We start from the raw sequence: 123,276 nt of genomic DNA, 5'->3' as shown, positions 1-123,276 counted from the left end.
TTGTGGACAAATGAAGTCAACACCCAAAAATAGACAAGCAGGTGATTGCAGCAGGAATACTCTGTGTTCATAGAAACACTTCATGGATCTTGCGTGAAACTCTGAGGCTGAACAAAAAAAAAAATATTCTTTAGTCTCTATTATACTTTATTAGTGAAATAGTTTTACTTTCAGGAAAAAAAAAAAAAAAGGAAATAATTTAAAATCACTGTAATTGAGTACTTATAAGGCCATTGATTGAGAAATAGACTAATCACGGTATTTCAAATGGAAAATTCGTTCCATGGACAAAATACCCATTATTTTCTCATTTCAAAACTGTTCTAGTTTTCTGGCCCCCAGAAGGGGCAATTATAACTTGAACTGTTCAGGGGTCTGCTATTGAAAAAAAGCATTACACCACTGTCTGTCTTGTGTACTGACATCCATCAGTCAAGATCATTGCTTCACTGTCCATCACCTGGTAAAAGAAATAGTGCTGTGATTGTGATCACGTATGATCGGTATCTTCTTCTTTGAAGATAAATCTCATTTTAGTAAAAGCTTTGCCACCAGCAAGAGACTATTACTCTATGAAAATATGCTGTTTCTTTCTGATTACCTTTTGATTAATAGTTTATGGCTCTTCTATTAAAAGTATTGTCAGGAAGGCAATTTCATATGTAAAGCTAAAGCTAGCTGGGTCTGTGGTAGAAATGGAAGGAAGGCAGAAAAGCTGCTTCTCCTGGTCCTTGGCTCCAGATGCTGCCTCCCAGTTATCCTCACACTCCCATTCCCAAGAATGATGCTTCACACAGGCTATCTAAAAAGGCTTCTGATAGCTTCTGACCTGTGCCTACATCTTCCAGCCAGATATGTCTTTAAAAATGGATTTTCCACCATAACTTAACTATAACTAACCATAACTAGCCTAACTTTATTAAAATCACAATTAAAGCTGTTAAAACCAAGAAAATGCATGTATTTAAACAATGAAACTAATATCTCAGAAATTGCTTCAGAAAAAATATTTTGCAATTAATATGGAATACTTTGCATAATGCTATAATTATTTTTAAGGGAAACTAGAGATGGTTTGGAATTAAGAAGTCATTTTAGAGTAAGCAACATGCTTATCAGTGTTACTATGGACTCTTGATATAATATTTTCAAGAAAATTCCATTTCATTTTTTTTTCTCACATGCTCTGAAGAATCCACTGGCAAGAGAGAAGTCCCAACCCTTGAGCAGAGTGAAATTGTCCAGCACAAAAATCAGTGGTAAAAAATCTATTGACTTGGATGGGGTAAGAACTAGTCTGGAACAACTGGAATTTCCATCACTGTAGTCATTTTCCTTGTAAATACTTCTCAGGTTAATACCGTAGCCTTCCAGTTTTCTTATAAAGTCTGTTTTGTTTTAAAATGTTCCCCATAATATTGTAGAGTAGAAATATTTTATATGAGAATAGACTCAGTTAAGAACTAATTTTTTTTCCCCATAGTTCTTCCTTTCTTGGCAAGAAATCGAAATAACACTCACAAAAAAAGAGGATTAGCACCATGAAATTGAAATATTTTATACAAATGGAGGTGTAGAGAGAAGCTGTGGTTCTGAAAATTTACAGGAAGTGAAAAGCTGTGTATCAAGTATCCAAACTCTCCTTCCAAATACTGAACTGGGGGTGATTCATCTTTCCATTAGACAATTCACATGATATATGTCCAATTACTTTCAAGATATAAATGGATATAAAGTTCAGGGTACTTCGTGAGATTTCAAGATAGCTTTAATTGATTTCAGTGGGAATTGCATTTATCTAGGGAGAGAATTCAGTTGTTCATATTTAAAATGTAGAATCTCAACATCCTAAAAAAATGTTGCAAGGATCTGAAAAAGATAGCTTAGTTTTTTTCTCAAGAGAGATAAGAATGCAGCTTACATGACATACGGAACAATAATTTGAAAAGATGGATATTCACATCAGCAAGGATGTAATTTTTAAGTGCAGTGATGCAATACAGATAAGAGGCCTGAATCTAAGATCAGAAAGAATGTCCTGATTTTATGCCAATTTCATTTTGGACAGATATCTGAAAGAAATAACAAAGCACATTTGGGAGAACTAAGGGTTAAGGACTGCTGCTTATTTATTTTTTCTTTGGAGCTGTTTGGTAGGCTGATTTATCATGCCCTCATGCCCCTCTGCAAGGAATGGACCTGCTTATGTTGTAATGACCCTTTAGAGTTGGTGATTTCAGCCAACTCTGAGAAGAGTATTGTGCTGTCCACCAGTCCAGTAGTTAATTCAGTTTGGGATTGGGGAACTTGAACCTCCTTCAGTCTCAGATGCTCTCTCCACTTTTTCCTCAGTATGAGGAGGGGAGAAGCAGCAGCAGTGCAGACCCTATCAGTGTTTTGCAAAGCCAAGTGTTTACTGGCTTTGGCAGGATGGCTGCAGGTTGTGCACAGACATGTGAGTGTAGGAGAGTACTCAGCACTGAACTGTGTGAGAGCCAGCAAGATTAACCCTTCTTAGCATATGCATTTGTGCATTTTACCCTCAGCAGTTGCTGAGTCAATGGGCACCAGGAAAGGAACTAGTAGTTTTTATTTTCTGCTCATATGTGTTTCTCAATGAAATGTACAGTTAGTAGAGTTACTCATTTTTGTCAGTATGGTTGGTGTCTGATGGGCATTAACTGAAGCAAGTGCACTGTGCTTAATTTCAGACTTGCAAAGGAACTTTATTTCATGCTATGTTTTCTTGCAAGAAAATCCAGACAATATATTAGAAGGAGAGCTTTTCTGTCCCATTTCACTGTTCTGCATTTAGTCACTTGACTCTCTTTAGCTCACTTGTGTCTCACAAAATCTCTTTTGGGCAGTGGTAGCAGAGCTAAAAGCTCAAAGATTTATGACTTCAATTGTTTAGCTCACTGGCAATAATGCATCATGATAGAAGCAATTGTTGGAACAGGCAGCTATGATACCATTCTTTTATGAAAAACTGTAGTTGGAGATAAGGAAGGCAAAAGAAGTCTCTTGTGAATATTATTATCCTCTGGAAATTATCCCCAAAAGATTTGCAGTTTCTCTATAGACTGTGGACTAGAGTTCATTGATCCACAGACTATCATCCTGAATAGAGATTAAAAACAGATGGCCGTAGATCTCGGCTTGGCTACAAATCTCAAAAGAAATGAGAGGGAGTACAGTGGTGACTGACCACAAATGAAAGCATTGAAGAGATTCTTCTCTTTTTTTCTTTAATTCCCTATTTCATTCCTCTGTAGTTTTATACAAAGTTCATTGTACTTAAAACTCAAATAATATAAACACAGAGGAGGTATGCAAAGTGTACTGAAGTAGATCAAAATTATACGAAGTATCCTAAAAATACACTAGAAAGTCGTTTATGTGGAGCTTTTGTTAAGTTATTGTGCTGAAGCAGTGCATTGTCAGTGAAAAGGGTCTTTGTATAAACCGACTTGAACTGATGGTAATCCATTTGCTTTAGTGGCTTAGGTCAAGTGAAAAGTAGGTATAAATTATGTGCCCTCATAAAAGTGATAAATATACTCTACCAGTTAAGACAGTACAAACCTGAACCCTCAAAAATAAAACCCTAAATATTTTAACTGTCAGGCCAAAATCCTTGGTTTTATTTAACATATGCACATATTCAGATTTGTTAATATAATAAGAAATCTCAGTCTTCATGCAGCCTCATAGACCAAGATTTCCCAGTATTTACTTGCCTAGTTTTTCATTTCTGTTATTTCATAGTGCCACTGAAATTTTTGAGTGATAATTTCTCTTTTTTTCTCCGTTGAATTAAATTAAGGGGAGAGATGAAATTCTGGTATTTCTCATTAATTTAAAAAAAATCCAGAAATCTTTAGTATGTGCTGGTTAAAGCAATCTATTTTGGTAATCTATGTAGTGTTATTATTAGTGTAGTCCAATCTCAATAACATCAGTCTAGCAAAAAAAAAAAAATCACTCTATTTCAAATTATAAAGATTCTTGAGATTCCAGTTATTATTCTAGATATTTTGTTTGGACTTTATGCTATATTAAATTCTTCTTTACATATAGCATGATATTCAATGTATTTGAATAGGGTAGTAAATGAAACTAATTAAAGAATCAATAAATTTTTTTTTTTACTTTTTTCATGGTACATTTGCTTAGAATCAGTGATTTGAGAATAATGAAATTACAATTTTATCAGGAAGCTGTTTCATAAAATTGTTTTCTGTTTCTCTCAGCAAGTCACAAGTCTGGTTAGGCAGTGAAATGCCCCTAGAGTTCATTATTCAGTTTTAGTTCAGCTTTTTAAAACATCTTTGAATGTAAGTTGAATGCAAATAGTTTTCAGCAGAAATCTCCCTAAATACCAACAAATTTTTGGAATTAATAATAATAGCCTTGTTTACATAATCAATATTATTGTTACACGCATCTTGTGTAAATAGAGCATTTTCTGTTCTTAGATTAAGAGCATTTTTATTTTGCATTCATTCCTGGTAATAGAGTTCAAGCATAGCTGTCCATTCTTCAAAATCACTATCAAAGACATAGAGAAACTTTACATGTCTGTTGTTCAAGTGTTAGTAAGAATTATGTGCAAAATACTGACCAAAACTCACCTTTTTTCAATATTGACAGTCCATGAAATGCATGGATTAATTAACTGAGTTGCTGTTTATTGTTAATGGATAATGAAAAAAAACAAAAAAAACATAGCTCAGCTCAGTGTAAGTTAATGGGCATCAAAGTATTAAAAGCGTGTCAGCCATTCACAGTCTGCCTGTGTTAGCATTTCCTGGAGTGGATAACAGCTTGGAAATGCAGCACCACAGAAGTTTTGGTCAAGACAGTTACATCCTCTGAATTAAAATCTGTATTTTGTAGTTAAAATTAAAATCTGTAAAATTAAAATCTGTGCATTAAAATCTGTATCTTGCAGCTAAAACATTGGATGCAACTCAGACTGAGCCTCTGGAAGGATGTTAAGGGTTTTCAACTGAACAGTCACTGAGGCTCTTATCTCCCATAAATTAAACTTGCTTTTCCCTGATAGATTATAATTTCATTTACATCATTGTTATTCACTAGCAACATGGAAGGATTTCATTCTCATTTACATCAGGCTAAATTGGCAACATTCCATCAAGATATTTTCCCCAGTGAAAAACAATTTTGCAATTCACATGAAGTTTTTCTAAAATAATTTTAAAATGTTCATCCTTTTAATTAATAGTGCAAAAATTCAAATAAAAACTAGATATTTTTTCTGTTACCAGTGGACTTCACTTTCATGTTTCAGGTACCAAATCAGTATAACTGGTGGAACAAAGGGCTTTTTTAATCAAAGCAATTTATTTTCCCTGTTCAATCCCTTCTCAAAGAATTAAAATAAAGGCTTTTTTCCAGAATAAAATATAAGAATTAATTTCTTCTTACATACTTACCTCTCTTTACATACTCTTCTTACATATTTACCTCTCTTTAACCAGCTCTGGTTTGGGATGCTGTTTGGTACTATCAGAATTCACCAATGAGGCAAGGCAGGGAATATCTCAGCACATCAACCCTTCTTAAGGATTCAGTCCATAAATACAGCTCTTTTTTGATCATGTTTTTTAATGGCAGATAAACTGATCTCAGGGATGCTGTGCCTTTTTTACCATGGTAAGACCTGCTTCCCCTCAAATCTCAGATGGGAGAAGACAACATTATTGCCTTTATTCCAGATGTGACGCCACAAAAAAATTGTAATAAAAATGATGACAATTTCAAGAAACATAACTTCTCATAGTAAATATTCCTTATTTTCTCTGCTTTGTGATTGAATTCTGATGTAAGTTAGGCTAACTGAACTTTTTAAGGACCCTAGAAGAGAAAAACTCAAATGGATATATCAGTTTTAATGTTGTAATCCAATATATATTTATCTTTCAGATTATAAAAGGAGACCAAGAGACTGCCTGTTTCTAGTATCTTGTACATGTGTATGTGTAGATTTCTACTTAGATGACAAGAAACACATTCCTCCAAAATATCAAGGGAGTGTTTATATATTGAGGAAATGGGAATGTTTTGAAGTGAATGCATAAAGGAAGTTACTGGTCTGGTTCAGTAAGTTTGTACAAAGAATGCTAAGCTGGATGTAGTAATCCTATAGCAAAATTAATTCCTCTTTCATCCTCATGAACTAGCATAGGTCTACAAGTCTGTGACTGTAAGCAAGAGCTCACCTACACTGGCAGAACAGAGTTTGAAAAATGGGAATGCAAAATCCATTGATTTCTCTGCTGACAAAGAAGTTCAGAGCTTCAACACAAAATACTAGACAGTTTAGAGTTGAGCTACACAGTTTTGAACTCTGTGGAGGAGCTGGACAAAAATGAAAGTCTTTCATTAAAGCAAATGTCAGCCAAGTTTGCAATGCCTCTTTGATTAGCAAAAATAGCTTTGCATGTTATGCCTTAGAGTGCTTCCTTAAGTCCCATTTCCCTAATTTTCTAAATCTGGTCTTATTGACTCTTCATGTACTGTTACTGACTCTTCATGCACTTGTTATCACTGGTGCAGTAATGAGCACTCTTCCTCCCTAGTTGTTTTGGTTACCAGTTGCAAAACACATTCATGATTCTCAAGTGCCAAAGCAAATTCTTTGTTATTCGTTCTCTTTTCTTATAACTTTTTCTTGTCCATCTGATACAATATCATTAAAAAACAAAAACCAACCAGAAAAAAAAACAAAAGACCAGCATGATTCTTTACCATGACTAGTGCTGTTTTCTTAGTGAGTTTTTTTCCCATTTGTATTTCCATGCTCAGGCAGAACAGCACATGAAATTTGCTTGGAGATTTCAGGTGGGAGTCTGAATAGTCTCCCAAGGCTCCACACCTTTCTGATCAAGTGTCTGGCTCAGAATACCATTGGTACAATGGTTAAGAATTATTTTTAACAAAAACCCCCTCTTCAATAGCCCAGACTCAAGTCCTGAAGTGTTTATTATGTGAACAGTGAATGTGAACAATGAATCAAAATATCTTGCTGTTAAAATGACTGCTGTATCACCATATTTTTGAAGATAGCAACTATTTTTCTATAATTTACAATGTCTTACATGCTGCAATGCCCAGCAACTGTTCAGCCAAGAGCAGCAAGGAAGGTTAACTAACAGTTCCTGTCTCTACAAGTCAGATTATATTATTGATTACACTGTTGTATAAAGAAGGAAACAAGGAAGCCACATTAATTTTAGTTTTGTTGAGTAGCCATCATACTGAATGGTCAAAGAAGAAAGAATGGCTTACGAAAACAAGTAGAAACATTTGAAATTAATAATTAGTCACAAGATCAGAATGGAGAAAACTACAAAAGGAGTTGTGTATTTGTGTGTGCTGTAAATGATATTACAGACTATGAATTCTAGGATGAAGTGAGATGTATTCAGAATATCTGCTTTGCTTCAGAATAGAGACATAGATGCTATGATTTAAAAAAAAATGCAAAAAATTGACAGTAGAATCAGTCTTACTAGCCAGAGATGGTAAGTCATAGCTACATATATCTTCCAGGGGAATCACACAGTGGGAAATGTAAACTGTCTAAATAGGGCTCCTATTTCATTCTATGGAGAGCCCAGGGAGCTGGGTAACCTTTACTTCACTCACTGACAGGTCTTTTGAATTTAAACATCAGTTGGACATGCAAGTCCATTTTAAGCACTATAGTAGCTGGTTAGAACATGTCTTGTTACCCCTAACCAGTTGTGTGACCAGCTTGAAGGAGAATGTTCCCTGCAGAGTCCATTGGCAAAACTAGTGTAAAATAATCCACTGTAATCTTTGTGTGCAGATACAGGCCTGGCCAGGGATAGTGAATTAACTTGTTCAATTAATTTTGCTTTTGCTGTGTTTTTGTAGGAGGCAGTCTAGATGTGGACAGACATGCAATAATCATTGAATTAATCCGTTTTGAACAAATGCAAAAAAGCTAAACTTGGTGAATTTATCATATTTTTGCATTTATTGCATTGTAAGAGAAATCAGATGACACCACAAATGAAATAATTAGAAAATCCTCCACAAAAATTTTAGGGGATGGAAGCATTTTCCATGATAGAACATTTGTTTAAAGACTTTTAGCAAAACCTCTTTCCCTTTCTTTTGTCTTTACATCTATTTTGAATCACAACAGGGCTGGTTTACCCTTCTACCCTTCTACTGTCACTGTTTTTATCTAGAAATATCTTTCATTGGATAGGAGTGTCTCATACAATAGGGAAAGAAAACAATTTTGCTTGTTCAAAACAAATCCAAAGGTTTCACTGTGGAATGAGAAAGGGTCTGATGACATTTTCTAGCAGCTAGCAAATCATGCTGTCATGCATAGGGAAAAAGCCACTAAAATATCCCCAGCTAAAATATTGCAAAATTATGTAGAGCTCAATCCTAGGGAGCCATCTGCCATGTGAAAGCTCCACTGATTTCTAAAGGCATTCATTGCAGGCAGGTTTGCAGAACTGGACGCATAATTTGTCCCTTTTAGAAACCATAGCTGTTGAAAAGAAATCCTCATCAAAAACATGAGTGGCAGAGGATGAAAAAAAAGTCTGTACAATTGGGTGAAAAATCCCCACCAGAGCTTGTGTGCTGGTTGAAAACGCACCCCAGCTACAGGTAGGAATTGAGCTACTCATGAAAGGCCTGATCCTGCCATGTATGTGCATGGAAATCTGACTGCTGTCAGGGAGCTTTCTGTTCTGAAAGTGTTCAGATAAGGTTCATCCTCAATAATTGCCTTTTTCTGTATTACTGGCCCTTTAAAAACTAAAGGTAAATAGTACCAACAAATAGAGAAGAATTTTTGACGTACACTACACATATATGAAAAGATGTATATAAGTGTAAAATATTTTAGTATTGCCTTCTATTTTGTTGAGAAATAACTGTTAGAAATTATTTAGTGGGTCCTGCCTTTGGACAGGGAAACAGAGAAGCAGCTTCTCAGGAACTTCTCCCAGCTCTATGTTTCTGGAAGCACTGAACCTCAAAGTGGAGGAAACAATCTGCAGAGAGGCAGAAGGAGATGTGTTTTACAAATTGCAGCCTGATGAGCTCTTCAACAACATTAAACACCCATGGAGAATTTCTTTAAAACAAATACTAAATGAAAATTCTCTTATGGCAGTAGTGAAAGCTTTGATATATATCTATAAAATAGATAAAATTCCACTAATTTCCAACTTGGGACAGACGTTATATTTGAATTTACAGACATGCCAAATGGTAATTTTGGCTTCCAGTCCTTGAGATGTGGCTGATCTATTATGGGTGATAACAGCATATGCTACTTTCTGAGTCAATTCCTGTTATGTCATGAGAAGCGACACAGCTAGTAATGGAAGGCATTTTCGCATTAGCTAAAATAACAAATGAGGTCCATAACATAGAAAATAGGTGGGTTTCAGAAGTGGATTCAATATTTGAGATGGTTGTAAAATTCAGTACTGAGTAAATAAGTCAACAAAAGCAAATCTCATATGAAAAATGAACATGGCATATAGCTTGTACAGACTTTTTTTCTTTCATGATGTCAAAGGGTTGCATATCTTGACAACTTTCTTTAGCTGGTTATGCCTGGAAGAATTGATGGAGACATTTGGCCTTTGTGTGGGTCTGTGTCCGAACTTGTATGTCCTGAGGAGGTGAGTGGCTGCTTGAGATGCTGTGGAGCAGGGGTGAACAGCCGAGAAATGGGAGCATCTGAGTGCAATTTGATGGAGCAGATGTTTCACCCCGGCGCTCCACAGCTGCCTCAAGGCTTTGTCTGGTGTCAGCCCTTTCCTAAATGAGTTTTCATAATGAATTTATCTGTTAATTGACACATAAAAATCTATGTTAATATAACATTAAGTACCTATCTTATATTTGCAAATGCCAGGAAATTGAAGAGAAAAAAAAAGCTTAAGCTTGATTGTCACCAAGACTTACCTGCTGTGTTCCATGGGGGAGAAATCACTGATGCAGAAACACTTTACATACTGCAGAGTTAAACATCACCTTTTTTTTTTTTTTTTTTTTTTGGTCCTTTTTGACAACTGTGTGGGCAGAGGAAATTCCTCCAACACCTAGTAAAAGGTTTAGGCAGTTGTTCATGACTTTAGGTATTAAAACACTTTTATTTGCTTTCACCTAGTGTCCAGACTTGTACTTCTGGTGGCACCAGAGTTGTCCACAGCTGACCAGACCAATCAGTGAGACTTCTTATTGATTTTTCCAGTGTGTCCATTGTGTTGACAGCAGTGAACTAGTCCTCTTTTCATGCATAAGCTAGGGCAGCTCCTTCAATACAATAGCCTAGGTTTTACCATATGGGTTGAGAAATCCAGAAACAACTTCCTTCTCAGGCTGGCAAAATTCATATCTACCATTCTACCTTCAGAGTAATAATCTTCCTACTGGTGGGTGAGGGTACCTTACAAGAAAACTATGCCAAAAAGAGTTTAAGCCTTAAGTGGGTTGTCTGGCAAAAGGAGACACTGTATTTTTGTGGTTGGGGAAGTCATAGGAGTGAGGAACTTCTGGGCACCATTCCCTCTTCCTAGGATAATATATGTATTTTTAATGTTAGACCACCATTATGAAGACCAGACCCCAGGAACTTAGATCGCCAGCTCATGCCCTCTGCTGTCTTTGCCTTTGTCACCAGTGAATCTTGTTGCGCTCTTTTGTATGCAGCCAGATAATGTCTACAGGAAGGAGAAATCCTGGAAGAGCTAAGGTACCTTCCTGAGGTATGTCCAGACTTGGGCACAGTAGATTTTGGAGATCTGGAAACACTTGGTTCAGGTTCTCAGACCGCACCTTGGTGTGCACAGCCCAGGCAGGCAGCATGATGCTATTCTAAGCTGAGGACCATGTTAATAAAGACAGATTCAGCAGCTGTCCAAAGCCACACGAATGTCTCTTTCCTGATAAAAGGTGCAATTGTGTCTCAGCCTACACTAACACTTGGTTGCCCGGTGTAGTGTCTGCATGTCTCCAGAGCAGTGCATCTCAGTGCAGCTCTCATGAGTGCTGCAGGTACTGAAGACTCTACTGCTCTGCCTGGTTTGGCCTTTCCCTGCACAGTCAAAGTGGAGGCACTCACCAAGCCACAGGATGCAGGGTACCCCATGAAACTCTACCAACATTGCCCATAGCAAACTGTTGATTAGCCCTAATGGACTGGTTATTCGAAAACTGTTATCATAGCTTGGAATTAGTTTTTCAACTGAAAATGTTTCCCATTTAACTTTCTTTTTGTTGCACACTTCTCGTCCTGGCTAAATTTTCTTTGATGCATGACATGAATGCAGCTGCCAGTACCCGAGGTGGATCCTGGTGAAGTATCTGAATGGTGAAAATGATGGAGAAATGATTGAAGTGCTTTGAGCACAGTGTTTGCAAGGGCTGCCCGTAACATGAAGGTGGCAATACTTGGGTACACCTGTTAGTCCTTATGAACCACCTGTCTCTCACCTGAAAAGGTGTAGTCTGTGAGGCTGAAAAGAGGCAGATATGAGCTTTGTAATATGTGTACTTCATACTTTTATGAATGAAACACCTATAAATGCTGCATTTTTTTCTGGAAAAGATGTCTGACTCCAGAAAAAAACCCAAAGTCTTACTGGTATGAAGTAATTGAAACGCTGCTAAAACCACATTAACAAGATCAATCGCACTTCTAAGGAAATTATCCTTGTGTGAAGCAAATTGCACTTTGGAAGAAAATGACCTTGTGTAGTGATCAAGGGCCTGCCAAAAGGAGTTGGTTCAAATTTTTGTGGTCTGCCTCCCTTTCATCCAGCACCTCCATGCAGTCTGACATCCCAGCTGCACCTTTGCTCTTTTTCATTCATGCACAGTATCACAGTCTTGTTTGCTTGAGTCTTTTTCTCATCTTCCCATATCCTGCTGTCCACCCCAGCACCCTTCTCCTGCCATTCCCATGCATGACACACTAGCATCTTAGCCCTGGTCTCCAGCTCTGCATCTGCTGCATTTCATTTGTATTTTGATCACTTCTGCAGCCACTAGTGCTCTGCAGTCTGTAGAGCAGGTTGTCTCCTGCTAGGAGAGAGGCAGAAGGAAGCACCAAAGTGAGCAGTCCTCAGGTCTGCAGAGCATCACGGATCACCTACAAGTCACTATCTCTATTTCATGGGATTGGGAACTGAAGACGAGGTATACTGGAGACCTCTGAAATCAGGGCAACAGTGAAGTCAGGCCAGCACCAAACCTGAGCTGTGATCAGCAGATTTAAGCACAATTTTATTACTAAAAATAAGATCAAAATGATCACAAATTGCAAATGTAATATTCCAAAACATGCTTCAAATCTGGAAGCACTCCAGAACGAAAAAAGTGGGTTTTTTTTAACCTGAGATAAGCTAGGATTGCTCTTGTTCTTTCAAAATATATATTCTTTTATGGAGGTACTCTCAATTAGGAATTTGGCTATAGGAACCAAACTAAACCATAAAGTAATTAAATTCCTCAGATGTAAAAACAATCACAGAGACAGAGAAGAGCAAAAGAAACTTGAAGCAAAATGCTGAGATTTTTTGAAATTATTAATTTATACTGGAGTATAAACTGCCCACTTTGTAGTATCAACTCACAATTCCAGCACTGTTGCTATGATCTCACAGAGACCTTATTTCCAGACCCAATGAGCAGCACACTCATTTTTTACTATACTACCTGAGCCTACAAATCAGAGCAAATATGCAAAAAAGCACCTCCCCAAAATCTTAGAACTATTTGTTGCAAGTAACAATTAAGGGAACAGATTATTTTGCCTCTCAAATGGAATATAAAGCAGTGTGTCCAAATTAGTGGGATATATTTTGTGGGATATAAGTTAATGTACAGGGTACAGCTTAATTCAGCATTGTAGAGTTTTCAAGAATTCCTAAGATTTTGCTGTGTTTTTAAACTGCAACAGTATCACAATCAAAGCACAATGGGAACGAGAGCACTTCTCATCATTGAGTCAGAGTAACAACATGAGCCACTCTCTTGGTTTTTTCTTAAATATTAACCACCTGAATATATCCAGCACAAAAGATATCTTTACTGGAAAACACATGAGAAAAAGATTAACCAAGCAGCTATTTCTCTGCTTTTGCATGTCATGCTCTCCAGAATTGCTGTGGAACCAGAGGATTCCCAGTAGGGAAGTACTTCAAGTTACCTTGCGCTTCAAGTTACCTTTCAAGTTCCTGGTGAGAGCTGATCTTGGGCTTATACATGCTCATTCTGGGAATAAAAACTATGATATTTTATTTTATCTTACTCCAAAGTAAGATAACTTGGAGGTTTCCTTGCTATTGTGTGAGTGTAATTGGAAAGGATAGCTCTAAAAAATAGCCTAGCTCTAGAAAATAGCCTATGTCATTAAGATTAATGTTAAGAATATTTAGATGTCTAGCATCTAGGAGTTTATGGCACTGTAAATTGTTTATACTTTTTCAAACCACTGTAAAAAAAAAAAAGTAGCAATTGCATTCATTTTTGTAAAAGCAAATGCTTTCATAAATTACCAGGCTTGAAAAATTAAGCTGTTACTTTCAAGGCCAAATTTTTAAAGATATGTCAATCCATTTTTCATTAATGTCATTACAGTTATTGGGAGGTGGTGGAAAGGTTTGCCCATCATTTCCTCTCTACTGGGATAAGCCACAGACTGTATATAAGCAGTGTCGTATGTATGTGCCAGTTGGATATGAGGTGCACCATCTGTAGATGGAAATGACAATTAAAAAAAGACATATTCAAATGACTGTGCATGCAAAGAGGCAATACTGGAGAAATTGGACCAGGATTTCTGTATATCTTATGGAGGTAAAAATGTGTTATATGCCATACTCCTGTAAGAGCTTTGAGGAAATAAAACTTCTGAATATAAGGCAAATTCTCTTTTTTCATTGTTAAGATTTAATACATTTTGAGGTTGGAGAAGACAGCATATCTCCTAACAAAGTGGCTAGTACAGAATGTAAAAAAAAAAAGAATTAAAATAATAAGGGCATTTTCCTCCTTCTACATGCAAATTGTCTCATATTCCAATTTATTTCAGTACAAATTTATTCTTGCATATGCTAATACACAGAACCAGAAAAAGAAAAAAATATTTAAATGCATTATAAAACATATGGAAACATACAGATTATGTGATCTTTAGTAAAATCTATCTTAATGATGAAGGCACCATTTAGCATGCACTCTGGAACTGCGCTCCTTCGTTTATTTATGAGTTCCTGTAGACAAAGAAAGTATCTTCCAAAAATAGGAATACCATATTTTCAAGGCATATTGTGTATTTTATTTTTGAAACTAGTAAATGTCAAACAGTATTCATACACAGTATTGACACATTAATGTTTTCATTCAACAGTGAAGATACCTTTCCTTGTTACATTATATATTTATGACACACAGAGCTGTCAAAGCTGCTACAGCCAGACCTTGTGACACTTGAATCATAGAATCAGGCAAATAACCTTTAAAATGAAAGACATATGACAAGAATTAGAAACATTTAATTTGCATAAATATAATGTTAACAGTCTTTTCCTTATTACATATTTTATGCCTAATTTTTAATTGCCATTATACTCATTCTTTAACATCAGTTTGCCCTCTCTTTTTTCCCTCATTGCTTGCTTTGTTTTGGAATGTGTGAAACAAATTCTATAAGAAGCATATGATCAGATCACCATTTTAATATTCTCTGGTTAGCAAATCTTAAATGTTGAGAAAAACTCTTTACTCACATGATATACTATTTAAAATGTTGAAAAAGTTCCTTAAAATAACTAAAAATTCCTGAACACATCAAGTAAATATATAAACTCTGATAACTTTGGACCATCTCTGCAAAAAACAATCTTGTATTAAAGTTCTCCTATGAGGTGCAGAGTACACCAAATGTGCAAAATTGAAGCACTGATTTGCAAAAGCTTGGTGACTCATACATGCTGAATTTTGCAATATAAAATCTGAGCATCTAAGTATACAGGAAGCAAACATACAGGAAGCAAAGTGAATGGTTAGATTTTCAGAATTGCTTACTAAGAGTAATAAACTCATTAGTTTCATTACTTGAAACCTGTTTGTAAATGAGAGACTTCTCAAGCCTCTGCTGGCAGGTGCAGTCTCTCTCTTGCACCTTTAGAAATCACTGACAGAGGGAACCCCACAGTTTGCTCTTATTGCTAACACAGCGTAAGCTCATGGATGTAACCACACTTAATGAAACTTATTCAGAACATTATTCTGAAGAGTCCCTAGGGATGTTCAAGTAAACAAGGCTGCAGCAGCAGGTCACAAAAAACTAAACCCCTTATTGTTCCTGACTGTAATTCACCTCCATTGGGATAGTGGCCAGGCCTGCACAGCCATAAGGACGCACAGACTTTGTGCAGGCTCTTTGCTGCAGGATGAGTTTGGCTCCCTTTGCCCTTCTGGATCAGAAAAATAAGTATGGTTTATTCTAATTATGATATTCTTTTATAGTATCATGAGTTGGACTAGATGATCGCTGTTGGTTTCTTTCAAATGTTACTCTATTTAATTCTATTCTATTCCAGTGAAGCTAATTGTGATGTTTTGGGTTGGGCTTCCATATATTTACATAATTATTCTGAGAGCCAGAAGAAAGCCAGTGGACACTATATATAAAAAAGCATTGAGGGAAAGGTCGAAACTGATAGTGGGGATTGCCTCCAAAACTTTATCTGGAAGGCTGAGGGTGTTTCCTTAAATCTTCACCAAAGAATTAAGCAGTTGTTTCTCAGTTGACTCTGTGAGTGGCACAAACACACCATCATTAGGGATTTACAGAGAGAAACTCAGGGAGAACATGAAGCAGCTCCCATCCCACCAGCTGATCACCCAGGACCTGGCAGTCCACGAGGTCTGATGGCAATGGCCTCCCAGCTATTTGAAGACAGGCAATGCGCAGTCATACATTTTAGTAAACATCAGTAGCTCAGAAGGGTGGGTGGTGGAGAAATGGAAACTGCATCAGTAGTTTGTAATTTGCAATTTGCTCTTCCAAGTCAATGGTAAAAAAGAAATTACATTCCCTCCCTCACTGCCCATAGTTCTGTACAGTAGTTCTGTTTTGACAGAGCTTAAACTCAATACAGGTATTTTAGAAGAAATTGAAAGGACAGTTATCTTCACGTGTCCCTTAAACACTGTTCTGCTGATGCCACTTGTGATGCTACTTGCCAGACATGAAATATAATTAACAACGCATAATCTCAGAAATGGAAAGTTATTTCGACTAATTATATATAGCAAAATAGATTACAGAAATATTACCCCAAAGCCTAGTGTTAGAAGGTTGGTGCTAATGGGAGATAAATGTTCATCCCTAAACAAGCCATTTAACTGAGCAAAAATTATTCCTATTGAAAGCAATAAAAATTAGAAGTTGTTTTGATAAGCACTACAAAATTGATTATGTAATGCAGAAGGTTTCTTAAAAGGCTAACACTACAAGGAATTTTAAAAGTATCTGTGTTGTTCCATTTACAAGATCATTCAGAATAAAAGTGAAAGTCTCCTGAAAAGTGAAGGATGTTATCTTTGCTAAAGACTCTATTTTTAACAATTTCATTAATCAATTAATCTATAAATTTTCAGAAAAAACATTTAGCTGACAAAGAACAAATGCTGAACCTAGTAGAAAAGATACAATTTATTCAATTATTCCGTTTGGGTTAAGTAGAAGCCTCCATTCAGCTGTGACATAAAATTGATGCTTCTACGATTAAAGTACATTGTAAATAGTTTTGAAAGTGTTAATAAATTACTAAAACTGTTTCAGGAAATTATTAATCAAATGTTATAGCCTGTTACTGAGTCCAGTGATGTAATGAGCCATTTGCAATCAACTAGAGCATCTGAAATTAATGTGCTTGGGACGATATACAGAATTTATTTCTCCTGCATATAATGAGTTTCTCGCAGTTACTTATCAGCCTTTTGCATAGTAAATACCAAAGCAGTCTCAGAAGAACTTGCACAGAACATTTCAGGTCCTCTGTGGGACAAAACAGGAATAACTACAAGAGTCACTCATAATTGAAAGGGCAAAAAACTCCATGGCTCTCACCCATTGTCATCTACTAGTGTGGAGTGACCAAGACTTGAAGAAAAACTTATCAATGTCTTAACTATGTAGAATTGCAAAAGTGACTTCATGAGCCACCTCATCTCCTGCAGGCAGCAGCTTTGGGCAGACAGAGCAAGGAGGGTCCAGACAAGCATACAGATGTAACTGCTGCTGAAAACAGAATGCTTAGAACTAGATTTTGCCTGTATGTGTCAGCTGTACAAAGCCTCCTTGTACCTCCCTCCTCTCTGTAGTGTAAGATGGCCATTATGGCTGTGCCATGTTCATTAATTCATTAGATTTTTTTAAGTGGATAAAAAAACCCACAAAATCCCTACTTCCTTGTCTTTCTCATTTGTTGATTCCTTTTTGCTCAACTCACATTTTACTGCTGGTGTTCACATACAAGAACAAAGGCAAGAGGAGAAAAATCATACGTAGAATCATAGGATGGCCTAGGCTTGAAGGGCCCTTAAAGATCATCTGATTCCAACACCCTGCCATATGCAGGGACACCTTCCAGTAGAACAAGTTGCTAAAAGCTCCATCCAACCTCACCTTGAATACTTCTAGAGTCAGGGCATCCATAACTTCTCTGAGCAACCTGTTCCAGTGACTCAGCATTGTCACAGTAAAGAATTTTTCTTCTAATATCTAACCTAAACCTACTATCTTCCAGTTTGAAGCCATTCCCCCTTGTCCTATCACAACATGCTCTTGCAAATAGTCTCTCTCCATGTTTCTTGTAGGCTCCCTTCAGGCCTTAATATATTGCCAAATAACATGATAGCTATGTGATAGTATAATCTAATACGATTGCTGACAACCCATAAATATAAACCAAATACTCAACCTGTGAGTTCCTGCACCTACTTTGTGTGCTCACACACAGTATACTGCACATCAGGAGTGTGGCTGAAGTTCGGCACACACCTTATGTGTCACTATGTTCACCTTTCAGCTGCCTCAGCTGAAGATTTCAACACCAAACAAATCACAGCTCAAATTGGAAATGCAGACCAGAAAAAATGTGCTGGAAAAAAGAATAAGTTTTGGAAAAAAAACCCAGTTTTTCTCTTCAGACTGAGCTAAAGAGTACCTGTGGCTTTGAAAGTGTAGCAAACCATAATAATAGCACAAGACAACAAAAATAGAGGGAGGCAATCCAGTCAACGTGTCTGCCTTTTTTTTGCATATACTTTCAAGTTCTCCCACTGATCTGGGCAGGCATTAAAAAGCATACAAAACCAAGTACAAGAGGTGGAACCACATGATAGCTGTGATATGATGATGTTGTTGCATATGGCTGTCTTGAACAGAGGAAAGACTAAATAAAGCCATCATTAAAAAGTATGCATTGGTATATATCTTCCTGCAGATCCTGTATCAATTATAGCATACTCTTTTAAGAATTCATGTCTCTATTCCATACACAAAACTACAGATGCATATTACAACTAATGTTACAATAGAAGATACCTAAAAGAATACACCTAACTGGTAAACACAGTACCTCATGTCTGCTTTCTAATAATTTGTATCTAAATGTATGTAAAAACATTTTATAAGACCACTATAGAACAATTGCATAAAAATTCTCTGAGTGATCACAGCTGAAAGATTTTCTCTCTGAAAGGCAGATCTGTCGTTACTGAATGTACTAAGTATATATGGTATACAAAAGATCATCTATGAGATCCACTGGAGAAAAAAGTGAAGCCATGATGTAGTTCATTTTGAGTGTGAGCAGATGAAACTCGCTATGCTCAATGGGTGGGCATCACACTTCACTCTGTTCACTGAACTTGCTGTAATTCTAAAATGAGAGAAACAGAAAAAAAAAAAGTATTATAATGTTTTCTTAGAATATAAAGTAAAATTAGGATATGAAGGAGTGCTAGCTTGAAAATGCCACTAATATTTCAAAAAGTTATTTATGATTAAGATTAACTGCATAAAGTAATATGCAATTATCTTATCAATTTATAAACATAAAAATGAGAACGACCCAACATTTTCATTGGAGCATGTAGATAAGAATATTTTTGCATTTCTGAACAGCAGCAGAGATGAAAATGGACCACAAAGCCCTCTTACCTCTACCTTCCTGACAGTGGAAGACTATTTCCTGCTATATGGGGAAGCTGAAATGTAAATCGGAAGAAATCACTTTCTGTTAGTCTCCAACTCCTTCCTCATATTTTTTTCTATCCTATTCTGCCTATCCTGTCATGTTAACACTCAAAAGTCCTACTGACCTCAGCACCTTAAAAAGACACAGGAGGAGTACATAGACCAGTAGCTACAGTGTGCTGCTGCAATTGCAGTCACCCTGCCTTTTCACTCCCGTCCACCTTATCTTCCAGTGTTCAACACACTGAATACGTAAAAATCCCTGAAGCACATACTGTGAATGTTCTGAAGAATCATCAGCAGTATATGTACACTGTTCATAATTACATTTAAAATTTGATGTTGCATGCAAGCCTTTCAGACTAAACTGCTAAGCCACTATGCATAGGTTTGACTTGCCTAGCAGCTGTGATAGAAACAAGCAATCAGTTCCTTTAAAAGTGGACTTTGAGTTTTAATTCCCCCTTTTCATTACGAACATTTGTTCTGGTCTATCCATGTCCCACTTCCATAAAATGGGAATGCTAGTACATAAATATCTTACAAGAATGTTAGGAAAGTTAACAAAGTCAATAAAAAATGCAGACATTTTATAACACAACAATTGTTCTAATTCATCTAATCAGACCCAGATAAAATATACAATAGCCAACCCCATTATTTTTGCCCTGCAGTTACCATTTCAACAAATTATTTTTTGTAGGACAACATAATGAAAAATGTTGAAAAACACTGAAGAGAACATGTTTTTCTGGTCAATTCACTAGACCAACTGTGCCAACTCACCTTAATCTGGATAAATCAAATGGAAAGTGGTTTTGTCCATAGGCAAGTCTGATTTAATTAGTTAAATACAAAGTGAAGAAAAAAGACAAACAACCAAACCACAGACCATGATGAGTTTAATGTCTCTTGGAGAAGGCTCTGAGCCAAGCTGTAGCCATGTTTGTATCATAAATAAAACCACATGAAAGCACACTGCTTTTAATGCACGCTCACACTGCCATGACAGTGGAAAAGGATCACATAGTTCAAGAGGAAAGTCCAGGTTTACAATCTTTTTAAAAAGGAATGCAAGAATCGTTGAGCAAGTAAATAGATGCTCAAGCCTCCCTTCTCCCTCTTGCTCTCTCTTCTACCTCGTGCAATTCCCCTCTTGCCACCAGTGAGTCAACACAGCGTGGTACAGTGCAGGGCAGAGACAAGATTTCTAACTCAGACCAAACTAGCTGGGGATCCAGAACCATTTCAGTCAGACCAGTACTCTGACATGTGAAGCAGCTTCAAGTATCCCAGGCTGAGAAACAGGAGTGTAGCAGAACTGGCTGTGAGTTAATTTGTCTCACTGAGAGGCTGTGTTAGGTGTTTCTAGATGACATAAATCTTTCCAGTGGAGAATGAGCCCAGATTAAAGCACCGCAACACAGCACCTCTGGATCTATCATAGAAGAGCGAGACGTTGTTGCAAAAGGAGATGTGGTGATGGGAAGAGAGTGCTAGCAGCAAAAAATGGAAAACTGCATTCCTCAGGCTGAGGTCTAGTTGTAGATTATAGACAGATAAAAGATTTCTACATAAAAGGTTCACTGGGTGAATAAGACTCTCCCAGACTTTAATAAATTGTTGTGAGCATCTAAGAAGCCCTCAAGGCTTCACCTGCTTCTGCTTGTAAGTCTTACCCTGTGAATCTGAATGGCATCAATTGCTGAAGAAATAGATTCAAAAAATACAGGATTTTCAGAGTCAAGATTTCCACCGTACTGCATTGCTTTTATCAAGGAACCTGCAATAAAACAAACACATGAGCACTAAGAAGGTAATGAGGACACATAAACCATCGTGTTACATTTTTTTACTGTAAGTGGATACTTGCCTTTGCAGTGTGCTAGCAACACATCGATGTATCTGTTTTTACAGTCCACGTAAATCTATTGTTTGAAAACAAGAAATTTTTTAAAAAACTGTTTTAAATACCGACAGAGAAGAATGTTCACAAAAGCCCATATTCAAGGTAGGCAGAGCTCGGAGTGCTGCTGCAGCAGCTGTACTGCCAGCAGCCACCAGAGCGAGCCCTTCTATAATGCAAACATCACCAAGCCACATTTATTTCCTGCCACCTCTTCACAGTACTCTACAGAGAATTAAAACTGAATTTGATTAATAATTTTGCAATTTCTGACTGTAATTTTTAGGGGTATTATTTCCACTAATCTTTTTTTCAGCGTGTTTTCCCATGTCCTTACCATATGCTTACCACCAGTCCACACAGACAGGAATCAGATCTAGAAAACTTTGAGAGTTGTATCAAAAAAAGCACCATAACTATCATGCTGCATTCAGCAGTAAGTTGTTCTTTATTCTTGCTTTGAAATTGTTCAACTCTCCAGAGACAAAATATTAATAAGATAGAAAACCAAACCAAACAAAAAAAAAAAAAAGTGAAAATAACTCTAAAACCGGTGTAGGGCATTTTTTCTGCCAAATGGGAACTATCCAAAGCAGTTGCTGCTTCAAAAAATGTTTAAATTATCCATGTGAAGTAGAAAAAATCTGAGAGAGGAGATTCAGTGAGAACCCCATCAGAATATTCTATTTTTAAAATAAAGCAAAAATCTTAGTTCAAAAATCTTCCATCCCTGACATCAGTGATGATATTCTGGAAGGGAGTGTAACAACAAGGACGTGTTGAGTGTGGTCCTCTTGGGAGGAGGAGGAGTAATTTGATTTTGGACCAGCCGTTTATCCAGAGGCTGCACTACCAACATGTGCACTTCACAGCCCACGCCAGACTTACCTCTCACAAATTTGTCAAACACTTCTTTGACATAATTTGTAATTTGGAGGTCTCTAAGACCTTTTGGAAATCAGTTTCACAAATTTTTAAACTATTACTATATTGAATGCCCTATATTTCAAAGGGATAATTAACAGTCACTCCCACTAATCTTATTTTTCCAGTTGTCTTTTTCATTATATCCCTCCTATATGTGTAGTTTTAATTTAAAATATTTGAAGGCAGCACTTTCTTCACTGTGCAATCACTGCAGTAAATTGAGAAAATTGTTAGGGCAAAAAAAGGCCTGGGCTAAGACCCAAGTTCAAATCTAGTCCTTTATCTTAGTCAGAAAAACCATGCAAACCAAACCTTTCATACCCACTTAACTCTGTACTCATTACACAACTTTTAACTTCCAGATCTGATGGAAGTGTGAGAAACAGCTTTTGAACAAAATCTTTTATACACCGTATAGAACTGCTTGTTATGTGGAACCATAGACTCATAGAATTGTTTAGGCTGGAAAGGACCTTTAAGATCATTGAGTCCAAGCACTAGCTTGGCATTGCCAAGTCCACCCCTAACCCAGGTCTTTCCATCCACTCTGTCCCAGTCTGTGGCACTGCCTGGGGTTGTTGTGACCCGAGTACAGGACCCTGCACTTTGCCTTGCTGAACTTCACACAACTGGCCTTGGCTTGTTGATCCAGCCTGCCCAGACCCCTCTGCAGAGCCTTCCTGCCCTCCAGCAGATCAACATTCCCACCCAGCCTGGTGTTATCTGCAAACTGACTGAGGGTACACTGGATCCCCTTGTCCAAATCACCACCAAAGACATTAAACAGGACTGGCCCCAAGGGAACACCAACTGTGGCCAGCCACCATCTGGACTTAATTCCATTCACCACAGTAACCACTGACTGCTGGGTTTAGTCTTCTGAGAGCATCTTGGAACTCCTGCACTGCCTGAACCCAGTCTGCAACATATGTTGCCCACAGGAGAAAGGATGGAGATCATGTTTTGACCCATAGCTTAGCAGACACTAGAATATACAGATAAAATCACTGAATTAAAGCTGAAATTTTAAAGCAGTAAATTTACTTGTCTCTACAACTGACTTGGCAAGGTCAAATATGACTTACACCATCTTAAAAAAAAAAAAAAAAGGGAAAAGTTCCAAAAGTCCTCTTCATCACATATAGATATGAACATTTGCACTGTTACCCAAAATATTTAGAAATATTTTAATGTAATTTTATATATAAACACAGTACAATTTAATACCAAATCTGTGTTCATCTTTTCTATGGGTGAAAGATTTATCCACTGACATAGGTGGAGTGACTAGTAGTTTGCCACAATAACTCATATGTATAATTATAACATATACAGAATATTTCTAATGTCATGAATACCTGAAGAAGCATGGAGACTCCAGTGTAGTCAAAGAAATTCAGTCCACTGCAGTCTAATATCAAAACACATCGCTCGCTATGACATGGCTGCACCAACTCACCTACACATTTGATAAATGAAAACCTTTAATTAAAGGACAGCACTCAAGAAATGGGTATAAGAATGATGATAGCTCAACAAAATAAGCCCAAATTATCACAATAAAATTTTTATTGTTACGTGCTGGGGTATCAGGCAAGCACGTGCCATACTTTAGAAGAACAAATGAAGAACCTTTAGGGCAATGGAAAGAAGTGATGACAGACAGAATATATTAATTGAGATGTTTTAGGCAATAGTGTGTCAAGAATTAAGCAATTGTTTCTTCAAATTTGAATTTCTCATTGAGTCCTCTTCTATTCTTTGGAAGATTTTTCATGGTATAAACAGAAAATATATCTATTTTTAAGTTCTGATATGACACTGATTTCCATAGGCCCTAAATACCTGCCTATGGCTTAACTTAATATTCACCCATAAGGAAGAAATATATGTAAAGTGGAGTATTTAATTTTCCTAAGGTTTTACTATGCTGGTTTTGCTTGGATAATTTTTTAATACACAATTGCATAATGATGCTGGAGAAGAAAATTGTGTTCGTAAGATTTGCAAAGTTCTTATACTTATTCTTCAACCTCAGGCCATCTTGTGTTTAATCAAAACATACTCTGTTCTAAATGTACCCTGAGCTAGCACATTCCTGGCTTTCATAAAGGGAAAACTAGAAAATAATTCACATCTTATTTACATTGTTCTGTGAACAAATGTTTGTTATCATGATGCACACAACTGAAAAAAAAAAAGAAAAATATGAAGGAATGGAATTCTAATTGTAAAAATGAGTTGAGCTAAATGGCTTTGGCAGAGCAGAGGTAAAATTTAAACTATTGAGGGGACTTGGAATTTCCCCATGATGCAAATTTATAATACTGGTAATTCCTTCCCAACAGTAGTCTGAGAGCAAAGACTTTTGGACTTGCATCTCGAGACATTTACTGTCTCTGTACTGTCCAACATACATTAATAGATACATACAAACAAATATATAGAATTTTAAAGGGAACCTGCTGAAAATTACTGTGATAGAAACCCTGAAAGGGTTCATGTGATCTCCCAGGCTCACTGTAATAATTCCCTGCTGCATCCTGAATTGCAGTAGAGGCTGCCTGGCCTCTAAATGGGGGGATACGTAAAGACTTGCACCCTCTTTAGATCAGTGGCATAAGCAAGAGCAGCCGTTTCATTTGGTACTGATACAGACAGTATTACCCAAAGGGAGAAAGAAAAGATTCTGACAAAGACATAAATGTCCATGTTTTCCTGAACAGCTGCCATAAGGCTTAAGGACTGTGTCCTCATGCTCCCGTCCTTGAAAATGTAAGTTCAGAATTTTGCTTTTCTCTTTTAAGGGATTTTTCTTTTTTCTCTGTTTGTTGTTTAAAAGACGCCATGAAGAATCACCATAAGTGGTTGATATAAGTAATGACAGCATTGAAGTCCTCAAGGCAGGACTTAGGCATTCAGAAAAGAGGTCTTGTGTGTTTTGTCAGTTTTGTAACATGAAAAAACAGTTCATCTTCAAGATGACAGAAATATGTGCTGGTATGATCTTCTGAAGTATAAGATGCTATAATATAGTCAGTAAAATACAATATCATCTTCAATAACCATTTTCATAAGTTGCTATACTACTGCAGAGCACTCTGTCACCCCCAAGTCAACTAAACACTGTAGTACCATAAAAATGTCCTGAATCTAGTTGACAAATTCAAACATTCAGAGAACAGCCTCCAAATCAGATTTTCTACTGCAGCCTAAATGCTTATACGTGTTTTAAATAAACACTCTTTTAATTCTATCCACAATGGAGTCATCTGTATAAAGTATCCACTGCAAAAGGTTGCTGCAGCTCTCCCATGCGAATGTATATGCTCTGGCTTGATTTAAGTGTTACAAATGTGGAGAGAGTGGAGTTTCCAGCTTAATCCTTAATTGAAAGAAAATCTCTAGGGGTTTTTATTATATATTGTATAATATTGGTGGTTATCGTGTCATTAACAGTTCAGTTGACATTTTCTGAGATTTTCTCCTATGTGGCTTTAAAGATCCCAAAGATTTAACACAGTTATAATCTTATTTTCACTTTTTCATACTAATATTCAACTCGGCATGCAAAAACACCCAAGACCAGAGCCTTCAGTCTCTTCAGCCTGGTCTGAAGCAATACAGGAAGTGTTTCCCCCACTGCGTACCTGTCTCTTTACACACACACACATTCCAGTCCAATGAGCAGGGACACAATCAGAGGATGGTTTGGGTTGGAAGGGACTTTAAATCATCTAGTTCCAACCCCCGTGTGATGGGCAATGAGATTTCTACTAGAACCTTCCACTCCTGTAGAAAAGGCATTTTCAAGGGGTTCCCTGCCTTTGAAATCTTAAAAAGTCAGTCATAACCAGAATGAATAACTGGACTTACTAGGCCAAGGTTAGCATAATTTAACACTGTTTAGCATTCATGCTTCATTGAATGTTTGGTCTAACTGAACATATTTATTTCCATAAAACTTGTGTGCACTTAGAAATATATAGAAAAATGTGGAACTATTTTGCACACTTACATCCACACTGTTTTTAACACCATTTGTAGATAATAAACTCACCATGGCAACTTCCATTGGAAAATGAACAGAGCAATGTGTTCTGCTCACACTGAAATAAGAGCAATAAATGATCAACATACCAAGGAAAACCAGTCCATTGCACAGTAACAAGAGAAAAATCAATGCACTACATAAGAATTCTCTTTCTCAGTACCAAAGTTAACTCTTTCTCTCCAAAATCATGTCCTATGCAATAGCCTATTGGATATATAATATTATCTGGTATACCTTTAGAAGAATACTGAGATAGATACTCAAACTGATATTTTGCATTTCTTTTTTAGCTGACTCAGTCTCTGTCAAGTTTGGATTCACTAGAAAGCATATTTTGGACACAGTGCTTTTGGGGAAGTGGGGGCTGGTTAAGAAGTGGTCAAAAGATGGGAAAAATGTTCTTGACAAGAAAAATTCTTGGCAGTGATTTTATAATATTAACTTTTGATTAATTTTCTACATGCTGCAATCTCATCTGCTATGCTTATATTTTAGTAAGAGCATTTTTTGATGTATAAATTTATTAAATAATTACATTTATCTGGATAATTTTTATAATAGTTATTCCAATATGCACGTTCTCAGTAGAAACATGAGTTAAAACCAGAAACAAATCACAGAAGCAAAAGTGAAACTGCATTTTTTTTCACACCCATTATGTGCTACAGAAAGACATTTACTCAACAAAAAAAAAATTAAAGAAAAAAGCACAGTGTTTCAGGCAGCTGTACTGCTGAGTACCTTACAGAAGAGACAAAGGATAAAATCTCCTTTATAAGTAACGTACAAATTAACTTATTAAATTGACTCAAATTAATTCCATGCAAATCCTAAGTAATTTTTCTCTGCTTGGAGGCTTTTTATCATACTAAGCCAAATCAGACAGCCTAGCAAAACCAAGGGAAAAAAGCATCACATTTTCTGAGCTAAATTTATACCATATGGGTAGCATAACTCTTTGTCAAGGGACAGCAGAGGTGGTAGACACATGTTGCTGTCTTAACAACCCATCTAAGACACAGCTGGGATTTTCTCAGCTCAATTTGCCAAACTGGATGAAATTGTCTACAGTAAGCATTGTTATCCTATCGGAATATCTTAATGGTACTGATAGAAAAATGATAATTTATCTTTTCCCTTTTTGGAAGTGTTGCAAGAAGTTGCAGTAGTTATGTGCAGATGAACTTGGAAAATGCTATACTTACAGGGATACTCTCAAAAAATGTGATATACGTAATTTGTATACCGTTTATTTCTCTAATATGATCAGTGCAAAAGAGGAAAAAGAAACAATACCGTTGAGAAAAAAAAAAGGAGCTACTTTCTTCCTAATTCTCCAAAAATTATTTATAGATAGAAATGAAGTGTCCATCTCTCATGGACTTATCTCCAGAAAAAAAAAAAAAAAAAAAATCACATTTTACTCAAGCATATTTGTAGCTACTCATTGTCTTTCTAAAATCCCAGCCTTATATCACCTGATCTTATGGAAGTTCTTCTAGAAATTTTTGAGTTTTGGATCAGTGCTTTAATGTCTCTTACAGAATCACATGCAGAAATGCAAGAGATAGTATTCTCAAGTAATAATATGAAAATAATCCATATTGAATCTGATTAAAATTAGGATTAGCTTTATTCTAAATGAATAATTTTTTATGTTATTTTTTATACATGTTTCAGTATCTGATTGAATTCTCTGAGAAATGCGAGGAAAGCAAACACAATCTTCAACCCAGTCACAGTGATTACTGAAGTGTAAAGCACATCCCACCTTTTGTTTACAATATCACATACCTGGCTGTTCATGCCATTCTTCTGGATTATCTTTAACAGGTCAGCGTGAAATTTTCTGGCATTCAAAAAGACTAATGGGCTGTTGACTGAAACTATTTTTACCTGTTTTAGTGATTCCTGGGGAATGAAATAAAACATAATACTGAAAAGTTCATCTTGGATTTGAAGAACAAACCCCATACTAATTTCTTTAAAAATCCTGAAAATAACTGTATTTGGATTGTGGGAATGACTTAACAGATAAGTCTATTGATCAGCCTTCACACATAACTGAAGTAAGAATGGAAATACAAGTAATATATAACAAAAATTATCTATAATAGTATTTAGCATGAAAAAAGCATACACATTATGAGGTATAATACTAAGAACTATTAGCTAACAATTATAATAGCACTTTATATTTCAGTTGGTGTGATCCCCAAGCATAGGCAAGGTAACATTTGCAGACAGGGAATACATTTTATTAGACAAACACATCTTGATAAAAGTACACAAGGATTTAGGGCAAACACTGCAGGTGGTTTGGGGAAAGCCGGCAATATTCATCTTGATCATCTGAACATGACCTTAATACAGAGATAGTTCTCCATGAGAATACTTAGTGGATCCAGATCAACCCTGAGTGGCACATTTAAAGCTTTACCAGCACATTTCTACAACCAACACAATAATCTACATGAGAACTCTCCATTGGCCTTGAACCTGTCTCTGCACTTCACTGAATAAGCTACAACCAGTTTACCAGCACTTCCAGTCAGACTGTGGAGCTCAAAACATAAATGTTACACAGCAGAACAATTTTGGAAGGACACCAGATAATGTTCAGAAACCCCCAGGTATAAGTGGGAGATATTTTGCACAAAACAAGTGCTGTTTCTCTCACTCTCAAGGTGTACATATAAAACATCTTCAAAACCCAGTAAGAAAATTAATATTTATATATAAATATATTGGACAGCAGCAAGACATGCTTAAAGACTGGTTTTGTAGGGGAACTTCTGCAGAAGTTGCTTTTACTGAACTCCCAATCTTTCACAGGTTGTATGACAATGGAAGCAAAAATCAAGAATTTGCAAGAGAATATAGGTCAAAAAATATTCTCTTTCTTCCTAACAAAAGTCATGTGACAAGGTCACAGTCAAACACAAGTAAGTGGAGCTGACACAGACCATTTTTTAGGTAGTTAAAAATTGTTTGGGATTGCATTGGAGACATGCAGTTTTCCCAACAGACTTTCAAGCAAAACAGTAACAGAAATCTCACCACAAACCACATAAACTATCTCCTTATTGTAGACTGCTGTTTAGACTTCTGGGAATGAGATGATCTCTCAGACACCACCACAGTGACCATGAAATAAAGGAAATATTTCAAACATCCCGAATTGAGGCAAAGAACCCCAGACTATGTGTAGGGACTTTGTGCAATTTACCTATAGATGTGATTGCAGTAAATACCACAGTTGAGTTTTGCCACAGTCAGACACGTGTTAAAATGTCTCAATTTGTATGGAATAGAGCTCTAAAATAAGGGCAAAACAAAGGATGGTATATGCTTGAATGGAGAAATGCTCTGACATCCCACAGACTCCCACAAAAATGATGCAATACACAGCTTGGTGTGGAGACAAGTGGACACTTCAGTGCCATGGCAAAGTAGAAGATAAAACATAAGAAAAAAAGGAAGACTGATGTGCAAAGATCAAATCCTGTGATGATCAAGCTTCCATAAGTACAAGGTCCAAAACTTGAAAGGCTCAAATCATAAGGCCAGATCAGGCAGATGGCAGACTTAGGTATAATTTTTGTCCAGAATGGACAAGATCAACTGTGCCTATATTTGACCAGCCAGTTATTCCTGGCTCTAGTTTGCCTCTTTGTTAGCAAGAACTGTTCAGAGAAAAATGAACTTCCTCTTTGTTATGTCCTTGTTAAAAAAGCAGGAAATTTATCTCACGTGTCTGTTCCTGCCACCACTCAGAAGGCCCTGGGCGGTTGCCCTGGGCACTCCGCACAGCTCTGGCTCTGCTGGGGTACAGGAGTTCAGTGCCAGTGAACGCCTGCGATGAAATGTGTTTCACATAAGCTTCTAAATACCCTTTGATTTTTTCCACATTAAAGTGTCTTTTCTCTTATTGATGAAATAACCCCTATAAATCCACAGACCTTAATGGCAGGGTAGATCATTAAGCTTACATATTTTCATGTTTAAAAGTCCTGTTGTTTATGTCTAATCTGTTACTTACTAGGGAAACTTGGATCAGTCTAACATTCATACATTAAAAATTACCCTAAATGCCTGCTGCAACCCAGTGACTCTAAATTCAATTAAAGACATATTTTCCTTCTTTGTTTTGTGTAATAGCTCTTGAGCAATTTGCTTCTCTAACATAATGTTATTTTCCCCACTGTCTGCAGACATTAGTTTGTTATTAGGTTACTGGTGTTAATCTTACTGAATTAGGGGGAAAAAAAGCAGGGGACCAGTAAGCTTAAAAAAAATATATAGGTATTTGTACTAAGTACTTCATGAATCGATATGAAAAATAGCAGGCAAATCAAATTTTGGTTATCCGTCTCTGACAAAGTTACTCCAACATTTTTATTAAGAATGAAAAATGATATAATAATTGACAGCTGGTCCAGCCTCAACAACAGTGTTTTTAATTCCCATTTCAGAGTCCTCCCCATTCTTATGTACCTTTCATATTCCAGCATTTCTCAGCATGCCAAAACAGTAAATGCCCTTGAGCCCTTGGAAGTTCAGATTTTTAGCCCAAGGTAGCTATGATGGAAGACATTTGCCAGAAATAATAAATTCTTTAAAGAAGGTCTGCTTAATGGTGAAGCACTAGCTGCTGAGCATGTAGTTTACTGATACGTAACACCCTTCACCAGCGCTAGGAAGATAAAAAGGACATAGGAGAAACTGCCACAGTGGAGAAGGCAGGATGTCCTAGTGATGGAGCTCTGTGCTGAAAGGACACATGGTTCTACTTCTCTCTTGGCTGTTGACCCACCATTTCATCTTGGAGGAAGGAGTTCACCTCTCTGAGTCATTACCCTTCTCTTCTTACCATAGACCTGAGCAAAAAGCAACTTTGACAGTAATTGTAATGAAAATAACCAAAAGAATCTGACTGGTTGATTTAAGTTTGTAAGAAGCCAAATTTAGAAGGCACAGTCTTTGGAAGAAATTCTTCCATCCATTTTTCATGTGCACAGGGTGATGAATTTGTGAAGGAGTCTGTAACAATTTTGTGGTGCTGCCTCTCTTTGCCCAGCCTCATGGTATCCTCTGGGACAATCTGGTCACAAGGGGTTGGTGATAGAAATGGTTTCAGAAAAGAGATTGGAGATGATAAAAATACCAAAGGACTTTTAGGAAAAGTGATAGTAATATAGGGATTGCTATTGTCTGCTCAGATTACCCTTGCCATTCCTGGCAAGATATTTCCTTAAATTTAGGAATTAGGAAATGTTGAGAAAGAGCAATTCATAACTAAAAATGACAAATAAACTAAGATAAATAAATCTAAGAGGACTTGCCTAACTTCACTTTGCAGACAAGCAGCAGAACCATGAAAATATTCCAGTTTCTGATGGCCAACTATAATATTATTATATTATCCTGGCTTTAGATTTCAAGTGGTCATATCATAAAAGCATTCCCTTGACTTCCCTATTACAATCTGGTAACTAACTAGAGAAAACAAACAAATCTGATTTAGTGAAACACACACACAAGCAAAAAGTAAATAAATAAATTAACTTACACAATTATCTTCTGCTTTGTATTTATATTCCACTTCTTTCATATTTTTCAAGTTCAGTGTCTTTGCTCTGTAATCAATATATAGAGAAAAATCTGTACAGTTAATCATTAGTAGCCTCGAGCAGAAACAAAAAGACACACACCCCAAGCTACAGCATAGCAGTTTAAAGGCCCCACAATGTGATCTGTGAGTATTTTTGTGATTACAGACCTTTTCTTTTGTAATCATCCTCTTCAAGAGTAAAAAGCTCATTTTAGAATTGTGATATCACTTTGAAAATAGGAATAATTAAATTTTCTTGTGAAGAATATCTTAATTTTAATTTTCATTTCCTGGCCAGAGCTGCTTTCAAGTCAAGGTAGCTCACATATAATCTATATCTTCAAAAGTAAAGAAGTTTAATTCATATTTTTTACCTGAAAAATCATATTGTAAGGAAAGGGAAAATAAATATGTAGAATAGGTGTGGGTCATGAAAAACAAAGATATTTTATTTGTCATTGAAATTGACACATCTTTACATGATGAAGCAGAACATTGCACCCTAGCTATCAGAATAGGGGACTTACTGGAAAGTACCAGTATTCCTATGCTCTCTACACAGAGAAAAGAGAATATTGCCTTGGAAAGGGAGTTCAGTGTTAGGATCTTCTGATTCAACATGTCATTTACAGGAACACATTTAACTGCAGAAGACTATGGAACTATCTATCCTCTGAGACAGATGCACCAATATACTAGGAGCATTTGCAGGTATTGGGGGCCAGATAAATGAGCCTTGCAAACATCAGCTGTTCTTTCATCTTTGCATAAATGAAGCTGTAGCTGCTGCTGGTTTTAATATATTCTAATACATAATATGTACCACATCCAGTACCCTGACATCTGAACAGAAACTTTACAATAAATAATCTATGGTATTTTCCTTGCTTCACTTCTGCTAAAACTTCTGCTCATGACTGCATGGCTTACTACACGTTATCTTGTTAACTCCATCTGTGCCGTGCCAGTTTTAAGGCTGCTGCCTTGTTCAATGCCTTTAGATGGTATGGACAATCATGTGCAGCTTTACTGAAGAACACAGAGATCACGGGGAAGAGTCTTATTTACATTAATAAGTACAGGTTCAGACTGAGGTCTCCACTAGATTAGGCTCTTTTGTGTTAGATATACATCCCTTTCTGCTGTTGGAGAACCTCTAACATCCAGGCTCAATACAAAAACAACATGAAAACTTGCCTTTTGCTTTACTACAGAATTTAACAAAATTTTAGTTTGCTGAGTAGCACAATGTTATTAAAAAGTACTGGTTGATTCAAGCAGAAGCAATCTCCCATCATTTTTAACTGCCTAGAAATTTTGAACTATTTTCATGCTGGTTCTGCAACTTATTCAATAAGAATAGAGCTGTGCACAAATGTCTAACACCATTAACTTTAACAAGCATTTAATCAAGCTGTCTATATTGTGCTTAATTTCAGCGGGATTCAATGTTCATGTAAACAACTGCATACAAGCAGCAAGTCATTTTCAGGACTGGTGAGCTGTGAATTAATTCTATAGCACAAATCATGAACCTCAGCTATATTTCCTTTTACACATGGTCCAAAGAGGAAACTCTAATATATTTAAAAAAAAAAAAAACAAACCAAAAAACAAATTCTGATTGCTCTGTTTTATTTGTCCTGACTTTTCTAAGTCATACACAGAACTTACACTTTTTGTTAGACATTAGAATAGTTGTACAGTTATGTTTCATTAAACTATATTAGTAGTGCATTGTCGACTACCAACTCCTGTGCAACATAGTACCTAGGAGTTTATAAAGGCTCTCAGTTACTAAAGCTTGCCAGACATAGTTTTCCTTAAGGAGCAAATAAATATCTAATGGAAATAAATATCATTAATCTTCCAGTTGATTTTATGCTACCTTCACATAATGAATCCTACAGATGTGTAATAACAAGAGAAATCACAAAATAATGCCATTTTATAAAATGTTTTAGAGATTCCGTAGTCTACAGTAAATGGACAGATGTGACTTTTACTTTTGAATTGTCTTATCTTGCAATTTTCTGCAACTAAAAAACTGAAGTTTTGTTGTTAAACTTAGCATACCATATGTCTATCCTGACTGTGAAGCAATATGCAGAATGAATACATAATGAAGTGCTAGTGGAACATTTCAATAAATTGTTTCTTACCTGGGAAAGCGGAAAATCACGATTGCTATAGTGCAGGCAACGCCGTACAACAGTCCCACATTAGCAGCAAAGCATATTGTAAACACGTAGGTACTAACCCAGATGCTCTTTCGGAGGGGAACAAAAAGAAGTGATTAGTTTCAAATTTTATAGCAATGTGCGTTTTATGAATCAGAAATAAAGATTTTTAGAACTAAGGTAGTTTCTCAGATGTGAACATTTGGTTCGTTGAACTGGCAAATACTGAAGACTGATTTAACAATTAAAGTAACGCCTCCCCATGGGGGACCACATGCAGCATGGCACAACTCATCCCAGTGCTCACAGAGATTCCTTCCAGGGTTACTTAAAACAGTATTCTATTTCTTCTATTAATTTGTACTTCTGCTAACAGCTTAAGTCAGAATAAACTCAGTTGTTTTGGAAAACATGTATTTTATTTTTCACATAGCAAATTCACCTCACTTTCTTCGCTGTGTAGATTTTAAATCCTCCTTTCCTTTCACATAATGAGGTGCCCTAATGAGGTCACATACAGAGAGCTTTCCTTCCACTAATCATACAAGTGGGAATTATGATTGGCAAGGAGGCTGATTAAAAATGGTGTTTTTTATCAGAGTACAGCTGACTAAAACAACTGCATGACAAATAAAAATTACTGGGGAATTAATTCCTTACAATGGAAATGGTGAGATTTCATATTACTTCCACATCTTTCAATATTTGATTACTTAAACTTTGGATTAATTTAAAATACAAATTTAAAAAATACTCAGAAGCATATCCGAACCTAAGTCACTTTAAAAAGAAATTTTAAAAAACTTTACAAAACTTTCACATTTCAAATTTTCCTTAATTATTTTCTTACCAGAAATTATCACTTTTCTTTCCATACTACAATGATGTGTACAGCTAAGAGACATGCAGATTTTACAATTAAAAGAAGTACAAATTATGCAATTTCTTATACCAACCTAATTGGTATAATAAAGCACATCTTTCTTTCCTTGAGGGAGCCTTAAGCAAAGACTGCCATTTAATCTTTATATAAAAGGTGTTAAAAAAGAATGGAAAGTATTTTCACTCCTCTGGATATACTGATCACCACAGGTGCCCATTTCAAGAATTACAGTGCTGCTTGTTCATGTTTGCAGAATAACAGATCACATTACAATGGCACAATCATTTTTAAGATTATCTTTTCTGATGCTTTCACTTAACTCACGAAAGCCAGAGACAATAGAATACTTTCAGCCCAACCACAGGAATTTTGCTTGAGCAGATTTCAGAACTGTTATTTTATGAATTATATTAAGTGTAAGTCATACCATACTAGCTTGTGCTTCACAGAGGACAGAGTGTTACATGACTTTGTCAAGAAACCTTTTCCTCCCTCATCTTCAAGATTCATAACTAACGCAAAAGACTTTTCAGTTTCTTCAACAGGAGGGCTGCTAGGTAAGGAAGTAGCTCATCCTCTGAAATTGTCCTCAATCACTAGTTGTATTTTAACATTACATCTTAAACAAATTGTTGTGCACATATTTGCAAAGACCACCTTTATAAGCAACAGATATTGAGTTCTGATTAATGAATAAGAAAGTAATGCTAAGATTTATAAATCAAATATATATTTATAAAGATATTCACCTGGATGTGAAAAGGCTAACAGAACTACTAAAAACTTGAAAATCAATGAGATCAAGAATTAGACTATTGTAATAAGGCTGAACCCTTGACAACACCTGAATCCACTCCAGTGCAATCCAGTTCAGCTGCAGACCTGAACCTCATCACATCTAACTAAATCACTGCTGCAGACCTGCAAAATTCTTATGTCTCAGAAGAAAACAGCATAAAACCACAATACAAAGTCTGCATAGGAAGAATCAAAGCCAGAAATGTTTAAGTACTGCTGACTACTGAGAAAACTAGCTAAGTGCCTCTCCAGCAGCCTAATACCTTACATCTTAACTGTAATCAGAGATTGCCATTGTTGTAGAGGCTGAGTCAAAACAATCATACTCTCATTAATCAATCACCCTTTCAGTGCTTTGTATTGGCCTGGAATCAGTTCTTCTTTAATTAGGGTAGCATCAAATTTGTAGAAAGAAGTTATGTTGATCTGATAGACTTTTTTTTTTAATTCACAGTTTATTGCAAAGTTCAACATAGAAGTGATAAAAATATCAAAGTTTTCCTTGGCAGCTTACTTCAATATGGTTATTGCAAACTCCAGGACAGACAGAATCTAATCAATCTTCAAATCTTAGCAATAATGTGTTATAGGCACATGTTAATATCAAAAAATCAAAACAAAATCCACCTTCAAAGTACTGTACTAATTTAAAGAAAAACTCTAAAGAGGGAGAAAAGAAACAAGCAGAAGAAATAGATTTATGTCAACTCCTGTACGTATCAAAAAGTATCAGAAGCACTGAGAGGTACAGTGACTGTGTATAGCAGCTGCCTCCTCTAGACTTTCCATTTCATAGAGTCTAATTATCCATCATTGATGACAGCCTAAAATCAGCATTTGGTAGGAAAAAAATCATATAAACAACTTGCAGAATGCTTTCTGAACCTATGGCTAAACAATGCAATGCTAAGGTATGGTGATAATAAGTGTTTCTGTCCCAGTTTGAAACCAGATGATGCACTTCCCTTGTTTCATTGCAAACTGAGGAGATGATCAGCTATTGCCTGTTACTTGCACGTAACTATCTGCAACACAGCTGTCTAGTTTCCTCCTATAATCAATGAATTTGATTATCAGAATGAGTAAAATTTAGGATGCAGTTCATCTAACTCCTACCTGGTTATGCTGTTGCTTAAAGGAGGAAGAGATGAACATGTCTCAGCTGACCCGTTCTGTGCTATCTGTAATGTGAGGCTGTGATGAGCTGCTCAAATAGAGGCCCTCCAGCATATAGCCAAATGAAGAATCCCATTAAAGTCCTGCTCATTCCAAAACTGTCTCAGCAGAAGATGCTGGAGTCCTGGAGGAGGCTCTGGCTCAAAGGACTGAGTGACATGGCCATGATCCCACATCCTTCTGCAGACAAATGTCTAATGTGTGCATTCATCCTCACCACACCCTTCATCAAAACTTGGCATTCAAGTGAAGCCCACCACAGCCATAGAGCAGGAACTGCCTAATGCACTTAGGGACATGGTTTAGGAGTAGACTTGGCAGTGTTGGGTTAACAGTTGGACTAGATGGTCTTTAAAGGTGTCATGGTTGGACACTGGCGCAATGCTAGCGTCTTTATGAAAATTTACTTTCTTTAAATAAATGCTGTGAGATGTTATCAGGAACAGAGCAGAGCAGGCTTAAGCTTAATAACAAAGGGAAAAAAAAACTTTATTAAACTACTACTAATATAGAAAACACATAAACTAAATCTAGGATGAAGACCTTTTAAAACACCTTTCCTCTTCCTAATTTTTAAAAACACTCAGCCATGAAACATCACCCGGGATTCTTGATCAAATTACTACTTTTCAGGTAATCTATACTTAAACTATCAAGGGAGAGAGAAGTCTCTCTTGCACTACAGACTCCCCAGGAAACACAGCTGCCCCCCTGTGTTTCCCTGTTACACATGGCAACCGCCCGGGAAAAAAAAAAAATCTGCCACTGTGACACTCTCTATTCTATGTCACAGTGCTCTCACTACCGTGCATGGATAGACTGCTCATAGGGCTCCTTTAAGGATGCTTTGCTACGGACTTAAAGATATAACAGTTCAGTTTTTCATCTTGGGACTACTGTCCCCCCCATTTTCCCCTGGCGCCGAGGGGTCTAAAAACAGGACTTATCTTCTTCTTGAAGACAGAGAGTATCACCATTCTCTCTTTAGCTTTCTTCGTTTCTCGCTATTCTTGTGCTGTTCAAAGCTGAAACAGGTCTCCCTGGGTCACCACTGCATCTCTCTAAAATGCCGTCTCTATTGCAGGAGATTTTGGTTCAGTCCATGGCTAACAAGAAAAGTTTAGCCAAAAGCTACTTCATTATCTCCTCTCACTTAAATATTTCTTCTTCTAACATCTCAAGTCCCGGATTATCTCTCTTCTACTACAAATTAAGGAAGAGTAATACTTTTAAAAAGCCCTCATTTCTTAGAAAAGGTTAAACGTTCAAACTTCCTAGACAGCTGATATCTCAGTCTAGTGTTCCGCCTCCCACGCTGGACATCCCCCCCTTTCTCTTTCTCTTCTGCCGGCAAATTTCCAAGTGCCGCCAGGTTCTCTGTCTCTTTCCCTCTTGAGGGGGGGGGAGGGGGAACAAAGGCATCTCCGCTTCTCTCCACCCTTCCGTCCACAGGAGCTGGCTCGGTTCCAGACCCCCAGCCCCTCGGCCTACCTAGACAAGGCCGCGTGGCTTCCCCTCCCCCACCCAGCCTAAGGCCGGGCAGGGGAGGTCTGCACTCTCTGACGACCGGAACCAAAAGAGAGAGTTCTCCTGGGAGTTCTTGCTTTTAACCCCCTGTATTCTCAGAGGCGTGTCCATACTTTCAGTGGTCATTCCAGGTGCCAATATCTAAACTTGACCACTGATTAGTTTGACCCAACTTCCTAGAAAAAATTCACTTCTGTGTCAAACTACGACAAAAGATCTTTTCCACCCTAAATGATCCTTAATGATACTGAAGTGGTGTGGTAGTTCTTTCATACCAACTACAGCATAAGTAATATAACTCACACTAGCATACTCACTAATGCAGGAAAAATAGAAAAATCTCCCTAGGATGCCATAAAATAGAGTCACTGATGTAAAATTATTCTCACAGAAGAGATGGTTTCATACTTTGTAGAAAATTGTTTATATAGCAAAGCCCTGAGAACTCTCAGAGCCCTCTCATGAATCAGGATCCATGTGTGATGAACAAATTTAAAAGGCCATTTTCCTCCTGAGGATAGTATCTGAAGAAGTTCTAAAAGACCCCAAGAAAATGCACTAATGAGATCCAGATTTCAGGGAAGACTCTCTCTAAGGCCTCTCTAAATATTTTGACAAAACAGATTGACAGGGTGTCTCAGAAATTCACAATGGCAAGATCTTGGAGGATACTAGTCAAAAATGAGACCCTCATTCTTGGATCTACTTTAATTGCTGAATTAGTAGCATTCCTTACATCCTTTAATATTAATATATGTGCATACAATTACAATTCATGCATCCATTAACTGTCTCTCATCACAACACCATGTTGGGAATGTGGAATTTTTACCATAAATTCTAGCCATTCTTCCTGCTTTAAAAGTCAGGCTTACAACCTGTCTTTGTCTCAGCTGTAGTAATTTTCTGGTCAAGACATATGTGCAACTTTAAAATATTTTTTTCTCTTTAAATGCCAGAGTATGCCATTGCTGAACTTCTCAAATCCCTGCTATATAATTAACTCATGAAAACTATCCTTATTCTGTTATAATTTTTCACTTAGAAACATCACCTTCTAAAATATTTTTCCCCCATCTTTCAAGTCCACTTTCAAGTCCAACTGTTAACGACAAAGATAACATTTTTCTTTAGCAGTCCATTGCCAGGCAGTTATTTTTGCCCATCTTAAAAGGCAGCTTATCTGTGATCCTGAGCCTTAAAATCAAAAGTTAACAAGAACTTCACTGGCCTTTTTAGTAATACTAGGAGAGTATCACTAGTATCACCAGCACTGTCAAGCTGGAGAATAAAAACAGCAAGTTAGTCAAGTTGGCCTGCATAAGAAGTTAGGCTTACAGGAAGGACAAGGAAATCATCTTTTGACCTGAGGACCTGAGAAGTGAGATGTATTTATGGACAAGGCCAGATTAGCTTCCTGGCTGTTCTCAAAAAAAGCGGAGAAAAAGATTAAGACAAATCACTCTCAGTTATGCATATAACTTATGTAGTGGAATAATGCAATTATTAATCTGAGATTGTTGAAGTCATCCAACCAAGGTGTAGGGACTGACAGAAGACCTTAACTGAAGCAGGAGACATTTGAAATTCAAATGGCAGGAAAGAAACCTCTGGAACAAGGACAGTGGGGTAGCAGCTGAAAAGTAATCAAATGTGATTTGAGAGGCGGGATGTAAATCTGAAAGAAAAAGCCACCCATGGCTGAAAGAAGAGATTTCATAGAAACACAGAATATCCTGTGATTCAAGGAACCAATGAATTTCCTCAACTCCAACCCTTGAACAATATCATACCTTCTATATTTAAAAGTATTATGTTTATAGAGAGCTAATCAACAAATTATTATTCATCCCATTTGCATTTAATGAGATGCTTAAAGAAGTGAGAAGAAACAGGGTAACAAACTTCATAATATTCTACTTCCGTGCACAATCATTTGCCAGACCTATAACCAAAACAAACCTGACTTCAGTGCTACATGACACACACCCTTCAAAGAATCAGCTCCAGAAAGGACAACTGCTAATCATTTCCAAATGTTTTGTTAGGGTTTCTATCTTCAAAACACTTTGGATAACCTGGGTGATGGAAAGATTCATTTCCAATGTTCTGTCAATTACTGGGGTGAATCCTTTCAGGTCAAAATAACACCAGTGTAGTTACACAAATCACTGGCCTTTGTGGGGCTCCTCAGAGCAGGCAGCAATGCAAGATCAATGTTTATAGCCTTACTTTAAACTATGCTATTTAAGGCAAGGTGATTTATCCTGTCAAGCTAAGGACTGATGGTAAAACTACTTGAATATAAATCATTGCTCAAGTATGTTTAGTCAAAAAGATGAACGCAACAAACTCCCCCGTTCAATAACCTCTCTTAGAAATGATGACAGATGTCAGAGATGTAATAACTAACTATTCACACAACCTTTTCTGCCAAAACCAGAAAAGCAAAAATCCATCAGGTTAGTCTATCTGTGAAGACATGTCAAATCTAGTGAGATTCCAGAATATCCTACTGGAAAATGTAACTACTTATTATCTCAATGAACTGATGGAGAAGATATATGTCTCTCCCATAACTATCAATGTTTTTAAGTCCATTGTTCCCAAAAGAATTCTTGATCCACATCATCCATAATTTCTGTCCATTGGCAATATGGATTAACCTGAAGATCAAATACAAAACAAGAGATATAAAATATTTTCAGAATTGTACTGCTTGAGGAATAAAATATTTCAGGGAAGATAGAGCTTTTCTTCTGGCTAATACAAAAGAAACTCCCCAAAAACCGTTTCCTGAACCTCTAGTTTTCTGCAACCAAGTGCAAAAAATCTCACAGTCGAACTTGATGCAGTTTACTCAGTTCTGTTTCCCATACTAAAACCCAGTACCCTAATTAAAAAAAAAAAATTTATTCTTTCTAGACTTAACCATTATTGCTATAGAATGCCAAGTAACTGGTGGATTAAAAAAAGTCCAGTATTAACTCCAATTACCTGTATGTCCCACCACAGAAAAGGACTATGTGGCCAAAATACCTTTCTGAATATTGTTAACTCAAACATATGAGACATCAGCATGTATGCATTTATGTAAGTGCATAGAAATTTTAGTTCCACTAATTGGCCATTACACCCAACATCTCCCACAGAAGAGAAATCCAGGAGTCTTCTTACACATGGATTCATCTTTACTATTTGCTTGGAATTCTGTGTGAATTCTCTCAGACTACTTAGACTTTGCATTAAACTAGATTTTCATACTACTTTCACCTATCTACTTTTTCTGATGTATTCCTCCTCTCATAGTGCAGAATCTTTCAGTATATTAAACAGCAGATAGAATAGATTTCTGCAAAATCTGAAAGAGTTAAGACCATTTACTTACAGCACCCCTCAATATTTATCTTTCTGCATCACTAGTGTTTCCAGTTCTGTTTGACCTATGTGGTCATTCCCTATTCCCAGCGGATGATGATACCAAAATCTCTTCAATTATGTCACAATAGCAAAAGCACGCTAAATAGTTAGAAAATACATAAAAATTAGACACATACTCGCTCAGGTTAACTTGATCTGTCTGTATACACATCTCTAGTATCAAGTTTGATTCTTTATCATTTGTTAAAATGTTATTTTTTAATACAACTGATATTACAGATGTACTATTAATAATACCTTGCACTTATTTTTTCTAGGGCCATAGAACTGTTAAAGTTTAGTTAACAGATGTTTGCCAAATGGTCTCAGGAAAACCTCCTTAGATTAAGTTTTACTTACCCAGTCTATTTTATCCACATTCCAGTATTTTTTTAAGTCACGGAACTGCATTAGCATCCCCTTCAAGCCCACAACAATAACGCTTGCTAACACACACTGCAAAGATATAAACACAAAAGCCATTTGCAGAGTTGCTAGTGAAAACAAATGCTGTTTCTTTAATTTAGCAGTCAATATCATAATTAAATTATAAAAAGAACTGATAGGTGTTTAGAAAATAGGATAAGCACAGGTGTCCTTGTGACAGCCAGCAACAACCACCCTATCCCCCCCCCTTTTTTTTTTTTTTTTTTTTGTGAAGGAAATCTACAGGTTACCTCATTGAGAGAAAAACAACAGAAACCTCAGGACTACTCGTGACTCTTCCACGCATCACCAGACCAAATACATTCTGCCACAGTCTGAAGGACTCAAAAGCAAATCATCACTCAACTTCTATGCAGTGAAGAATTGTAACTCCCCTTCCTCACTTCCCTTCCCCTAGAGAAGGCCTCTAGGGCAAAGGTCCATTAATTTTGAAGCAAAAAAAAAAAAATATTTTTTTTTTCTTTGACTCAGGAGGGAGGAGGAGATGGATGAAGAAATCATCTAGAGCAAAAAAGAATGGAGTACAAACCAATGGACTTACAGTGCATAGACAGGGCTGAAAAAGCACATTAGAAGAGTAATAAATTATCAAGAAAGCAAAAACCAAAAAGTATTTTTAAAATATGGGGGGAAAAGACTACAGGAAACTGGTCAAAATTTACCTATAATCCATATGAAAACAAATGAAAGTAGGGAAGAAGTATAGCAAAAAAACAGGACATATTGTGTACCCTTCTTCAAGTGTCCTTACTTTGCATGGTTAAAATAAGCTATAAAAGGATCTGTGTTTGAAAAGTGAGAACTTTCATGACACCATGTAAACAATAGCACAAAGCAAGTTTAAAACACAGTTGAGTTAAAACTTCATGTACATACATGGCAGAATTGTAGATAATTTTGGAGCTGTATTTAGCAGCTTTGACATGCCTCTAGTTAAAATTAACTATTAATTTGTAATACCAAAAGCTAGATATAGCTTATGTGAAAAGATGCCATACTGCTTTAAAGAGTATTAGCATAGATGTATTCCATGACAGAGATATAAGAATACTTTATAATCTTTTTGTAATTAAGCTTATATCACTATCTAAAATAATTTGTGTCAAATTTATTTGAAAAGTAAAATTGTGTATCATGTGCATATCTGAAGAAATATCATGACTCTTCATTAATTTCTACCACACTTTGTCAATTTACAAATCCACAATGACCTGGGTGTATATTTTTCATAAACTACATGCCAAAATTAAGTAGAAGAGAAATTCACTTCTATACTCTTACATGATAGCCTATATATGTAACTATATATGTCTAAAATCTACATGTCTTATGCTGTCACCTCTGGACTTTATGATTTCGAGATTTATCATACCCTTACTATTCTTTTGGCCACTGAAATGAAATAGAGCAGTTTTAAAGGTTGCACTGTCTTTCCTTGAAAGAAACTGTCCTTAGAAAATGTTTGACATCGTAATCTTTAAAAAGGTTAAGCACCTTACCATAGGAAGCCAGTACAACAGAGGTCCAATTGTATAGATCACCACAAGAATTAATACACAAGAGATAAGGCAAGCCACCTAAAACAATAAACAAGAGTTGCAGATCATTCAGTCTAAAAACAACAAAAACAACAAAAGAAATTGTGAAAATGATTAATTATAAAATATTGGAGACAAAGTCAAGAATCAGATGTTGAAGGTCTTAGCTATTAATGTATCTGGGGATTGCAGATGCATATAATTTCAGTTTTAATCTCTGATTATTACCTTTAATCAACTACAGTGATAACATAGTGAGAGATCTCAACATCTGTGCTTGACCCTGCTGCCAGCACACTGACACAGATCAGAGCATCACTTACACATTTGGGTATTAAATGGAATGTGTGTGTGCAGTGTCTCATCCCCAAAGTTTCTCAGCACCCACTGTCATTCTGCAACTTATTTATAGCCATGCACCCTATGTTGTACTAAGTAACAGATCTGTCATAGCACTAAGCAAGAATTATGTATGCTATTTTTTTTTCCACAAGAGAAGACTTCTAACTTCTTTTGTTGGGATTAACACTAAAATAAAACTATTTTTAAACAAAAAACCACTAACAATTTCATTTTAATATCAGTGTATATACTTAAGAAAATGTAGGTACGATTAAAACTATATTAAAGATTATAATGCAAGTAATATAAATTCAGAAAAATATATGGTCTAATAATTATATATTTCTTCACAGTATGCATGATATTAATCTGATGGAAAATGACAGTAAAAGTTCACTGTCCTATTCTGCTCTGAGTGCTCACTGAGTACTTCTGGTCTTATAAATATACAGTCAGATTCACAGAAGGTTTTTGACGATAAGTAGACAGATGCTCACTTTATTTTTATATTGATAATATGTTTCTTTACTAAAATAATTAGGTTTCATTTTAAGAGACAAGTTGTTAAAAACAAAACCAGACAAGTTGTTAAAACACTAGAAAATTAAAGTCATGGTGTACTTAAAAATACCATCAAGAAGGATAGACAGAGTGTTTACATAAAAAGGGACAGAAAATCTGCTGGTAAAGTCACAAGGAACTTTTCCCTCTTTCTGCCTTCACGAAGAGCAAGAAAAAAAGTGTTGGTTCTATTTGAAGGATGCTTCTAGTCCATGATAAGAGTTCCTCACTTCTCTTTTCTCCCAGAAAAATATATCACTGAGCAACAAATGACAAAACTGCAATCCAGGTATAGCCATTTGAGAAGAAAGGGCTGCTCTGTGCCCCTCAAAGGGTCTTTGCATTTCTTCCATGTGTGATGCCAAACTGACTTCACTATAAGTTACTTCTTTTTGCCTATGACCTGACCAATATTTATAAGTGATGATCTTGTCATCTCCTCATTCTATCTGGACAGCCACAAAGGAGAGCATTAAGCTGATGTGTTGCTTTCCAAGAAGGCAGGGGAGAAATTTTTATGCCTAATGAAATACTCTCGTCGTGCTGACTCATAGCCACACTCTTAACTTTTAGACACGGGCACTGCTATACTGTGAAACCAATGGATAAACCAAGCAGATTTTTATTGTGTGTTTGCTGTCTTGAAATCAAATCATAGTGGTTTCTTTTTCCATTTCATGTATTGAATAACCTTTGATCAGGGTCTTTCCCTACATGCACCAGAGCCAATGTGCTCAAGTACCCCATATGCCTCAAAGTTATAAGTCTGCAGGTTACCTCAAATATTCCATGGAAAAGCCAGTACAGCATGATGCAGTACTACTGTAAATTGCACAATCAGTACATTAATCAATTACAGAAGAGAATGTCTGTGAGGATGACAGCTCATTGTATGACATAAAATTCAACTAAAATACATGAAATAACTAATAGTCAAGTGGTAGCTAAAATATTTGCATATAAATACTTTTCAAGATTATTATTTGTTAGATTATTCATTATGATTAAGTGAGTTCAGAGTATTCTGTAGGCTAATTAGCAATTATTTAACATGTAGGTTATTGGAGTAAAGCTCTGTATAATTCCTTAATATTATGGCATCTGCATGAGAAATAATTGCAAGGCATGGTTGAGGAGAAACAGTACCTATGGATTGTATTTAGTCTTGTACCTCATGAACCTTCTCCTTGCAGCTAGAGTCCTTTATACAGGCAAGAGAAACAGCTATAAAATCAAATTAGAATCATTGAATCATAGAACTGTTAAGGTTAAAAGATGTTAAAGGTTAAAAACCTTTAAGGTCATCAAGTTAACTGTCAACCCAGCACCACCACCGTGTTCACCATTAATCCATGTCCTCAAGTGCCATATTAACACAACGTTTGGAAACTTCCCAGGATGGTGACCTATCATTACTCTGGGCAGTCTGTTCCAATGCTTTACAACCCTTACTGTGAAAAAAAAAAAAAATCCTGATATCTAATCTAAACTTTCCCTGGATCAGCCTGTTGGTGTTTCCTCTTGTCCTGTCACTTGTTACCTGGGAGAATAGCAACGAACTCCAAATGACTTGACATTGATCTGGCAGGTTGCCACTGAAGGGCCCCTGAGTTTCAGAGGAAGAGGCAATGCTGTGGGGTGCCCCAGGTGGTTTGCCACCTCTCTTGTTCACGGGCACAATTTGTACAGATGACAGGCTGACAGGGTCAGAGTTATCATTCTCAGCAATTACAGTCCCCTCTTTCCTGAGCTACTGTAATAACAACTTGTGGGTTTCGTTTCCTCAGTAGGAAACAGCAACAAACAACCTCAAAAATCTAAATGTCATCTCTGTGGGCTCAGTGTACACTGAGGGATAGAACAAGCATACCATGTCACAAGGCAGAAGCTGGGAGATTACTTGTGTTTTTTTAACAAACAGCTCTAAAGGTTACTTTCACTTTATTTTGGAAATCAGATAGAAGATGAATTAAATCATATAAATGAAATTTTAAATCAGATAAATGATTTTTTTCCTAAAACTTCAGTTTAGACTGTACCATTAAATCCTTTAAACACCATTAGAGGGCACTTTCGTTACAATGCTGACAAATTCACATCAACTGAAAGGGCTTTCATGTAGTTTCCTGCAGCCTGAAAACACAACTCCTAACTTCCTTGCTGCCACAGACCTTACATTTCATTTTGAATGAAACAGATAAAAATTAATAAATGGAACTATTGTCTTTCCTAGGAAGGCATCACTGATCAGATGCAATTTCATGCAGGTTGTTAAAAATGACAGGGCAGAGGCATTCCCAGGAAAGAGGAGAAGGGAGGCTAGGGAAATACAATGGATAAATCAGTACAAATTGCAGTGAGCAGAATCACAGCTTTAATGCTCTGATGTACTTCACTCTAAGCTGTTACCTGTGTTTTGGCACCTGTGCTGTATAGAAGCGCTGTCCGTCCCATTGCTGCAGCACTTGGTATGCAAAAGAAAAATGAAGGAATCACGTTGCTGAGGCCATGAGCCAAAAATTCCTGCAAAGTCGTTAAATAGAAGATGTTTTTTCCTATTGTGCTGTCATTTCAATGCCTCTTCCAAGCAATGATAAAGGATGGACACATTTTTGAGGGAAAAAATCCCACAGGTACATGGCAAAGGGTTTCCCAACAGAATATTTCTCCCAACTCAGAACTAATTTGAATGACAGAGCTGTTGAATCAGATTCATCAAAAGCAGGAGGGACATTTTCTTCCCAGAATAAATGCTATTGCTAAGTTTTGAAGGTTAAGTTCAACCAAAATATTTACATCTTGATCCATGTCTGCTTTTTAACTGGCCAGAACCCCAAGTACTGGTGTCTGGAAACTGTCCAGATCATTTCTGGTGTATGGCTCACTGGAAAAAGACAGCCACTGATTTCTCTTCCTTTAGAGCATGTTTTAGTGAAAGTGAAGTACGGTAGCCATACTTTATGCACGGTGTTCTTCATCATAAATGTATTTGGTGTTTGTTCACAGTCAAAATGCAGACATGTCTGAACAAAGGATTCATAGAAGAAAAAGTGGAGAAGCCACCTTGTATGTGCAGCCTAAGAAGAGCAGTGTTTTCTAAGGAAGTGTTCCACCATGGCCACCCAGCATCACAGACTTTAAGGAGCAAGTTAGTCTGCCAAGGAAAATGGTGCTGTATCCAGCCAGGAAAACACAGCTCATGAGTTTGTCTTCACAGCACAGAACAGCACCCCCTTAAAGCTCACCCAGCAGCCTCACACACCCACAAGCCCCCCTGCCAAGCACTATGCCTGGTCCCGAAGGCCATACAGCCACACCACTTCACTGCTCTCCTCTCATGGAGGTTTTCTTCTTTTGCTCCATTATTTGATGAAGACATACACAGAATTTCCAAGATTTCAGTAATGAACCTGTGTAAGATACAAAATTTCCAAAATTGCAGAAAGACACACAGGTTGCTGTGTCCCATGAAGGGCCTTGAAACAAAGCAGCATGTCACCCTGGAATCTGACCTGCACTAAGCTCAAAGCATTCTCCCTCTGCCCTATAGAAACATGGCTCTGAAGCGTCAGTGGAAATTCATGGCCCAATGTATTCAAACTGAGAAATATTTTAGAGACCTGAACAGACAAGAATGTTCTCACTGTGTTTTCCAATGACATACAAGTTGTAAAGGACAGGACCTGATGTAGCAAGACCAACCTGTGTAGATAGGGTGTTCAAATAGACCTCCAGCCACAAAACAACTTGTCTTCATTCAACCTTATGTCATTTATCCCAAACCACTTAACATAAAGGTGGAGGCAACATTTTCATCACACAGTACTAGTGCCAGTTATCTGAAATTCAGCCTTTCTTCCCACAGTGCTTGAATTAGCATATACTTGGATTTCCAGCTGGCTTGGAGTTACCCACCCACTATGACAAGCACTGTATTGTTGCATCCTGGGATTGGGTTTTAGGGGTTCTTATGCAACGCCGCACTGTAGTAGTGTAGAGACAGCCCACTTTTATTTAAGCATGTCCTCTGCAAAATGGAACTTGGAAGAAAAAAGCTCCTTTGGCTGTAAATCTGGCAGCACTCTCTGAACTCACCTAGCTTCTTAGATAAAAATAAACTTTATTTCGGGTGAGATTTCTACTTTGCATAAATAGAAATAATTTCTTATAACATCAGGTAAGTCCTGGGGCTATAAGTACCTGGTTTTGGTTTAGAATTGCTTTTCATTAACATGGCTGATTTAACACCACAGGTTGTCTATAAGAGCTCGACTGCCAGAGGAGAAGCTGTCTTAGAGCAGTGAAAAATGCATTAATACCCAAATGCTGCACTGGATGTAGCATTACAAGATTATCCTGAAGGATGAATTTCCCCAAAAAGAGCAGTTCAACCAATGAGGGCATTCTGCACAGATTATTTAAACAAAATTTGGGTGTTACTATAAACACTAGAAGGTGTCAGGATGCTATATGGAACATAACTTTTCCTACTGGGTATTCATCTATAATACTTTCCCTAAATAGTGAAGTGATTTCAAGGCTCAGTGACACTAAGGAGAAAGAGCTTTACCTGGTTGTCATCCACAGTGTATTTAAACTTTTTAGCAGAGCCTTGAGCAAGAGATAGTGAGGCTACATAACCAACCAGTGCCACTCCAAAAGCTTCAGTGACTACTTCAGGCAGGACAGTCATGGGTGGTGCTTGTGGTGATGGCAACCTATAAAAATAAAAACTGTAAATTTTGCAAAAGTTGATACATAGTCTCTATATACCTGCAATTTATGTGAATACCAGAGAAACAATCTCTGCAGGAACAGCTAATTTTTGTATTACTTGTAAGGTGACATTTTTCAATATTTTAGATTAATAAGATCTCAGTCTGTTGGAAACAGCAAAAAAGAATTTGTAGATGATGAAACAGCTTCAGATGGAGTATTCAATTTGATCCCCATCTAGTGGAGATTGCAATGACTCATAACTCAAGTTATGAATCAGAGACAATCCCAGATTGTCTCTGAACTCTTCAAAAAGACTTTGGTCTTTCCAGAGCACAAATCACACTGTCCAAAAACCAAATTGTGCTCTTACGGTTTCTGATGTTCTGCACTGACAAGGCAATTAGGTATTTCAGGTAAATGCCTAAAAATATGCAGGAATTATCCAGGCTCTGCTTCTGTTTTTCAACACTACTTGTATGAGGTAGGACAGAAGATAAATTCCTGATTAAATTTGCACAAATACAGTTTACTTGTTCATTACACATAGAAAGGGCACACTTAGCTGTGTTTCAGTCTCAGATTTGTACCCTGGTCTAAATAGTCAAAAAACCATATTCTTTCTCAGAAATGTCCCTTGTTTTATCCCTTTCAGTGCAAGCTGCCACACATGCACTCATACTGTTTTGGACTCGTGCTTTGTGAAATTTAGGGAAACCCTGCAATATGCAAGCTGGAGATTGCACAACAGCTGTGCTCTTCCATACCAACGTGTAGAGTTTGAACATTTTCTCTGACATTTAATCTAATTTTATCTTTCTAGAAAATTATATTGAATTCTTTTTTGCCTTTTTTTCAAGGTCATGGAGGAAAGTGTATCATTAACTATAGTGAAAATGTTTTTTTTTTATATTAAGCATAATTAAATCTTTCCCATTTTGTCAGAAACCATGTTTTCTAAAATTACTATATGGGTGGAGAAGAATGAAGTGTAGTAATCTACAAATCTTATCTCATTGTAAATCCTTTCTGCTACAATAACCCAAGCCAACCTCAAAAAGCAGGTTACGATAATCTTGTAAAGAGCATCCTGCCCTCCTGTCATACATCATCAAGTACTTAGTACCTACTTTTTATTCCACAAAGCAATAAAAAGCTATGAAAATGTACAAGGATGCATTTTTGTGCTGATATCTATGCACATATAACTTACTAGCATGGGATTGAATTGTGAGAGAGTGTCTGAGGAGACAGGAAAAAAAACAAAATAGATTTTTACCATTTCTTATTTCAGAAACTACTTTGATCTTTTCAGAGACTGTTCTCAGAAATAAAAGTATTTAAAAGGCACAAGCTAATAAACCCACATTACCCTTTAGGAATATTTCCCACAACTTCTATCCCGTAGATGTATTCCATATCAGCATAGTAGCAAGCAATGGATGTAGCAATTATCTATTGATTCAAACAGAAAAAGATGTTACATTTCTGTTGCTTCTGACATGGTCCCTATTATTGCCATACCTAAGCACATGGCACTGTTCATACATTTATCCTTAGATCAATCCAGTAAAACAGGAAAGTATTACCATGATTATTTTTTGCAAATATGTAAGAGAGTCAAAAGAAACTAAGATTTGGACACAATAATGATGTGAGACTATAGTGCAGTTTGTACATTTTGTGTTAATGAAAGAGATTTGTATGGCTCTCTATAAAGCCTCAAGAACCCTGTCAATCAATGTCCAGAGTCCCTCTGTTCAGCATGTGCCCCAGGGCACTGCCATTCATCTAAGCAGCTTAAAGTAGTTCATGATTTAGGTGTTCCTGAGTTATCTGATTCAGGTGATATTCTCTGAGCACATCTAATCCAGACTGGCAGTGTTGACTGCAGCACAGAACACAGCAGAAGATGTGTCTCACTCTTGTTTTTATGTTCTAGCAGATACAAAGCTTGCAGAGGGAGTATAAAGTTTGAGGAGGTTCAAACTCATTTCCTGTATTTCAAATGAGATGAACACACAAATCCCAATAGAACAGGGTTCCAGCTGCAATCCTTAGTTTGCTGGTATGTTTTATCCAATTTTTTTTAAAAAGGTAATGCTGAGACCAGGATCACACTTTTCCAGCATTTTGCCCTTGTAAATTTTTTTTTCCAGCAACAGAAAAGTAATTGCGGTAATGCACCCTGAAAACCAACTGTTCTTTATACTTTGTATGTTCTTTTAGAGGTTTAGAGAAAAACAGAAACTTTCTAATGGTGATCTGGTGCTGATCATTTGACTAGAGCTTAATCCTTAAAGCAGGGGTTTATAATGTACTTGCTAATTTTAATTTAGTCTATACCATATTAAAAGAAAACATGTTAGTAAAATTACAGAAAGCAATAGCATAGCTATTTAACTTTGTTGTAGATAAATCACAAGCAACATCTAAGGCACAACTACCCAGCACAAGACTTGCTTGGAGTTACAATATGCCAGTTACTTTTTATTTTCTATTTGAAACTTCTTACACTTTAACATTCTAGGCTTTGTGTTCTTGTGATTATGTAAAAAGTAGTAAACATATGAAAAATATTATACAGATTGGGATCTTATGTAATTTCTTTCTTAATTATTAAGCCAAATTATTTCCTGTTTTTCCAGTTAACTTACAGCCATGAAAATCAGCTGTCTCTTTAATAAGTGGCAGGTGTGGGTGTGGGTAACTATAGACAGTACAGTAAACTTCAGCAGATTGAGCCATTGAAAGCTTTGTAAGAAAAAGCCCGATATATAATTTTGTACTTACCAAAAGTAGATCGATGGGAAGGACAACTTTAATGTTTCTGTGAAATTTCTCATTCAGTTCTTTAACAAGAACAAGTACCACAATGCTCAGCAAGGAGAGAAGTAATGCCTCCAACTGAACTGATCTGATATTCTCAAACACATGGGCATAAATCTACAGTGAACAGCAAATAACAATCACAGATCAAAAAATATATTCTGGATCGCATGCCATGGCATCCTCTCACAACTTTGGCCAAATAATGAGTGAGAGCTGAATCAATACTGCAGGAGCTGAGTCATTGGACAAGTTTTTGGCCTGTATTTTAGATTTTACAAAGAAGAAAATAATCAATTTACCACTCTTATGGACTTTTGAAAACTAAAAAATAAATGCAATGAATATTTGTATGTATTAATTTACAAATTTCTATTGGTAGAAGCAAGCTATAAAATTCCAGTAAATGTGATATATTTCCTTTTTGACTTTGCTCTCATCAAGTTCAGTGAGATAAATGAGTGTCGCATAAAAATGTTGAGAAAAGTTTCTTGCACAAAGGTTATCTGTAGTGCCCATAGTATATAACATCCACCAATGCTAGTAGTAAAAGTTATTTCTGAGGAAAAAAAAATAAAAGACAGAAAATAAGAGAAAAGACAAGGAGAGGAAAAAAGAAAAGGGGAAAAAAATGCAGTAGTGGCTGGATGGGAAGAGATGCAACAGGAATCTTCAATATGAGCATCTTCTTCAGGGTATCCTCTGCCATCTGTGGGTCATTTTTCCAGAGTAATGTTTTCCCAGAGTAATTTCAGCAGGCCACCCTCAGTCTCCCTGTTGGTTGCTCTTGCCCATTACAAAGTGCTCCATGGAGCATGCTTTGGTCAGGTCCAGGTGCTGCACACGCTCAATAGTTGCCAAGCTTGCATACATATGTTACTGGTTATTTAAATAACTGAAGTTATCGGCTTAGCCCTGTTTGTTCCTTTTCTGCTGACTGAGAGTTAAGAGGGAAAGAGGACACCAGGCAAGAGCTGTGGAGCTGTGAGTGGGAATACTTCAGCTTTTTAGCAGTTAGTATGTGCTGCAATAAGCTGTAAAACAGGTTAGAAAAATGTAGTTGGTTCTGTAATGAACAAAGGAAATATGGTACCGAATTATAAGGAACATGTGGAATAGAAATATGGAACGGGAATGAAATGACCAATGGCGATGAGAAACAGAGGTCTTTGATGATGTATACAATGTTGTAAGTAACAGACTCAGGAGAATGCAGTTGCCATTGCAGCAGCACGGGTGACACAGTGAACTGTAATTTTTGCTCTATGCTGAATTTGTGGGTTCAGGAAATAAGGCATAAATCAGTATGGGAGTACATTAACAGAAAGTAATGAAAAAAATTACAAGTTTGCTGAAACAGATGGGGTGAAGAAGTTAGAGAGACCATCTATCCTGATAAATAAAGAAATCATGTGATCTCATCACAACTTATTTTTGGGCCTCATGAAGAAAAGCAATATTGCCTGAAAGAACAGCAAGCCATAAAAATGGATACAATACACATGCTTACTAAAGCTGTAAGGGAAAAAACAAGATAGGCTCAATCCCTTGGGTTCTGCATTTAAATTCTGGGAACTACTGTGCATACTGAAATATAAACCGTAGAGAGAAGAGAAGTTAAGATTAGGATGTAGATTTAGACATCATCACAAATAACTTTTTTTTAAACCCCATCATACAGGATAATAAAATAAAGCAAGTGAAGCTTGAAATAGTAATATTAAAAAGTAGGTGTTTTCTCTGGCAATGACTAAGAAGACCACTAAAATAAATCAAAAGTCACACTTGTAGTTTTATCAAAATAAAGATTAAAAATTTTCTGCTCCAGAGAACTTATTCTCAAATACATGTATAATGCTAACAAGTTTTGACAGTTTGTAGGTTAAATTCATAAATTTATATTGGACAGGGAAAAGTACTAGAAAAATTATCTTAGGAAAGAACTCTGTTTTAGCAGAAAGGTAGTCAATAGGGTGATAGAATTTATTTCTACTGTTCTGATTATGTCATTCATTAAAGAAATGATGCTCATATTGAAGAATGAGTAAATTAAAATCACTTCCTGATTTTTTTCTTTCTGGGGATATTTTCATAATCTAGAAAGGGAAAAAACCCAACCTAAATATGGTTTCAAAAAATTAACTTTCCTCATAAAGAGCCAGTGTGGTCCTTAGAGTTTTGATTAAGGATGCACAATATAACCCAGCACAAACATTTCTCAGAAACCAGGAAAATATTTTAAAGTCAACTTGTTAAGTAATATGATCTAGATATGTCTTAAATCTGAAGAATGGCAATTAAACCACAGTTTTTAGCCACATATTGCCCCTCCGTAATCAGAAAATGTGTGGATTGTATCTTGAGTGGCTTGGGACTAGATCTGTACCCATAATTTTCCAAGAATGCATTTTCAGGAGGGCACAGAACTTGGCTCAGTGCCCAAACAGAAGCTGTGATTAATTAAGACAAAAGGAGGCAAACTGAAAAGGTGTGCCCACAAACTCACCAAAGACGGAGCTAGATCTAACGTGAAGAGGCAAGAAAAAGGAAGAAATGGGTTGACTCCTACTTGCTGAAGTCAGAGAGATGGGATTTGTTTTGAAATGAATGCTGGCTATTAAAGTGTCAGCATTATGTATCTGTGTTCATGGCATCAAATGTAATCTTTCTCGACAAAGTGAGACAAAAGACTGAGTGAATAAATAAAATTTTAGTGAAGAAATATACACAAGCTTCAAGAATTTTTGTCTTTCAAATTGAGTAAAAAATAGTAAAAACATATGGCCAAATATTGTAAACTTTTGCCATAGGTTTTTTCAGTTTTTGCAACAAAATCTTTGTATGAACTGCCTAGTACATCCTTTGGTGTTTCTTTGAAGTCTTACCCTTCTGTATGCAGCCTACATCAGCCAATAAATGAAAAATGATGGAACTGCCAATGCTTTGTAGTTAATTCGAATTCAGTAGCCCAAACAGCCCTATCCCCAAAGTGTCTGTAGTACACCAAAACAATTCTGGCAGTAATACATTAATATTAAATTAATTACTGCATTAGACTAAGGAGCTTCCACTGATTAGTTGGTTCCTGGGTAACCATTTTTTAAAAACCTAAAACCACTCAATTCATGGCATGACCAGTGAAACAAGGAGACCCTTTCACAAGAAAGAAAGAGCATGTGGCTCTTAACAGGAATGTAATTAACATGCACAAGACATCTCTTTAAACTGTACATTTTACATTGTATTCTGTCCAGTCAGTTACTGTACTGATCCAAGATCAAACTATAAATCCTAAATCTAAGTACATAAAGATCAAGCTTGCAGTAGCATTGGCAACTGATTCAAAAGATTTACAAATGTTTTGATCAAAAATGTAGTTATAAGTTCAGCATTTCACATATTTAGATGATGCATTTACAGAAATAATTTGGAAATTATGCAGCAGGATTTAGCTTGATATTGCAGTTCACAAAGCAATCTTTGTCATTCTATAATTTAAATTATTTTTTAAAATCTTTTTCATTCTATAATTTAAAATATTTTAAAAATAAGCAATAACAGTAATTGAGCTGTTTGCCTCATAGTTTTAGTTTCATTGATAGTTTTGTATAAAGATTCTTAATAGAACCTATGTAACCACATTATGAACAATCAGTAGACTTTTTTGTGATCAACGCAAATTTTGACCTGAGTGAAACAAAAAATATTCAAGTTTTGCACATATATAAACAGACACTGAATGTTCCTTTTCTCATGGGAAACCATCAGTTTTGAGGTGATATTGAACATTGTAATCTTCAATATCACCCTAGAAAGGGTGTGTATTTGGATGTAGTAATGAAATGCTCTGAGTTGTTTTTTCAATGTCTACATGAAACGCCTAAAGATTAGCTCTAAAATACGTATAGAGGCTGAAGCAAACAAAGGAATTAAAGGAACATGTTATTTAACACAATACATTTTAAAAGTGGACAAATTCATTTCGTTTTCAAAAATATTTCATTTTTATGTTTTTTGGATATGTCACACTGGAGGGAAAATGTACAGGCAAATACAGTAAACTGTAGAGGTAGCTGGGAAAAAAAGGATGAAAAGAAAGGACTGATGGCAGAATGTGAAGGTCTGGGTTTTTTTGGTTTTTTTTTTCAGAATTGCAGCAAAACCACACAAGGATTTTGCAACACAGCCACAAAAGACCCAGTTTTCCAAAGCAAGTTTGTTACATTGCAGTTCATTTTGCAGTGTTGTATTTTCTCATAAACATGTGGAAAGAGAAATATATCTATATACAAATAAGGGGGAAATACAAGTATGTTCTTCCGTTTTCAGGTGCTGAGTAAAACTTGATGACACTTTTCTTTTCCCTTGTAAAGTTACATCTCACATGAATTATTCCCTCACTGTTTTTCTTCTTCACCTTCACTTTTCCATTTGCAAAATACAAGCTGATGCTGCAATGTGCAGTTCAATTGAAATGTGACAAACCATGTACAGGGAAAACAAAATTTATTAAGTTACATAACCTATGTCTAAACACAGAAATGCCACAGGCTCAAGGCCAGTGTACTAGATTTGTTCTCCATATGCAAAGTTCCTTTCTACGTATTTAACCATGATCTCACATGCTATAAAGAATTCATTTCACTGGCTTGCTATGCTTGCAACTCTTCTATCACACTTTATTAAACATTCTTATTCTTGCTTTGCCAACCCAAAGGCTGCCTGAGGCAAAGCAATTGGTTTTGTGAGTGGGAGGTGTTTTGGAGTGGACAAAGAAAAAAAATGTAGCAAAAGTACCAGTCTTTGAATTTTGAGAATTTGAAGTGAAGAACGTGTCCAGAGAGACATGCCAAAGTTGCCTTTCACGCTCTAGAGACATGTGCAAACTACCTTATATCTAATTAATATAATTTTCACATGAAACTACAACAACAGAAGAAAATTATTGTTAAAGTCTAGCTCTGGTGCTTTTGACTGAGATACTGGACCTTCTTAAGGCAATTCATAAGTCTGGACAGACACCAGAAATATTTTAAAAGATTTATATAGTAAAATTGCCCCTTTTCATCATTATTTCAAGTTGTAGTGTAGATACACAATTTACAGAGCAATTCAGAACCTTAAAAATTCAGGAAAGTTCTTTTTTGGAATATGTTCAAAGGGGTTTGATTTCAAAAGAGAAGAGAAAGGCAAAGAACTTGTTTCAAATGCATTAAAAATATAAGGGATGAGGGAATAGCTTTCTTTCAAAGCATTTGAATGACCTAATTTATGATATCATCAGCACACCAAGGTGGAAATATTTCTTCATATCACTGCTGTTCTTTATTATTGCTCATAATGTGTATTTTGATTATGCCTTGGCTGCAGTACTTAACACCAGTCATCTCTACAAGATGACAATATTCCTATATGTAAGTATAGTCTCCATGGAAACACCACGAAAAAGAGGCTGTTCACATTTTATATTAAGAATCAGTTATGAAAAGGTTTTTAAATAATGAAAAAAAAATGAAGAACCATTTTAAAGGTCTAATAAGCCAAATGATCACTCATAAAAATAGCTATGACACTTTTACGTATATCTCTACAAGATAAATGGATAAATTACTTGCGTTTATTACATGTTCCTAATTTTCATTAATAAATTGGTCCTGTAAAAAACTTAACAAATGTATTATCCATATGAAAAGTTATCAAATTTATAAAAAACTATGAGGAAAGCTTTCTAAAAAGCAACATCTTCTAATCAAGATTTCACATTAACAAATTTTCCAAATAATAGGAAAAAATAAAGCATGTAGTAGAGCACAAAGACATAATCAATGCTTTTAAATGAGATGTCCTAATTTATTGGCTGACTAGATGAAGTCTCACTATCAGTGCGATGTAGATATCACCTCAGCAAGTAAATACAGTTTTATTATGAGCAAAATATCATTTTGACAGGCACTGTTGTAACACTAATAATGCCAAGAGATTATGCTCACAGCACTGAAACTCAGGGCTTGCTGGAATAAGTTACCACCAAGAATATGTTTGTAAGTTTTGTGTAATAAGATTATACTGATTTGCTCTTTAAGGTTTCAGCCAAAAATCTGTACTTTCCAAGGGCTGTAACCGTAGCACTGGTGGTGGTGCATCACCTTGTGGCCTTGACCAAACCAGCCAGGTGGGGACGTGTCCCGGACCAGACCAGGTGCTTTCACATCATACAGGTGGGAAAACACTGTAACAGCAACATCCACTGTGGGGCTGAGGTGGGGAATAAAGGGTGATCAGTCATCCCCTGACAGCCTTGGAACATTCCCTACCTGAGCTGGAGCCCAAGTAGACCAGCACCATTATTGTCGAAGTTTTGGAAACAATTTCCAAATATTTTGGAAACTCCAGTAGTTGCCAGCGTGGGTTATGGCCAGGATGGAAACAAACTGATGACTAAAGCAAATCACCTTGTGACCCCGCACACGACAGTCCTAAGTGAGGCCTTCTGAGCTCCTCAGGGCCACAGCAGGCTGTGCCAGCACCTCCCTCTCTGTGGGGCACCTCTCAGAACTCAGGAACCCTCAAGTCTGCAATACTCGAAAGACCATCACAACGAGGCTGATAAACATGCATGCACACAGATTCCTTGAGGTGCAACCCTGCCTGGTGAGAAACACTCAGGAATTTGCCATGAATATTTCCCCGAAGCCAGGGGGAATTTTTGATAAGCACCTTTACACAACAGACAGACATGCACTTATCTCTGCCTGTGTGCATGTGAAATTATTATGGTGTGAATGTTATTATCATGAAACTGTAATTAAGTCACGGTTATATTTATTAAAAATCCCATTGAATCACTTAATAAATGTTAAATTACTCAATGATGAATTTCTGTTAAACCCTTTTGCACATCTTATTTTTTGTGTCCATACCCTTTGCACCCTTACCCTTTTTCATCCTCAGTCTCCATGTAATCCATTCTAAATTTATACTAATGTAATTTTCCTATGAATGCTTCATCCTTGGAGTAAGTGAGTGAACCTTGCTGCTGAACTCTGTTAAAATCACACTTTCATAAGTTCATATTAAGCTCATACCTGCTTTTTACCAATATCCCTGATGGTGATGCTTTAAGCAGCCTAACCACTCATTTGCAACAATACTGCATGAAATGCAGCCTGCATTTTATAAAAATTACCTTAAAGCTGTCCGCTTGCTGTGTTTATGGCAAAGTAGTAACATGTCATAAAATAATAAATAACATATCTAGAGTAATTTTTGCATAGGAGATGCACAAATAATGGGTCATTTTCCTTTTATCACAATGATGGTCAGATTTCAGCAGCATATGAAGAAAATATGTTTAAATTTATATTCCTTCCACATTATGACCCAGGGAGAGATTACCCTCCCTGTATGAGTGTATAATGGCTCAGAATAATAAAAGGGATTATTGACACCCTAAGAAACATATTTAAAATTAATTACTGTACCTGAAACAGAGTGAAAATTTAACAGGGTAGAAATCCATTCGGATTTAGGTGAAATGTGCCACTTTGAGCTTGCTAGCATAAGTAAAATATGCTGTTCCGTCTGGTTAACTCTGCGGCACTAGCAAAACTGCCCCAGATGAGGAGAAAGAATGCGAATTTCCAAGCTGAAGAGATAAGAGAAGCTTCTCGAACCTTGAAGCAGACAGGACAGAGTGACCCAGGAGTTCTTTTTGTACTTTCTGATAAAAAACTGGCTACAAGTATAGCTAGCTGTAAGTGTACCGTGAAATCGGCAGAATGAATATGCATAAACCTATTGTGAAATTCTATGCATATGTAAACTAGTGAAAAAGAATAAAAAGGGATCAGGAGTTCTCAGAAGCATTCATGTCCTTTGAAGGGGAACGATCCCCACATGTGTCCAGAGCTGTAATAAACATACCGTCCCTACAAATCTTTATAGGAATTGTGGGGTTTTGATTTTTTGTCCGCATTTCATATCCATCCCTGCTAGTTCTCTATCAGGTTTTCCAATTCTCTTCTTACAAACAGTTAAAGCAAGATGAAGGTTCATCTTCTGTTCATTCACACATGTGCATAACAAATTCCATACTCTTACACAGAGACAAATAGTGCATATAATAAAATTTTATCTAATAAAGTAACCCATCTCTTTCACTGAACTCACATGAAAAAATGCCAGTGGTCCTGATATATATGGCATTTTCATTCCCAGCAGATACTTCACTTGTGAAGTCACGACATGTGTAGCTGCTCCTGTTGTCATGGCGCTTATGACAGGTTCTGTTAACAAGAAAGTGGCACTGCCCAACTGCAGCACAAACATCGCTACCTAAAAGGCAAAAGCAGGAGGATCAGCAGCTTCTTGGTGACAGGACAATGAGTCAGAGTCCTTTCAATAAGTTATAAGATAAATGAGCTGAAGATACAAAGCAAAAGTCCTTTGGCAGACAAATCTATCTGAAAACGGAACGCACTGAAGTTCTGTGGGTTTACCTACAGTATTTTATTCACTAGTTTATCAGACTTTAACACTGGTTTAGTAACAAAAGCAGACAGAAAAAAACTCTAAATATTCACACCTGCTCAAATATATTAGCACAATAAACACCATAAAAACATCAACTCAACACTGCAACAAGTACAGCAACTCAAAATTTGAGGCTGGTTCTAAGACTTATTCCTGCTCCATTGCTATGCAGCCTAAATGGGCCAAGAGCCATATCTTGGTCCAGCTTACTGATTGCCATAATGTCACTATCAGGATTCCCAACATGAGTAATTTCAACAGAGACCAAATTTATGAGGTGCTATTCAGACTCTTGTGTTGAGACCTCTAATACAGAAATTTAAGATACAGCAGGATCTACAACTATTGTAGATATTGTTGTGTTCAACGTTTTTTTCCCCTTATCCTGGGCTTCGAACCTTCTTTCCCTCCAAAGAATGAGATTTGACAACTCTTAATTCTTTGAACAAAGTTGTTACATGACTACAGCTGCTACTGTGGTTTACAGAACACTTAATGCTTTTCTGATCCTCATTAAGTTACATTGACATTATCTCCCCTCATAATGAATTTTGCAGTTTCTTACTTCTATGGTCTTTTGCATTTGCTGTTGTTCTCCCTGAAAAACTATCTAAGACATTTATTTTGTGTTTACCATACTAAATATCATCGTTTTGGAATATATCACAGTCTCCCTTGCTCTTTTTTTTTTTTTTTTTTTTTTTTTTTGGTTTGGGTTTTTTTTGGTTTTGGTTTGGTTTGGTTTGTTTGTTTTTTTGCTTTTTTGGGTTTTTTTTTTGGTTTTTTGGGGGTTTTTTTCTGAAGCTAAAACTATTATTTTCAGATGTTATAATTCTTTATGCCTGAACATCATTCATGTTCTCACCATAAGACTCAACATGTATGCAGTGAGCTTTGGGTATAGTACCACAAAACAAACAAAAATATCAAAATAAGTGGCTTTTAATTTACCACAAAACCTCTAGTGAGCAATATCATCTTCCATTTGGGAGATTAAATCTGAGATTTTTTTTTTACTTCCCACAAATAGCATGTAAATTGCTCTTTGCTATGAGCAATTGGAATATTGATTGCCATTCAAGATTGGACTCCAATAATGATAATTACTGTATACCCTTGGTGAGTAGCAATTTGGTTAGTGGGGCCTAAAACTGATAATTACTAATTTCAGATATTTTGTTTAGCTGTTTGTTCTAACAGTGTGTCTACTAATATATTTAAAACATTGTTCACAGTAGCAAAGTTCAATAAGAATTAAATTCTCCCTTCCCTCGTGAATTTTTGTTTGTTTTCCGAAATTGGTTTGCATTGTCTGAATGTGAAATTTCTAACTGTGTAACAGCTTAGTTTCCAGGAAATTGGATGTTTATTTAGGCATGGAATCAACACCACAGAGACAATTCTATGTACTACATAATATCACAGAGAAGTATTAGCTACTATTAACATTTCAGAGAAAGTTAATATTGTGAGTTATGGCAAAATGATTGCTAAGCTTAGAAATTTCAGCATCACTCTCAGATCTGCTTTTTGGTTTTTTACTTTTTTTTCTTTTAATCTTCACCATTTTAAGAGGATGCTTCACAGGTACTAACTAAAAGAACACATTTCAAACACAGTTTTTATTGATTGCACATATCCGTAGGCAGTGTAAAATGCATGCAAACCATGAGAATGGTTCCAGTTAGACAATTTCTGCAGCCACTCAATTAAACAAGCAGCAGCCTACATTTGGTCCCCTCTCCTTACTGCAGAAGGTAGCTCAGGACTCCCAGAAACAAAGGCAATACTTCATGAGCATGAACATCCTACTCTTTATTTACATGATAGTTAAATAAATATGATGTGCACCCATACATCTTCCATGGAGAAGATCTAAAAATTAAACAACCAGACCAGGAAAGATTGTAGGTGGAGGGTGTAATTTTCAGCATAAACTGGTATGGGAACCTCATGTTGTCCTTGCAATGTGAGTAATGTACAGAAACTGCATGGATCACAAGGAGGAAAAAAATTTTGAAACAAGCCTCCCAAATCTATTTGCATGTGAGTTTTCTTGACAGATAAAATTATTATCATTTACACAGACCCAGACTGACTCTGCAATTAACCCTCCATGCTGGGCAACAGCCATTTAAGCTTGGCTGCCACTGCATTTTGAATAAACACCATTTGAAACTTAGCTAAGCTGACAGCACTCAATTGCATTACATTGCATTATGTCATAAAATCTTTCACCCAGTAACACTGACCAAACTGTAGAAAGTTCAATATTCTTAAAGAAGTGTCTAACAATCTGATTTATCTTGGCTATTGGTTGTGATGGCCATTTTTGCATCTACTTTATTTTCTGTTAAATTTTATGATTTCTTTTCATTCCTGATGCAGACAAACTACAGACAAAAGTGACAGTAAAGTGCTAGAACAGCAAAAAAAGAAAAAAGCAAATATTTTTTTCTTTTTATTATTTTTCATAATACTGAGATTTCCTTAAACTGTAAAAGAAACTAAATTTTCACATATTTTAGAACTGTATCCAGAATTTTTAATTTTTAAGAACTTAGTTCCTAGAGGATAAAAGCATACTTCAGGGAAAGAATATGCACAGTATAAAAATTGTTTGAAAGGCACTTGGCTCTTGTTTATTTGTGTGGCACTTTCAGTACACAATATCATGTAAAAAGATTAATTAAGAAGTAACTTTTTTGAGATGAATTTTGCTTTCGCCAGGTATACATTCTTGAATAAATTCATATAAATGAAATCAAGACCTTTCAGAGAAAAGAAAAAGCAATACAAGAGAAAGTAAGGGAAAGCAGCCTTGAGTTAATGCACAGTAAAGGAGAAAAAATCACAGAAATGAGGTATACAATGAAGTGATTAGACAGAAGTGGTGGAAGGTGTGATTTCTTAAAAAAAAAAAAAAAAAAAAAAAAAAAAAAGTAAATTTCCAAATGGAAGAAAGCTAATACAAAGGGAACCATTTTTTTTGCAGCTGTCTTTACTGCTCCATAATTTTACTCTGACAAGTAGAAGAGAATGGGAATATAGCCAGGAGAAGAAAAATGAGCAATTGCAAAAAGCAAAGCTCTCTATGTTCATTATTCAGAACCTTTGGTTCTTGTCCACTTTCAATACTTTCTTCCCATGACAACATGCTCAGTCTATTATAATTATTATTAAAATTCCATTCAACATGTAGTTAATTTAACTTCATGGCCAGTAAAAATTTTTATCACTTAACAGCTCTTTGGAAATCACTAATGTCAAACTTTCTGTCTCTAGAAACTGAAAGACTGATATCATGTTACCTACTGCACAGATTCAGCTTTGGAGAATGAATTTTAAATCCCTCAAAACTCCACTGTACTGGAAGGGGTTTTCCACTGGAAAACAGACAAACTGGTGGGGCCCTTTCTGATCATTTGCTGCATGGGCTGGGTGGATGAGGCCAGACATGGGAACATCTCTTGGAGGGAACCAGCACAGACTGTGAGCCTCTCATTTAGTACATTATATTGGTTATCTCAGAATCTAAGGTTGCAGAAGTGAAGAAATCTATGGACCCTCTAGAGACAACAGTCAGACACAGTTCAACTCAGCTGGGTTGCCAGTTTAAAACTCTCCATGGCCTGTTTCAATAGACATCTAACTGGTAGACCACTAGCTTTTGATTTTCTGAGCTGCAGCTCCTATATTCATTCTGGATGTCTTGAGAGTGTCTGGTAGCTTCTGATGGTGTGCAGAGTGAACTTTCCTCATTCCAGGACCTGGAAAATTCTTTTCTCTGGTCTTTCTGTACTAACGCATAGTATGCTCTACTGTAATTGTGGGAACCAGAACTCCCACCAACCTATGTGTAGTTTTCAAAATACAGAATATGAGCCTGTAATAAGGTATTTCCACTGTAAAAGAAAAATCAACTTTTTCCCTGATTATCACTGTATAATAGACTCATGTTTTCACCTCATGCAGAGCTATGTGTAACAGAATACTGCAGCATCGTTTTTCCCACAGGTTAATAGAAATTTGGACAAGAATATTGCCTTACAAAAACACTCTTCTTATTCAAATGTCCTCCTTTGTTATTAAACAAATTGATAATGGACTGTGTAAATTTGTTCTCTTGAAAACCAGAAACATTTTTATATCCAACACTGTATATCAGCAAGTAATTACATGTTAGTTTTTAAAATACAGTAGATTAAAAACTTGCTAATAAAAATGTTACAAGACTGGACTGCAATAAGCAGCTATTTCTACTCTACAGAATAATAGCCCAACTGAAGTCTATAAAACAGTGGTCTACAGAGAATTAAGGTTTTTTTCCTAGGGTATTTTTTTTTTCTCAGTTTGATCTGCTTTCCTCTATTTATTCAACAAATCTTAATCTTGAATTTCAGTTTAGTATGCTGAGATTATTTTAGAGTATTTTTAGATGTATTTTTGGAAGCATTCTTGCATTCTAGGGGAAAAAATCTTACCCAAAAGCTCTTTTGAGGATTTTTTTTAATGTTATAAAGGCAGCATCCAATTTTAATTACAAAATGACTCGATAGATGTCTGCTATGTTCCATCATTTTCTCTCCTCATCAATACCTCCAAGGTATTTGAAATCAGGGAAGATTTCTATTAGTTTGATTTGTTTTCCATGCTCTGTTTATATTTATAGAGTAGCAACTACATAAACATAAAAAAATCTTCATTATGCCTTCCATTCTGCTTTTTAAAATGAAATAATGAATGCATTATATTAAATGGTTTTGGTAATTACAGTTTTTATTTTATGTTTATTTATTTTCTATTTTAATACTATTTAATTTCATCAGAATACCTCTTAATATAACTAAATATCTTTTGTCTTTTATGAACACTTCCTCAAATATTAGATTTCAGAGGTAGTTTAGGACTCTGAAACTTATTCATTTGAGAAAAACTTAAGCAGCTAAGACCCAAATTTCAGCTGTGACAATCTCTACCTATCCTTGTCTTATGATCAGAAAACAATGCTAATTTATTTAATGTCTAGATGGCACTGAAATTCACAAGGCCTGCTCAGAGTTTGCCTCACACACATATGCACAGCTGTAGTCTGCAATAAAACAAAGTAGCCAACAGCAATTCATCTCAAAAGCATCTCCCCCCTTCCCCTGCCTTCCCTCCATTACTCACTATTTTGTATGTTTTCCCTTTTGTTTTAACATTATTTGCTGATTGGAGTACTTAGCCAGGCTACTGGAAAAATAGCATCAAATTGCTTTTTAGGCTAAGGTTGTTCAGCTCTTTACCTACTCTTTCCAGGAAGGAAACAGCTGTTTTGGCAAGGATTTTTCATCCTTCGTCTGGAGGATGCCCAAGGTAGGGATTAGTCACAGCATCTGTTGTTTTTGTGCAATTAGTGGCTGATTAGAGAACTGCATTTTGACTGTTTTTCAGAAAAATTAAAGTCTTATAGTAGACAACATAAGCCAGGTCTGCTCCCTTCCGAGCTGCACCATCACAGATACCAACTACACAGAAAATACAACTTCTTTTTGTATTTCAGGATGTCTTCAATGAAAAGCTGTTGCCTCAAAATGAATCATACAATTCTTCTTGTCCCAGAACATACATTAATTTCAGGCTATTAGTTAATTTCTAATCTAACCTAATAAATAGAAGAAGGTACTGATTTAGCTCTCCATTAAGAGCAAGATGTGCCCTGTCACCTTATCTGGGGTTTGCAGCAACTGTTAGTTGGGAAACTGGAATCTTGATGATAGACGTAGATTCCCACACTTAACAGCACCTGGGAAGATGGCAAAGTTTAATCTCAGCCTTGATCATGACTTTCACCTGTATATTGCAGTATTAGTAGCTTCAAGGCACTTCTTTAGGAAATAAGTGTTTTACTCTGGCCTCCAACCATTAAACTCACATAAAGGACTAGTGGCAGCATGGCAAGCACCAGCTGTGTTAGTATGAATTCTAATGCAAGTGGCATTATTGACCTGGGAGAGGAGCCCATGCACATGGCACAGTTCCCTGCCAGACCTGCTCTGAAGATACAGAGAGGATTTACCAGTTCTTCTCATTCCAGTCAGGATTAAACAGGACATAGGCTGAGATAAATCAGCTGATGCAGTGGAAAGCATATGAAAAAGCAGAACTTTTCAGGATGAAAGAGTAAGAGGTCTGGAGCACTCACACACCTAATGGGATTCTGCAGCCACCAAGCAAAATAATATCTGAATTGGATTTTGAAGTTACATCAAATGAATGCAGGCACCAACTTCCCACATGAGACATTTTGGCCTCTCTGGGAGAGATATGTAGGAGATTTCCAAGCTGTGAGAACTGGACTCCTGCATGAAGAGCTCCATTCATACTCTGCTGTTGCGAGCACCCTGCATAAGATGCAGTGCTGGGTTGCACATGCTGGTGCATTGGGACAACACGTGCAGGCACAGCCAGGCACAATCTGCATCAGCTCTGCTTTCTGCGTTGTCTGTAGGCTGTTCTTCATGCTCCTACCCCAAGTCATAATCCAATAAAAGAATCCTCGTCATAAACCAATAAAAGAATTATAAAAATGCAACAGAAATAACAATGCCTCTTGATATTTCCTACTGACTAACATAAGTACACGCCCCAGTTCCTGCCAAGCACGTAGGCTACTGAAGATCCCATTCTGGGCCCCTTTGCTCATCCTCTGCATGGGAGAGGGATCCAGAGCACCGAGTGGAGGGGTCTGAGTTTGTTTCGGGAGCCCAGCTACCTAGGAGGCATTGCAATGTCACGTGCTGGCACATTACTTCTATTTTAATATTTACAAGAAAAGAGGGAAGCCTTCATTGAAGACCTAAGCAACTGGCAATGGATAAAGAAACTTGGCCCTTTTGGCCAGAATATGAAAAAAGAAGAAATTTAAAAGACCTCTGATCATTTAAGTAAACTTTAGAGAATCATTTGAAGACATCTGTTTTACTATTTCACTTTAATGATGGGTGTGTGAACTCTAAAGAGAATTTAAAGTTTTCCCTACTGTTTTTAATTATTGGATATTGTATAGTATTGCTTTTCAAGCCAAGGGGAACAGAAAGCCTCAGGAATATGTCAGGGCTCACCAGGAGCTGATTCATATTTATTTCTGAAGAAGGAAAGGGGACACCAACTGCAAGTGAGTATTATAGTAGAGCTGACTGAATGTGCTTTTGCTTCATATTGGAAAACACTGGGAGCATGCATACAGATAATTACTACATCTCAACAAAGGAACAGCAAATTCTTAAAGCACATTGATTTCATCATTTATGACCACTGAAGCAGATGTTTTCATTAGTTTTTCTCAGAGAAGTAAAAAAAGTATTACAAATGTCATAGCTGCCACAAAGGCAGTACATCAGTAGCATACAGAAAATGTGATCACCACCAACCTGAATGATTCCTCCTAGAAATGAAACTGCTGCTGCAACTCCAATCCTCTGCATTTCAAATTCTGACAAACCCAAAATTCCTGAATTATTGTTTGCAGTGAAATTAATTGTGACTGAAGGAACAAGACGCTCAACTGCATTGGCAGATATTAAGGAAGTTAAAGCAAAAGTTCCTGTAAAAAAAAGCCACACATTAATCACCAATAATTGTATATCTGTCAGTACTCATCACTCATGGTCTCTTTTTCAAAATGGCCGTTATAAGTAAAAGTGCCATTTTTTACATTCCTGTCATCATAATAACAATTTTTAAGGTATTTTTCTATGTAACACACATGTCTTCCCATAAAATACCACTTATACAGGCAAATTAAATGTAAATCTTTTTTTTAGCACATTCATTAAGACAGGTTTACAAAAGAGATTCAAATACAACAATTTGCAATGATTTCAAGTTAACAGAAATGCTTTTAACTCACCCTGGATGTGACCAAGCAGCTATTTGTCTGAAAATCCCAAGTGTTCACCATTCAAATTTCTAGGGCAATTAATTCACACTATACATATAGTACCTAGTCCATTAAATAGTACCTAGCTCTCTCAATAAATGGAGGCAAATTACGAGAAAAGCATTTATTTGCTGAGAGAGGTAAAGCACATTTAGTGACACAAAGATAAATGAAAATGACAATTCAACATTAAAAGACACAAACATGCAGAGCTATTAGAGCATAAGAACATCTTGCTATGTCAGACCAATAGCCCATCTTGCCCAGTACTCTGCCTCCAGCTGTGATAGTCAGAGGTGTTACCTGGGGAAAGCACACAAGTCTGGCCCTTTTCTGTGGGCTATTGCCCTCATTGCCAGCATCCACAGCTGTTGTGTTAGAGAAGCACTTCCTTAGCTGTTTGGTTTTTCTTTGTTTTTTCTTTTTAATTTTGTTTGTGGACTAGTATTCATGAATTTGTCAAAGGTTTGTCTGAACCTGCTTGTAATTTCTCCTTCCACAATGTGAAGGTTGAGAGCAGGTTGCAGAAGTTCAGCATCTGCTGTACTGTTTTCTTTAATCTGAACAATTTCTCTCTGAACTCACCTTTTTTCTACTGCTCCAGGACCTGGTGTACACAATCCTGCCCTCACCTTGGCCTTCACAGAGTAAAGCTCACAGTGTGAATTCCTCAGGAACCCACCAGGGATACCACCACCCTGAAAAGTGACCATGAGGTCCAACCTTTTGCGTCATTTCTTTCAACCTGCTAATAATTAATAAAAGGACGTTTCTTCTATTACAAGGACAACTTAGTTTCTTTAGTAACCTTTGGTGTGGAACCTTATCAGTAGCTGTTTGACCATTCTGATATCTTATAATCAAAGTATATCCCTTCTCCATGCACTTGTTGATATTCATATAGTAGTCTAGAAGGTAGTGAGGTAGGATTTTCCTTTACAGAAGTCAAATTAACTCCTCTCCAACAAGGTCTGATTATACATAGCTTTTTTTGCCCCATCCCTGGAAGTGTTCAAAGCCAGGTTGGATGGGGCTCTGAGCAACTTGACCAAGTGGAAGGTGTTTCTGACTATGGCAGAGGGATTGGAATTAGAAGACCTTTAAGGTTCCTTCCAAACTTGGCCATTCTATGGTTGTAAGATGTTTGCATAAAATTAAATTTGAAAACAGCTTACATGAAATTCTATCTTAAATCAAAGTGTTTGTGCTATTTATGGCAGATAAAGCTGTCTCAGAGAATGGTTCAAAATCAATTATGTTAACAAAAGTCAAGAAAAGGTGTATGTGTTTGTTGCTTAGGTGAGAAATCTCTTCAAGTAGATCAGCTTTTTCAAAGAGGCATTTCAAGACAATAAAAGTAAACTGAACAGGGCCATTGATGGATTTTCCATTTCATACTAACATGACTGCCTTCACTAACAAATAACACCTTTACAGCCTGTGTACATATGGAGAGCATTCCAGATCTTACAGAAAACTCTGGTAAGTGAAGAGGTTGTCTCTGATGTCCATAAGGCATTATGGAGCAGTTGAGACAGGCAGCATGGCTCCTATACACTCAGCTACACACCACAATGCCTTAACTGAGGCTGAGGGAACAAGTGCATGAGACCTTCCTTCTGAAAAGATCAACAATATATGTCACTCAAATTTATTAATTAAAAAAAATCACATGTGTGCAAGAAAATTCTTTTTTTGCTTTTTTTTTTTTTTTTTGAGATTAAATTTTGAAATAGAATTATGAATGGAAAGAGTTTCAACACCAAGGACCATGCAGAAATCTACAGAACTGTGGAACTCAGTAAGGCATTCTCTGAACACTATTCCCTCCCAAGGATAAAACATCAGACTTAACAGCATACTTACTTATTTTATCAATTGTTTTCTTTACTAGAATTTATGGCAGCCAGATGCTTATGATGGAATTCTTGCCTTCCTAATAATCATACACCAACAAACTTCTGACAATACAGTGCTAATTTTTTTTTTTTGTTTTGCAACAGCTTTTTGATATAGGCTAAAGTTTTAATCTATCTGTATTCAAGAGTAAAATTTATTTTCCAGATTCTAAATTTCCATCTTTTCTTGGAATGCTTCCCTTTTAACATGAGTTGAATATAGTCATTACAACATTAGGACACTAACACATGTACAGATCCTTTTCAGACATCAAAAGGCTCAAATGCTCTCTGTACATTGAGGGAAAACAAACTTTCAGCTTTCCTTTTTCTCTAAGACAATTTATAGCTGTTCAGAATTGTATTTTTTTTATAATGTAACTGAATATTTTTGATAAAAAAGGATGCTCAAAATGTGTTGCTAACTTCTTAGTAGAACATTGCATACACTAGTGCAATCAGACTCTGCAGAGTTCATTTTGAGTGCGATTACCCAGAACCATCTTTTGTCCTTTCAGGAGATTTTCTCCTCTTCAGGGAAGAGATCCATCCTCCCTGCTTAAATCTTCTGACAGCCGCAGGGGCTGCTTCCCTTTACCCAGTCATGCTGTGTGTTGCCACTGGGCCTATCTCACCCTTCTTGCAAACTTCAGGGGCCATCAAGTGCCCACTTCTGAACAGCAAAGAATTTGTGGTTCAATCTAATGAGTATTATTTCCAGCTGCCCTCTATAATTTGATTTCTTTGGGCTCAGAAACAGAGCTTTCATCAACCTATTAGGAGCACAAAGCCATTCAGTTCTTTAGATGCTGAGGCTCTGTTGAGGGTAAACAAGTACCTCATAACTACCAGCAGAGTAGCCAAGCAGCATCTTTCCCTATCTAACCAACTACTCTGCAAAAGGGTAAGAGTCCTTACTAGGAGAATCTTTAGCTTTAATACAATATCAGGTAATGGGCTCAGAAGGTCATTTTTGTTTTTCTTTTCCTGAGAAATGCAGCATTTGTGTTTTAGACAGGTGAGAAGTAATGTATGTTTTCTATGGTTTAAGAGGCAGTTGAACCTTTTTCATTTCCATTTACATACATCTTGTTGGCAGAGCCCTTTGTTAAACTCTTAGCCTGAAGCAGATTTCTAAAGCAGAGTTAAAATACAAAAGCTCTTACTAAATTACATTTACAAAGGAAGTGTCAGTGCAATATTAAATTATAATGGCAGGAGTAACTCCAATATATTCTTAATGAGGCTCTTTAAAGTACTTAAACTGACAAAAAGTAGTTGTAAAGACAAGCGTAAAAACATCTTATTTCTGTTTAATCATAGATAATTTTCCTTCCATCGACCTTTAATCATGAATAAATTTCAGTATCCGGTTCCCTATTTTTGAAAATGACTTTAGCATACAGACACTTACCTGTTGCAACGTGACGTCCCATTCCAAATATGGCATAAATAATGACAGGGAAAAAAGATCCATATAAACCAAAAACTGGATGGACTGAAGACAGAACAGCAAAGGCCAGCCCTATAGAAAATTAAAGAGAATTACTTCACTGTATGAAGATAAAACTGTTCTGTTTGTGTTGTTGTTTTTTATTTTTATGTGGAAATGTCTACAATTTTATTAAGAGCAGGAAAAAACTCACCTTCCTTTATTAAAAGTGTAATTGAGCTACTGTACAATAAGTATCAGAAATAAATGTGGAAGGTTTTTCATTTCATCACCAAAATCCACATATCCTACCATGCTTCCAAGTTGTCTCCATTAGTGGTTCCAAGCCTCTTTTAATAGCCAGGCCTCACAGGAGGAGGCAGCATTGTTTCACCCCCACCCTCACAAACATGGGTTTGAGACTGCCAGGTTTCCAGGCGATGGGACGGTTATTTTTTACAAATATTTCAAAACCTGTAATTTTGGTTTGGATGGAGCCCCTTCAGTCTGCTTTCTTTTAATTTTTTAAACAAAAAAATATTCCAGAGTTTATCCTCTTTAGGTGCCTGGGGTTTATAAGCCTTTAGACATTAACATTTCTTCCATCATGTAAAGCTGTCAGTTCACAAACAGAAAGTGTTTGACTTTCATGCTTAGATGAAGAACGAACAGAATTGGTTCAGGTTTAATTTTATAGACTTACTAATTACCTTCATCACTTAGTATAGAGGACAGCATCCATCCTTTTCTTACAAGACTTGGACAAGAACTCATCTTTCAACAGAAACATTCCTGCAAAGCAGCAGATTTGGCTGCTTTTCAACTTGAGATACCTAAGATAGCAAGTCAGACTGCATTGGCTTCTTGCAAGTCATCAGAAGGAGACTCCCCAGACTTCCTTCAGATCAGCAGGCTCTATGGCCATTTCACAGCTCTTACTTCTGGAAACTAAGAGCGGGAGAACTTGGCTTGCACAGTTGCTCCATAAATGTTGGTGAATGCCTCATCATACAGTCTGGAAGAAAAGACTGGCCTGTGTAACACACAAGATGCCTTTCTGAAGTCCACCTTCAACCTGAGTATACTCACAAGCCTAGGGCAGAGATGTGTGCAACTGGGAGAATGACCATGTGTGGTCTGTAACAGAGGAGATTCAGATCTGTGGAATGGAGTTGCCTTCTGTGTACATGTGAAACCCCCCAAAGAAATCTAAACCTGTAGGATTCATTGTTCTCACCGAGCATCCTAAAGAATGCTCCAGAAAGCATTCTTTACTTGAAATGTCAGTGTTATGGGGCTTTGATAATATGGAGAGTGCCAAAGAGTGTCTTTGTTTATGGGTTTTCAGAGGCAATTCTGAACATTTTTATTCAAAATCTCCATTTTACATTTTCATTTGAGTCTGTAACAAACTGAATGTGGTGAGGGGGAGGCAAGAAAATATGAAAAGGTCAGAAGTGTCAAGTTCTTAGTGAAGCAGTTTATCTGTTCTTAGAAAAACCTCACAGTGAAGATTTTGCTGAGGTGAATCCTACATGGATCATTTTCATCCATATTGTGCTCAGCAAAGTAGCACTTTGAGTGCATCTACTGATAGTCACTTCTGTATTTTTCTCTTAGCACAGGATTATCATAAACCAGAAAGCTCTTTGAAATTGTAGTGCAATGTCCATGTTCATGTGATCAGTAGAGGTAAAAAGAAGATTCTGACCCAAGAGCAACACAGAAGGGTGTGCCTGAAGAGAATAAAAGCAGCACAGGAGAGAACTACAATGACCCTACCCAGATAAAATTTAGCATGGAGGAGGGTGGGAAAATAGAGAATAGGAGAAGGAAGTTTTTAAAGCTTGTTTAACACTGGAAAGCTTTTCCATTATAACCATTTTATGAACAAAACCAAAAAGAAACAAAAAATTTGGAATTAATTTACTAGTTGAATACTACTCACAACATAGTATTGCATCTTGCAACAAAGCATTATGCTAGGCTAATTTATTTTACTCTCCAAAAAGTGAAGGAATCAGAAAAATCAGTATAATTTCAGTCTCATTTAAATTATAACAACATAATTGAAATGAAGTGACCTGTCTGTGTGGACAAGCATAAGGAGAATACACAAACTACAGTGCTGAATGCTGAGCTAGATATGTACTTTAGATGGTTTTGCAGAAGAGCCAGTTAATCCTGGTTATGGTTATAAATCCAGATGATCTGCTGCTGATAAATATCACCTGTTTACAGGCAGATAATCTGAACTTAAATTCAGTCAGTTTTTCTCCATTTCATGTCTAGATCTTTCACATTCTTTTGTATTAAGTTTCTAGAAGCAGTGTGTCATTTTTTTCATGGTGAGGTCATGGCAATCAGGGCAGAGCTAAAATTACCAGCCTTCAACTTGAGTCCTGGCTCTGTTTGTTAGGTTTTTACTCCCATGACTGAAGCATGTGTAGCACTTACTGAATTGTGTAAGAACAGAGAGGCATTATAAAATAGAATCAGTAAAGACTTCAGGTTTTCTTATTAGGCATGAAATGCTCTAAAGGTTCAAATACTTTTCAAGATGTAATCAGAAGTATATTTAAGTTTATTTCATTAATTTCCTTATTAAACTTCACTGCCATGCATTTTGTTTGCTCAAGAACTTTCCTGTCAAAAGACAGGAAACATTATTTTCTTTTTTTTTTTTTCATTCCAAAGAGTAATACTTAAAGAAAATAGATCATAAAGTAAGGATCTCACATAATCTTCACTGGTAATATGGAGAAGCCCCCATGGCAGTGACATTAAGGTTTTCATATAAGAATATAAATTCCATGAAAAGAAATGCAAACAAATATTGAACAGTAAGTTCGGATACAGTACATTTATATTGTTTGTTTTAACTGCCTCCTTATCACAAGATAACATTGTGGGACACACTTTCACTGAAAACCAGGACCTGGGACTAGCACGAGGTGCTTAACAGTCCTCTGGCACATCACGCTGAAAAGCAAGAGATATTTAACACTCAGTGCCAATGCAAGTAACTGCAAAATAACAAACATGATACAAAGAGAAACAAGGCCATCTCCTACTGCAGGAGAAAGGTCTCAATTTAAGTTGGAAGTTTCTGCTAATTGGATTAGTGCCAAAACTATAGCAATAAAAAAATATTTTCCATAGGAAGAGCTATGAATCACCAGAGTATAGTCAACTAGTTAACAATTTTCTGCATCTGGAAATATGCTCATGATACATACATCTGTTCTGAGGAAAACTCTACCATGTCTTTTGGAAATACTAGGTGCAAACCAGAAATTAAATTAAGAAGCAGGAAAAGTAATAAGCCTATAATTAATTTGAGGAGTATCAACACTAGTATCATTTAATATTTACAGTAAAAAGCTATATTCAAATATATTCAAATAACTTTCTGTAATTGTAACCTTTTACTCTTAAGTGTGACTATACTAAGATAGTCAGACCCCAGGTTTACGGAATCCTAAATGACACTAATTCATCTTATCCCACTCAAAAATGCTATATGCAGCTGTGGACACTCTCTGATGCTTCAGAAAAATATAATTTCTCCATTTGTTCACAAAGTTCTATTATGTAGTAAAAAAGGTATTTTCTGAAGATGCCCTAAAATGTAGAACTGACACATGTTTAATCAATCTTCTATCAGTACTTCCTGGAGAACTAACAAATCAGACAACCAATGACTCATATCCCAGGCTTTAATTTCTAACTCCAGGATAGTTAATTTCTATTGAAGAAAAAAGCAAGAAAATTTTTTCCACCTCAGGAAAAGATTAATATTATATTTCATAACAGTTTTCCTACACAAACTTCCTAGTTCTGGAGGGTTCTTTGATGATGGCTTCGTAAAAGCTCTTAACACAAAATGATTTTTTGGAAATAATATCATTAACCTCCAAAAACTGGGAAGCTCAGTATCAGTTCTCTCAGTGCACATTTGCTGGGGCTGCACAAGTGGATTGTAACTTCTATCTCACTTATTTAGTGACAAAGTACCAAGAGCTTAAAATCATTCCTTGGTTCTTCTGTCATTCAAAGCCTGAGGCATATGAAGAATGTAAAGACAAAATGGAAGGACAGATCCTCAAAAATGAACCATAAATCTTTCAGAGACATCACAATGTTGATTTGGCAGCCTACATCTTTTTTGAAGGATCCTTCAATGCAGCTCCTTCCCATGCAGCTGTCTCCTTCAGCCTGGTGAGAGTTAAGCACCTCAGCTCTGTTAGCCATAGTACCCAAATTGACAGTATTTCACAGATTCTGAAATGCAGCTCTCCCAATGTACCACCTGACAAGCACATCAAAGGTAGATTTGAGAAAACACTGCTCTATTATGCCACTTTACAGATCTCCAGATACTGACATTTGTATCTTAATGTTCAAAAGGAAAATATGCAAGCATTATTGTGGAAGAAACAAGTGGATGGCATGACCCGCTTATGATTTCACTGTTCAAGACTGCTTGACCCTTCTGTACATAATAGAGTTTAGATACATACAAAACAGATAATTAAAAAAATTCTAGTGTTTTCTTTTCTTTTAATAGAGCTCCTCAAAAAAAGCTATCAGTCTTGACGACAATCTGACATGAAACCTTAAGACCGCTTTAGGATTAATGTAACACAATATCTGAACACCACAAAGATTGTATAAACTGTTTCACAGTGAGTTCTATGATATATTATCCACTAGCCAGCCATGATATCGGAAGAATTCAGCCATGTCCAAAAACAAAGATTTTGAAAGTGGATTATAGGTAAAAATCTCTGTATTTCAGTAAGAATAAACAGAGAATGAAGCCTTCAGAAGTTTCTGGCCAGCAGGTAACTATGAGGTAGTCTTCTGAGAAGCATCAATGCAGTGGAGAAACAAAAACATGTCATGAGCGATTACAGGCCTTAATCCAGATGAGCTGGACTTGCTAAAATCCATGAAAAGGGCATCCATTCTGGCAAATTGGTGGCCAAGGACCTGAACACTAACAGTTTTCTGATCTGGAAGATTATGTATGGTGTCATTTCTTCCTTCAAGGATCAATGTTTCCCGGGTTTCTCAGTCTCTGTCCATGGTGCTCAGGCACCCCAAAGCACAGGGATCCACGCAGCTCATCTGGGCATGCAGTGTGTCTACACCAGAGTGCACCTGTACAGGAGGCCCCAGGGGAGTCAGAGATCATCCAGAAGCTGAATTCACATTTCATACTCTGTTAGACAGGTCTGCATTAGCACATGTGTAACTTGGAAGAATTTTTATGGACATTAGAAAGAAAATATTGCATGCACAGCAGTCTAAGTGCCTTGCTGCTCCACTGGAGAGTTGTAAAGTGTGAAACATTGTCCCACATTTTCTCATTAACATGTTAAATTTCATATTCTGCTTACATCATTATTCTTTGCATGAGAGAACTATAACAGAGTTCAACTGGACACTCTTCCAGAAATCATGAACTACATGGATTCTCCAATGCATTCTGTAGGAGGTTTTTCTGGCTCTGTTTCCAAATGTGCCTATTCTCATCTACACATGTTATTTGTAAGCCAGATGTATATTTACAAGGCAGCTTTACCCCTTAATAAAATTATTAGCTCCAGTTAGTCAGCTTAGAGTATATTTATGTCTACATTTATGATCCGAGCCTGAAATAAACCCCCGGCAACTATCACCCTTGAGAAGACACAGCTGGAGTTCCTCCATGAAAAGCTAAGAAAAAAAAAATTATATAAGTTTTTGGCATCATGCCTTCCAAAACACTGGGCACCAGTTCTGGAATGCAGGAAGTCCGTATAGTTAATTTTTTTTAATGTCAGGGTCTCCAGCCAGTGTTAAGGAATTAGTTGTTCAGCAATAAATCCAGCTCCAGATTAAATTAAGTTTAATTAAAACATACAAACCACACCAAGACTCTGTGAGTTATTATTAGGCTTGAAGAATGAAAAAAAAAAAAAAGTTGGCAGAAAGAACAATACCGATTTCATCAGATGCCATCTACATATTTAACTTTTAGAGGAAATATGTCTCAAGGGCCCTCCACCCTCCAAAAAAACAGCCCACCAAAATCCACTTGAGGCAAAGCATTTCTTGTTCATGATAGGTCACAGGAAAGGCAGCAAATGTATAATACTATATATAAATTCTACATTAGGCATATCCCTGTACTAGCTGCCTACAAAAAAACCCCATTTTTTTAAATTGCAAACACTGACATCATTGCAATCTGGCAAGTTTGAAAGTCCAAATCTTATACCCTCATGCTTCCAGTGGGCAGCTATTGAATACATGCAATATAACATACAGAAAAATATTTATTTCAAAATAAACAGAAAAATGTTTATGATTTCACAAACTTATCAAGCAAAGACTGAATCAGAAATAGAGTGACAGTGTTTTCATTTTGAAACTCCCACACATTTGTCTTAACTTTTTCATATATATACAGAAGTTCCAAACTCCACTTTTTTTTTTTTTTTTTTTTTTTGAGCAGCAGCTCAAAAGAGAGCATAAAATTGTGAAGACCTTCCCTTGTGGTCTGCTCCCCCTTATGACAGCCAAACACAATTGTTTGTAATTTAGTACATCCATTAATGGAATTATATGATAAGGAGATTCACCTTCTGAACCCAATAATTAAGTATAATATTTTTAGAACTACTTCCAATTTTAAATCTAAACAGATTCAAGTTTTTTGGTTTTTTTTCATTTCTCTATGTGCTGCAATTGTCTTTTAATTTGAATGCTTTTCCTGATAAAGGAAAAAACATTGTCATGTTTTAATTAACCTGTCTGAGCCATTTTTCTCCCAAATATAATTTCTGCTTTTCTGCTCCTTCTCCTAGCCTTTTCTTCTACTGAGATAATTTTCTACATTTCTACCTACATTAGGGATTTACATCCAGAAAGAGTAAAACAACTTCAGCTATTATGCAGAGCACTTGATTTTCACAGCATTTCATGAACAAACTGCTTCAGACACATTTATGTCCCTTACCTGTATAGAGAACATAAATAAGTTACATACACTAAAATATATATTCAAGCAGACTAACTTGGGTGATAATTCCTCTGGCAATGAACTCATCTGCATGACAGAGGGTCTCTTTTATAAACTTTTTCAGAAAAACTTGGCCTTATTTCTGTTTCATTCAGCGAAACTTACAGATGGGTCATGGTACTAGCTACATGGCTTCTATATGCCAGCCTTTGTGAGCAGTGTGCACAATTCTGCCCAGGAAAAAAACAAACAAAAAACAAACCCGAAACCCCACATTCTAAATAGCAAAATACTGAGGTATGACTACCAACAAATATACACTGCAAAATTTAAATCCTGAGGCAAAAAACTGTTGGTTTGAAAAGACAAGACTGAACGAAGAAGGATAGCAAAGTGGATTAATGGTAGATGGATCAAGAGTTCAGTAATGAATAAATAATGTCAGGAAAGATCACCTATGAAAGGCCTTGAAAGTAAAGATGAATAATTCGCTTGGTGCAAAGAAGTTACCACTGTGAAAGTAAGCTAAGCAGATGCATTCTGAAAAGATATGATGGGACTATAGCACATGTTCAGAAGGCTACAGAAAAAACATGATGACAGTTTAATGAGATTTAGCTACATGAAAAGACTGCATCATAATGTGTCTTAATTTTATCATGTAAGGAAACCAAGAAAAATTCAGACCCAGGCTGATCAAAATATTCTTCTTATATGAGTATGGGGTGACCATGTCACACAAAAAAACCCCACAAATAATTCTATTGTGACAGGTCAGTGGATGAATTACAGAAAAGAAAACAGTAAGACCTGCCTTTAACCATGAACTGTTAAACATTAACTGTTTATTACCCACAATGTCATGGATATAATGGTTAAGACACCTAAACTTTGATGTCTGCCTCATCAGTGTCTACACCTGAGCCCATCCCCTGTTACACTCAGAGGAAATCTTATTAATATAATTAATCAACCTTAACAAAGCAGATGGTTAGATTTAGTCAGATGAATCATGCCTGTGGTGGGTTGATTCTAGCCAGCAGTTAAGTACCCAGCCAGCCACTCACTCCTCCTCAAAGGATGCAGAAGAGAATCAGAGAAGCAAAAGTGAGAAAACTTTTCAGTCAAGACAGACAACTTAATAAGTGAATGAAAGAAAAGAAAAAAAGTAATGTAAATGCAGTCATTCACCACCTCTCACAAGTATAGAATCACAGAATAAACTAAGTTGGAAGGGATCTATAAAGATCATCAAGTCCATCTACTGGCCCTGCCCAGGACACCCCAAGAGTCACACCATGTGCCTGAGATCACTGTCCAAATGCTTCTTGACCTCTGTCAGGCTTGGTGCTTTGAGCACTTCTCTGGGGAGCTGTTCCAGTGCCCAAACATTCTCTGGGTGAAGAACATTTTCCTGCTATCCAACCTAAACCTTTCCTGACTCAGTTTCCTCAAGTCCTGTCACTGGTCACCAGAGAGAAGAGATCAGTGCCTGCCTTTCCACCTCCTCTCACAAGCATGTTGAGGTTTCCCCTCAGTCTCCTCTTCTCCAGGCTGAACAAACTAAATGACCTCAGCTGCTCCTCATTTAGGGTCCCCTCAAAGCCCTTCACCATCCTCATTACCCTCCTTTGGATGCTCTCTAATAACTTAATGTTCATTAACTCTTATCAACTAAGTCTTCATTGACCAGTGAAGAACACAAAAGCTTGCTGAGAACTACTTACCTGCACAGCAGAGCCTTTGTTTTATTAGCATGATTTCAATTTGGAAAGGAAAAAGTAAGTTAGGCATTTATGAGTCATCTACATGGATCCAGCAATTGAATTTGTTTGCAAGGATGAGGGATACAGAATTAAATGGAAAGAAGACTCTTCATAGAATGACTGTTGATGGGGTATTAATAAGTTTTAAAGGGAAAGGGAAGAGAGCAATGAATGCTAATCCAACAAGAAAATTAGGGATTTATTTTGTTAATTTAGAGACATATTGCTCTGGTCTGTCAGTAACAGAGTTTTGAGAAGTTTTTGAGATAAATTATGTAGTGATTACCAAAACACAAAAGCTCAAATTTCTTAACTTTCTATTACAGTAAACTTCAAGACTGCAACAGCAAACTTCAAGACTGCATCATGATGTTCATTTTAGGTTCAAAGTAAGAATATTTATTTTTTCAACCTTACGTATCAAAGTAAGAATAAGGATTCTATGTCAGCATTATTAAATTAAACTTGGAACTAATATTAAATAGCTGGAACTGATGAAGCCTGATTTCCTTTACTGGTTTTGACTTGTGGCTGGCTGACTTTGCAGTCTGAGACTGTGCAAGTCCAGCTGGACCTTTGCACCATTTGGTGCATTTGAAAGGGCTTTTATTTTTTGTTAGAACTTGTAGGGTCTTTTTCCTACATTATATTTTCATAACATTTTTAGAAACATAATTATCTTTGACATTTCTTTCTCCATATTCTCTAGAAGTAGATAAAAAAACCTAAAACTAGGGGATACTTACAGAGAAAATACAAGTATTTTCTCGAATAGGTAAAGAGCATTGAATTTTGGGACTCCTAAATTAATATTTATTTATTATTTTTAGCAGGCAAGAGGACAACTATAGGAACATTTTCAAAATGACTGCTTGGTTTCAGCAATGGCTCTTTCATCACAAATGCCCAGCAGCACATTATGATAATCCCATGCCTTTACTTTCCATCTTGCTACACCCCTCAGACTCCCCAGCCCAGTTTTGTTACTTTCACTATGACACAGTAAGGACATTGACCTTTATCTTTTCTTCCTTACAATACAAAGAGAAATCAGCAATTTAATCTAAAATTTAGATTAGAAGCTGGAAAATAAACACATTACACCAGATCAGAGCAGTTGCCAACTTGAATAGTCTGAATATGACCAATGCCAGATGAGTAAGAAATCCCACAGAAGGAAATTGTGAAAAACACAGCTCATTTGGAAGGCCTTTCTTAATTATTCTCAAGCTACTGGACTGCTCTCCACCCTGGAGTTTGCAGCTTTCATCACTCAGAAAACTGTTGCATATGAATACAACCGTACATTTTTCCAAATACTTCCATTACTCAGGTTTATTTCCTTATACTTGAATTTGCTTCAACCTGTTGCTGAGGTTGTCACTATGCTCAACAAGTCAGTTATCACCAGTTACCTTTTTTTCCTACTATTATTAGAATGTCTGCCTTGCATTGCATTACAAAATTTCTTGGTTTATCTTGTGGGTGGAAGAAAATAGGACCTCTCAAAATTTAGGTTTTTTTTTGCTTTGTGCTATATAACAAATGGAACAGCTTTTCATCCATAAGTCTTCCTGAGAAAATATTAGGATAGTTCTGGTAACTGGAATGCTTACAACACTAGAGAAAGAGCTTATATTTGCATTCAAATTAAAGCACCACAAACATGATTAAATGCTTTTGTCTCTAACTCTTTTCCTATTTCATCCCCTAAAATCATTCCAAAATCTTGAGAAGCAGCAAGCAGAGAAAAAAAAACAGATCAGGAGTTTCAAAGTATTTATTTTTAAATAGCATAAAATAAGGATAAAATTATTTCTAGAGTACTTATAAATAATCCAGAAAATACAAACCTGTATTTTCTGTCTTCACTGGGTCTTCATAGATTTATCTGTTATAGTAAACAACTTCTTGGTACAAGAGTCAAACATGAAAATCCTGGCTAAAAACTACCAACACTGCAGAAATACTGTTTAACATAGCATTTTTGATGAATTTCAACATACTGTTATTAGCAGCATTTTAATTACAATTGTTATATACACACATACCAGTGAAATTAGAGTTTTTTGCAGAGTTACAGTATTAATGTTCTTAAAGTTAAATCATGCCAATGCAGATGTTCCTAATTACTTTAAAAGCACAAATACTTATACAAATCAGTTGCTTCAAGTTCCAGCATAATTCAATTAAAGGAGTGTTTAACAACATGAATGATAATTAAGCACACTTAATATGGAAGACTGTTAGGAAACAATATATGTCATTCACATGAAGGAAGGAGTTAAAGTCTATCTGAGATAAGAAGCTGTGATTTGTCTGAGACAAATATAAGATATTGTCATGAGAAGGTAACACTATCAAAGACACATCAAAAACTGACAGATGAATTTATTTCCTTGTAGAAATCACTTTACTAAGCAAGATGACTGGAACTTAAAGTTTCTGCAGGTCATTGTGCAGGGTTTGGAAAGTTTTTCCTTTTTCTGACTTTTTTTTTCCCTTTTTTTTTTTTTTTTTTTTTTATGCTGTAAAATGGAGTCTAGCTCCACCCTACTTTGTATTGCTGCTTGAAAAGAGGTGTGGTAGGTAATACAATACAGCATTAAATCAGCATACAAGCTATGGATGCCACAGATCCTCTCCCTGGATCATGTCCCTGGCAGGAACACTCTTTATGAACAGAAAGTTGTGAACTTTTCCTGCTGTGTTTTGGAATTTTACAGGTAATAGTATCATGCACGTGTTTATTCCAGAATAGCATATTTTATAGTGCAATTATCATTGAGTTAGATTTTGTTTTCCATGTGACATAGAGAAAAAGGTGATCATTTAACTAATAAAACATTATATATAACCATATCCTGTATGAATAAAGTTACTGCTCTCTCACCTTCCATATTCAATGTTTGAAAAATTGTCAAAGGTATGGGATAAATAGTAAAGTTCTACAGAAATTAACTACAATATCACAATGCATTTCTATCCACATTTGCACTATCCACTCTATAAATGAGTTAAGACTATATATTTTTATTTAGATTCAATCAACATTAGATATGACCAGACAAACTTAAAATATTAATTTGAAATTAGTTAACTGTACCTTGAGTCACCTGTTGGATGGCTAGCATCATCCCAGAAACAGTATCAGGAACCAAATTTTCCTTCCAGTTGTAGACAGGCACCCATTTCAAGATAGGCAGCCTTCTCATACACCAGGCTTTGATATCTTCAAAGCGAACAGCCTGGATCTTCCTCCAGACTCTACTTCTTTTCCTTTTTGCCCCTGTCATCATTCCTACCCCACAAAAGCAGTGCCTCTGTCAGGAGAGTGCACAGTTGAGGAATCACCCTGATCTCTGTCAGTCTCCAGTTTTCTTCTGAGATATTTCAGTTCCAAACTACAAAGAAAAAAAAAAAAATTAACAGAAGCACTTAAGATTTCTGCAGCTGTTCCGTGACTATACTCAATGAAAACACTTATTAAGTGCTTCAATCATATAAACAGCCACATTAAATGCAAGAACCATCCACAACAAAGATCACATTTTCTGCTGTTTGCAAAAATTGGGTCTAGTCTCTCGTTAGTTTGTGATTCTTTCCAGTAACTTCCCGCTTTATATCCCTGTAATGCTTGTGCTTTTGGCCTCATTCCAGTGGCAAAATGAGGTATTACTGGGTGTGTGTGTGTGATATAGGCTGGGCTATGCTAATCTGAGCAAGAAGTGCCCAGCAGAGCAGGCATCTCCCTGCCAAGCCCGGGAGAGCAGCCTTGTCCCTCCTGGGGGGAGCTTTTCTGACCGCAGGCGGAACGCATTAAGACCTCAGTAAAGCTCATGCTAGAAGACTTGTCTTACTCCATCAGCATTTTGTCTTCTAAATGACACAAAAAGCTTATTTATGTAGCAAATGCAGAACATCAGGTAGCAATAAGTCCTACCAGAAACATACACAGAATCTCTCTGTAGGCTGAAACCTCAAACTTCAGAGTAACAAGCTCAAAGTGCAGTGAGGGACTGCAAGGTATCGGCTTCACATGGGCAGTGCCAAAAGTTCTTGTGACAAACATTCTTGTTCAAAGCTAGTCCTTTCTGCTCTTGGCTCTCCACTCAGCAAAGGCTCTGAGCACAGACAGTTCACCCAGTAACATTTGTTCTTGTAATAATGTCATGCACCTTGTGTACGATACAGAGTGCTCAGACACCAAGTGATAAGGGCATGGAAGAGCTTTAAATGTTCAGGCATTTAAATGCCTTGACTGATAAGGAGCAAGGACACAGTATGCTTTCCTCTAAGTTTTCTGTATCTCTGGATGGCAAAGAAATTTAAGTTGAAATTAAAGATCTGTTATATGGGTGAAGTGTCGTCCCAATCACTGTTCTGTAGTAAGCAAAAAAAAAAATATATTATTTCCTTTTTTAAAATAGAAATTAATTTACATTTAATTGTTTAGATTAAGGCAAAATAACCTGAAGTATTTTCCATCCAAAACAATTTCAGAAAAATGAGACTGCTTCCAAATGCAGCAGGTAGACTGGCACAAAGACAAATGCATCAGCTGATTCTACTGAGTGACATTCAGTTGATGTCCACAACTGTGTCCCATGACATTGCAAGGATAAAAAGAAAAAGAGAGAAAGATTTTCTTTGTTTGAGAAAGGCTCTTACTTTTAACTATTCCTGGCATACTTATTCTATTCCCTGCCCATCCATTAACAACATAAACTTTTTAAAGAAAGGTAATCTTACTTCTATTCACTAGAATAAACCCTTAAGCATCAATTCTTTTCTATTTTCTTTTTGTGGTTTGTGTTTTTGGTTTTCTCTGGTTTTTTAACTGGAAAGTGCAGTTCCAGGAGTTCATAATTGAGGAAATTATGTCTGCCAAGTTTTCACAACACAAATCTTTTCCTTCTTTCAATAGTCAGAAGTGGACAGGAATCCTCACAGCTACAGCGAGAGCTACTCAGCAGTCAGGTGCTGCTTAGTTTTGATGTAATGTTCAGTACCTCTAACAGTATTTACTATGAAATAAAAATCAAAATACATTTCTACACATAAATATGCATGTGCAAAAACATCCCCAAATATAGGTACTTGTGTAAAAGAGCCTAGCCTCTTTTTTTTTTTCTTATCATTGTTTGCTAGAAGCTCTGAATATTCTGAAACAGGCAAAAAAAAACCCGCAGTGGGAAACCAAAGAACCATTGCTAAACACACAAGGACATATTCTCCATTCCTCAAAGTTCTTGCACTAAAATGCTGATGATGTTTAAAAAAGTCTGTAATTGAGATTTTCCCACCTCTTAATTGCAGAGTCAGTTAAACTGGACAAGTTTTCATCAATCCCAGATTAGTATCTGAACACCTAGGATTTCCATTATCAACAGACTTTTGTCCCCCACCAACAACAAGGGATGGTATCTCTGTGGGTGTGTGCATGCATGAGTGCACACTCCTACAGCTGTTGTGGAATTTTTGTGGAAACTTTGTTTTACCCCAGCAATTATTTTTGATAAGTAACAAACTGCATTATCCATAAATCTGAAATTGATAACGCCATCACTATTGAAATACATTCTTCATTGTAGCTCTGAATTTAATAAATACTCCTAGTTACCTATGACACAAAGCAACATTTCAGTTACAAACACACAAAGAAATCAATATTTTTAAGGGAAAACTGATGTATAGGTTTGTATACCTCACTACAAAATATTACAACCTTTGAATCTTAAGGAAACATAAAAACCCCTCCACTTTCCTAGAAGGATACTTCAATATCCTAATGAAAACACGTTTTATCACACACACACGATTTTTAAACTTTTTCCCATCAGCTGGTTTTCATTAGTTATAAAACTTTAGTCTATACACCCCCAGACTATGCAGGCTTTCCATAGGTTGAATTGTATCATGATGTACCTGAACTATCAGGATTATGAGACCCTCTCTTGCTCTGAAACAAGTGAATAAAACTTCATTTTCTGGAACACCAAGGGATAAGCATGAGAAACCTTTGGTTTTGTACATTTAAGTCAGTGTATTCACACATACTTTTGTAATATTAGATGCTTCACAATTAACTTTTTTGATAATCTCATATAAGTAAAACCTATCTTAAAGTAATTACATAGTTGTTTGTTTGTTTGTTTGTCCTGGAAATGCATAAAAACTTAATTCTAGCAGAATATTTATGTACGGTGCTAAAAAGATAATTACCATAAGTCAAAAATTAAAATACAGATAGTATATAGGAGATATTTATTGCATCATAGATCAGATATGGTGGGCTTTTAAAACCTGATTTGCATCAGGTTCCAAAAATAAATGGGGTAACCTGTCAGCTCCTCTAACATTTACATACGTGAGAAGTTTACATACATGGTGGACATATGAAGAAAGGGGGTTTGATTCTCTAGCTCTGGTCTCAAGGGATTAAAAAAAAATAATCTGACATTTTACTCCAACTTAGACCTCAAAAAGAAAAATTTGTGGCAAACTCTGACAGAGAAGCCCTAAACCCCACTTCATAAGGAAGCAGATTTTCAGGAAATCTTCAGATTCTTGCATTGCATGAGAACTGCTTTTAGACTTCACAAACTGGCAAGCAAGTTCAAAAACTACATACATATGTTTACATACACTCGTGCAACTTAAATGAAGTTATTCACACCTCAGACAGGCATAGATGGAAAAAAATGGAACATGTGGAGTCTCCCTCACTGGATATTCAAGAGCCATCTGGACACAATCCTGTGCCATGTGCTCTGGGACTACCCTGCTTGAGCAGGGAGCTTGGACCAGATGACCCACTGTGGTCCCTTCCAACCTTAACCTCTGTGATTCTGCAGTGTGACTTGCTCTTTGTAAGTTTTCTCAGGAAGGAGCTAAATATCTGCAAATATCCAGCATTAAACCAGTGTGAACTAACTAAACCTGTGCTCCTGCTGCTGTGCATAATTTTTTCCCCTGAAGAATATCCAGAGCATCCAACTCACTTCCTGAAGTTCTCCCTTCCACCATCACTGGGTAAAGGGAAGTACGTGCTGTCATTAATCCAAAACTACAAGCACTTTTCTGGCTGGCCACTGGCAAAAACATATATATGATTTAGATCTCAATATAAAATGAATACATGATGACTGAGCTTTCCTCACCTTTTTATTCTGTGCAGAAACTAATTCCTGTTCATCCTCATCCTCTATCCTGACCAAACATTTTTATGAACTCAGTTTTGGTACTGCTGTTTCTGTCGAATAAGTTAAGTACAGCTAAAGGATTAAGGTGATACTAAATTAAAGACCTAGGAAAATAAGACAAGCAAAAATCTTGGTCACATAAGGCTTGTGTCTTTAGCAACTATGCCTAAAATTCCTAGGCAAATGTTTCATATGAAAAATTTAAAGTATTTTGACAAAGCACAACTGGATAGGAATGAAAGTCAAATTTTAAAAAGAGGGTGATAGGAACTAATTTAGAGACAACAAATTGTGCAGTTCATATATTGCAGAACATAGCACATGGGAATATAATACAGGCTACTAGAATTAAAACAGAGTGCTGACAAATGCAACAACACAAAAACAGTGATAGAAATCCACACTATTCAAAACAGCATTCCTGAATTTTGAGAATTTGTAAAAAAGTAGGTCATCAACCGCATGTATTACATAAACCTCGGTTAAACCACAACACTAGGCAGAGAAGAAGCATATGTGTAAGTATGCAAATCATTTATTACTGATATTTAAATAACTTCCCCCTCTGAAATTCTGTTGTACCAAAGCCAGACAAAATCCACAAACTCCAAAGCTTGCCGATTTATCTCCCACAGTTGGATGCAATGCATTTTCAGTAATAATTAACTTCAAAAGTACTGATTTCAGTCACCAATTACCTGAATGTGGACCTAAACTGACAAAGATATGATTGCCAGCTTTCATGAAACCCATACAGCTATAATCTCCATCCCTTCATCATACAGATAATTTACGAGACTATGGGGACAGTAACATCGAGGCAACACAGAAGCTAGACATGGCTCACAAGGCTTGGGCTCTATTTAAACATCTTCTCTGTAAATGGGCTTTTCAGCTCTTTTAAGGATGCTGTGCTAGGCAAAACTCAGTGAAGCAACACTGACATCGAGTGGCTTCCCTTGGTATTTGCCTTTGGCTATTCCAGGATGCAAGAGCGCTGTTCCCATCTGATGCTGTGCCGTGACATGGTGGGTTTGGAACTCGATAATATTAACTATATCGTTTATTAACACAGTTAGTCGGAAATCAGATATCTGTAGCATCAAAAAAAGCTTTACTCCCGAAATTTACAATGCGTTTACTGGTCAGCAATTTAAGGCAGGAGGTCAGCTGATTGATTAGCAAGGTACTGAACCATGGGAGCTCGTTATGCTCAGGATCAGTCTGCTCTGAGCATAACTAATGAATGGCAAAGTGAGTGTAGAATAGGCAAAAAATAAAATGTCATAGTGCAACCATCCTCTTAAACTCTGTTCCTGATGAGATCCTTACAGCTGTCTGCTAATAAACTGCCATACATGTGCTAATGAAATTTTTAAGAAATAAATTATTAGCAAGTGAAATTAGATCATTTTAGCATATCTAAAATGACAATAAGAAACATAGTAGTGTCCACTTCTTATGGAAAATATTTGTAAAGAAAATGTAATTTTTCATTTCTTTTTAAGGTTGTTTCTAGAAGCTGTTTGAAGATTACCTTCAAATTAGCAAGAGAGAGCTTATTTTTTTTCTTTTTAAACTGGGTTAAGTGTCAAAGAATGGACTAGAAACAGATTTAAGAACTCTTACATTAGAGAACACGTCTTGATAGCCAAAATACATAACTCTATATACACAGACACTGGCATTTAACAGGAATATTTTGTGGTAACCTCTTCCCCTTGACACAGATTTGTCTGTGCAAGAGAAATGCTGCTTAAGGTTTCAACATCAAAAATGCATGTTGAAAAAATATTTAAATCACAGGCATTGGTTTCTTCATATTATTTCACTTAACCAAATGTTATGACAGAGAGAGTAAACCAGATTTTCTGATACTGAGTGCACAAGCCAGCCTATAAGCCACATAAATAAAGGAGAACTTTTCAATTTAGGAAACCAAAAAATTCAAACTCAAGTGACCCCTTCTCTTGCATATCTTATTGACTGATGGGTGCTCAGCAGCCTGTGGAATGGAGTAACCACACCACAGAAGCAGATCTTCACTGGTTTCAGTTCTAGCCTTGACCTCCAGAGAATGAGATTCAAAGCCTCTGCTCACTCCGGGCATCCTTTCATTTCAAAGCGGTGCGTACCGAGCATTTAAGCACACCTTGAAGAATATCCATTCTCATGTCTGAGACCTAATCTGTAAGTGATGGTGCTGAGACCTGGCCCACCAGGGGCCGTGGGACCCTGGGGCACAGATGCAGGTGGGAGGGCCAAACCTGAGCTCCTGTTGAAGAATACAGGCAATGCAGGCAGTTCGGGGCACAGCTGCAGTGCCAGGTGCAAACTGCAAAGGGCAGGGGACCTGTAGTACCAGCCAGGTGACCTGACACTGAGACACAGCAGGAGCCAATGAACCAAACTATTGGTTTGGGTCAGGTACCCATTGGTATGGGGTCAGGAAGACCCCAAACTATTGCACACCTAAGGTAAGGTTATAAAAGCCCCAGGGAGTCCTTTAGTCAGGCTCCACTTCTCAGCACAAGCTGTTATTCTCTTGTTCCACCATGATTAAATTATTTTAAGGATCCAGAGGTCTAAGACTGATATGGGAAACCTGGGGTTGAGCCAGTTAGAAAATCTGGTTGGAGTATGTGAGTGTGTGGGCAGTCACACACTGTGCAGGGCACTCATCAGGTCGCTGGGGCCTCCTTCTGTGAAGGGGCCCTGGTCCCAGCTCAGGTGGTGGGACTGTGCCTGAGTGACTCCTGGATGGTCAGACAGGAAAGTTTCCTTAACAGCTCCCTTGACAGGGTTCTGTTTTCCCTGGAATTCAGGTGCCACAGTCTTGTGAGTTACATAAACAGCAGACAGGTCTAAAATGTGCCTATGTTCAAGAAGTGCAACCCGTTAAGTTACCATTTACTTGAATGAACATAATGTCATCAACCACAGAACATTTAAGTGCTCACTTATTATGGATTGTCTCATGAGAGAACGATTTGGGAACTAGTATCAGGAAACAAGCATTCCTGAAGGATTTTATTTCCAGATAACCTTAGAAGCATAGAATAATTTAAGAGAGGAGGAACACCTGAAGGCCATCTCATCCAAGCTCTTCCTCAGTGAATGGATAACTTCAAAGCCAGATCAAGTTGCTCAGGACCTTGCTCAGGAGGGACAAACTGTTCTTGTGCTTAACCCCCTCACTGCATTCCTCTCTATTGAGGGTTACATCATCTTATGGCGGTGGAATGAATACTAAATCACAGATTATCCCAAAATACATAACCTTTCTTCAATACTAAGTTTTTTGTTCTGGCAATCTAAAGAGAGAGGAGGATATCACTCTCTGGGTAATCAGAAATACATTGCCTCTAGATCCTTCAGCAGATGAAATCCTTTCTTTTGCATCCTGTGATAAAATATCTTATCACAATCTTCTCTCCCTGTGCAAAAACCTCTAAGTGCCTCATTTCTACCCTCTCTTACAACAGTGTGGTGGTGTTAAGTATTTTAGAGTGACACATCAGTCAGTGAAAGCATTAATCAGAAACACCTGCAATTTTAGAGTGTCCATATACTTCATTCATTAAATTAATTTCATCCAGCTGAAACAGATACTTAATTACTTCACTGAGGAAACTAAGTTAAGAGTGTATTTATAAATCTGCATATTAATACAGATCTGTAGGCTGTCATAATATAAATCACAGTGGTAATAGATTTTACATCATATGACAGAAAGTACAGCCATTCAGAAAGGAAAGCCTATGAAGTGTAATAATTAAAATTTAGTATTTAAGTAGCTAATATCTTCCTGCCCCAAGAGATAGCAAACTGACAGAATTCCAGGATCACAGCTGAGCAAATTCCATGCAGCCTGTGAGAAAGCTAAAACAATTCTTGAAAATAAATAATCTAAAAGCATTCACATATCCATGCAGTCTTTTCATTGTAATTTAAAGTATCTGAAAACCTTAAAAACCTGAAAAAATATCTAAAACCACTACCTTGTAGTCTGCACACTTAACAGAAACTTTCACATGAAGAATGCATAGTGGATACTGAATAAAAAAAGAGGTTGCTCTTCAAACTTGAGATTTTAATTATTTTTCTCCCCAAAGTTGTTGTTTGCCACACTGACTTAATAATCATGAGTGAGTATACAGGAAATCCATTGCTGCCAAATTAAAGAGTAGACAAAAAGATCTGTACTAATAATAATCCAAATTGTAACATCAGATTTTACTAGTTCCAGAAATATGCATGAAATATATACAGAGACATAAGAACATTAATTTTCTAAACGACTTCACTACTACAAGACAGTAACCTCAGAAAAGTCACACAACAAACAGCTGCACTGAACTGTCTTGCTTACTTCAACAAAAATCTCATCCTTGCCCCAGACTTAGTGACTAGACACACACAAAATACTTCAGTTTGAAAAAACGTATTTTAAACTTCCCCACACATAGCTTATAAAAATATAGTAATTTCAAAGTTCAAAATTATACAAATAATTCATAATTCAAACTAAATCTCCCAGTATACTTGCCAAGTGCCCTGAAATCAGGAACGTTGCTACTCCTTCAGCAATTTCTTCCAAAGTGTAGGAACAAAACCAACCGGCTGGTACACTGGTGCTGGATAGCTGAGAACACCATGACTCACATGCCAGGTGCTTAAGAATCCATTAAAATGTACTAAAAAAAAAAAACCAAAAAAAAAATTAAAAAAAAAAAGATTGCTCAATCATATATGCTATATAGATGAGTCCATATATTTTATTCAAAATGCCCCCCATTACACAGCTCCATAGTTCCCAAATCCCAATCCACATTTTACTTTGCATAATATTACAGAATTGAGAAGAAAACTCAACCAAATGCTGATATTTGTTCATTTTATGCAACTGGCTACTATTTTATTACACTTATTATTTTATAAAATAATTCCATGTATGATCATGCTTGCATGTACTCAACTCTATGATTTGGACAATTTGTCCTAATTATATTTACAGCAAAAAAAATCTCTTCTAGGTGACCTTGAACAATGAATTCTGTCTTTATAGTTCTGCCTCACACTAATTAGGATATATTCTTTTCCTCTTCTGATGTGATTGCTAATGACCTCATTGATGAAGAAAAAGCAGTAGTTTTGTGCTTTCTTAATTATCACCTGTTACTTAAATTAGACAGTTTAAAAATAGGTAATAGTAAATTATGTAGTCTCAGTAAATATCTCAAGGCTTTGAACACGATCCCTTTCCTGGGTCTCTAAGGCAATTATCTACATCACACAACACAGTATGTCTTGCTTTTCCTAGGAATATGAACATGGCACCAACTAGAGGGCAGAGGACAGCTGAGAAAGAGGGCTGGCACAGACCATGTTGTGCTGTCTGAGGGAGCAGAGATGCTCATCAAGGCAAGAGAAACGCACCACTGCTATTGAACAACTGGTGCAGAACTTCATGCTTTCCCAGATAATCAATATTTGTCCTAGATAGCTCCAAATCTTATAAAGTTACCACTCTTCCTTGTCATGGAGAGGGAGTACAGACAACGGAGATCATTTCGTGCCAATTTTCTCTCCTACATACTTCAAACCCTGTACTTTTAAGACATATTTCCAAAACAGAAACCCAGCGATTGATGCAACTTTTTCTTGTAAAGTAAACAGAAAGAGAGTGCTTTTTATTTTACATGCATTTAAAATTTTATATAGAAACTATAAAAATCTTTGTTGTCTCAGCCTCATATTTGTCTAATCCCATAAACAATGGGAACACAAAACCTACATGTTACTAAATTAAAAAGGAATAAAATCTAAGAGATTAAATTCTCATAGCTGTTATGGAAAGATTCCTCCTGACCCCAGTGATTGCTTAATTGACTGTGGAGTGCTTTGTTAAGTAAAAATGCACTTGAGCATATGGCTGGATAGTTTGCTGAGTCAGGTGCTTAGCAGTTGCTTTAGTTAATTCCTGATCTTTGCAAATGACAAACCATTTTTTTATACTGCCCCCTCATATTTCTTTTTTCATTGCTATTTCTAATATTTAGACTTTTTAGCTCTTGTGTTGCCTTTGTCTTCTGGTTTACAAATAATTTTCCTCCTCTTATGCAAGATTTCTTTGTTCTGACTCCCATATTCCATACAAGCATTTCCCTTCCATCCTGTTAAAACCTGTCCCCATGTGCTCAAATGCATTGATGCAATTATTCAATGGGGGTTTCTTAATCACTGATCACTTTCACACTTTTCCCAGTTTAGAATTACTTCCCTCAAATGAATCATTCATTCAGAAATGTGCAATATTTGTAAGTTAGACACTGGAAAGAACAGTGTGTATATATAGCATAGATTTGTTGTTTCAAACTATAATTACTTGGAGTTAATTTTGCCACAGCTGAAATTGTAGTAGGATTTCACTGGAGAGTGGGAAAACTTCCGCCAAGTGCAGTCCTTAAAAAAAAAAAACAACCTCACTTTGAAACACACCTCAGAACAATTTCTACAGAAAACAGTTATCAGAATGAGAGGGAGAAACTTTGATTAAATCAGAGAGACTTTCCAGGCCTTTCTAGACTTCCAAGAAATTTAGCATGCTTACTTATGCATTTTGAATGAGAAACAAGACTAATTTCACCTGTCTGTACTGACACAAATTTGTCACGTACCACTATCGTTTTGGTGTCTGTGGGCAGAGGAGCTCTATGCATGATCCTCTCTTGCATTTCAGATGCAAGGTTTCTCTGTCCTCAGCAGCTCATGAGAAGATAAAGCAGTGAGATGTCTCATGACCATCCTTTACACAAACTGGAAAGAACTCCAAAGGAGTGATGAGAACCTACACCAGAGCCCAAAGGTTTGGGAGCTGTTAGAGGCAGCACCCACTTTGCTTCACTATGATTCCATTTTCCAACTCTTCCCTGACCTTCTGCTGCCTCAATCCATGCTAGATCCCAGTGGCTGATAAATGAGGCCCCTGTCTGCCACCAAGGACTTATTCCATCTGCCAGTATAATTAATATCTACCACTTTGATGTTGCCTTTTTCTTTTCTAGATGTATTTGTAAATTGTGTTAAATTAAAAAGTCCACAACTTAAACCAATATCCGTATAATATCACACAGGAAACACTGTGAAACTTCATGCTGTAATGAAACTGCTTTTGAAAAAGAAAACAGAACAAATATTTCAGCATAAATTAGAATGTGTACATTTAACAATAAAACCCGGACAGAACAATTTTTGTACATAAATTACAGATAACTTTTAGTGTTCTACAGAATTATCTACGTACATTTACTTTCCCAAGGTTTCTAAATGTTTAACCTGTATGTGTGGGTGTATTCCTACACAGCCAAGATATTGTGCCAGTGCCCATGTGAATATTTGCTCTGTGACAGTACTGTAAAAATTTCAGTAATGTTTTTCTCCTTGCCATAGATTTTGATTTATCTCACACCCAATGGAAAAGCATCATATACATTACATAAATTAGTTGAACGTCAAAAAAAAAAAACCTTCATAGGATATCTTTACATTTTTTAAATAATTGGCTTTTATATCATGTTTCATGTTATATCTTAGATTAGACAGTTATGAAAATAGTCTGATCTTCTTTATTAGGGAATACAATCTGAATGCACATAAAATGTTGATTTCTAAAGACTTTTAAAAGCAAAGCACAAATAAAGTCCCCTGACCAGCTCTGGTTTTGTTAGTTTTGTCGCCTCTATATATTTGGGCACCTACTACAGCCTTCTTAACGTCATCGTAATGGGACAGAAATGTGCATTTAGTTTGTCATTTTATGTTTCTATTCTACATTCAAACCAAAATAGAATTAAGTGTTCTTTAAACCTCCTCTTACTGAAATGTTCAGATTCAGGAAGATAATAGAATATTTAGAGCATAGCCAAGATACCCTGCACAGTTTGTACAGCGATATAAAAGTTCCTCTCTCAGCCAGTTTCATTGTTCAAAGCAAAAAGATCAAGTCCAAAGTCCCCATAGGCTCCATCACAGAGCCAAAAGTCTCCAGAAATGTTTGCATTCCAGCAATCCTTTATTCTAAACACAAAAAAAAAAAAAAAATCTGCATAGGGAAAAAAAATCCACACCTCTTTTTGGAACTTTGACTCACTTATCCTTAAAGTTATTTACTATAGAAGTATTAGACATACTAGAATTATTTCAAAATAAGTAAATTTGGATCAGTTGAAGAAGCTTACTAAGCACATTCTTAAATTCAAGCACATTGAGATTCCCACTGAAATTACTTACTAATTACATACTTAGGAATATGTTTCCTGAATCAGTTGTGTCTTTGTAGCAACATGATTCTTTCAAAAAAAACCTCTAATTTTAGGGGAGAGAGAAATTACATGAATGATCAGATTCTTAGCATAAAATAAATTAACAGTAATCACTATTCCAATGAAATAGCCCACAGGAATAAAAACATGGGTAGAATATAAATATATAATTTCTAAAGATAAAGTAATTCATGCTTTCTCACTATTTCCCATGAGTCTAGAGACTCTTTAAGTTTAAAGTTGTTCCAGAAAAAAAAATCAACACAAAAATCTACAAACATTTCAAACCTAGTGTTTTATCTTCATTTTTAAGAATGTATTTGTTTCTAAATAAAGACATCCATACATCACATTTTAAAAGCCAGCTTCAAAACTAAGGAAAGGCAGGACTTATAGCAAAAATGCTGAAACATATTAGAAGTAACACTTTAAGCACATCCAAATATTTTCTGCAACTTTAAAATTTGAATTCAAAGTCTCTAAATGAAAAATTGTTAATCACAATATCAAATTAAAACACATGAAAGAAGCTAGTCAAAAAGCAATCATATATCAATTGTTTATGGTTTATCCAATAAAATCCTGAATAATGTTTAAGCAATGTCATCTGCTTGATCTATCTGTTGCTGGAGTTTAAACAGCCAAAACCACCACCATTAGAGTTACAAGGAATAATTATGTATATGAATAGATTACTGCTTTGGAATTCATTTTCTCTCCATCTGGTGTACATTTTATTTTGACCGCAAATGAGGTACTATCCTAGGAAACTAATTAACAATTATTGTAAACAATACCAAAGAGAGCAATCTGATTGATCTAGTGAGTGCATTCCCTGCTTGCTCTATGGCACAGCAACAGCATCCAATCCATGACTACCCTGGGTAGGAGCACAGCATTGTCTCTATTCTAGCAGGTGTACATTTCTGCTTACTTTCATTTTCTTCCGAAAATAAGAGGTGCTGCACATTTTTTTCTGAAGAAACACCAGTGCAACACCAACGTTTCAAAATTACTTTCCACAAATCTATACTGCTGAATTCTTTTTCTGTCAGATGTTCTGTACGGTGTTGGTCCTTTCTAAATGTCTTTGAAGGTACAAAGGCTTCCAAGGACACAATTTACACTCAAATTTTGTCTTCAAGATTAATATTTAAATGTAGAAATCTTTAGGACAGGGCCATTGTTATCTGTCATGTCATATGCAACCCTGAGTGAGGAACGGACAGTAATGTTGCTGAAGAAAACATAAGTTTTCTGAAATCAAAAAACCAACTTGGATTATTTTTAATTTAGGAAGAAGAAATTAATTTATTATTTATTTATTATTTATACTGCAGTATAAATAATATTCTAACTAGGATTGAACTTCATGGAAAACATCCACGCTGATAAGCAACTGAGGGCCAGGAAATGAACTTGTACATCAAACCCTTCAGTGTTCATACTGCTTCATTTTTCGCTTACTCCCCGCATCTTTTGAGCTGCAAACTGAGCAAAATTTGGAGGAGATTTCACTTCAAAAAACAGAGCCAAAAGTCAGTATGGATAAGGTTACATCAGTTCTGCCTTTTTCTGCATACTCAGCCCTTCAGTGCTATCCCAGAAGTTTTTCCATCCTCACAAAACCCTAAAAATCCTCATGCTGCACTTTTAAATACTTATACATACTTTCACTTCCATTCTGTACAAACGTTGCCCACCTGAGCTGGACAAACTGCCCTCAGCTTGCTTCAGAAACTTTAAAATGAGAGGAGCACATGAAGGACACAGGGTCCAGCAGAGAGCCTGGCAGCAGGCTGCAGCAGCCCTTCTGCCCGCTTTCCCCGGCGAGGTCCCACTGTGCAATGCTTCCAGCAGATTAGTAATGTCTCCTTCAGAATTCAAGACACTGTGTTCATATTACTCCCTATTCAACAGTCAGTGTAACATCTTCAGAAACCAAATGTGATTCCTATCCATAGCTAACATACTGTTGTGGTTTAGGAATTGTACTCCCCACTTCAGTGTCCCCAGCAGGACTCTCCCAAAACAGACACAGCTTGATTGCTCACCCTTCCCTCCTTCCCTTCGCCCTTTCCACTCCAGGGATGGAGCTGGGAATTGGAGGCATAAAAGGTGAAAATCACGGGTCACGATAAGAACAATTTACTGGAAGCAGCAATGGGATAAGAAAACAAACAATAACAACAACAATATTAATAACAAAAGGTATAAGATAAAGAAACTATTAACACAGAAAAACCCAGCGAATGCCATCTGACTCTTTCCCACCACACCATGCTTTTTCCCAGTGGAAAAGAATGTCCTTCATCTTGAAAACAAGAGAGAATCCCTTTCCCCTACCCCTGGCAATCGCATAAATTGGTATCAAGTAACATTATGGTCTTGGCCATTCTGCCTCCCGTTGCTCTGGGCCAAGACCAGGACATGTGCCAAGAGATTTAAACTGCCTGAGCAGGGGGTTATGCTGGACGATCTCAGGAGATCCCTTCCAACCATGACAACTCTATGACACTCAAGCTCCATGAAATGGATGACTTGCCAGTAAGAAAAAGTTAAGCACTATAAAGATGCTGTAAACAGATCCTCAAGCTTCTCACTCTTTTTTCACAATGTCAGCTGTGTCTATGGAAATGGGAACATAAGCAACATCCATCTGGAAAGTTATTTAAGCTGTTGTGAAATCCAGATGTTACTGTTGGCTGGGAGTAGCTACACATTCAAATGGCTCTTAAGAGATTTGGGTTTCCAAGGTGTTAACCATCCTCAATCTTCCTTTCCATACACTGGGACCCAAAATGCATTCATATTTGATGTCTTTAAAATGCTTTATAAAACTATAAATTATAAACCAGAATAAAGTCTTTCTTTAAGCAGCTGTATAAGAAACCAATCAAATATTCAATCCTTCAATGAATAGTACTGTAAATCTTCTTCTCTAAGATCATCCAGAACCAGAAAAATAACAGTTTTAAAATCCAAATACTTTGGCCACTTTAAAATTAATTTACTTCCATAGATATTTATGTTCGTGCTGAACAAGTTCAGGATTTCCTGTTTATCTGGAAACTGCACATCCAAACACTTCCTAGAGATTTGCAATTCCATCTCAATTTGTCATCCCACATCTTTGTGTAATGCAATTCTCTTTCCCATTGTACAACTCATCATATTGCAGACAAAACTTTTAACGTCTATGGCCTTATCAACCACAGCAAGTCAGTGGCCCGTATAACAAGCACCAAGATGCACCTGTGTTCCACTGACAGCATAGAAATTTAATTCACAGCACCTCATAAAAATTAGGCTTGCATAGGAGCATGTCCTTTACAACTCAGTCATAAACAAAAGCTAGGAGTAACCAGAAACTTTAAGAAACCAGCTGGTGTAAGAAACCAGCTTATTAAATCAGGCCTTTGCCTTGAAGAAATTTGTGTTTTCCTGTGTTCACTGGCATACAGAACATAAGTGATGGTGGCCTTAAGCGACTGCCTAACCATGACTAAAGAGCCAACCTGTTCAGTTTGAAATCTTGGACTAAGATATTGCTCCAAGTTGTTACAAATGACAATGAGAAAAGATTTAAAAACATATGGATTTTCTTTTTCTCTAAATCTTAGGTTTGAACTACTACTTTTTTTTTTTTTTTTTTTTTTTTTTTTTTTTTTTTTTTTGTGAAATTGTTCATCTGATTTTCATTGTGGAGTACTTAAAAAGTATATAAACCTTAGAAGCCCATCTTGCACAATGATGCTACAAAACCTGCCCTGACTGCCAAATTGAAAAGGAGATTGTTAGACAATAAAATATAATTATCTCCTTTTATGTTAAAGTGCTTGAAAATATCACAAGAAGTATTAATTCTGTACGTTTTATCTAAAGAATAATAATCTTAAATAGAAAAGGTAGAGGAGTACACAATTTTATTTTCTCTTATTACAAAGATTCCCAGTTCCTGTCATCACTAAGCTGACTTCTCTCAGATTAGAAAAGACTGCAAGAAACACACCTAAACAAAAATGTTCTCTCCCAAGCAGAAGCGTATTCAGACACACCCCCCTCAAACTGCAAAGTTCTCTTGTTTGTTACTTTGCATCCATGATTTATCAGAAGACTGTCAAGGTAGGAGATCTTAGCCTAAAATCTACACATTATAATACGGTTCTCCAAATGAAATAAAACCATGTTTATTTACTGTTATGAAATATCTGAAATATCTTTTTTGTTTGAACACATCCACAGCAGGACCAATTATGGTTAAAAGAAAGGAATTTCATGTTGTCTTTTAGTATTTAAATAATTCATAATAGCATATATTAAGCAGTGAAAAACCTACTTGCCACTTTGTCTAGCTTAATTATCCTTAGCTGCTTTTCACTGACTTCATTCTGTCTAACTGGGTGAGGTAATTTCAGCTTGCATAGTATAAATCATTGGCAAGATTAACAATATATATTAAGATGATGTATGTTTTATTGCTGCTCAGCTAAACATGTCAGCTAAAGTAATTATGAGTATGAAGCTCCATTTATTTTTCCATAATGGGACCCCTTAAGTCACCCACATTTGGAATGAGGCATATCCACCTCAGTCTCTTTCAAGAGCAGTTTCTAACTGCATTATGTCATTTCATATGGGGTTGAAAGTTCATTGTCCAACACACAAATCTTTTACTCCCAAAACTCTATAACTTCAAGAGTATCTAGGGAAAAATTAGGGATATCAGCGCTTCAGAAAGTAAATAAAAATGCAAATATGTCTTGAGGACTGGATGGCTGAGGGAGATGGCCAAAGAATTTAGGACATTCCATTTCCAAGTTAGTCTTTTCATTACATACTCTATGAGTTTTAACAGAGAGTTTCTGCTGCAAACTATTTGATATCAACTCCCTGGCCTGAGACCAGATACTCATGGATGAAATCCAGATTTTTAAAAAAATCATTGTATGGGTGGAATTCTTACTGGCAGTCACAGTAAGAATTGCACATGCAAAGAAACTATTTCCTACCCTGAGATGGAGAAGTCTTTTTGAAAGAGGTGAAAGGCCTATGAAATGAGCAATTTCTGTGTAATAACTTGTGTAGTTTAGATCCAACTAGCAAAGTATTTGGTGCCACATAACAAAGTGTATCAGAAACTCTATGCTCATTGGGACTGGTTCCATGATGTAGAAAGGCTCAGGGAGAATTGTAAAAGTTCAAGGCATCTGCTGAGAGGGATAGCTAGTGCTGTGTGATAAAGTTCATTTGTAATGTCCAGTTCAGCCTTGTAACACCGTTATTAAAGAGGTGCAAGAAATAGAAACTGCTTTAATTAGATGTGGAGCTGCTGCTAAACTAGAGGGAGGTGTGATCATGAAAAAAAGATCCTTGGAAATGGAAAATTGCAAACAAAAAATGACAAACTGAAATTCAAGCAGAAAATGAAGGCTGAGTTGCTCCCCATCTGCCCAAACATGGTAAGCAGATTTATTTGCCAAGGAATGTGCTCACAACCACCAGGGTACACAGCTGAGAGCTCCGGGGGTCTCAAGAAACAACTGAAAACCAATTCTTCAGTAACTCAAACAATCCCTAGCAGAAGATTACAGTCTCTGTAACTCTTCAGCTATTTTCCAATAAAATTATTTATCTGAAAAGCACTAAGCATGATAGCTCATATACAGCAGAGTTAACAATAAGGATGGAATGAAACACTTGTCTAAAGGAATAAGAATCAGGTGAGTTAATTCTACTGAATACAACACACCAGTATTATAAATAGGCTGAATAAGCAGAAATACCTATAAAGTTGCTCTATTCTCTCAGCTGGCTCTATCAATCCATGTGATCAGAAAACACTAAGCAAACATCTCCCTCACTATGACCTAGGAGACTGAGCCTGAAGAAACTGGAAAACTCAGCTCAAACTGGGGAAACCTTCAGATAAAAAATTTCTGAAGTGGCCCTTTTGACTGGCATGGACACAGAAACAAGGGACCTGCAGCCTGAGGTCACAGAACATGCATTTCTCTTCTGACTGTGTCTGTGGAGTTCTCAGTTGCCTTCCCTCCCTTTTTTCCACATAAATGATGATGTTCATAAAACGAAAGACAGAATAATTTGTTCTATCTGAAACTAGTGGTGCTGTGAGCTGGATGTCAGTCTGGAGGATCACCAGGGATCCCTTTAAAACTAAAATATTATTTGAAAATCATGCTTCATGTTTACTCATTTGTTTTACGCTGCATTTAGAAAAATGTGATCAAATTTTGGTATTTTGTAAACTGTTGGAAGGTACTTGCTCAGTTTAAAATGTGTTATTGAGGCCACTAATAACTTCCTCAACTATTTTTTCCCCAGTTTTGAGACCCATATTCTCACCCCACATCCACCACTTTGCTTTTTGATTTATGCTATTATAAAAACAGGTGACTACATTTAAGAGATAAAAAGTTATTCAATACATATCTTTAATCTTGGTGTATAGTTCTTCAAATACTTGGTTAAACTAGCCTCGAAGCCATTAACTGAATGAACAGAATGTCATGTGCATTGTGTGCCAGTGATACATTCAGCCCTGACATCAGAAATTTGTTTAACTATTGCATTACTTTAGAAAACACACTGAAGAAAGTACCAAATATGGAGAACATATATTTTATGTCTATGTATTTTTTGTATGTCCATGTGCATGTGAGCAACATGCAGAATCTTAGTTCCAAAATTTAAAATATAATATGAGTTACTTGGTATAGTTATGGATTATCTATTCCCTCACTTCAATACTTCAAAAGGAAATGTTTGTGAGATGTACTATGTGCAAAATTTGGAAGTGAAGTTACTTTTGTAATTTTTAAGGCTCTTCAATTAAAATTTACTGAGAGTTTACTCTGAACAATATATAGTTGACATGTACAGTGCTTTAACAAATAAAAATCAAGCTTTATACCTTTACCAGTTCATTCCCTTCTTGGCCTGTTTACTTAGATTCTAATATAATACTCAGTAGTTCTCATCTATTTTTACAGTGCACAGTGCAGGACTGGATTTCTTCTCCCTTATTAAAATGCATATTTGATTTCAGTCCTTGAAATGATCACAGAATCATAGAATGGTTTGGGTTGGAAGGGACCTTAAAGTTTACTTTGTTCCAACCCCCCTGCCATGGGGGGGTTGCAGCAGACCAGGTTGCTCAGAGCTCCATCCAATCTGGTCTTGAACACTGGCAGAGATGGGGCTAAGGAAAATGATATTTTTATGTTTTCTGACTGCAAACTGTTGCATACCAATGCAATTGAAATTTATAAAGACTTTTTCAATACTCATGTAACATTTTTAATGAGTTTTGGAAAGGCCACTCTGTGAAAGTAATAATACCTTAGTTTGTGCATCAGACAAACTTCGATGGTACACGCATCATTGTGATGTGTACCATACATTGTGTGAAGTGAGACTAGCAGAAATCCTCTACTGAGACTTGCTTTATTATGTTGTACAAATAACCTGTCGCTTGTGCTCTTCTTCAAATGCATAAAGAAGTCTTGCAAAGATACAGAATTTCAGACACAGGATTTACTGAGATTTCATCTTCAATTGTAATAATGAAGCAAAATTTTTCAAATTTAGTCTGCTTTGCCTTGTTTTTAGATTGAGGCATTGGAGTTGACCAGGGAGCTCAAACTGTGCAAAATGTCTACACTATCAACAAACTTTAATAAAAATATGAAATATGTTGGTGTGTACCAGGGACCCACTACAAGCCCACTTACGCCACCCCTCTCTGATCCTGACCCATGGGCTATGAACAGACCCCATCACCATTCCCACAGAGGAGCACTAAGCTAACCCTCTCCCCCTCACCTTCCCAGCCTGTCCTTTCTGAAGAGTCTGTACCCACATAAGATATTTCACATTTCTTTTTATTTCCAGTGATGTCTGTGGCAAGAGTAGTAGATAGAAGGCTCTGAGCCAGGCACAAGTAGGACATAGCAATTATGTGGATAATTATGACAACATCAAAAATGTTTCATGAAAAATAACAGAATTCCCAAATGGTCTAACTAGAAAAAGGCCGTTATCATTTTTGTAATGTGTCCTTCCACAAGAGGGGGAATATCACTTGTTAAGACAGGGAAAGCTAAGGTTCTTTTAGAAGTGACAGTATGTACTCAGGTTTTACAGATTCTATCAGAGGTGTAACATCCACCTTCTTCTTATTTAAAACAAACAAAAATTTCACTTGTCACAACTAAAATGTACAATCTAAAATATAAAGATTTGGAAGATCAGGAGAATAATTTTCCTTAATAGTATCTTCATTGCTTTTTACTGAACAGCAGTTTTTCAACTTGGATTTAAAGCATTCTTGCATTACATTCTCCAGCTCCTTGCCCCCCGCAGTTTTTCTCAAAAATCTCCAAGTCGACTCGAATTCTTCAGTTGTTTGCAAAAGTTGTGATAAAATGTTCAGAAGCAGATGGATAACACATGCAAGCAGCAGATCAACCAGACAGCAAGCACTACAATGGAATCAGCAACATTAAGCACAGTATGTCTAATACTAATAAATATACCAGAGATCAAAATCAAGTTTTTAAAATCCATTGATGCAATCTCTAGTTTCACTAACCAGTGAAGAAGATGCAATGTAGCTGCCAGTGAACCTACAGAACACTCTCACAAGGAGCTCACCAAACTCTGAATGTTGGAAGCTGCTGATAAATATGGTGTAACTGTTGAAAAGCACTAAAGTGTAAAAGGACACTCACAGCTGTTTGCCTGGGGCTCCAGCCACTTCCCCCCAGCCAGGGTGCAATGTGTAGCACACCCAGCCACCAGCACCCAGAATATTCCTCAACACTGAATAATTTTGTGCATTTCATGCAGGCATCCCCAGTTCACAACTACTTTCCCTGTTCTGTTTCTTTGTTTTGTGTGCCAACATTCTGCAAACAGCTAAAAGAAAAATGCTTCTCCATTAAATGCCCCTCACTCTTTCCCCACTCAGTGGAGCCTTGTTAGGATTTAATGACAAATTATTGCATATTTATACTTATATTTTGATTTTAGAGGATATATGTGTGTATATTTATGCACGTGTGGAAGAATTACTAGTTTAAAATCTCCACATCCTTAGCTTTCTCAAAAGAATATTCATATACCTTCCAGAATGCAATTGCCAGTGTGCATCTTCATGATTTGCATAATAATTTCAAAGAAGAGATCTTGCTCAAATGTTTTCATAATACTATACTTCAAAAGAAAAGAAAAAAAAGAGCAATAAAAAATAAAACAGCATTACTCACATCTGGAAGGTTTCCATTTCTAGGCAAACACAGCATGTCAGATTCTTAACGTATCTAACTCCTTCCTATATCATGACAAAATATTTGCAAAACTGATGAAGTTCAGGGAGCCTTTGCAGAAAATATAGCTCCTGGGAATATTTTTTAATCTGCTTACTATATAAGTTTATGCACTCCAATTTTTTTAACTTGTAAATACTATAAAGCTTTTCAATTAAAACCTTGGTGTATTTATTTAATCTTCAACACAGACTACATCAGTTTATTCTGAATTTTACCAAATATTTTTGTGCATGAATAATTCTTTTTATGATATAACTGTTTCTAACATACAGAGGCAATTGCTAAGGATTTTAGTTGTGTTCAAAAGTACATCTATCATATGCCTCTAGTGATCAATCAATAAAAGCAACCATCTGTTGCTTTTATTAGTTGCTCAAAACAAAGCAATTGGTGGGTAGGCATTCTCACTGGAGACAAGGAAAGTACCGAAAATGCCTCCTGTGTTTTAGATACTATTTTTAAGTCTGCTTAACTTCTTATAGATTAAGTAATAAACACAGGCATAAAAAAATACATCATTCATAAATGCATCCCAGGAGATCCACTGGCAGACAGAGGGAGGCAGGCTGTGTTTCAAGGGCTAAAAATAGAAAGTTGTACTTGCAACAATTCCATGGCCTATGACAGATGACAGCCCAAAGTACCCAGATGATGCAGATGGGACATGCTGATGTCCACTCTCACCAAAGCTTTCAGGCCATCTCCGGGACATTCATCATTTGGCTCCTTTGGCAGGAATGCAGCTGCACCCCTGCAGATGCCACTAATGCAGCACACCTCTGCAGGGTCAGAGCAGGACTGCCCTGAGCACAGCTCCATTTGTGTGCACTGCCCACAAAAGGCACACTGCCTGTCTTCACTCAGTCACTGTCACATCACTGAACCCACAAGCTGCAAGGCAATCAGTGCTGCTGAGGGAGGAACTGGGGAAACTTGAACTTAACTTGAACTTAACTTGGCAACTTCTGTTAAAAATAATAATAAAAAAAAAGTTTTTACAAATATATTAATAGTAAAAGGAAGGGTATAACTGACCTCTGTTCCTTATTGGATGAGGCAGGCAACCTAGTAACTAAAGATGAGGAAAAGGTGAAAATGCTTAATGCCTTCTTCGCCTCGGTCTTTAGTGGTAAGACAGCTTGTCCTCAAGACAACTGTCCTCAGGGGTTGGTAGGTGGTGCCAGGGAGCAGAATGGTCCTCTTGTTATCCAAGAAGAGGCAGTCAGAGAACTGCTGGAACACTTGGATATTTATAAATCAATGGGACCTGTGGATATTCTCAGCTCAGTCAGAGAGAAAGAGAAAGGTTTTCTAACCAGGCAAGAACCTGGGAAACAGTTGGGAAAGAATGTAAATAATTCTCTAATCTATCTTGTTATTCACATTGTTTATAGATATGCTCTGCCACTGTGCATCATTCACTGCACACCAATGGTGTGACATGTTTTTACTCTAAGACAAATGAAATTAGTCTTCTCGATGTTCTCTATATATAGAGCAGTATATTTGAAATAAATCAGAGCTCATTTTCTTTGCCTTCTGATCTGGAGTTCTCTGTTCCCGTCCTGCTCGACAGCGACAGGGACCAGATGGGATCCACTCCAGGGTGATGAGGGAGCTGGCAGATGAGCTTGCAAAGCCACTCTCCATCATTTATCAAGAGTCGTGGCTCACGACCTGGTAATTACAGGCCAGTTAGCCTGACCTCAGTACTAGGTAAGATAATGGAGCAGCTCATACTGAGTGCTATCACACAGCACTTACAAGATGGCCAGGGTATCAGACCCAGTCAGCATGGGTTTACAAAGGGTAGGTCATGTCTGACCAACCTGGTCTCCTTCTATGACTAGGTGACCCCTCTGGTGGATGCAGGAAAGGCTGTGGATGTTGTCTATTTAGACTTCAGCAAGGCCTTTGACACTGTCACCCATAGCACACTCCTGGAGAAGCTGGCAGCCCACGGCTTGGACAGGAGCACTCTTCACTGGGTTAGGAACTGTCTGGATGGCCGGGCCCAGAGAGTGGTGGTGAACGGTGCTGCATCCAGCTGGGGCCAGTCACCAGTGGTGTCCCTTAGGGGTCTGTGCTGGGGCCAGTTCTATTTAATATTTTTATAGACGACATGGATGAGGGCATCGAGTCCTTCATTAGTAAATTTGCAGACGACACTAAGCTGGGAGCTTGTGTTGATCTGTTGGATGGAAGGAGGGCTTTGCAGAGAGACTTAGATCAGTTGGATGGATGGGCAGAGTCCAACAGCATGAAGTTTAATAAGTCTAAGTGTTGAGTTCTACATTTTGGCCACAAAAATCCCCTACAGCATTACAGGCTGGGGACAGTGTGGCTGGACAGTGTTCAGGCGGAAAGGGACCTGGGGGTGCTGGTCGACAGCTGGTTGAATATGAGCCAGCAATGTGCCTTGGTGGCCAAGAAAGCCAATGGCATCCTGGCCTGCATTAGGAATTGTGTGACCAGCAGGAGTAGGGAGGTCATTCTTCCCCTGTTCTCGGCACTGGTGAGGCCGTACCTTGAGTGCTGTGTCCAGTTCTGGGCCCCTCAGTTTAGGAAGGATGTTGAGATGCTTGAGCGCGTCCAGAGGAGGGCAACGAGGCTGGTGAGGGGCTTGGAACACAAGTCCTGTGAGGAACGTTTGAAGGAGCTGGGGGTGTTTAGCCTGGAGAAGAGGAGGCTTAGAGGTGACCTTATTGCTCTCTACAACTTCCTGAAGGGAGGTTGTAGACAGGTGGGGGTTGGTCTCTTTCACCAGGCAGTAACTGACAGAACAAGGGGACACAGTCTCAAGTTACATCAGGGAAGGTACAGGTTGGATATTAGGAAGAAATTTTTCACTGAAAGAATGATAAAGTACTGGAATTGTCTTCCCAGGGAGGTTGTAGAATCACCATCTCTGGATGTGTTTAAAAAGACTGGACGTGGCACTTGGTGCTATAGTCTAGTTGAGGTGTTAGGGCATAGGTTGGACTTGATGATCTTAGAGGTCTCTTCCAACCTTATTATTCTGTGATTCCGTGAAAATGCACAGCCCAAACTGTCAGAGGGAGTGCCCCTCCTGACCCCATTGACTCTACTGCCACCAGCGCATTTAGCTCCAGGAATTCTCACTCTTGTAATTCAAAACAACGTTATACTCAAGCATAACTCAGCTGAGAGGCAGCCACCATCCCACAAGCAGCAGATGTACCCAGTCACTGCTGCCAGCACATCTTACTCCTTGAGTCACAGGAGCAGAGGGGATGTGTTCTACATACATCCAAAATTTCAACACTGCTTTTTTCTTTTCCTTGAAGCCTGTCACAGCCCCTGTTCAATGGCCTATTAAAAAGAACAGAGCATGGAGACAAGGCAAAAAGTGTTCCTGCTGACAATTTTGCCTCAAAGCAAGCGGTTGTGAAAAAAATTCCCTCTTCACTGTGTCTTACAGAATCACAAGGGTTGAAAGGGACTTCTGGAGATCATTCAGTCCAACCACTCTGCCAAGGCAGGATCATTCAGAGCAGCTTACTCAGGAACTGGGTGAGTTTTGTATGTCCCCAGAGAGGGAGACTCCATGATCTCTCTGGGCAGCCTGTCCCACTGCTCTGCCACCCTCAACATAAAAAAGTTCCATTTTAGCTTTGTGCAATATTTTTAAATATAGAAACACAAGAAGAGAATTGTACAAATGTGCACAAGGGACATCACTGCTTCATCACATTTTATATAATTTCTTTCTTTAAAAAAAAAATCTTGAACTAATTTACTATTCAAATAATAAATTATTAGATGAATTAATGTACTGTTTAAATAAATTATGACAGGTCTGCACTCCCTCTGGCTGCCACCACCTCCCATCTCCTTTCTGGGGCTGCCTGCAGCCCACACAATGGGACAGGAGAGCAGAGACTGGTGCAGAGTAAGTGAAAGGGACAAGGACAAGCACTAAGAGCCACATGTGACTACTGTTTTCAACAACAAATAAGTTCTTCCCTTTCAGAATATTGTACACAATTTATTGCAGACCACTAGACAGCTTCCCTCCTGTTCATGTGAGCATTCCTGCTGGCAACTAATCTCAATTAATCTTGCAAAAAATACTCAACAGTCCTTAAAAGAAATAGCAGCTGAAGAAACTGAATTACAGATAAAAGCAAGGAAAGTTACTGAAAGACAAAGTAAACATTGTTATTCTGCAGAGAAAAATGTAATCTGACAAAGAAGTTAAAAGCTTTATTTTGAGAAGACCCCCCTCTCAGTTTCACTTCATACTTTTAATGCATGGGGAAGTTCAACAGTATGTTCAAATACAGTTTTTCAGAAGAGCTCAAGCTTAACTGCTAAAACGCAAAGGATAAATTTTGTTCAGAAACAACTTAATTTCATAGAGAATGAAACTTTGTCTGCCTGAATACAATCAGTTGTTTTAGAATTCATATTACAGTAGGATCCTAAAATGTAAATGGATAGTTTATTCATAGTAAGAAATAAGTGAAGTATTTAAGTACAAAATAAAACTGACCCCAAGAAGATTTGCCACAAATAAACTGATTTATTACTTTTTGGCAAGTCCCATACAGCATGAGCAAGGATCTTTCACTCACTATATTAAATTATTTAACTTAATACAAACTGTAAACATCTTCACCATGACAAACTCTTGGTACAGGTGTTCCCTGATTCTGGCATCTTTTCTTTCTCAGTTAATCAAACAAAACTGATACCCAAATAAACCAAAGAACTATGTATCTATAAAATGCAGCATGTGCATTTTATATCACATCAATTCTAAGCAATGCAGAGAAGAGTACTTATTATTTTTAGTGACATTTGTAATGGTACTATGAATAGAAACATTTTTTTCATGCTGTTGTATCCTATTTTGTGTTTGAAATTAAAACCATTGTTTTATACAATCGAAGTAGTAAACCAAATTTTACAGTAAGCCAGCTGGTTTGGTATATAAACCAGCTATAGTTGTTACACTGTAACAGATAAATAAGAATGTAAAAACTCCTGATCTGGTTAATACTTTGTTTTCCTGACAGGCACCATCCTAAAGAACTGCTTGTCAAAAAACTCTTGCTGTAATTATCTGGTAATTTTTTACTCCCTTTTTCTCAAAGTGCTTTAAATCAGACATAATCTGACCCATAAAGTGATGACTTATCTCCCTCTTAAGTAAGAACAGATTTTTCTAAGTTCCAGGAATGTAAGTCTGCAGGCTAGCTTTATTGAAGGACTACAAGATACATACTGTTAGGTCATAATCCCCAAACCAGGGCAAAGGTGTTTAATCTTTTCATGAACCACTTTTCTCCAAAACAACTCAGCAGCAGTAAAATACAGACAATACTTTTATTGGCTAAGGCTTTTTAAAAATTAAAAAAAAACACTTCTCGTGTTAAAAAACATTTGCATTAAAATTTTGGTTTCATTATGTTCCTAATTTTGAAGTCACAGTTACAGACAACAATCTACATTTCTAATGTAAAAAGTCAAGCCATGTTAAAATCTTTCAAGTCTCTGCACATCATAAGAAGCAATTAAAATAAACTTAACATTCCAGATCACCTTTAGTTACTGATAAAACCCAAGGTGATTATTTCTACAGCTGTGTGCAACCAGCTGTTTTAAGCATTATAAAACATCATATTTTAGATGACAAAGTGCTTAGATCAGCAGATCCAGAGATGATAAGTTCAGATGAGTTTCACTACCCCAAGTGAAGACACTGAGGAGCTTTGTAAAATTTCTGATTCACTGAAATGCACAGCTGAAAGACTATGCAGAATGAACAGTGCAGATAACTTGCACCGACAGTACAATGTACAGTCATAAATAACAATGCACAAGAGTTGAATTCCTACTGTCAACTCCAAAAAAAACCCTACATCGTCCCTTGGTAAAAATCTTACATGAAAGTCTTTACAAAGACTGCGATTCATTCAGCCAAGCCAAGATATTCTGCTGCTGGATTTACCTCCAGATGTTCTCTGCCAAATAAAGAAGGGAATCAATACTACACTGTTGAAATTAGATCCTGATAGGACTACGGAAACACAGCAGATGATATTCCATAAGCAAAATACAATCAATTATTTCAAATGCCTGAACTCTTCCATTATCATGAAAATCTGAAATAATGGAACAGGGACCTTCAGTTAACCTTAAATCTTCAGCAGAAATGCAGATTAACCAAAATGAGTTTTTACTACTTGATATTTTCTCTGCAGCATTGGGAGGAAGCTCAACGGAAAACAACCTGATCTACACAGCCACCATTTTTCAGAAGATCTTCTAAACATAATTAATACCAATAAGTTCAAAATATTGTTGTGTAGTTTTGGTTTAATCAAGAGCCACGTCTGATTTATAGTCAAACCTTGCAGGTCTTTTATTTTGTTTTTTTTTTAAATTTTTTTAAATAACTAAAATTTAAAATTTAATTAAAATAATATAATCCATGCCATTGACTTTCCAGTCATACTGGGAATTTCCTGGAGCCCAACACATAACGATGCAACTGTTATCCATGTGAATGTACAACTTTTGTATGCTAGCTGCTGTTCTCTGTAGCAGTGTCTGTTAGAACTTTCACAGAATTGTAATGTTCTCCTAATCCATAGGCATGCCTCATATACCTAAAAAAAAGTTACAGAAATAGTGTTCTGTTAAACAAAAAGTATACATCATGCCAAACAGTAACAGCACTGGAAGACAATTGAAATAAAGCCAAGTTTTAGCAACAAAAATATATAGGATCATTACATAGAAGAGTATTAATAAAGACAATTTTTAAATCTAGTGACTTCCAGGCACAATTTGACAAATACTCTGAAGAAGGCAAGAAGTTTCCTCCATCTTGTATCAATATCATTATTATTTTCTAATTATTTACCAGGTAAAATGACCTTGCAGCATTCTCTAAATCAGTGACTGATATACATCAGACGCTGTCTAATTACAATTTCTCCAAAGTAAGTGTGTCAATCACAAATAATTTCTGACCTGCACAACCATTACTCAAGCAGTATTTCAACATAAGATGCATAACAGAAAATAAAAGAGCAGATGAGAATCAAAGCTGAGCCCTCTGTTACAGAAATAAGTGCACTAAATTTAAGTGATAAAATTACATACTTACACAAGTGTTATTGGTTTGCCTGAATATTCTTCACCAACAACAATGGGAGGAGAATCCATCTGCACCACTTCAATAGGTGTTTGTAAAATGTGTGACAAAGCCCTTAGCTTTAAGGCAAAAACAATTTAGAAACAGGATTAAAGACAACGTAGGCAGGAGACAAGAAGACCAGGCATTTAATTTTAGCATAACAGTTCAAGCATTAGAAATATTTTCAAAAATTATTAAAATAATCAGAATTATTTTAACTTTAAAAACTTTAATTGAAAATAGCATGCTTTAAACTAATCATTGTTTAAAGGATACGACACTGGGCTAGTTTCATTGATTTGCTAACTGTTCTTTCATAAAAAATAAGATTAAAATAAATACGTATTTTGTGAAGTTCCAGTTTATATGACAACAACCTAACCTAACCTTCCCACTCATTGTGTCAGTCATTCTAATGATATTTTTATCAAATTAATTCATTAACTTGCATGTTGTCAAATACATCAGAACAGTGGTGCACCATCAGAAAAGATGGTGGGAAAACAACCTATAACCACAAGAAATAGCTATTAATAAGCTATTTATGACTATGTTCCCTTACGCCTTCAGGTATTCTTTCTAAAGAGACCCTTATTTTTAATGTATATTCACCCACTTCAGAATTTCACAAATAAAAATTATCACTACAATACTTACTTCCAGCTGACCTCCCCATGCAGCTGTATTTGCTATATCATCACAGTATTTCTCAAATTCCTCTGCACGGAAAGAAAAGACAACATTTAATTCTTGTCTTGGTTGAGAATAAGCAACTGAGGAAAAACACTGATTGTGCAAACTAGAGCCAGAAAAGTAGAAACACGTTATAAAGGAAAATACGTATGTTCATTGAAGAAAAGCAGAGAAAAGCAGTTGTCAAAAAAACCCCAAACTCATTCTGTTTTGAAAAGAAAATTTCAGACTGAAGAGAGAAATAAAAAAAGAGTAGAAAAAGAAGTATAGCTAATATTTTAGTTTTTTTATTCAGAGAACAACAGGTAACAACACACATGAAATTGCATAGTTTCCTTCATGTTAAGTTTCAGAGAGTGTTTAGAAACTTTAGAAAAGAATGTAGTATATTATATACAGCGAGTGTATAGCGAGTAGTATATCTAGTTCTTACATTCACCAGGTGTCAGGTACGTTTTAAAAATCTTGCAACTGCATGTAGGTAAACAGTTGGCTAGGGTTTTTTTAAATTTCCAGATTAGCTGCCTTGTTTTTAACTTCTGAAGTATTTATTCTTAATAGTTCCTCTGTAAATAGCTAATCTTTTCAGATCATGTTCTACAGAAACCAAGTTTGTAAATTACAAACCTTCAAGTTTTTTAACCTTACAAACAGATTTTGAGAAAGAAGAATCTTCAGATTTTTTGAAGACTGCTCAGAATGACTTATCATTCATTTCCTTTATAACAGAAAAGCACAACTCCCTGTTGCTGTGCAGAATTTTATTCAGTATTCTCCTGGGACACATTCAGCCCGTGACAATAATCTCTGTCAACATGGGAAAGACAGCACCCAGTGACCACATGAAATCCACAGCAATGCCTATTTAACAAGCATAGCATTAAGTTAATGAAATTTATGCAGTCATTTTTGTGGTGTTCCAGGCATAATGAATAAATCATGTATTGCTCAAATAAGAGGTACACAAACTCTGTTTTTACTCAGCCTACACCGCTGTTCCATACTAAAGCTCTTTATATTTTTTAGTTTAGTCTATATGTAAAAAATGGTTCCAAAATACTTTGCAGCGGAAAAATAAGGTAAAATAAGAAAATGCATCTATTCAAACTATTACAAAACAGATTTGATTGAATTTCACACCCATTTTTAACAGCTTTCCTGTGTACATTGAAAACACCAATATAAAACTTGACAAGAAAATCATCCCAACCTGGTAGACAAGCTGTTTATAATAACAAATCACATCCCAGAATGAGTTCACATCATCTAGTAACCAGCCAGTTCTGTTTTGCTTTTTTTTTTTTTTTCCAATGGGGAATAATATTTCCTAGATTAATTTTAAAAATATATTAATTAGAGGTCCAGGTGCACCAAGTTTCATAGCAGATCATAATTCTGAGTTCCATGGAACACAATAAAGTAACAAAGTTACAAACACCATAAAAGTCCCAATTAATCTGTAACTGATATTTATCAGGAACAGTTATAATAGTTTTTAAAATCTCATGTGCTACAAGTCTTACCTCTGCTATACATATCTCCAGTATTAGGATTTGTAAGAAAAGGCAAGAAGTCATCACAGTGACTTTGCATATACTTTGCTGTTTGGTTCCTCAGAGTTGCAACAGTCCAGGAATTTTGGTGATCCTTGAGCTGATCTTCAATAGCTCTGTACATGCAATGGCCATCTGAAGGGATTTGTTTAATCTCTAAATGCCTTGCTGCCAATAGGCAGGCAAGTTTCTGGCTTTCAAGATGTCTAGCACCTGTTAGATTTTGTATCTCAGCTTCAGCTATTCTTTCTTCTCTTTCTTTCTCCAAAGCAGCTTTTTTCTCCTTAGATTAAACACACAAAAAAATTACATCTAATGTTAAAATTTAGAATATGCCCATACGGTTCTTGGCTTAGTGCTTGCTTCTAACTCTTCCCATGTTTTCACAGTACATTCTTATCTATAAAATATTTGTCTTGAATCAGTACTACCTGATTCAGACTGACCTTGAGGACCTCCTAAACCCAAACTTTAGCAAATGCTAAGTAAGGATATAGCAAATGCTATATCCAACTGCCTCCCACAGGTAACCACACCCGAAATTATATGACAAGAGAAATCTTAATTATATTAACATGCGAAATAACACTTTACAATGCTCATATAAAGTCTGTTAATCACAGTTCTTTCTTCAGGATCAACTATTTCAACATTCAAGTATGAGAACTCTAATTAAACATCACAAAATATCACTCTTTCATAAGAAGTGTGAGATCTACCAATTAAGTATATGACTGCATAACAGAGCTCATGAAACTGAAACTCCCTCAGGACAGGTACTCTACGTCATAAAAAGACTGCTCCTAACCTAAAGGATGGATAAGAATTCATGTAGAGAATATTAGTAGGAATGTAAAAATACAAAAAAAAATTACTTTCATAGAATGTTTTGTAAGTTCATGCTGATGTTAACAAGGGTACAAGAACCAAAGTAAATAAACAAATAAAAAAGCAGTACGAAGAATGATCTTTCCATTTTCATGCTTAAAATTCACCACAAATCAAGACCAGACTGGTTTAGGCAAGAAGAATACAGGAAAACTAGACCAGACTTCCTGGTTTGCCTAGACATGGTGCCATGAATTATAAACATCCTTTTAACATGTTTGTAGTCAACATGTAACAGAGGATGAAATATGCAATAAAGCAGTGTTCCCCTGGCCCTGACCAGGTAGAATGAGAACGTTAATCCACCACAACATCTGATGTTTAATCAGATCTAAGCCTAACGCAACAGGACACTAGGTAGTGTTTCTTAACAACTCGATATTTTAAAATAATTTCTTCAGTATAGAAGGTCTTTTGTTAAATGTTTTAAGTACTACTAGTTGCATAATTTCCACATAGTATTTTATTCAACTACTTTACTTATTTAATAATATTTTTATTGGAAGTCTTTCAAAAATCATTTGCTTTACATAATTTCTTTCTTTATGGCTCCCATTTTCTGACCTATTCTGATTCCTGGCAAATGGCTGAGGGTAGAAAAGTACTGTTATTTATAAAATCCTTACATATCTCCAGGCAGCAGTTTAACAGATTTTCAAGGCACCCAGTAGGTACAGCATCAATACAGAATTACCCAGGTAATGTCCCCCAAAAAATGGTTTACCTTTGGCTATTACACTTAAGTTTAGCTGAACATAATCAGTTATTTGCACAATGTTTAATGTGAAGTCATACCCGCCTCTTCTGTGCTTTTGATATTCGATGATGCTGAATCTGCTGCTCTACTCCTTCAAGCTCTATATTTGCAACCCCATCAACTATGGAATCTGTCTAAAAGGAAAAAAAAGTTAAATGTTCTTATTAATATAAGCAATAACTAAGATATGCATCTTCTGAAACAGTTTTAAGTTCTCTTCCAGATTATTTTTATGAAGTTTAACCACAAAGATCCATGTATAGCACAGAAGCCATCAAAGCATTTCACATCCCAAACTACTGTCTTGCATTTCGTTACTTTTCTGCAGTCCCAACAGAGTTATGTGCATCTCAAATTTAAGCTGTATGTTCTCTAACATACTGGAGTGTGATAACTGCTTACTGGCTGAAAGGAAAAGCTTTCCTCATCATGCCAGCCAGTGAGGTATCCAAACATCCATCAGCAAGTTCTGTGAAAATTAAAGCAGAATGGTCCATCCTCTATATCAGAGTATAACCAGCAGTAGAAAAACACAGAGAGTTGAAACTTCTCTAGAAAAATCACAAACCTAACTCAGTAACTGTACGAGCTATACAAAAAGATCAGTCACACTGTTGACAAAATTGCAAGACAAAACACACTGGATGAGTCAAACACCTGCTGAATGTTACCAATACTTGAGTAGTCTACCTAAGATAACCAGAGTGGCAATATAACAGCAACTTAAAAAAATAATTCTGTAACATAACTGAGTTACCCATGGAGCCTTAAAAGCAACACAAAATACTCCTTGTGGTGGTCCATCTTTCCTCCTACCCTACATTTAATTTCTGTTGCAGCTTGGCATTTGTGTAATGATTTTCCTTGTACGCCTCATCCATGGATTCAGTACCAGAGTAAATCTTGCCATCGAATTTTGTCATGCTTTTGCAAATTTATATTAAACCTGCTTTTGAAATATCTTTTACAGTGATTCTTTAAGCAACCAAGCCACTCTCTCAACAGTGCTCAACAAAAATCCCCCAGTATTACATGGGGGATTACTAATATTGTGAAGACTAGGATAACTACTTTGAAGTATTATTTCATCATAATTTTTAAAAGTTAAAAAAAGCCCTAACACAAATTGTACCTGTATAACTTCAGCTGAAGTTAGGGCACCTACCTTATTCTGTTCAGGTGAAGCTTCCTTCAGCTGCTTTAATTCCTCCTTGTGCTTCTGTTCAAGTTCTGCCTCTAGTTTGGCAACTTCATCTGCCAGCTGTTTTCGTCTCTTCTTATCATTCTTGGGAACAGCATTTTTCATGCCTTGAATTTTTGCTGTTAGAGAAGCAGTGAAATAAAACATTATTTCTTAATATATACTCTATGATCATTGCAGAAAATGACTGCAAGTCACAAAGAAAAACTAATTTACAAGCATCAACAAATCAGTATTATCGTTTAGCTGTGAGACTGACAGTTCTAATCCTCACATTTTCGAAATGGCTGTATTTTTTCTTAAAAGATGCAAACTGCCTTTTCTTTTCTTTCTTTCTGTGAAGAAGAGAAAAACTTATGCCAGGTTAGTAATAAAAATACATATGAACTTCATCAATGCAGCAGACTGTGGCCTGTTGCCTTCAGAAAAATTATGTGGGCATCAAAATACCAAATCTCACAGGAAAGATGTGCAATTTTTTAATCATACAAGCAGCAGACTAAAATTAAAAACTGAGTTTACCCATCCTTAAGACAAAGTTTCTAAAAGCAAAATGGGTATTCAAAAACAAAAACATCTTGATTAAAGTCCCTAAGTATTTCTAGGCTGTAATTCAACGCTTCATTTCCAAAGTCAAAGAATAGCTTGGTTAGAAATGGTGTCCAGAGGTTTCCTAGTTCTACCTCCTGCTCAAAGTGGGGCTGAATTCAAAGCTGCATCAGGTTATGCTAATTCAGATGCACAGTCACAGTATCCAGGTGACTGTACACTCTCCAGGGACAGGCATTCTGTAACCTTTCTGGGAAACTTTTTTCCCAATATTTAATTATTCTTCTATGAAAATATTTTCCCTTATTCTTCCCATGAAGATTTTTCTTGTTGCCCTTCAGCCTGTGTCTCTAGTCCAGTCTCCATTCTTTGATGAATCTGGCTCCATTCATTGCGCAGCAGAAACTGCAACCACATTCCCCTATAGTCTTCTCTTCTTCTCATGTGTTCCTAAATGAACACTCCCCCTACCTCTGTCACTTCTGTATTCACTGTTTTAGAGTTACAGCAGCAATTATTTAACACCCTGCTTGCTATTCATCACCCGTACATTTTCCTGTCCTTCATCCTTGACTGACCCAATTGAGCTGAAGATGATGGCAATGATAATGAAACTTTTCAAAGGGAGGCAGGAAGAATGCTCATACTGAAAGATTTATGTTAAGCATTCAGCCCCACAGATGAATAAGCTGAGTATGACAGAAAAGCAGATTTATTCATTAAAATTAACATAATAGAGGAGAAGGGAATCCCGAACATAAAAGGCACACACAAATACACAGGAAAGAGTATGGGTGGTGGAAAGCGGGGAAGGGGTTGTGGAGACAAGTACCATCAACCGGAGAAGGTGTTGGATTTTCAGAGGTTGAGATGCACCTTGTGTTAATTCTTACAAACAGTTTTGCTCTCTGGTAAACTTCTGGTAAACTAAGCTATCAATGCACATACCAGGAATGTATTTTACTAGTAGGCAAATGTGTACCTGTAAGTCACCTGCCTCTCCCAACTGGGAAGAAAGGGACTCTGCCCTGTATATACCCCTCCCACCATTTGGTAACGGAGAACTACCATTACCACCTTCTCTAAGGTGTAAAAACCCTCTGCTCCTCAGCCACTCCCAATCAACGTGCCATGCACCCCAGCCACCTAGGACAATGCTTGATTCCTTCGCCTCTTCAATTTCCACCGATTCTGAGAGAGGAACAGGCATCTCAAAACAGTAAGTTCCTATAGATTTAGTGACAATATGCAACCTGACTCCTTTCTTCTTTAACCCTCTGTTAAGAGGATGCAGATGGGCCTATCTCATTACATACCAAAAAACCAAACAAGGAAAAGGCCGAATCAATATACTAGCAATAGAAAAGGCTTAACAAAAAATGTTATAACAACTATGAAACTCAACAGAATCCATCTATCAGACCTCCTTCGCAAAGTGTTACAAGTTCATATTGAAGCACTGTAAGACCATTCAGATCTTTTACTAGAGATACTTTATTATGGCTGGACAGGACGTGAAAATTCAGTTCAGGTCAACTGCACTTGGAATGAAGAAACGTAACAGGCTGGGCAAAGAAGAACCCCTATGCAGGCTTTTCAATCTAAAATGCCTTAAAAAAACCACACCTTCTTCAACTTGAAACCAAAGTACCAAACCGCGAACATCATGCCAATGGCCCAGCATTAAGTCTCAGCTCCCGCGCATCGCCCGGTTCCCGAGGCCACGGCAAGGCGAGCTCGGCAGGCCGCCCGCACGACCAGCGCTGCTCCCGGCAGCGCAGCCCGGCTGCCACGCCGCTGCCCGCACGCACCACTTCGCTACCGCCGTCCTCGTTCCCCCTGCGCGGGCACTGCCAGGGCTGCTCCCTCCTCCACAGCCGCCGCCGTCCCTCCCGCCCCTCCGAGCTACTCGCGCTGCCGAGTGGGGCTTCCTCCGAGGGAAGGCGGAGAGGGGACGCCGAGCCCAGCCGGCCCCGCGTGTCCCCGCCGCCGCTCCCCAGCTTTCTCCCCACCCGCCCTGCGCCGGGCATGGCGCCCCTCACCCTGGAGCTCCCGCTTCTCCTTCCGCTGCCGCTTCAGCAGCTGCTGCAGCGGCCCCTCGGGCCCCGGCTCCTCGTCCTCCGAGCCCTCCATGGGCGCCCGGAGCCGGCGGGCGCGGCTGACCCCCGACCCCGGCGGGAGGCGGGAGCTCGCCGCGCTTCCGCCGGCGCCTCCCCGCCCGGCGCCGCCTCAGCCCCGGCGTGAGGGGCCGGAGCGGCCCGGCCTCCGCGTCTGGGCTCGGGGGCCTGGGCTCGGCTCGTGGAAGGGAAAGGGAGCGCTTGGTTTGTTCAGGGGCTGTGGGCGTTTCTGTCCGCTGATCTCTGCCGGGTACTCGCTCCTGCCGTAATGTCCCCGTAAAGGACTCCCGTGGACAAGTCTGCACTAGGAAAAAGCCATAGGTTCAGTTGAACTAAAGGTAGATCCTGTTAAATAGGGAGGTGAGAAGAGACTCGGTTAGGGTTTTTAGGTTTTACGCAGTTTATCGCATTACGGAAAAAAAATTATTTAACCTCTTCATTTCTGTGCAAAATACACAGTGTGCTGTTTTTTTCTCATGAAGCTCAAAAACACTAGAAAGGCTCACGAAAAAGGTAATTTTTTAAGTTGCAGTGCTTGTGTCTCCTCATCATTGTGAAATTACTCCTCAAGAAAGTGAAACATTTTTGTTACAGTAAAACGCCAGACTTCATGTTTGGGATCAAATCAGCATCCCAAAGTGAGAACTACAAATTGTTGCGTAGTGAGACACTTTTCTGTTTGGTGCAGGCACCAACACTGGAACATTCAGTTGATATGGACAAAATATAGCCTATAGCAGTTAATATTTTAATGGTTCTTAAAATTACTCAAACTGGTCAACAACTGGTAATGGAACTGCCAGATGACATAGTACTTGACTCTTAATGTTATTGCTGTTACTCATTTTACATTTTTATGAACAGAATGTCTACAAGAATACTTCCCTGGAGATATTTAAAAAACAGTAAATATGCTTCTTAGAGACATGATTTGGTGATGGACTTGGCAGTGCTGGGTTAAGAGCTGGACATCATACACATCTTTCCCAACCTAGATAATCCTGAGATTCTGTGAAGTACAGTGTCAAGTGTAAAGAAAAGACACATGTCTAAAACAGAATCATAGCGTGATATATCAAACTCTCTTGCTGTGTCGAGCCACTTATTATTTAGATCCCCTTTAGAATTATGTTGAATTCTAAACATAACTCTAATTATGTTGTATTATTTCAGATTCATATGTCCATACCTGAAACTATAATTTTCTTTTACTTCCTCCTGCTATTCACATGTTATTAGAATAAAAGATATCACAGATCTGTTAGGAAAAGAGAAAGGAGACAATTGGCTTTTAGCTAGGAAAACAGTGTAGCACTGGAAAGTACTAGGGTGGCCTTTTAAATATTCTGCTAATCCAGAGACAAATCCCTGTTGGATTTGGTTTGACTAACATATATGTGCTCTATATCAGTTTGTCTATGGCATATATTTGTCCCCACATTTATTGATATAGGAATATTATCACATTTAGTACATATTCAATATACTGAATATTTAAAAGTAGAATACCGGTTTATACTGTTTGAAAAACACCCCTTGCAGATAATCTTGGTGTGTCTTGGTTGGGGAAAGTGGCTGGGGACTCAGGCAACGAGCTGTGAATGGGCAGGGGCCCTTTGGGGACCGGCAACACCAGCCAGGGGGTGGCCGGTCACCGCAAGGCTCTGCGGGACGAGGAGACCCCAGACCAAAACTCACCACTGGACCAAGAGCTGTGAGAAGTGCGGGTGCACAGACTGTGAGGGAATAAAACTCCAGAGATCTTTTTCGGGAGGGTCCTTCCCCGGAGGCCCCCAGCTGCACCACGATTAAATCACTTCGAGGTTAACAGCGCTTCTGGCAGTCTGCTGTTGTTCGAAGAGCAGGCAGTAACTGTGCCAGGAGCATTGTTGTAACCTGTAGTGGTAACTCGGCAGAACAATGGCCATCACAAGGCACTTTTTGATCTACACAAATTAACTTTCCTGCAGCAATGTCTGGAAAATGGATTCCCAGATCACATGGATTATTGCTATGTTTGGAACGGCTGTGCACGGATGAGAAGTCAGCAGAGGGAAGCCGAACGGACGGTGACACTGGCAGCGGCAGGGGCTGAGCCTCAAAACAGGAATCCTGGCGTTCTGCCTACATCGGCATCGCCCTGCCGGATCGAGGGGATTCATCTCCAAAGCAGGAATGCCGGCGCTCTTGCCGCCTCGGCACCGCCCTGTTCATTAAATACTCCTTCAACACCATCTAACTTTTCTCCTGTGGGACTACAAGTGTTTACCAAACACCCGTGGAGCCCGACTGATTTGGCATTATAGGGAAGTGAGATGCCAAGGCTGAGGGAAGGTAGCAAGAAATGTGCTCAGCTGTAATATATGTACTGGACATGACCCAAGCTGGGGGGACATGCAGGTGCTTTTGAAAGAACTGTTTTAGCCGGTGAAAGGGGAAAAGTAATTAATAGCAAAGCAGAACTGGCACTGCAAGCAGAAGGAAGCAGGAACCCCTGGCCAGTGAAGGACCCGAATTGGAATGATAATACCACAAAGGACAGGCCTGCATGTCAGACGAGAGTTCAAAACCTGGTTGAAGCAATATGATCATGGGGAATGAAAGGTTAACTAGACTAAAATAATGGAATGCAGACAGAAAATGGACAACAATCCTAGAGATTTTTGGGGCTGCC

At 37.0% G+C, this 123,276-nt stretch overlaps 2 protein-coding genes across 4 annotated transcripts; both read right to left on the bottom strand.

Annotated features, from left to right (window-relative positions):
• Positions 1–18,956: 18,956 nt before the first annotated feature.
• On the bottom strand, positions 18,957–84,090 carry SLC26A7 (solute carrier family 26 member 7). The gene is made up of 18 exons (XM_053984105.1): positions 83,898–84,090; positions 71,996–72,106; positions 68,175–68,347; positions 60,397–60,561; positions 52,192–52,344; positions 50,771–50,853; positions 49,253–49,400; positions 47,092–47,205; positions 43,741–43,818; positions 42,155–42,250; positions 33,973–34,079; positions 31,769–31,835; positions 27,991–28,107; positions 26,203–26,251; positions 23,501–23,601; positions 21,183–21,237; positions 20,989–21,092; positions 18,957–18,992 (listed from the first exon to the last, which is right to left on the bottom strand). Exons 1-18 carry the CDS (start codon positions 84,088–84,090, stop codon positions 18,957–18,959), a joined length of 1,950 nt encoding a protein of 649 aa, XP_053840080.1.
• Positions 84,091–109,880: 25,790 nt separating this feature from the next.
• On the bottom strand, positions 109,881–120,673 carry OTUD6B (OTU deubiquitinase 6B). Of its 3 annotated transcripts, none has more exons than XM_053995320.1 (7): positions 120,528–120,673; positions 117,901–118,055; positions 116,774–116,869; positions 115,061–115,373; positions 113,502–113,563; positions 112,815–112,921; positions 109,881–112,311 (listed from the first exon to the last, which is right to left on the bottom strand). In XM_053995320.1, the coding sequence occupies exons 1-7, from the start codon at positions 120,616–120,618 to the stop codon at positions 112,227–112,229; spliced, it is 909 nt and encodes a 302-aa protein (XP_053851295.1). In that variant the 5' UTR covers positions 120,619–120,673; the 3' UTR covers positions 109,881–112,226. The 3 variants fall into 3 exon arrangements, with proteins under 3 accessions (XP_053851295.1, XP_053851305.1, XP_053851313.1); XM_053995330.1 differs by lacking the exon at positions 120,528–120,673 and adding an exon at positions 120,297–120,315; XM_053995338.1 differs by lacking the exon at positions 120,528–120,673 and adding an exon at positions 118,211–118,229.
• Positions 120,674–123,276: the final 2,603 nt, after the last annotated feature.

This window comes from Vidua macroura, chromosome 1 (genome assembly GCF_024509145.1).
Source record: "Vidua macroura isolate BioBank_ID:100142 chromosome 1, ASM2450914v1, whole genome shotgun sequence".
In the NCBI taxonomy this organism is placed as follows: Eukaryota; Metazoa; Chordata; class Aves; order Passeriformes; family Viduidae; genus Vidua; species Vidua macroura.
The sequence above is the reverse complement of the archived record's forward strand: the minus strand, read 5'-3'. Positions and strand labels throughout refer to the sequence as shown.

Bases quoted from the DNA above. Each gene is read 5' to 3' on its own strand.
- SLC26A7 (XM_053984105.1), bottom strand. From the start codon at position 84,090: ATGATGACAGGGGCAAAAAGGAAAAGAAGTAGAGTCTGGAGGAAGATC. The intron at 50,854-52,191 runs GTAAGTACAAAA...TTGAATCAATAG, and splicing joins TTCCCATCGATCTACTTTTG to ATAATTGCTACATCCATTGC. The intron at 18,993-20,988 runs GTAAGACTTACA...CTCTCATTTTAG, and splicing joins ATGCCATTCAGATTCACAGG to AATTACAGCAAGTTCAGTGA.
- OTUD6B (XM_053995320.1), bottom strand. From the start codon at position 120,618: ATGGAGGGCTCGGAGGACGAGGAGCCGGGGCCCGAGGGGCCGCTGCAG. The intron at 116,870-117,900 runs GTAGGTGCCCTA...TTTTCCTTTTAG, and splicing joins CTTCACCTGAACAGAATAAG to ACAGATTCCATAGTTGATGG. The intron at 113,564-115,060 runs GTAAGACTTGTA...CTTTCCGTGCAG, and splicing joins TGGAGATATGTATAGCAGAG to AGGAATTTGAGAAATACTGT.